This window comes from Tetrao urogallus (assembly GCF_951394365.1).
Source record: "Tetrao urogallus genome assembly, chromosome: 1".
NCBI classification, from domain to species: Eukaryota; Metazoa; Chordata; class Aves; order Galliformes; family Phasianidae; genus Tetrao; species Tetrao urogallus.
In genome coordinates this window covers 89,568,655-89,712,833 of record NC_136813.1, presented here as the reverse complement: position 1 = coordinate 89,712,833, position 144,179 = coordinate 89,568,655, and the positions used below count along the sequence as shown (strand labels likewise).

At 42.0% G+C, this 144,179-nt stretch overlaps 2 protein-coding genes across 2 annotated transcripts; both read left to right on the top strand.

Moving 5' to 3' along the window:
- Positions 1-56,615: 56,615 nt before the first annotated feature.
- Positions 56,616-101,594, top strand: MRPS6 (mitochondrial ribosomal protein S6; the record flags this gene model as incomplete). The annotated part of the gene is made up of 3 exons (XM_079545006.1): positions 56,616-56,660; positions 90,057-90,196; positions 101,420-101,594. The coding sequence occupies 3 exons, from the start codon at positions 56,616-56,618 to the stop codon at positions 101,592-101,594; spliced, it is 360 nt and encodes a 119-aa protein (XP_079401132.1).
- SLC5A3 (solute carrier family 5 member 3) lies at positions 70,367-72,508 on the top strand (the record flags this gene model as incomplete). Its single annotated transcript, XM_079548728.1, has 1 exon — positions 70,367-72,508. One exon carries the CDS (start codon positions 70,367-70,369, stop codon positions 72,506-72,508), a length of 2,142 nt encoding a protein of 713 aa, XP_079404854.1.
- Positions 101,595-144,179: the final 42,585 nt, after the last annotated feature.

Sequence of the window (144,179 nt, the reverse complement as noted above, 5' to 3'; positions counted from 1 at the left end):
ACATTTCTTTGGCTAGTATTTTCCTGCAGCAAGATGCATATACATGAGAGTGACTGTTCAGAAGATTTCTGTGAAGCATTACTGTCATATGACAATCATTAGAGATCATAATTCTCGGTATTTGGAAGTCATGATTTGGCTCATGTTTTTTTTTTTTCTGGAGGCACAGCAGAAACATGAAGCCAGAAGCAGCGCAGAAAAACACATATGTTGAGGCTTCCTACGAAGCCCCCTAGGGTGTTCCCTGCAAGAGCAGGAGAAGGAATCGGGGCAAGGTTATGGAAGTCACAGACATAAATTGCAGTCCCCAAAGGGCCTTTGCATAACTAGCTTCTTTGTTAACTTTTTTTTTTTTTTTTTTTTTTTTTTTTTTAATACTTTAGGAACGTTTAATGATATTTGGAGTATTTTCTTCTCCTTCCCTCTCCCTTTAGAGCAGTCATACCTTAAATTTTTTTTTCCTAAAGGTACTGCTGTCTCACAGAAATTGTTAAATAGTCAAAAATGTTGCTGTCCCCCAAGTGGACAGACACCCCTCACAGACCCTTCCAGAGCATTGTTTCTCAGGTATTCTCACCCTGCTTCTGTTTTTCCTTTCCCTCCAGTGCTGTTTCAGGCCCCAGCCCTGCATGTATATATGCAGGTGTTTTTATGGACGTGAGCAATCACACTGCCTCCAGTGAGAATATTCACATGACCAAAATCATGCACTTGCATAGGGATTTCCTGCATCAAGGGCATAAAAGGAAATGGCCAGGTTAATAACGGGTTGGTTTTATCCCTGATGTAATGCCATTGACACCAGTGGAATTATACAGGGCTGAAATAGATCCAGTACGTCCAAACAGGGAACTACCTCTGGCTCTCTCATCTGCCGCTTTCTGTATTGATGGTGTAACCGAAGTCAGTCCTCCTTTCTCCAGGTTTGGGCAACTGAGGCTGAGGGAATTCAGATCACTTTGCACCAGCAATAGCTGCTCTCCTCCAGCATGGCATCTCCTGAGATATCAGGTGTGCTTGCCCTGCAGAGCTATTAGAGATATGCCTGTGGAGCTTCACCCACACATCCCCACTGCCACACTGAAGCAGCTCTCACCTGTCCTGCCACTTCCCTGCTTCTAGCTGATGCTGAGCCATTCTGTGACCTTAGCAGGAGCTGCTGGTCTTGGGGCAAGAGCCCTGCTTTTCTCAGTTGGTGTCTGGCTTGTTCCACTATGTGGTCTCCTCCTGCAGCAGTTCTTCTTTGGGTAGTAAGTGCTCCAGTTGAATATTCACACTTGAAAACAGCTGGTGTGTAATCATGAAAATTATATATCTATATAAAAGATTTGTTAGGCTTAGAAGAAGACCCTGTTAAAAATGTTCCTCTCTCCCTCCTGTGGCTGTCCTGCCCTTTGTCTGGGGTGTTTGGGACCCTCCAGCCCTCATTGCTGTGAAGATCTGATTTGGCAGCTCTGTGAACTTGCCCTCAGCTAGACTTCAGTGTGCTTCAGCATGGTTTCTTCTGGTCTACAAAAGCATGTTCCCTACCTGCCTGCTCACGCAAATACTCCCTAACATGGGATGGACCTCCAAATGTCAAAAGCTACGGAGCCGGGAGAGGGAGGAATAGGGGGAAAAAAAAACAACACTAAAACACCCTCCAGCATCCAGGGCTCATGACTGCTTTGACAAGATCTATCTTTAGTTATAATAGTGAGTCACATCATTGTGATTTGACTTTACGGTTAGTTTGAGGTATGAGCCAGGCCATGGGATTGAGAGCGAGAGCATCATGGGATGCAGCTGTAAAATTCCACTACTCTGTAAATCAGGTTTGAAGAGCATTAAGAAACAGGAAGCAGGCAGGGGAGGGTGGGTTTTTGTGTGTGTGGGTTTTTGTTGTTGTTTCTTTTTTGCAGCGGAAAATGATCGCAGTGCCCGCTGCATTGTAATGTTGTTGAGCAGCACAGGGAACAGAACGGAGGGCATGTATCGGTAGGCTGCTGTAATATTCCTGAGCTGAGCACTTCTCTTTCCACACTGCTCCGTGTGCCAAGTGTCACGTCCAGCCTGCCCCACCAGCCACCACGAGCTGATGCAGGATTTTCGTGGATGGTGCCGTGTTGCTTAGCAACCTTGCTAGGCAGCATGCTATACATCACGCACGGCGCCGGCTACTACGGTACGGTGAGGTTGCTTCCAGTTCTTTTTATCAGCTATAAAATATTAATTTTCTGCTGGCAGGTAGTGCTGGCACCTGGAGATTGAGGGGTGCTCCCTCCCAGGGGGACGTGTGCTGCTCCGTAATGGGAATCGTAGGCAACCCCAGGCAGAGCTGAGCTCCTGGGATGTGAAATGTGGGCACGATTCCTGAGATATAAACACCTTCTGTGCCTGAGATGGGCTACAGGTTGGCTTCAGCACAAAGAAATTAATAAATAACCAGGTGGTGAAGATTATGTGACAGACATAATAATGTAAGTACAATGTATTCCCCCTCCTTTTTTTTCTATGACTCATATAAGCAAATCCTGATGTGAGGAGCACATGTTTGCGTACACAAAGAGAAGGAAATTTCCTCGACATTTGGGGATTTTTTAAAATATTTTTTATTTTATTTTATTTGGAGGCTCCTCCACTCCAGGGCATTGTGGATGAGAGCCCATATCACAAACACCAGTGACAGTTTTCTAGATTGATGGGTGTAATTGCAGTAGAGACTGCCTGCCAAGCCCCCTCCCTGAAATGATTGCATAACCCAGCTGTTGCATGTGTGAAAAAAAAAAAAAAGAAAAAAAAAAAAAAAAAAAAGGGAGAAACCAATCTTACTCTATATGAGGCTGAATTGTTATTGCAGAAGGTAAACAACAGGGAGCCTAGTCCCCAGAGCAGCAGAGGAGATGGTATCTACAGCTCATTTCAGGTATGCAGAGACTGAATCAGGAGCTGTCTCATTCCAGGTCAAAAGAGCCCTCTGCAAAGAGTCTACCCAGAACAGGGCTTCCATAGTTCTGAAATCTCTGGATCTACAATGCTCATTTTTTTTTTGGACATATTGTTACTTGTAATGTTACCGGGTGGCAAGAAGGGAAGGATGCAAAAGAGTGGAAAAAAGGCAGCAGATCATTTCTGGCACCTGAATACCATGTTTTTTTACTGAACATCTGCAGACAGACACATTGTTTAAGCCAAAGTGAAGAGGGAAGCAAGAGGGGAAAACCACAGTGTCAAAATACACAACGGCTCGTGAGATGAACTGCTGCTTTGCCCCTCATCTACACTTGCAGATATGGCAGCACTGGTGGACTCAGCAAAACCATGCTTTGTTCTCCAATTACTTTTAAGAGACCAGAAATATAGTTTTAGTTTAACTCATTTTGTTGCAGGCATATCTTGCTGCATTTTGTGGTGAGTGGTGGGATCAGACAGAATAGCTCTACAATACAGTGCACACTTCACACTGCAGATCTTACAGGACTTCAGTACAGAAATTGTTCTCAAGGTGTTCAGTGGCATTTGTCCAGCAGGAGAACAAAGACCACAACAGAGCTTTCATTTAATTCTTTTCACAAAATCATGGCAAGCTGAAGTGAATTCAGTGCCCATGCTTCAGCTCCTCTGTTGGGCTCCTCAGCCTGGTAAGGCCATTTTAATCCTAGGAAAAGCAGCTCAGAAATTGTACTGAGAGGAGTATCTAGATGTAAAGAACTGCTACTACAGGGAAATGAAATGCTATCCCTTCCACAGCTATGCTTCAGGCACATCTACAGGCCTGCCTGGTTTTGCTGCCATTTCTGTTGATGAGAAAAAAAATGAGTTTTTGTTATGTCTTTGGTTTTTTTTTTTCAACTGAAGAAATTTAATTGAAATGGCTGCCCAGTTATCTATATATATTAAAAATAAAAATAATAAAAAAAAAAAACAAAAGATTTTTTCTATCAAATTTGACAAATATTGACAGCAGTCGCAGTAAAATTTAAGGTGTATGAAAAATTTGCAGATTTTCACCATCCGTTTGCACATCTTTCTGTTACTTCAGAAAGCTTCTCAGCTTAAACACTTGACAACTGACGGAGCTGTTAAACTTTTAGTGAATGAGGACCAAGTAAATAACTGCAAGGCCTGTAACTGCGTGCATTCACAGAGTTGAATTGTGCTGGATGCACACCAGTGACTGATGGAGGGATGCTGGACCCAGCCCATATCTAGGACAGCGAGCGTGCCATGCCTGGTTCCTGCCAAAACTAGGACTTCAGCAGTAGGAAGGTACTAGGAGCATAAATGTCATTTATACCTGCTATAAGATCTCTGCGGGGTGATAGTACAAATGACAACCTGTCTCAGCCCTTCCCGAGGGCTGAGAGTTATCACAGCAAAAGTTAGAAGATAAATTACATCTTACAACAAAACAGACTCAAATACAACACGTGCAAGCATCTCAGTCTGTGCAGAAAGCAGAGAGTTATGCCGGGCAGAGGTAAAAATAAGCAAGCTAATCTCAAATGACATTGGAAAAGAAAATAGCTGAAGGACTTTTCCTCTCTGTGAGTTTCGCAGTAAATACCACTCCGTTTTCGGTATCATTAACATTTTATTATTATGACTACTATTAAACAGCAGCCCTGCCTACTTTTGCCTGTATTTTCTGGGCATGTCTCAGCATTTTACAAGTTGGAGGTTGTGCCGGTAATTGGAAATATTGTATCATCATTTCATTACCACCTGGCTTGGAGAGAGGATCACCCAGTAATTGGGTTTTGTAGGCATCCACTGAGATAAAGAAAGGGAGGAGGCTGCTACAAACTCTTCTACAGTCACTATGAAAGTACATTTTTTTCTTAAAGAAGAAGCAACACTTCTTTAAATTGATCATCACAACTTTGGTTTTTCCCTTTCTTCTATTGATTTGCAAGAAATAGGGTTGCTTGGATTGTTTCATGCCACAAGAAATATCAGTCCTCTTTCTCTCCAAATGACTCAGAGTCAATGTAGTCTGAAAAATAGCTCTAACAAAACAAGCTCTTTGTAAATAAACCCACAAGACTAAAATCCAGTGCAAGTCTCCTCCAAAAGCTGTTTGCATGTTTCCCTTTCCTTTACATGTATATTTACGGGTATGCTTAAGAAACATCATGAAGTTTTACTCAGAAACTCTTACATAAAGATGAGATTGGGAACGTGATATGTCAGAGAGGTTACATTTCACCTACTTTGCCTGGAAGAGCTCTTACAATAACTATAATTGGAAACAAAAGTGAAAAACAGCACTTAATAAAAATTACACGGAATCAGATATGATGTGCGTGTGTTTGTGTGGGCATTAGTCTCCTTGACTATCTTCAGTACTTTAAAAAAACAGTACAAAATTATGATCCAAACCCCTAAGAATGGATAAATAAAAGAATGAGACAAGACTATTAACTTGCCTTCTCTGCACATGTGTTTCAGGACAAGCTTTTAATTAACCATCATCTGCTACCTTGTTAATGGAACACCCTCCTCATCTAGGTGGTGACCACTGAATAATGTTTGTTGCTGGGTGGCAAACATGACAGAAATGTCTCTAGGAAGCATCCCTGTGAAGGACTGGAACCATGTACACAAAGTATAATGCAGAAGTCATGAACTGAGTAATGAAGTTGAAAAGAAGAAGTCCAATTCTTAAACTTGGTGCACTGAGTGCTTAATGTGCTAGATGCTCTCAGTTGAAAGAATATCTGACCTTGCAATAAAAAGATGTAATAAAGTGAATGCACTGAAAGGATAATTAAACCTATTCAGACCATCATGATCATCTCATCAAACTTCCTGCAAAATTCAGACCATCAGTCCTTAGTCTACAATTCATATCTCTAGCCTTGAACTAATCTTTGGGCTATAATATGTGTGACTGCTGAGATGGTATTAATTTGGTGTTTAAACATTGCTTGCATTTTGGCTTGCACTATTGATGTGATATTACAGTATAGACACCCCAGGTTTGCCTATCAAAATATGCAGAAAGGCTTTGTGTGCAAAATTTTATTTTAAATGTTGCTGAAGAAGTCTCGCCTCACATTTATGCTTATTTTTGTATATATCTACTTCTAATTATCTATATTTTATGTTTTATTTAAATATTTATGTTTATATATCAAATTGCAGTGAACTGAAAAAACTCCCCTTCCCTTCCCTTCCCTTCCCTTCCCTTCCCTTCCCTTCCCTTCCCTTCCCTTCCCTTCCCTTCCCTTCCCTTCCCTTCCCTTCCCTTCCCTTCCCTTCCCTTCCCTTCCCTTCCCTTCCCTTCCCTTCCCTTCCCTTCCCTTCCCTTCCCTTCCCTTCCCTTCCCTTCCCTTCCCTTCCCTTCCCTTCCCTTCCCTTCCCTTCCCTTTTTTGAAAGAACTAACCCTAAGCAGAGAAGAAAAAAGACACTCAGGATTTTTGTGGACGTAGACATTTCAAGAGGTTTTTCCTTTTTTAGGTGAGGGGAAAATTAAAATAAAAATAGTATAACTCCTTCCCTTATTCAATCATTTTTAATACCAGAGTCTTAAAATCTGGTTTGGAAGATTAACATTCACTACAGAAATATCTAAGCATGCATTTTTTTTTGCACTGGTCCTGGACAAGTGACAGTAACACCCTCCTGAATATTTTTCCAATGCATGGAAGGCTGTTGATTGCCAGTTCATAGATGCTGGGGCCATTTTGTTTGTTCCTTAAGATCGTGCTCATGTTGCTGCCATCTCACAGTAAAACACCATGCTGTTGCTAACTAAGAATTCATCACAGCAATCAGTTATTGAAAAACAGTTTTAGAAATCTTTCTGATTCATGAATGTAGCTGTGCTGATTAGGGGTAGTAGCAACACAACCATAGCCAGCTTCCTCTCTGTCAATAAATCTGTTGTTTCAGTCTGGGTGAGTAACATGATCTAGCTTCTGATATTATTCTGTTGTTTGGCACAGTAACGTTTGCACTTAGGTGTAACGTGAACCCGCTGCTGATGGTCAGTGAAAGCGATGCCAACCTATGTTTTGGTCAGCTTGTTGTGCGTCTTGCTCCAACAAACTGTTTACCTTTGTAATGTATGTCATGTAGTCAATGCTTTTTTAAGTTTTGGTATTTATTTTTCAGATTGGAAAAAATAGATTCTGATCTCAACACTGTGAAAACTGCCTGTAATTTAGTTAGAGCCATTGGAGCTACATTGCCCTGAAGGATTAACCTGTGGTTTAATTTACACAGCAGTAATGATCCTGCAATTCCATTCACTTTTTCAGCATTAGGAGGACAGGAGGAGGACAGAAGTTTCCAGCTCCTGGCTCAGGCTTCCTGTTGCATAGATGGCCTAGGATTTGTAGCTGCCTCTTATCTCAGTGCTTCCTCGTCTCTCTAAGTCTGCCACGATGACCTTTGGGGTCCTCTTGATAGCCCATTAAAATGTATGCTGCATCTTACATTCAGGTTGGAGGGGATGTTTTCAAATTTTAAGAGTTGTTCATCGCATATGACTATCACGTGGTTTTCATTCCTTCCTCTTAGGTGTTTTCACCTTCTCCCGTAGTTTCAGCTTGTATTTGATGAACTATTACTTCTTCTGGGGATTTCCATTTCTTTTGCATTGAAAGCATCTTTCAAGCCACTGTGATATTCTAAACACACAACAAATTTAAAAAAAATAATAATCCAACATTTATGAGTTGTATATTGTAATCCGCTAAACAGCTCTGAACAGCAAGTCACAGGAAGCGGGGTTGGGAAAATCTGTTTGCTCTTCAGCCGCTGTCAATATTCAGATACTTCTCTACAGGACACTGTCAAGTGCTTTTTCCAGCCGATGGTTAACTAGCATGTTCCGACCAGCCAGATTAAACATTCCCATGTGGGTTGAGGGGGGTGTCTATTGCAATAAAGGCTGTGAATACCCTTGAGCTCAGCTAGCTTTCTCTGGGCTTTGCTGCCTTGTTGGCTGGTGCCAGCAAAGGAAAATCAATACAGAACACGTAAATTTGCTGGCCAGAAGTCTGGAATAACTCCTGATGCAAAGAAGGAAGATAGAGACCCCATTTCTGTAAGAAATTTTTCCAGTATTTAAATTTAAATGGGGTTAATTTGGGAACAGAAAGTTCTAGAATGGGCATATCTGTTTCCAGGAAAAAAAGAAAAAAGCATGTATTTCTCAATCAGCTAAAATGTCCTGGCCATATGTATTGGCATTCTGACACCTCTTTCCACACAAAACTAGCCCTGGATGTAAGAATGCAAGTATTTCTTTTTTTTTTTATTTTCTGCTTAAAGTTAAGTCTAGAAATAAATCTTTTCGGGATCCAAATCCTGTTAAATAGTTTGTGGTGCTGGGGCTTGATGGACTGCACAGAAGAAAGCCTGAAATTTTCAGATTTGACATAATTAACTGTTAGGAGGGAGAAAATACTCTGTGATTTCCCTCTTCTCAGACTTTGTATGGGCAAACCCTAAAACTGCACAGTCAGATAATATCGGAGCAGTAATGATGACTAAAAATGGAATGGCTCACATGCTTGATGTAAAGCAAAAGGATAAGTAATGGCTGCTAACACGGTCAGAGCAAGGAAATATAAGTTAGACCTATAGAGGTTTTAAAGAGAATCTGTTCATTTTCATCAGAAACATGACAGTTAAGATCTGCTTTTGCTTCTGTGTGTGCAACATCCCATTCAAAAGCAGGACAATCACATGTCTGGACACACCTTTTTCCACCCAGCAATGTTCTACTGTCAGAAAAGGAAGAAGGTAAGCTTCACCCTGCGCTCCCAGCTGTTAGACAGATGTCCCAAGTCCCATAGACATAGCCATGGCGGCTGCGGAGAATAACAGTGCAAAGGATGTGCAGCGAGTCCAATGTGTCTGGGATGTGCTAAGCATCCTGCTCTTCAGCTGCTGGATTGATCTGCGTGCCCACACCAAGCACTGAGCTGTTCCAGCACTGCGTGAACTCATTGTGCTGAGATTTCCCAGATGGAAGAATGGAAGCGTGAAGTGGATGGGCATGCAGAAAAAAAGCTTGCGTGACTCTTCTCACGAGTCTGAACAACAAACGGGGGAAAAAATCACCACTGCCTCTGTCTATTGCATGCAGCAGCTGTCAACCTACAGACTGTGAGCTTGTTGATGGTCTGTGACTGTTGTTATGTGGTTGATGAAAGATGTTCACTGGCATAGGGTTCAAATCACTACAAAGAGATCTGCAGCTCCACTGGAAATTTTCTACGGGATGAAAACTGGAAAATACCCTGAAAATAAGGGTTAGGTTAATGTGAAAAATACTGGGGTGAACCGGTGTGACAGACTTTACTGTGCCTGATTGTAGAATTTGGGTTTTGGCACAACTTGATGTTGTTTGATGTGGTATTCTGCTTACTTGAAAGACAGTTACATACATACATATATCTTTATGTTTGCAATTTATACTGTAAAAATCTCCATAACAAATACTTTGAGGTATTTATGCACACACAAATATATACATGCACACATATACCTCAAACTGCACTTCTGTTACTTTTCTGCCCATATACACTTTCTATGAAGCATAGAGAGAACATTGAGAAATGGTTTAAGGGACTCAAACGGTTGCTTGCCAAGATATGGTTCAGTAAACACTGACTGAAGTGGCATCACCTTGAAAAGAATAAAACAAACACCTCTCCTATTCTTTTCTCCTCGCTTTCAGAATACAACAGCAATAGCAGCCTACATGTAAGGAATTCTGTGTGAATAATGGCTAGGGTTGGTGGACTTGTGCTGTTTATCAGTTCACCAGCTCCTCCCGGACGGTTCCTAATCCCAGCAAATGACTTGCACCTCCACTGTTCATTTCTCTCCTGGAAGAAGATGCAACAGAGATTCCACGTTTCAAAATGGATGAGGCACTTTGAATCACACTGAAATCAGCTATCCAATTTTAGCCTTGTCAACCTTTAATCACAACACACAGCATTTTCTTTTGCTTCCTCCTCACTATATACCGTATCATGTCTTTCACAAATGCCAAGAGAAACAGGGTAATCACTTCTAGTTCCTCCTCCAGGGTCAGCAAATCACAGCTGACTCAAGTGTATCTGGTTCTTGTCCTCCCTGAGAGCAGCTATGACTGTGTGAGAATGTTGTTGTCTAAATTATTCAGATTACTGCTTGCCTGGGACTCTTCTTATATCATGGCTTTCTTTTGGAACTATCAAAGCATTTGTCTGGGGATGTCTTACAGATGACAGGAAATAAGGCAAAGGTCTTGCCCCAAGTCCAGATCCCAGGACTGGACTGTGATGTCCCAGCCATCGCCTTGCACGAGGAGGGATAGCAGAGAAGCAGGACACTGTTTCCCAGGAGTTGTGACTAGCTTTTACTATCGAGTGAGTCCCAGCATGTATCTAAGTAGGTAGGGATTTACTGCCCTCTGACATTTCTGTCAGTGTAAATACAGGGTAATTTCACTGCAACCACCATCAAATTGGTGAGAGGCACTGCAATTCAGCCCACACCACTTTTCAAATGAAAGCGAGGGAATGCTTTGTTGAGAAGCATCAAAGATAAAAGTGGCCATTCGTATTATCAAACTACAAAAATGAAAGAGGAAACAAGTGGTTAGTTTAATTAGCACTCATATTCCTATTATTCATGCTGACTGTTATGAGCAAATGGCAGGTATTTACTCTGCCTTCACTGGAAGCAGGAAAGGAGCCAGTTTCAGTCGGCTTTTTTTGTTGTTGCTTTTACTATCTTAGTAGTACATTGATCAGTTTGTTGCCAAATATGTTGTGCAGATCACATGCATTCCTAGCGTTGTTTCACTGAAATGAGTAAAATGACATCAGGAGGAAAGTTGACCCAATGTATTTCATTGTTTGCTTGTTAATTTTTTTCTAAATCAGAAAATCTTGCTGGGCACCGATCAATCCTTTTTTAAACAAGATTGCTCCAGATTAAACGAGAATAATACAAACATAACCACGCAGGGTTTGCTTGTTTTGGAAGATATGTTATTGAAGAGGTGTAGCTTACAAGCATCTTGCCAATTTGTCCAGTGTACCAGTGCACTGCAGAAAGCGTAGTTAACTATTTATTGTGCAATTATTCGAAGCTCTGCAGTTTATCTAAACTTTAAAATTTGCTTTAACACACTTTTGATCAAGAGGAGGATTAAGATCATCTCTTACTTCCATGGCAAAATCAAGCCAGCCACTGCTGTGCAGGCAGAACTAGGCCTTTTAAAGTATACCTTTGCTTTACCATAATGCAAGAGAAGATTACTTAAAATGTTACAGACTAAATGTACTGTGGATTTGAACTGTGTTTTAGAGCCAACCAACTAGTGCAAAAATAGGTCAAAAAATTAAATGCTGTCATTTGGCCAGATCATTGTTTGCCTCTTAAGCTCGGCCCTTGTTATTTTGGGGTGCTCCTGAGTAAAATTAAACACATATGAAGACATATGCAGAGTTTGGCAGACTTTTGTATTCACAAAAACAGACTGCCAAAACAGACATTAAGAAGGGCCTTACGGACCACCTGTGGTGATTTTCAGCCATACAATAAGGCTGAAATAAGATCAAAACGGTTAGAGGATGAATGTTTCTCTTATTCCACTCCTCACTTCCCCTTTCAGATTAAGCTCCCTCTGACTTCATTGACAGTTTGTCTTAATGGAGTAATAATTGAACACATCTCAAGGTATGACTCACACAGTAGCTGTGTGATCCACCCAGATACAATAGTTCGTTAGAAAAAAAAGAGACAGTGGGACTGTTTTGGGTGATGTTATCTTTAAGGAGGAAGACTTTGCCCTTTGGCTGCTGTTGCTGGGAGAACGTTCACCTCCTGTCAATAATGTGATATCAGACTGGGGCCTCGTGATGCTCTTCTTATGGAGATGTGGAAGCTCAGAGTTTAGTGAAGAGGCATAGTATATGCCTTTATCATTACTTTCAGTTATCTGATGGCAGTGATAGGTTTTGGCCTCGCAGGTTTTGACCAGAGAAGAATCCTGCAATTTGAGTTGTGTTTCCTGCTAGGACCTTGGTGGACTTCAAAGGCAGGAGCAATTTTAGATCATCCTTACTTAATCAACTGAGTTGAGTACAAATTGTCAAGGGAGTGAAATACTTTCCACTTGTTTCCACTTAACGTCCCATGGTATCATTAACACCTGAAGTCCTCACACCCATTTCCAGTGCAGAGGCTCCCTCTTTTTTTCCCCCTTTTATAGTAAGAGTTAGCTTTAATGCCTCCCACGCCAGGCACTACATGCACTTGTTCCTCAAGAACAGCAGTAGGACTGTGTCCTGGTCACAGTGTCCCCACCACGGGAGGTTCAGGTTGGGTGTTGGGAACAATTTCTCCTCAGCAAGAGCAGTGAGGCTGTGGCACAGGCTGCCCAGGGAGGTGGTGCAGTCACCGTCCCTGGAGGTGTTCAGGAGCCGTGTGGATGTGGCACTGAGGGACGTGGGCAGTGGGCGTGGGGGGGGTGGGCTGGTGGCTGGACTGGGGGATCTGGAAGTCTTTTCCAACCTTAATGATTCTATGATTTTAAAAGGGCCTAATTTTTACCTTGATAATACAGCAAATATTCTGACCTATTAAAAATAAACAACACACAAAACAAAGAAAGCATAAGTTGCTGAATATTTTTCCTGCCTCTCTTATCTGAAGGAGCCTTCACTTGTAGGTGCCTGTGATTCTTCTTTTGCAGCTCTGTGTTTCTTCTCAGCCCATCATGGCCAGCTTTCTCCAACTTCAGATGCAACCACTCCCAGCCCTGTGAGCATGGACTTCTTTCTCTCTTTTTCCCAGCAGATCTGGGATTCTCTCCACCTACCTTCCTACAGAGCTCTGTGAACCAATGTCAGCATCTTGCTTCCTTTGATGTGTCGCAGGGCATTTGCCAATCCAGAACAGGAGAAAACTTGCTTTACCTCACCCTTGCCTGCACAGCAAACCGTTAGGATTTATTTACCAGCCTTGCTGCTGTGTCTCGCAGTAACTGATGCAGTCTGTCAGCAAATGGTGAGCTCCACAGCTCCACGCTATCTCACAACTTGTTATTTCACAGGTTGTATACGCATAGATGACACAGGTTATCTCACATATAAATATTAATGTGTGCAGTGGGAGATGGGTGTAGATACTATGAAACAGCGGACTTGAGTGATTTCCTATGACATAAGGCATGAGGAGGGGTTATTCACTTCATGAACTAATCTGTAATGAGTCATATGTTAAAAGTAATTTTAAGTAATTGTTCTCTGTTTTGTGTAATAAAAGCGGGAGCCAAAGATTTATGGATAACTGTAGATCAACTGCTTGATATGAGTCGCAATCTAATGACATTGCACGATGTGCTGGATATATGCTGAGGAAGATAAGCTCTTATCTAATGAGGCAGCGACTACAGGTACATGTAGTGTCACTTGGCAAGGGAGTCACAGGGCTGTGCTCACAATAGAAAAATAGGGACAAAGACCCCTCGCCACACCCAGGTGCAGCTGGCATCAGCATCAGCATGGCACAGGAGTGGCATTGATCCTCAGCAGCTATACCTTTGCTTCCTAAGGAGCTGGTGATAGTGCAACTGCTGTCCATGTCCTCCTTGTCCCCACCTTTTGGCTGATTACAGCTAGGTGGGATGGGGGGGCTAGGTTTTCAGAGGGATTCAATTCCTGCCAGTTTCCTGAAAATTGGAATCTGGAGAGCTAGATGTTCAAATGAACACACCACCACCAATGGAAAGGCAGGCATTAGTTCTTCTATAGGGTGGTGAGCGTCTTGCTGGCTGATGAGCCCATGTGTAGCCCTGCACTAACTGTACTGTGTGCTTCTTATTTGACAGAAATCTCACAGGGAAAGGAGCAGTGGTTTAGTTAGGGTGAAAGGACAGCAAATGGCAGGGAAGCTGACTTTATTCATCCTGTTGGTTATACAATAAACTGTGGAGTTTTCCCATGTGATATTTTCATTTTCTGTATTTAATTTTTCTAATCCAATGATTTAATTAAGGGCTTCAAAAAGCTGAACTTAAAGTAGTTTTCTGAATCTGTAGTCAATCTTTCCTGATATTTAAGGGAGTACAGTAGAGGGAACTGGAAATTGTGGCATTTAGAGAAGGGTCCCACCTGTGTGCTTTGGAGATTGATCCTAATATTCTCAAAATCAGTGTGTTTTCACATCCAGAATTCTGGTTCTGGTCTCTCTTGGACTGCCATTACTTCTTACTGTGCCGGCAAAGAATGTTTTCCTTACAGGCTGGTACTGGGGCTTGATGGACAAGGTGCCTCATCGGTTATGGCAGAGCCTATGTTTCAGCTAGCATCTTCTCACAGAAATATTCCATGCATCAAAAATGTATGACACGTACCATATCTACGTAAAAAGAATGACGTATGAAGACAAATACACAGTGCCCATGGCAAAGAATGTCTTAATCAGATGTTCAGAAAGCACATCTACGCACCAAAGAAATATTTTGAGGTATGTTATTTAAGCTAGCTATGAATAAAGATTTTGTTAATGTTAAATGTAATAGCTACCACTGGAGGACAAAACACTGGGATACATTCTCGGTCCTCTTTTTCTGGGGCAACGGAAATTTTCCTTCATTTTTTTCCATGTGCTAATTCAAACAAATCTGCTCTTTGGTCTTTCCAGCCAGATTACTTCAGTAATTGCCCTCAGGACAGCTTGTTTAAGCATAAACTTGTGTAGGGCTCATGTGCTTTTGTTGACTCCAGGGGCATTTATACTGGTTTCCCCAACAGAAATGAAGGAGAAAATGACTTTGTCGTTGTGACTATTCTCAGAGATATCCATAGAGTATGAAAGTTCCTCACTTTAAGATCTGTAATTTTTTAAGATTGCTAACTTTTATGCTTGATTTTAAGAAATGCTGGACACCCTGAGACAGCAGGTCTTTGATATTTAACTGCAACATAGGCTTGCAGGACTAAGGGTTGAACACTTAAAATGTAGAGTAGGGGAGATGGGAAAGAGGGGAGACTAAGGCACTGTACTGTTGTCATGCAGCCTTAGAGAAACGCTGTGGGAAGTCTATGACTCTAACTGAGGACACGCTGCTGTAGCCATAGCCTGTTAATTTCTAACAGGAATGAATGAATAGCTGAGTGGGTGCAAGCAGCAAAGAACAACAAACAAATAATACAAACTTAAAGAAAGCACTATTAAATAGATTAAATGTTACAGTAGGTAGCTACGCAAGATAACCTGGGGGAACTGCAAGAAAAAGATTGAAAGAGAAGGGGAGTTTGTAATAGAGTAAATGTGAATTAATGCTAAGTTACAATGAAATTCCCAAGGAATTATATTTTGCATCCACATGAACACTAGGGTAAATCATCATGATTAATGATGTTACAATGAATTCTGGTATGTGTTGAAATACTTTCCTGTTCTGAAAGTAGGAGAAAAATGTTTACTATGAACAGCTAAGTATGGGCATTAATCATTATGTCTTTAATGGCAGGTCAAAATAATTTTCCTGCAGCTAATATTCTGCTCATTATTATAACAATCAGAGTTCATAGACTGACTGAGAAAAATGTAAAATTCCTAAAGAAATTGTGCAATTTAAGCTAGAGTTGCATAGAGAGTCTCAGCCATCCCAAAATGTTTGGGCAGCCTCCTCTGTTGGTTTTCACGCGGCACCAGCACACAACAGTCAGAGGAGCAGAAGAGAGTGTGACACGAGGTGTGCTGACACTGATTTCACAATGTCTTTGATAGAGGCTGTGCTCTTGGCTGCTCTGGAGGCACGGAGGGAACTGGAAGGTGCAGCCTGATCTTGGCAATCCCGATGTGTTCCCCCTTTTCCTGCTGTAGGCCATCTGCAGTGGCCTCCTTGGATGGGGTAGTTCATGTTGTATGTGCTGCCTGGACAGCTGGGTTCCAAGGGGACAGCAAGAGAGCACAGGGGTTCTGAGGGCCTAGAGGTTGGGCTCTGTGGTGATCTTCACCACTGTCTCATGGCAGCAGGCTCTCCTTTCTTCCCCATGCTTGCTTCCAGCAAACATGTATTCTAGGGGCCACTCTTGTGTCAGAGTGGTTTTATTTAGGGGAAATTACCCTGGCAGGCATGTGCTCATATCTGTCTGTTTACATTTTGAAGCTTCTGGGGCTGCGTCCAAAGTCCACTGAAGTCAGTGGGAGCCTTTCCACTTATCCCAGTGAGCTCTAGTGGGACTGGGTATCAACATAGACAAGATGCTCATGTGCCCGATTCCTTTCCTTCCCACTTCTTGTACCTCCTCCTCTCCCCATTGGCACCATCACCATATAAACCAGGCAAGCTTAGCAAAGATTGGTGTTATCAGTGACATTTAGAGCTTTCAGAAAATGGGAGTCTTTGTAATCACGGCCACAGGCTTTGCAATCCTTCTGTGCCAGGGCTAATTGTACAGGTAATGGGGTGCTGTTATCACTACCTATTCAGAGCGCTAATCCACTGACTAGAAAATTAATGACCGCATTACATTTACACGTATTTCTGTCCGTCTGAAGCATGGGAATATCTCTTCCTTTATTGGTTTCATTTACTTGGTTTATGTCCTCCTTCCCCACAGGAAGCATAGCCTTCTCCCTTCTGTAGCCACAAAGAGAAAATGAGGTGGGCAAGAGGATATGGGCAGCCTGTGGCTGGATGGGCCTGCATGTGTCTCCAGTGCAGAGAGGGTACATCCCATGGTTTCCAACAAAATAATCATAATTTTTCTTGAAGGCCAAATTGGCACCATTTTGCAGTGCAAATAGTTGAAATAATCATTGCCAAGCAAACAAATAAGAGTTAGGAAAGGGTCAGAGAGAAAAATAATCTATGCATTTTTAACATTTTTTTTTCATGTTTTGAGTTCTTGTAGTTCAATCCCAGCCATGCTGGTGTCACTGGAGCAACCAAGTGGCTGACATACAGGGACCAGTGAGACTAACAGCACTTATCATATCTGACCCTTGTGATTCCCCTGCTTTATTAGCCCTGGAAATCATGTTGCAATACTACGTGTCCTGTTTGCAAGTGCCATTAAGGGACAGTGATGTTTTATGTCATGGAAACAGGACTTTTGTCTGCCTCAGACAGACAGTGAGTATTCAGAGGAAAGCTTCTCTGGAAAATGAGATTTTCTCCCCTGTTCCATCCTTTCCACTTCCCAGAGGCGTGGTACAACACAGCCCCTGCCCGGAGCTGCCCTTTCTGTGCTGTGCGGTGAGTTGGGGAGTGGGGACCTGCCGCTCCCAGCTGCTGGGGTGAGGGCAGCAGCAGAAATGGCTGCTGAGTTGGGCTGCGAGAGCAGAACCAAGAGGAGCTGGCGGGGAGGAACCAGCATGTGTTGCAAACGGTTGCTCTTGGCTGACATCAGGGCCCCTGCGGGGCTGCCTGCAAGCCAGCACAGCTTAAGTAGCCTGGCATGGGTTACAAGGCACGAAAGTGGCTTGGAGCCACCTTTGTTCCTCCCCTGCAAGCCCCTGTGCTGTGCCCAAGAGCGGGGGATGTCAGGAATTGGGATGGAGGCAGCTACCAGCCAGGAACCCATCGGGAAGGGAGAGATGGCATAGGCAGCAATTGTTTTGATCGGCTCTGCGATGTTTTAATTGTGTCCTCCTTACAAGGAATTGTAAAGACTAGTGGCCTACGTGGTATGATACCAAGAAGAGGATTTTGTTTAACGTAGTTGGGAGTGTATAAAGTAGCAGACGAGAGCTTTGGAAAGATTGGATTAGATTCAACAGATCTGTTGGAACTCTGTGTGTCTGTAAATTCTGGGGACCTTAACTTTGTCTTGGGCTGAGCACTGGCTGACTGAGGGCTGCAGCAACCTAGATTATTCTGATCTTACACTGACAGCTTTTATGCTAAGGGCAGCTTATTTCTAAGTCATTTCTAAATGTTATTTAATAGGCTATTATACATACATTCAAAGGTTTTACCATGCAGTAATTTTCAGGCCTTACAACAGCACTGGCCTTCTGTTGTAAGTTAACAGAACTGGCTTTCTGTTGTGTGTAACCTGGGTCATACAATTGCTCCTCTGTCCTCTTTGGAGACTGTTTGCTCATACTACGGTATGGAGTGAGCCTAGCAGAGCGAATGTAAAGGGTTAATTTGATTCTCCCAGCAGTAGAATATAAAAATGTAAGAAATAGACTTCAGAACAAAAGAGGAAGTAAATTTTCCTAATTTCAAGCAAGAGGTAGCGACTTACCACAGTTCATTGCTTAAAAAATTCTTGGTAAGTTAACTCAGTCAATGAAGTGGTGACGTTTCTCAAAAGTCCATAGCATTGCCTCAAAGAAGTGTTTATTTTTTTCATTAGCAGCTATGTTAAATTTTTAATCAATGTTTGGCAGACGCTTTTATGTTCCTAAGCAGTTCATTAATGTTTCAGCAAATGTGTCACATCTGCAAAAGCAAAGTTTTCACTATGTACATGAGTGCCTCCAGAATCCTTTACTGCAGATAAGAGTTATGTCTGGGAGAAACCCTGGTCTTGCATGGGCCTGTGTACTCTGGTGGGAACATGAGATGGCGTGAGGAATGCAGACTCAGGAAAGCCAGCTTTGGGCAACCTGAGGGAGATGAGTGTCTGAGAGCTGATGAAGTGTGGGCAGTATGGGTGTTGCTGCTAGACAAAGGGTGAAAGTGGAGGGTGTTTGCTTAAAGAGAATGCATGCATTAGCAATATTTGCAAAGAGCAGGCAGGCAGGCAGGCAAAAAGAGCACAGATGAGAGAACAGTGTGGACTTGAGGAGGAGGTCTGGATGCATTGGGAAGCAGGGCTGCAACAGGGGTTAGCAACAGGTACACAATCTCCCGAGAACCAGAGGGTATTAGAAGATTTAACTGTGGTGTATGATAGAGCAGTTCATGCGTGGCCATGAGTGACTGAGATAATGAAGTGGGAGGGAGTGATGCAGGATTATATTCAGCAGGAGGGAAGCAGTTTGAGTCCTTCATTGCTCATTCCCAAGCACTCTAATGTTTGGGTGGCATTTCAGTGGCAGGGATTTTATAAGGGAAGTGTGATGTTGTTTTATGGGGTGCTAGCCAGATCCCACTGAGCCATACTCTCAATCTTCAGTCTTCTTAGTCACAGTTTTTTCAACAGACCATTTGTCTGTTCATGAAGTTGCCAGAGTTCAAATATTATCACTGCTAAGGACTGGCCTATTATTTACGTATTTTTGACACTACAACTGGCTCAAAAGTGGGGTTTTTATAGTTTCATTCTATTGTTGTTATAAAGGCATAGTCATTAGTGGGAGTGCAGTTATACTAGGACAGGTATCACTTAGTGTGGTACAAGTCTTGTTCGACATCTTGATCAGTGACCTGGATGAATGGCTAGAATGCACCCTCAGCAGGTTTGCTGATGGTACAAAGCTGGGAGGAGTGGTTGACACACCAGAAGGCTGTGCTGGCATTCAGTGAGATGTGGACAGACTGGAGAGCTAGGCAGGGAGGAACTAGATGAGGTTCAACAAGTCCTACACCTGGGGAGAATGACCAAGTGCATTAGTACAAGTTAGGGGCTGGCCTGCTGGAAAGGAGCTTTTCAGAGAAATCTCTGGGCGGCCAGATGGACAACAGGTTGGCTGTAAGCCAGCAAGGCGCCCTTGTGGCCAAGAAGGTCAATGATATCCTCAGATGCATTAAAAAGTGTGGTCAGCAGGTTGAGGAAGGTGATCCTCCTCCCCTATTCTGCCCTGGTGAGGTCACTTCTGGAACACAGTGTCCAGTTCTATGCTCCTCAGTTCAAGAAAGACAGGGAACTTCTGGAGAGAGACCAGCTTAGGGCCACAAAGATGATGAGAAGCCTGGAGCATCTCCCTCACGAGGAAAGACTGAGAGACCTGGGGCTGTTCAGCATGGAGGAGACTGAGAGGAGGGGATCTTATCAATGCTTATAAATAACTGAAGAATAGGAGTCAAGTGGTTGGGACCAAGTACTTTTCAGCAGTGCCCACTGACAAAACAAGGGGTAGTGGGCACAAACTGGAAAATAGAAAGTTTCATATGAATGTCAGGAAGAACTTCACTTTTAAAGTGACAGAGCACTAGAACAGGCTGCCCAGAGGGGTGGTGGAGTCTCCTTTTCTGGAGGTACTGAAGACCCATCTGGACACTTTCCTGTGTGACCTGCTGTAGGGAACATGCTTTAGCAGGATGCTGGACTTAATGGTCTCCAGAAGTCCCTTCCAACCCCTATGATCCTGTGCTTCTGTGGTTCTGTGAAGTATCCCACTTACTGCGTGGGAATAGCCTCATTGCCATAAGCAGCTCTTCATACTGCTTTATAAAGGATGCATTAGCAGTAATGGTAACGGGATCAAAATGATAGAGGACTAAAGAGTTGCAATTTAAAAAAAAAACTTTCAAAGCAATGTCGGAAAGGTGATGCTGACCCTTCCGTGTTTTTTCTTGATTTTGATTCTGAAGTATCTTTCTGATGCTCTATGGCTTTTGTCTTTTCAAAAAGATACAGATTATGTAAACAATCTGTATTTTATCTAGGCTCATTTTTAAGCACTTAGCTGCAGTTATTTTCATGGCATACCAACAAAGAATTCTTTTCTTGAGCTGCATGGAAATGACAGTGCAACTAATTGCTTTTGAAACAATCACACTGTTCTCCCCTTTCCATGATACTTTTCCACCAGTTCAGAATAGCCCTATATTGTCAAGTATTACATCAGTAAACTCTTCTAGTTGTTATTTACCCTTGGTTAAAAATACTAGTTCAGATCTCAGAAACATCTTTTCCTTAGTGGACTGATTGCAGTCCTGGTGTCAAAACCTTCAGTTTTGGGTTCCAGTGGTCAACCTAATTTGTGACACAAAGCACCTCAAACAAGATTGCCAAATTGAAAGCTATTGAAATGGAACCTATATGACTCAAAGCTGCTTGTTGCAAACGCCATCACTCTGCAATGGAACTACAGATATTGCTGGAGCACTGCTGCCTCTCTCTGCCTGAAGCTCTGCCATATAGGTTGCTTATGCAGTCTGTCTTTCCTCATTTTGAATGTTTCATCCTCTTCTCTGTGAGTTTTGGGTTGGATTCTGGCAACGTGATCTTAGCTGTAGTGGTCAGTCAGGAGCAGCATATTTCTTTGGGCTGTCCGTATCCAAGGAGTTAGTTTGCATTCATTGCTGTTGCTGACTACAGAAAAGAACTACGTTGGATTTTATACCTGGAGGCACTGATTCTGTTAGAGTAAACATTAGGGTTGCTAGTGGAATTGAACACATGCAACTCACCTGCACTGACACCCTGGCCCTGCCTAGATTTCCTTCAGTAGCTGCAGTTGATTTTCATTGGCAAGGTCAAAAGTACTGCAGGTTTCAAATACCTCATTGTCCTTCACTCTTAAAAGGGCACAGTGATATTGTACCAGGATGCCTGCACCAGTCAAATTCTAAGCAGACTTGTCCGTAGTTTGGAAAGCGTTTTGCCATCTTTCTGGAGGCTCAATGCATAATGATACATCTGATTTATTCTATAGCTAAATTTTACAGCAAAGAGTTCAACTACTTCTATCGCTTTGGGAATAAATTGTAGTGCCCAAGTTAAAAGGGTCGTTGCTTCTCAGGATCAAAGTTTGTTTTCCCTGGTTGTTGCTTGACAAATGAGCATGTAATCCCACTAATAAAATAAAGAATAAATGCAAACCTGGTTTTAGGGATGAGCAGTAAAGCTGGGAGGAGGGGGAGGCTGTGGTTGGCCAGCAATGTAAGTCATCCCGTGAGTCAATGACAGAAGTGAGGGAACCGCGTCTTCCAAAATTTAATGCAAAGTATAACAACAGTATAAAACTCCTAGTTCCCTAGAGACCTAGGCAGATGGAAACCTGTCTCCACAGCAGGCCCTCAAATATTCTGGACCCATTTTGTGTACTGTAATAAAAGTAGCTCAGTACCAGCTTTTATTTTAGAAATGCTATTAAAATGCTTTTAAAAAGCAGAATAAAACCAAGAGACACATGATCAGCATGAAAGAATTATTAGTAAAACAACACCAATCCACAGCTGAGATACTTTATTAAATAAAGAACAAATCAGTCTTCATACTGAGAATAAAGTCACCAGATGAATACCAGCTCTAAACAATCCTGAGACTAACTCATAAAGGTAGAATGTGAAGTTTTGCTATAAGTCTCACATCAGTAATTGTATTAAATACTTAGATTAATAATCTGAATTTAGTTGGCTGTTTCATACTGAGTTCAGAAGTTATTTTTGTTGTCCCCTGGCTTTGATGAAGAGTGTATTTATAAGATTTGCATTCCAGCTTTACACAGGGCAAGCACACTGCTACATTTTTACTTTTACTCATTGCAAATGAGTAGAAGAGATTAATTTATCCACATAACTGGTTAAAAGACAAGAGAAATTGTTCCATAGGGAAGAAGCTTTGCTTCCTGTGGTTTTGTGCCCTCTCTGTCTTTACCACTGGTTCCCTAAATTCTCTTCCTGTTGAGCTGCACAGGAGGCTGTCTGCAGGTGTGCTGCCCACTCCAGGGACAGCATGGGTCCCAGACCTCTCTTGTGCCAGGTTAGGAGGATCTCACCTCTAGGAAACCTCCCATTCTCTGTTAGTTTTGGCAGAAACAAACAACTGGATTGCTGGGGGAGCAAAGTAATCGCTTTAGCTTCGTGTCCTTGGGAAACCAGGCTAAAGAATAGAAGAGTAACTAAGATACTAAAAATACGAGGGCAGTGCAAGCTCTTCAGTTCTCAGAGTCTTCTGCACACTTGTGTAGCAGGGGCTGGGAGTGTGGAACAGATGTGGCACTGTTTTGCTGGCGTAGTAGGAGGGATTTTTCAGTCTGGAGCGAGGAAGGAGATGATGGATTAGTCAGCTACTGAGGGAGCTTTTTTCATGTCGGTACAATGACTTGCTTTTCGCCAAATGATAGCTGTTGATATTTTGAAGCAGCAGTTTTCCCTCAGGTAGCTTCCTGACCCATAAGACAAGGCTTTTTGCCTCACCCTTAAATTTTGTGGGTTGCCTTGCTCTATTTCCCTTGGGGCCAGGCATCTTTGTCCAATCAAGCTTGAATTAGGTCACTGTTAACTAGTGTCAACTTGGAGGAGTCTTGCTGAAGCTGGCAGTCTAAAAAAAATTAAATATTTTCCGTGCCACAGAGACTATTGGTCTGTGACCCACCAAAATATCAAAAATCCAGATGTATAAGACCAATTCTGATGAAGTTGGCATAGTCTTATTTGGGTCAATTGTCTTAACAAGACATTATGTCACCAGTTAGGGGAAAATACAATATTAAACCCCTAAAAATAACTAATGGGAAAAACCTTGCACAACAAAGCCAGTCGCACAGCATTTGGTCATCAGAAAAATAAAAATAATTTCAGACTCATGATATATTTAATCATCTGTATTTATTCCTCTGCTGATCTAAAAACAGGCAAATGTTCTCTCTCTTCTTGGAAACACTGCGATTTCGGAAAACTTCATATTTTAGACAGTTCTTCAAACAGCTTTTCTGCTAAAACTTAGATTTCATTATTTGTTAGGAGGCAAACCATTAGAATGAAAAAAAAAAAAAAATGAAATTGAATTTTATATCAGATCCTTCACCACACCAGCTATATCAAGGACAACTATTCTGCAGAATTTCAGAATAAACCCCAGAAGAACATACTTTCTGTGTTTCTTCACAGAAAGTGAATACAGATTTCATGACATTCATTCTGATCTGACTTGAAGAAGGCAGAACTGAAGACACATGGAGTAAACTAGACCGAGAATGAAAAAGCATTAGATGGGCACAAGTACACTTAAGCCCTATTAGCTGCCATATAGTCCCAGGAGAGAAGCAGCTCTGTAATAGCAGCAGCAAAAGCAGAAGAAAGGGAGCAGAAGAATCTCCGTATGCATGATGTGCATGCAGGGAGCATCCTGTGAATGAAATACTTTGCAGTAGTGATGACTGAAGCCTTCAAAATCACTGCTCTATTAGAAGAAAATTAGCTAGGCATTCTCAGCCACCAGCCTCCAGTTCTTTTCTATGGAAAAGCCCTGGGGGAAAAACCATCGAGTCAGGAGTACTCCAAAATACAGGACTGAGTCCAACCATTTATGGAGTTTTTTGAGACCAGAATTGAGAGGGAAAGAAAAAAAAGCTGTGTAATGAAAGAGCAGAGCTGCATACAGGGTCTCTAAATCTGTGATGCTGTGAAAGCATGGAAAGGTCTTGTGGTCCATCACCATATCCAGAAAACATAAGAGTAAGGGGATATGTTTGAGGAAGAGGATGAAGTAAAGCAGTTCAGATGCTTAAGAATCTTGAAAATGGTTGTTTGAAGCTTTTCTCTACTGCTAAGTGGATTAGAGATTTGGTTGGATTAGGGCCTTAATAAATACCTACAGTGTTTGTCTTTCATCTGTGAAATGTTTGCCTGCTTTTAAATAGACTATTCTTGTTTGCTTCACTGTTGTCATGTTGATATGAAACTCTGGAAACAGGAATTCTGCCCTTAATTCAATAAAAAGATTTGGAAACCTGAAGCTAAAATTCGCCTCAAATGTAACTGGTATAAATCCAGAGTAGCAGGACTTTATTTCAGTGCTGGAGAAGCAGCAGGAGACTCGCTCCTTGACAATTTTTGATGTCTGGATGACTTGTTTATGTGCCTCATAATAGTTTGTGGTGGTGTAGCTAATATTTTTAAAGCTCAGCCCTGGCCAGAGGGCAGCCTTTCTGTTCCACGCGACAGGGAAACCCAGCAGAGACAGTTCCTTCATCTGGAAGGCAAAGGACTTCTGGCTATGGCAGAGATGAACATAGAGGCAAGGCTTGGCCATCTTTGCTGGTCCAGCAGCCATGCAGTCATTGAACAAAAGCGGATCTTGGGAAATCTGTATATGGCTCCAAGACAAAGAAGTGCAAGGAAAGGTGAAGTCTAAACATGCTCATTCTCTCTGCTGCTCACCACTGTAGCTACTTTTTTTCCTGGTTTTCCTTTGATGAGGGGCTTGGGTGGTCCAGGGAGCAGATAAACTCGTGTGCAAGAAGCTGTTGGGAAGATGATGCATCCTCTGTATCCATAATCAGAGGTGCCAGAAAGCCTGATCCCTACCACTCTGATTATTCTTTGGATGCTTTTAACTGATGAACACTCCAAAGGTGATAACTCGATGATGACAATTTATTGCATCAATTTGTAACTTCAGTTATGTAAAATTCACAACTTACAGGCAATAAGAGGGTGATGATGAAAATTTACTGCAGCAATTTGTCATTTATATTGGTGACCAGAACAAATTACAAAAGACAGACAGGGCATGGATGAGGGAGTGGGAGCCAGCTGCTGGCTTTGTGGACAAGGAGGGCCCCAGCTCAAGTGCTGACCCTTGGCCTGAAGACTCCTTTTCACATCCTTTCCTACAAGGGTACATATGTTCTATGGGCCTGGTTGTGTACTAGCACGATGGGGAATGTTTCCCACTGCCTTTGAGGCCAAGGTGACACTAGGACTGTCAGTACCTAGCATTGCAAGGTGCAAAATGGAACAAGAGGCTGGAGGAACTGTGAGAGATGCAGTTGTGCAAAGGATTCATTGTAGTAGGCCTTGCCTGTGGTGGCACAGACCTGAGGGTGTTTAGCAAGCTGAGCTGAGCTGGCTGACTCTTATCAAGACAGTTGTACCTGCTTCCTCTTCCTCACCTGCTCCCTATTTACTTGCTCACCCATCCTTGTCATAGACTCACAGAATCACAGAATGGCTGGGTTGAAAAGGACCACAACGATCATCCAGTTTCAACCCCCCTGCTATGTGCAGGGTCGCCAGCCACCAGTCCAGGCTGCCCAGAGCCACATCCAGCCTGGCCTTGAATGCCTCCAGGGATGGAGCATCCACAGCCTCCTTGAGCAACCTGTTCCAGTGCCTCACCACCCTCTGTGTGAAAAACTTCCTCCTGATATCTAACCTAAACCTCCCCTGTCTCAGTTTAAAACCATTTCCCCTTGTCCTATCACTATCCATCCTTGTAAACAGCCGTGCCCCTCCTGTTTATACGCTCCCTTCAAGTATTGGAAGGCCACAATGAGGTCTCCCCAGAGCCTTTTCTTATCTAAGCTAAACAAGCCCAGTTCCCTCAACCTTTCCTCATAGGAGAGGTGCTTCAGCCCTCTGATCATCTTAGTGGCTCTCCTCTGGACCCGTTCTAAGAGCTCCATGTCCTTCCTGTGCAACAAGACACAAACCCAGCAAATACTTTTCCGATGAGGTACTGAGCTGTGACGTTTCATCAAGGGGTCTGGTGAATGCTGAGGCACAGTTTGGAGCAGAGAGACAAGTATGGTACAGAAAGCAAGACTCTTGCCCCTTGTGACAGCCCTGAGATTTGGGGCTGTCTGTGAGATGAGCTAGAGGTGAGATGGGCCAAAACCTGCTCCCCGGCCATCTAGGGAAGTGGTGGTGTTGTGCCTGTTCTGCAGGCAGAGTTCTGTTTCCAGGGGCATTATTGACAGTCTTTTTGTAGAGCAGAGATTAGCTCAATAATGAATGCCTCAGAATAAATCAATGGTGGGACAGCTTCTAGACCTGGTGATTTTCCACCCTCTGCAGACTCTGGGGAATACATGAGCACCTGCTGCAGTCCAGCAGGGACAGCAGTGCATGCTTCAGCTCCACTGGAAAGTATTTGAGGAGGGCACTTACTTTTACCTAATTTCAGTGTGACCTTATTCTTCAGGGTACATTTCAGCAGCATGTTACGTATCCTCCAGGCTGGTGTTTTTGCTTCAAGAGATTGTAAAGGTCACCTACAGGCTGTTCAGATGGCATTACTCTCTCTTTAACATAAGATCATGAGCTCTTTTCATATTTCTGGTGACAGAGACTCGTTTTCATTCTGCCTGACAAAGACAGCCAATAGCTTGCAGTGTTTATTCCTGCTCACATAAGATCTTTTTGAAGAGCTGCACTGATCTTTATAAAACAAATTACAAGGTCACAAGACAACTATTGCACACTGATTTGTATGGTGTTCTTTGGTATTGGAGAGGTCAAATCCCGTGAGTAAAGATGAATCTTAGATCTGGAATATAATGAAAATTGACCTACATATAACATCCCATAGGGTGATACAAATTAGTACGATTTATTACTTATATTTTAAAAATCCTGTCTTTCCAGCCACCACAGCCAAAAATAATAGTTTCTGTCCCAAAGATCTTCTCATGATTATCTGTTCAAATGACAATAAACAGGTGGGAAGGAGAAAGAAAAAAGGAAGGATGCAGAGAATCTGAAAGGATACTGATCAACGCAATGACTGTTTACTGTCCCATGCCATCCGATCTGTAGAGATAAAGAGTTCTTCAGCCCACTGCTTTTCCACAGAAGACTCTTTCTATATGGCCTTTAGTGGTCTTCTGAGTTTTTCCTTTTTTGGTTGGAGCAGGTTAGCTGTATATGAGTTGGTATTAGACACACAGAGACAGGAAGAGGCAAAGAAGGAACCAGAAGGTTCACGTCAGAGTGGAGAATAAACAGGGAAACTGTTTTGTGGTGGTGAGAGAAAGATGGCAAGTGACAGGCTGAACAGTTTGAGCAAATGAAGGTGTTATTCTCTGTGTCATTTTAATGGCTGATGATCAGATAAGAAGAAAGAGAGGGCAGGCAAGAATATTTTCTACTATTAAAGGGGAGAAGAAGGAAAAATTGTGTGATCTCTTAGGACAGATCACACGCAGAATGAAACTCGTCACAACAGAATCAGGTTGATTCATGAGTCTGCATACTGCGTGCAGTTATGCCTCATTGAAAAATAATATTAATTTATATTTAAGAAGATGGAATGGTCTCCAGGTTTAGTGGCACTGCTCTTGCAGAGCAAAATCCTGCCTAAGTTAGGGAGAAGTGCTGCTGAAAGGCCCTGAGCCATAGGGCTCTTGTGGGCCAAACCGAGATTCCTTGGGATAGTTGAGGCAGTACATTCTAGATACAAAAACACACCCAGGCCTTCCTCCAGTGGCAGCTGTCCTGCTAGCAAGCCTAATGAATAGCCACCCTCCAAAACCACATGCCATGGTAAGCTCTTGCATGAGCTCTCGCACATGGTGAGCTGGTCCTCATGCTAGTACTTTCTTGAGCATGGAGGACCTGATCAGTTAGGCAGGCCGGAAAAAGAGGCCCCCTACATCTGCTGAACAGCACATGATAGAATTTAGCCAAGAGATGACTTAATTTCTGGGGAAATAGCCTGTTGTTTATTTTTTCAAAGTGGCTGAGCACCATGCGTATCCTACCGAGACCGGGAGAGAGGGAAGACAGGCGTTGAGCCTTGCTGAAGACCTGTGTGACAGGCTGTGCTCCTCAGTGTGATGACAGCACAGCAAGGCTGTCAGGTTCCACGCATCTTCCAGATGTATTTTTTGCCCTTGCAAAACTCAGCCACAGCTGAAAGGATTCAACAAAATCTTTTTCTGACACAACGGGGAGAAACTTCAGCAGAGAACTGCTCGGAAATGTAGGAATACATGATAATGGCATCTAAAAAAAAAGGCATGGCTCAAGGGGAGGCCATTGCTCTCCTAGGATTAGGCTGGCAATGCCTCTGTCTAGTCACCCCACCTGCGGAGTTTCCCGAGCATAGTGGTTGCTTTCTCTATTAAACAGCTGAAGTTCAGCCTCTTCTGCACTGCTAAAACCATTTCTCTCTCATGTACTTGATTATGTGATGGCTAGTGATAATGTTAATCCTCCACTGCCAGCTTCCCTTGATCTAAACCGCCACCCTTTGCAAGGGCTTTCAGTCCAGCTGGCTGTCTCATTTCCTTCAAAACTGCTGTTTTTCACGACTGCCTCTGGCCAGGAACATAGTGAGGAAAGGAAGGCAGCACTGCACGGAGGGCATTGACCGGGATGGGACGCAGACAGCCTGGGCTGCCAGCAGACGGGGGCCAGGAAGTATTGGGAAACACCACGATCCATCTTCACACTTGCAGACGCTGGCATCGAGCAGTTGTGCTGTACCCCACTGTCAGCATGACTGAGAGTCTGGAAATAAGTCAACAATGTGCGGGTTTGAGCTACCCTTTGCTCCTGCATAACTTAACTGCACCATTAAATATCAAGTAGCTTTTGTCGCCATTTTCTGCCCATTAAGTACCAGGTCCTAAAGTGCATTTTGTGCACGTTCTCCATACACTTTCACTGTTTTCATCTTCTGCAATGATTTCTTGTTATCTCTTACCTGACTTGTTTGCCCTTGCTAGTGTCATGGTTGCAGCCTTAGGAGCCCTTTGGTCTGGGGCACATGTATTTCTGAGGCATGACTGGTTCTGCACAGACATTGTTCTCTTCATACTGTTGACTTTGGTGGGGGTGGTATCTCTATACTGAATAGCAGAGCATTGCTCTGAATGTGAAATATGCTAATAAATAATAACCTCAATTACCAAATGCCAGCTGATTTTGTAAGCCTGGAATGACTATATCAGTAATAATTTGGCATTTACTTCTCTGATATGAGCTACTCCATTCTGGGAGCTCTGTGGGATAGGCAAAGAGGAGAAGTGACTATCAGGATCATCTTTAACTTCATATTTAGGATGTGTTAGTAAGCCAAAGCTCTCATGACACACTCCTGTGGACACAGTTTTATGCTGATCTCCATCCATGCACCCATTTTCCTCCACATGCATATTCCCTGTTAAGCTACCCTCTACTTAGATTTCTTGCAGTCACATTAGCACTCATGTGGCCACAGCATCCTCACAGCAAGATAAGGGCTGGCTGCTGGCAAGGATGTGCACAGTGGATAAGGATTGACTCATGCTGATCAGAACACATAGTCAGGAAGCTGGTTGTGTGTTACTACATGCATTCTTCTTCCAGAGGTGGCTCTTGAACCATCATGATTTTGATGATGGAGTAAAGACATCCCAGGGGCTCAGTATCTGGGCGACAACCTACTGTAGGGAACCTGCTTTAGCAGGGAGTTGGACTAGGTGATCTCCAGAAGTCCCTTCCAAACTCTACAAATCTGTGATGATTCTGAACATGACGGAGTGCTTGCCTGGCTTTTTGGTCAGCTGGCACCACATGAAGAAGGGTCAGGACAGAACTCAATTTGTATGTGACCTGTCAAGCTGCTCTGTGCTTTGCAACATTGGTGTTTAGATACCACAAACAACGTTGAATTGAATCCTGCTCTCTACTTAGCACAGTATTGATCTTTAAATAGGAAAAAAAACAGCCCATAAACCGGAAACTATATCCATGGAAACATGGAGCACAGCTCCTATGACTCAACAAGCACAAGGGTAATTATTTTGCTGTCATTTTTACAACTTCAAAGCTTAATGCTATTAAGAGACCCTCAGCTCTTCCACTTGATTATTATCTGTCGTATGTGGTTAAATAATAGTCAAAAGAATATCACTGACTGAAATGTTATGTTCCCATTTAAAAAACAGCGCCTACCACATAATGCTGCATTAAGTAGTATTTCAGTTTTTAAAATTAGATCGATAGACAGACAAATAGATAGATAGAAACGTTGGTTTCTTTTATTTCCCCCTCTCATTTTTTTAAATGTCAGTACAAACATGCTCTGTAGTTCTGTTGTAGCCCTGATAGTGCTGGCTAGCTATGTTCCTTGTTTCCCTGGTTATCAGGCTGGTTTTCACTCAGCAGTGAAGGAAGCTTTCTGTAAGATGGAAACAAAAAACACTGCTTCACAATTGAAAAGACAACAGGAATACATCTGGCAGAACCAATTTATGCATAAAGGCTGTTTTTTTTTTACTGCAGCGTCAATACTGATGGAACTGGTTTTAACAGAGAGCTGAACTGCCCCTGCTAACAAAAGCTCTTCAGGCTTATCTTGGAGCTCTCGGGAACAAATGAGGGGCACATGAACAGGATGGGGCTGGGACAAGTGGTTCCTAAGTGAACACGGGCAAGCTTTGGGTGATAGGAAGGTTCTTACTTTAAATAAAAGCTATTTTTCTGTGTTGGATGCCATGCTATTTTTTATTTTGTAAATATGCACTTGTACTCACATTGAGGAAGGCTGTGTCATGCCACGTGTGGAACAAGCCAGCATTAGACTGATTCTATTTTCCCCTGCTTTGTAACAATTCGGTGGCAGGCTAAAGACAGCGTTGGAATCCGTTTATTGAATCCTGGGGAGAAGGAATGAAAAGATCTGATTTCCTTACTAGAGCTCGCAGGATGCTCCCTAAGTGTAACAAGTGGTACTGCAACTTGCAACACAAAGGGCTCATAAACAAGGGAACCTTTATTGCAGAAAAGTTTCCACTGCAACGAGTTCTCAAATGGTCCATAAAAGGGCATAAATTGGCTCTTTCATTTCAGAAAAATAAAATGCCTGCCCACTTGATAGCACAAATAGTAGATCCCGAAGCCAGCCCTTGTTGAAGGTGTTTACAGGACTGGGCAGACACCAGAGAACAGGAGTGGAGGAGGGCAAGGGAGGAGCCTGTGCCTCCCTGTCTGGCAGTGGCATATACCTGGACCCAAATGATCCAGTCAGGATTTATGTCAAAAAAAAAGCAAACAAAGAGCACCTTAACAGTTTAAAACACACTGGCAAAGGAGAAGCACCAGAGAATGTGCTGGTTTTGTTGCAGCCTGACAAAGAGAGAGAAGGCCTTTAATTTTAAGAGTTCCAGGGCTTTTTTCTTCTTCTTCTCTTTTTTTTCTTTTTCTTTTTTTTTTCTCAGTTATTCGCATGAGCATTCCAACGACATCATTTGGCAGAAATGAAATCTAAGTGCTCCAATTTGAGTTTCAATAAATCAGTACTAGAGTTGGCTCTGTCACTCTATAAACTCTTGGGCATTGGCTTTTATACCCTTTTGGAAGCGGCTGGCTGCTCTCTTAAACACGCTGATTGTGACGCAGTGATGGTTTCATCATGACACGCACTAATCAAAAAAAAAAAGAAGGCAGGCAAATATTTGTGCTGCCCCTCTGCCCCACAGATGAGCAGCATTTTTAGTGGTTTTGCTAGAGCCTAATGAAAATAGAATTGTTTGTTTGTTTATTCAGCATTTCCAGGATTTCCTTTCCTTTTCCTTCCTTTTCCTTCCTTCCTTCCTTCCTTCCTTCCTTCCTTCCTTCCTTCCTTCCTTCCTTCCTTCCTTCCTTCCTTCCTTCCTTCCTTCCTTCCTTCCTTCCTTCCTTCCTTCCTTCCTTCCTTCCTTCCTTCCTTCCTTCCTTCCTTCCTTCCTTCCTTCCTTCCTTCCTTCCTTCCTTCCTTCCTTCCTTCCTTCCTTCCTTCCTTCCTTCCTTCCTTCCTTCCTTCCTTCCTTCCTTCCTTCCTTCCTTCCTTCCTTCCTTCCTTCCTTCCTTCCTTCCTTCCTTCCTTCCTTCCTTCCTTCCTTCCTTCCTTCCTTCCTTCCTTCCTTCCTTCCTTCCTTCCTTCCTTCCCTCCCTCCCTCCCTCCCTCCCTCTCTCCTTCCCTCCCACCCATCCTCTTTCCCTCTTTCCCTCCTTCCCTCCTTCCTTTCTTCCCTCCTTCCCTCATTCCCTCCTTCCTTCTATATTTTAGTGATTTGGAAAAATAAAAAGGCAATATGATACCACGCAGCAGCCACTGTTGTTAACATGATCTTTCTGTAATGTTGTGTGGAAAGAACGCACAACAAAGGGGCTTGCAAAGCTTTGTAAATATACATTGCACATTTTGGCAGAGAAAAAAACCTGCCTGATTATCTTTCTGCTACTGCTGTAAATGATATCGCCCTTTTACTGAACAGATGCAAGCCCTTCTGAATCCAATTAAAGGCTTCTCAGGTGTGCTCATGTGAAGAAGTTTTGGATGCTGTGGTGTGCCCACTGGTGCGGTTGGCAGGTAGCTGGCATTTCTGTCATAAAAGCTATGAAGGTCTGGGTGTAAGTGTGTGGACACTGTGGGCACCATGCATTTCTCCACGCTGTCAGAGAATCTCAGTAGCAGTGAATATGAAAAGCGTTGTTGTTTCTCTAAATGTTATGACAAAAGCATGAATGGAATTACAGCATTTCTAAATATTTTGCCTCATTAGTCTGTTGGGAAGAATTTGAACTCCTCTTGTCCTGGATGTGAATGCAAAGTATTGACTAAACCCAACTCACACTTTGCTGGCCGTTGGGAAGGCCAGGGTCAATGTCACCAGAAAGCTGCAAATCCCAAAGGCCCTTTCTCACAAAATCCTCATCCTTAGCCTCTTCATTTTTTAGGTTTTTTGACTCAGAACCAGAAATGTCTCAGATTACAGGCCCTGGTCTTCCTCCCCTGGTTGACAGGAGTGTAGTGCAAACAAAAACAAAGGCATAGGCTATTTAAATAGAAAGTTGCCTATTAAAGGATTATATCCCTATAAAGTATTTACACTCTTGGATGCTTAGCTCAAATGGACACATTCCTTTCTGCTGTATCAGGAGGGGAGCCCTTTGTTACACTATTTCCTAGCTTATTCAAAACAAAGTCTCTGTAAGAACAGGGAGCTAGCAAAGGAGCAAAGCAGGGTGGCAGAAGAGTAGGAAGAGGACACAGCAACATTAAAGACATTGTTGAAGTCAAGGCAGATCATTTTGTCCTCACCCTTCCTCTGTGGGTAGGTACAGGCCTCTTGCTATTTCTCTTCCATTAGGAGAGACACCTTCCTTCTCAAAATGTGTCCAGGTCACTTGAAAGAGGTCCTTCTGCTATGTATGATATTTTGAGAGTCCGGGTGACGAAAGCTTTCCCAGGTATCTCTTTTGGAGTGACATTTTGGTTGTCAGTCAGGTGTCTGCCTGTTGCAGAACACCTGAATGATGGTTGCCTTGTGGATAAATTTCACTTCAGTTTGGACGGCCAATATTCACAGAGCCCCAGAACAGTTTAGATTGGAAGTGACCTCTGGGTCCACCTGCTCAGGCAGGGACACCCAGAGCAGGGTGCCCATTACCAAGTCCAAGTGGCTTTTGGACATCTCTAAGGAGGAGACTCCACAGCCTCATGGCTAACTCTGCTTCCTTTCAGAGGAGAAGAGGTCCCACTACTTCTTCTCCAAGGGCTAAACTTGTGCAAGTGAGAAATACACATGCTGTTGTGTGTGGTGTGCAAGTGTGCGTGCACTTAACTGCACTGAACACAGGCTAACCTACCATTACTGAGCGAACAAATGTAGTTTCCTAATAAAGCCTGAATTCACTTCTGCCTCCCACTGCTGTTCCCCTCCCTCACCTTTTCTCTGTTTCAGCCAACCCCCAACAAACAGAAAGCCCCAGCTTTCCAACCCCTGCTTTTACACTTACACCTTGCCCTGCTTCTGCAAAGACAGTGGTGTCTCACCCCTCGCATCAATGGGCACCTATTTCAGGTATCAGCCAGCTACATCCTGAGTATGGCTCTTGAGTCACCTTGTTCCAATGCACTCTGAGAGCTAACCTGCTGCAATACATCCTCGACATGTTCACAGTCAAGATAGATTTGCTGCATTAAAATAAATAAATATCTAGGGAATGATATCATGTTAAAAAATCAGGAGAATGAGTGTGAGGAATCAAAATTAGCGAGGAAGTAAAATGGGCAAAAATGCCGACTCAAGGGGGAAAGAGACAACAAATTCTGTATTGGTGAAGCTTGTTAAATTACATCCAATAGTAACTGAAATTGTAAGACTGCTAGTGGGCTTCTCACTTTGCTGTGATACAGTGAGCTTATTAATTTGTACTTCAGCCCTGAGATTACCTTCTCAAGCAATTTTAATGTGTGAATTTCCTATTTATGTATTTATTTATTTTCATGGTGGCCAACATTAATTCTCTGAAAAGAAAGGGAAGATGTTTGGTATTTAAAGGGTATCTTTTATATGCAGCCATCACGTAATGCTGCTAGTAAAATCTCCATTTCTTTTTATGTTTACAGCAGAAAATACTCATGAGATTTCAGGTGTCTCAGTGAGTTTATGTTTGCCAAGTGCAGGCACTTCAGGAGTCTTCAGAACCTTTTCTTTTTGAGTCAAGTAAAACACTGATCTGTCTCACTTCTACATGCAGCCCACATTCATGGTAAATCATTCCTTGGTTATATACTCATGTGCTCAGAGTCTTCTACCTGGGAGCTGAAATTAGTTCTTTTATTTCAGGAAGTTGTCCAGATAGGGTTGCAGCAAATGGCCCGTGGCAATCCTTAGTGCTAATCTTTCACACACTTCAGAATATTAGGTTAAAGTGAGGACAAATACCATACTTGCTCATGCAATTGATATGATACCCCTTTCACTTCCCAAGACTGTATCTGTAAAAGAGAGAATGAAGCAATTATGCACTCCTTTTCTACAATTCCTGATGATCTTGCTAATGTTTGGGCAGCATAAGCATGTATTATGCTATTAGATCTGTATGAGAGTTTTGTACTTCAGGACAGGACTTGTAGATGAAATTTCTGCTCTGAGTTTTTCTCTGATTCCCCAAGGATGCACTGACTAAGGACCATATTTTCAAGACTGTACTGTTGTTTTGGATGCCTCATTTTTGAGTACTGAAGCTGAGAAACCTGGGATTTGAATTTCAGACCTTGGAGTGTCACCTGCAATGAGTGGCTGTCCAGTAGAAATTCAGGCTCGGGTGAATCCTCCTTAAAGGGATATAGAGGGATGCTGCTTTTGAAAATGCTCGCTTTCGTCTTGCTTTTCTTCTATAAATGATTGAAACTATGAATATGCCTCATCAGGAGATAATTTGGCTGATGGCCTTTCTAGTCTCTGTGGACCATTTGTGCTTGATGTGCAAAGCGATTGAAAGTGACAAATTAAGCACAAACTCTGCATCTTCTTACTTGGTAAGATAGCTTACTTATTAAGCTCAAGGTGGCTCTTCTTAATCGTTTGGTGTATAGCTTAAGTGAGTACATCCCTAGAGGGAAGGAACAGGAAATGTGAGTAGATAACACACAGAGACACTGATTCCTCTTCATTTGTAAAAGTGTCTGTATAACAAGTCTTGTATAACAGTGACTTCTGGGACTGAGTCCATCTGGGATGGATAACTTTTATATAACATTTGGGGTCTAAATTAAGAGCTGGATTCTGCCCTTGGCTGCCCCCCATAACTGAGTATAGGGAAGCACAGATGGTAGAAAAGCTCACTTTAAAGTAGTGACCTTACATGCAGTATGACTGCCCAGCCAACAAATCTGCTCTCTGCACTACAAGATACTGCTCATGTAGCAGACTGCATGCTGAGGTAGCTCCTAGTAACTAGAAAATAGCTAATGGGTTATTTCTTCTGTTAACATATGCATGTGTTGTTCCTAGCTGCAAAGGCAGGTGCTGACACAATGTGCAGTCAGTCGGTGCTGGGAAGAGGGGCATGGAGCACCCTGTGGTACCAGGCTGCCTGGTACAAAGTGGCCTTCCGTGACCCTGCTCCTTATGCAGGTGTCCTTATGCAATAGTCCTTATGAACTAGGGACACGTGGGTGGGATGCTTCCCAACACCTCACCATCAACAATCAGTTGTCTTAAATGTTTCTCTGTAGGACTGGGTTCATCTGCTTTTGCCTTTTGAGTTTCATTTTGAAGACTTGGGAGTGAGTGCACTTCTGCTGGCAGAATGTCTTTCAGTCCAACTGATGCAGGTGACTGAATGTCGTTCCTTGGCGGATCTTCACCAAATGGAAGATGAAAAAGAAAGAAGAGTATGCAACCTTCCAGCCTTAAGCTCTGCATGCCATTTGGCTGGTGGGTGGCATTAGCAAGGCTCCACTGTTCATTGTTGTGGGTGTCTTTATGAGCATTAGTGACAGAGAGCCAGCGGGCTGGCAGTAAATACAGACAGGCACCACAATCCACACCAGCACTTCTGCAGTTCACTGACAACAGAAAGGGTACTGGAAGTATTACTGTTTTTCCAAGTCATGTGTTGAATTGGGTCTGCAAAGGAGAGGTATTTAGGGCCACCGTGACATAATCGATCCCACAAAGTAAGCAGTATTTGCAGCGGACTGTATACGAGCCAGCTATATGTGTGCTCCAGCCCTACTTAAAATAAACCTACACATACTATCACTTTCTTATTTTAGGAACCAGTGAAAGGGAATGAGGGCTGCAGCAGCTACATATCAGTATATGCTGCACATACACTGATTACACCCACTCTTGTCACGGCCATTTCTACTCAACAGTTGCCAGTGCTGCATAACTCATGGTGTTTTGGAGAACTCAGGAACAGGCTAGGCAATGTTTGCTTTGCCCCCTTGCTGCTGTCAGATTAGGTGATGATCTTCCAAGTGTGTGTGTGCACATAGAAGCAGTGTGTGTGCGCACACCCAACTGGGTTGGAATTCATTGCTGCTGTGGAAGACAAGAGTGTACACGCCAATGGTAGGAAACCATCTGGTGCTGTTACAGCTGAGTGTCACAATCCTAGTGACAACAAAGCAACGGCATGGAAAATAGGCATCATGTTCCCTGAGCAGAGGCTACAAAACCTACTGGCTACCTCTGCTCTGCCAGTCCCCCCATTCTTTTCCATGCAAGTATGCTGGATGCACTGGTAGAGATGGAAAAATAAATACTTTGGGATAATGATGCTGAGTCATTAACCATGTGATGGAAACAATTCATCCTGTTATCACCAGCCAGCTCCACCTCCGGCCTTTTAGTAGCCAGGGGCTGTAAATCTGCTGTCCCTCCTCCTCAGAGCCCTTTATAGGACAAATCCCTCTGTCCACGCGTAGCAGTGGGCGCTCCGATGCATGACTCATTGCCTGGACACTGCGCTATGATAATGCTTTCTTCTCAAACTCTTTCATATCTAACACAGTTGGGAAGTCCAAAATAAGTAGTGAGGGGAGAAAGATGAGCTCCCAATTTCTTCTCTTTTATCTAAGTACCTGAAAACTAACTTTAAAGAGAAGCTCAGGTTGGCTGCTAAAATTATAAGCCTCAATTTTCACATCCATTTCTGTCTATGCACCATCCTAGATATAGGTGTGTACACACTGCTGGTAGAATCGTAGAATCATAGAACTGCTCGGGTTGGAAAAGACCTTAAAGATCAAGTCCAATCACAACCTAACCATACTACCCTAACAACCCTCTGCTAAATCACGTCCCTGAGCAAATTCACATTCTGAAAAGCTATTTGTGCAGTTTAGAAGATGTGGGAAAAGCTGTTCTATATACAAACTAACATCTAGGTTTTGAAAATATGTAATTAAGTTGTAGTTTATTGCAGATTTTTTTGCTTTCCTTCCTTCCAAAAGCATATTTGCTTATGATTGAAATGGTGTGAGCTGCTAGTTGGAGAAGGATTTTCTGATTCTTCAGTAATTTATATTTACTTCCATCTAACAACAAAAACAGCTTACAGTACACAACTTTTGGCTTACTATGGATTAAAATGCATTTTGGAAATCTCCCCAGATTCCGGGCGCATTTATTACAATTCAAAATATAGAGTGTTTTGGATCCTTAATCTTCACATTCCTGTAATAAGAAAAGTCATATAATCCATCTCTGAAGGACAAGCCCTTATGAAAATATTGCAGCTACATACTGATAGCGGACTTTCGTCATACTAAATCTCTCATTTGTATTCCGTGAAGAATACATGAGGAATACGTGAGAAGCCTCTCATTTTCTCATACTATAACGTTCGTTTCTTTGCTGAAAAGCTCCCATGAAAATTTGGCAGTCTATTTCTGAAGGTCCATTTTCCACCCTCCTTTTTCTTCTCAGCAAAGCTGGCTTCCACCTCAAGTGGGGATGGTGGGTGGGCAGTGGCAGCCTCTGAGCTGTGACCATCCCAGCACCACACCACCTGGGAGGGAAAAGTGCCAAGTGCAGGGGGATGGTCGAGCAGAAGGGAAGACAGAGGTGTGATATGGTGCGCACACCTCCTGCTCTTCCCTGGGCGGTGTACTTTCCCTGTCCTTATGGGTCATTTCCATCTCTAACATCTAAAGCACTAATGTTAATGGTATTTTCTTGCTTCTTTTCCAGTTCACCTCTAATACTTGGCAGCTCTATGCTGCAGCTGCAGATAAAATATATACATGAAGACAAATTCCACTGAACATATTGTTTTTTTTAATTTTCTCCTTGCTTCCAAACACCACTCTCAAAGCATACAATGCCAAGTTACAAGTTACAAATTTGTCCTTCTTGTTCTATTCCTGGGTCCAGTACAGAAACCTGTTTGTCATCTGTAAGGGCAGCTGAAGAGCAAAAAACAAATAGATCATTCTTTCAGACACAGTCCAGGTAGTGTCTTAGTTTCAGCTGGGATGGAACTGCTTTCTTCAGAGTGTCTGATATGATGTTGTTTTGGTTCTAGGAGAAAAACAATGTTGATAACACACTGAAGTTTATAGTTGCTTGCTAAGCACCATTGTACAGAACCGAGGCCATTCGCAGTGAAGAGCCCAACCGGCTGGAAGGGAAGGGAATGAGGACAGCTGATTTAAACTGGCCAAAGGGATATTCTGTACCACATGACATTAAGTAAAAGGAGCTTCAAAGGAGGTGGGAATTCCTCTCACTCTCTTCCCCTGCTCAGGGGGCTAGGTGGGCATTGGTCAGGGGTTGAGCAATTGCTTGTCACTTCATATATTTAAATATTCGTATATGTAAATAGTCATAACTATTATCCATTTCCTTTCTTTCTGTCTTCTTAAATAGTTTTATCTCAACACCCGAGTTTTGCTTTTTTTTTTTTTTTTTTTTTTTCCAATTCTCTTCCCCATCCCATTGGGAAGGGGAGGAGTGAGTAAATGACTGTGTGATTCTGAGCCACCTGTCAGGTTAAACCACAACAAACAGAAAAACTGAGATGCAGCCCAGAGCTGAGCTGCTCTGTTGACAAAAATCAAGTATTAGAAAGCATGCAGTTTCCTGGAGAGGCGCATTGTTCAGAGTTCATCTACCTAAAGAGCGATCTCTGAATTTGACACAATATAAAAAAGCCTATTACTTGGAGCCTTTTGTACCCTGAAACTGTATGCTTTCTAACACTTTGTTTTTAAAAAAGGAGTAGCATATTTTGGACAAAGCCTGATGAACGTGAGAAAGCAAAATAATTCTGTTTAAACCAGGACATCCCTTATGGACAATACAGGGTGCTTGTTGGGGATGTTATGGAATAAAAACAGGATAGAACATACCAGAACTTCAAGAGAACTGATTCAAAACTTTGACAGCCATTTGCTGTATGATATCTATACTTATCTTTTTATCTATAGGTAGAGCTAAACCTATTCCCTTTGCCACATGAAAAGAAACACATAACTAATCTATACAGAAATTGAGAGATGGGACCATTATTTATACAAGATGGAACAATTTCAGCATTATTAATTATTTGTTTTGATAGAGCTTTGACTCAGAGTCCGACTATGAACTGGTAAAAGGCTTTTATTTTTTTAAAAGATAGAAAAGAGAGCAAAGTTGAAGCATTCCAGTTTCTCTGGCATTTTTATATTGATAATGGGATTGCTCAGCTTCAAGACTTAGAAATGCTCAGAGCCCAGTAAGTTCAGGTTAAGGGAGCAAATTCTGCTTAAGGAGTATATCTCTGAGTGCAGTTTTGTCGTGCTTTCCAGTGTGGTTGTCAAAAAATCCACCACAAATAGTTGCAAAAACAAATACTTTGTTTCTTACAAATGGTCGCTGTTTCTTACAGATAACTGAATTTCTGTTTTGTCACTTTCCATTCTTCATCATTTTTGTGTTGTGCATTCACCCCCCCCAGTTCTGCAGCCCACACTCACCTGGAGCGGTGCCTGAGCAGCGTCCTGTGTGCATCTCCACAGCAGGTGGGTAGCACAGTTCCCACAGCAGTTTAAGCCACCAAAAATACATGATTACAGTGATTCTGGTAGTGCACCTCCACCATTTTATGCTAACACTGCTACCAAAAAGCATGGTTCTACATTTCCTCTGTGGCTCTTTCCTCCCCACATGCTTATTCCTCCCACCTCTTCTTGCCAGTGGTAGCATTTATTTGGCTGTTTGTTCAGCCAAATCTTGGGTTTGATCTGGTTGAAAGTTAAAACAGACTCCATAGTTCCCCCATGAACACATGTGTGTACTGTACACAGATGTATGTGTTCTTTGGAGTTGCTGAAGGGTCAGTACTATGGGCAGCAGAGACACAGGTCAGCAACCTATAAGTAGTTTGGGCATTGTGCCTGGCCCACACCAAACACCGGACAAATAACATTTCCATGGAAATGGTCACAGCCAGTAACAGTGATCGCTAGTATCTGTGTTTCATAAAGTGGAAGGAAACATGGAAAGATTGTTGTATAGTTATCCCAGGTAAGTGAAAACATCATGTTGCTTAACCATTAGCTACAGCTGAGACTTATATAGCACATATTCTGCCAGCAGAGATTGCTATGTTGCTGCAGGGGGCTTTCTGCCTGCAAAGACAATCCCCAGTGTGAACACTGCCTGGAGCAGCACCAGTGTCTGCAGTGGTTTGAGACCACTGTGGAGAGGTTGTTCTCACTATTGGTACCAATGTGTGTTATCACAGCCTGTAGTGGGAGCACTGGACAGCACACTTGCTTTGTGCTTGGTTCTCTTTTTGTGCATAGGAGCAGTCGGCTCAGGCTCAGCTGAAACCACACTCTAAATAGGTGAGCAAACAAAGGAGGGGAGGATGTGGTGTTACTGTTCTAATTTTACACCAGGGGATGTTGGCACAGCGCTGAGCGTGAGTAGTGGTGGTGCCAATGGAAGCACGCCAGAATTGTCAGTGACTGCACTGCCAGTATTGGAGGGGAAGAGGGTGAAAAGCACTGGATGTAATTATGTGCACTATTAACATGAGGTATGTGTTTGGTACCTCTTATCTTAACATCTTGGTTTTCCATGAGAACTGGGAATGTGACATGTTAAAGAAGTGCCAGCTGAAAGAAATGATCTTGAGAATTACTGATTGTATCATATCCTCTGCACAATTTAGTGCAGGGAGGGAACTGTGCAGCCTCTAATGCTAAACCATAAGGAAAGGAGTTGCTGTTATGTCCTGAGTTATTCTGCTGAGAATAGCACAAGTTGTTCTGCCTAGCAAACTTGTAACATCTTATTACACAATACAGCCGGTCCACATCCCATAAAGCAATGATACAGTTCACTGTTTCATGGTGTCCACTTCTTTGTATCTAATTTCATCAACGGAAATGGGAATTGCTAGAATATTATTCATGTATCAGCATTCATAACATCTCTGCGAGGAGCTATTTGATTTCCTACTTTTCTGCAGCTGTCATCTGTTTTGCTATTTCTTCTGCATGTTGCTCTTTTTTTCCCCACACACATTTGCTGCAGAAATAGTTCTGTGACTCTAGTCATAACCTCTTCACACAGAGCCTCACATTTCAGGTTCACCTCACTTCTGGTGGTGTTACCAATATCACAACTGCTCTACACACGTTGAAAGTATCAGTAAAAGTGACAGTGGCATCACCTTGCAACGAAAAAAAACCTTGTAGCTGCTGGAGCAATCCTGGATATCCTCCTTTTAATGGAATGCGCTGTTGAAGATGGATGTGGCACCTCACAATGGCAGAGCCATTTCATTCTCAGTAGCTGAACAATGAAGCGTGCACACATGCGTTTGTGTACATTGCCTCCCTCCCCCGGGAGGGCTGATGGCACTTCTGCCACACTCCACGCTTGCCCCAACTTGCTGTGCTTAGTAACTCAGGTTCAATGTACTCTTGTTCTTACCAGGCTTGCTGTGTTGTTAAATTGTGTGTTAAACTGCAGAACAGACCCAGCAGGGCTATAAATAGAAAGAAACCCAACTGATTTGCTCAAAAGCTAAAACGAAGGCAGAGATTTTGGACATAGGTTGCTATCGCTAAGAACGGACGCAGCGAATTATTTCAACTGTTGCTTGTATCGTTTTTGTCTCCTTTTCTTTTTTGAAGTTGCTGTCCTAAGAGAGGTTTCTGAGGTTTTATTCAAAGTCTGGAAGAAATAGCCCATCTTCTGTTTCTACACATTCCAATATTCTTGCTTGCAGCGCTGTTTTTCAAGGCTTTTGTTTTGTTACTTTACTGTGAATAATAATAATTTAAAAAAAAGACTGAACAAGCTGGAGCTTTTTCTCTCTTGCAGATGAGGCAGAGCTTGTAGCTGCACTGCATTCAGTTAACTCTCTGCAAACTCGCTGAATGCGATGGGACAGCCACAATGCTCCTAAGAGCATCAAAAGGACAACAAGCTTTACAACTGGAAATGATGCTTATATTATTAAAAACCACCTGCGCTGAGCTGGTGAGGCCATGCTTTTTTCAGGTCTGGAGGTCAGAGTATGCTTTCATTTCTAGGTGGAGCACTTTTCCTGAAAACATCATTGAGATAAAAATACAGAAGTCCTGATTCCTATTTCAGGCTTTTTTTTTTTTTTTTTTTTTTTTTTTCTGTCGTGATAGAATCACTTTTAAAATTCCAGACTAATTGAAAATTTCATGCTCACAAATGCAGAACCAGCCTGTAATTTTCACTTGCACAGGACTGTACTGTTTGTTGTGCCACACCATTCACCAAGGAACGTGAAAGATATTATGCTAAAGTTGTATTACAAGATTCATCAGCTTTTCCAAAGCCATTAAGTTCTTAATGTGGATTGATTTGAATATACTCACGATTTAAATACAGTAGATCCACACACTGGTTTTGTTTGATGGGAATTAGATACACTGAGGAGTATATTTACTATGCAGACATGTTGTATTTCTTGCTATAAATCATAGAATTGCTCAGGTTGGAAAAGACCTTAAAGATCATCAAGTCCAACTGCAACCTAACCATTCTATCCTAACTCCAAATAACTAACTCCAAATTGTTTCCCACAACCCAGTATTTTGAGTAAATCTTAAAAACATACTAAAAAGGAAAACCAGCAGATTACTTATTTAGTACACATTCACACTATACTACATTCCATGAAAACACTGAGTAAACCTATATCTGCCCTTTGTCTTAAGAGAACATAAATTACAATAGTAGTTGAATCAGACAGGTAAAAACAAAGTGATACAAAACCCAGGAGAATTATTGTGTTGTTGTACTCTCATTGTTTAGCTAGAAAGCATCACTGGGATAATTTTTTAGAAGAAAGAAATGCTGAGCACAACAGATCATTCCAAATCTCTCTGCGCTGAAGACAGGAAGAATATTGCCTTACTCTCTCTCTTTTTTTCTTTCTATTAGTGTTTCCTATTGCAACAGTAACCCATACCATAGTTTTCCCTGAATGCAGTTTTCCCTGATACCCACTATGATGATTTAACATCTGTAATACTTCAATTTCTAGTGATCGTTTTTTTCCATCTGCCCGGTCTTTCCTATCTTGTTTAGTGTTTTCTCTTCTTGATTAATGTAAGAGATGAAAACAAACAAAAATAGGCACCTTTTTTTTAGATCTGGGGCAGTTGTTTGTCAGGCTGGACCTGCAGGCAGGAGAAGGAAGGAGCGAGGGGCTTAGAAATTTATTGGAGTCTTAGTTTTTGATGGTCATGGATGATCCTGCTCTATCACTCTATCACTTCCATAGCATCTCTGAAGTTTGTCCATTTTACTACATACATATGACTGAAGGACCCCAGAATGAAACACCTGTTTTGTGTGTAGAAGCACTTCCATGTTAGAGAGGATCTTCAGATGAATGCTTTCACCGAGGTTATGCTTTTTCTTATGTGCCTTGAGAAATGCAGAAAGAACAAAGTTAGACAAGGACACAGCCCCACCTTCTGCTCTTGATTGTGTGATGTGAGATTATTCTAAAGATGCATAGTTAAGTGTTTAAATTGAAATGTTTGCATATTCATTAGGAGAAAGTGGAATGGTTTGTGAAACTCGGAGAAAGCATCCTCAGTGGTGTGTTGCAATAGGACAAGGAATAACGGCCTAAAACTTGAATGCAGGAAGTTCCATACTAACATGAAGAAGAACTTCTTTGTGGTAAGGATGACAGAGCACTGGAACAGGCTGCCCAGAGAGGTGGCGGAGTCTCCTTCTAAGGAGATATTCAATACCCCTCTGGACACCTACCTGTGTGACCTGCTTTAGCAGAGAGGTTGGACTCAATGATCCCCTGATGTCCCTTCCAACCCGTGATTCTGTGATTCTGTGATCCCTCAGAACACTCAGCATCAAAAGCCATTCCAGTCAGAGATTTCCTACTTTCCTGCTAAATTAAGGGCATTGCTTTCCACAGCAGTAGGAGCTGGAGTGCCTGTTAGGCTCTTACAGCACTATTCTTGTCCCACTGTCTTCGTTCTGCCTACCTTCAGATTGAGCTATTCAGCGCTCCCTTAGCCAGCCAGCCGCTGACCTTTTATAAGCTACCTGCCATTTCTCTGTGACCCAATTGACTATGTTTGTTGAGAAGGGAAGAGCCAAGAGATTCTCAAGGTCATTCCAGTGCAGTGTATACCAGGCAGTCTATAACTTTTCCAAGACCTGGGGTTATCTTCTGTGAAAAATAAAAAATGATTCAGACACAAATCTGTCATTTTATTCCAAATCCCCCAAATCCTGTGGGAGTTCAGACAGGTATTTAAGCTTTTGCTTTCCGTCTGGAAGTCCCATTGTTGTGTGGGGTTTTGAAGCACTACTAAGAAGGCATTTTGCTAATGAATTTGCATGCAGAGAGTAATATAAATTGCCAGAAATTTCACAATCATTTTAGAAGATCTCTTACTCCACATAATCCCCAGGTGATCTGATTGGATATCAATAACATAATGCACCTGTAAGCAGTCTGACCTTTGTAAGGGGCAGTACATTTTTACAAATGTTAATTGTACAATTTGAGTAACAACTGCATTAGTCATCTATACAAACAATGTTAAACCTCTGGTTTCAACAGCATGCACATCTACTGCAGGTTGCATTTGCAGGAATAATTGTATTATCTGAAAGATTTTTAATTCTTTAATTGAAATCATCCATATGGCACTGAATAGCTTTCCAAGCTAGGAGTAAATTCCACTGTAGTTACGCTACAGTGAACTGAAGTTAATACTGGGAAAAATACAGGATCCTGATTGATACCAACATTTATCAATTGCTGTCTCGTTATAAAGAAGCCCATCATAAAGACTAATAGCAAGGCCCATTTTTCCCTATGACGATCTTTCTTGGGCTGGCAGCATGAAACAGAGAGGCAGTCTGATGAATACTCTTTCTGTCATGCAGGAAAGAATTCCCAAATCTTGTGGAATGAATGATATTGGATATATAGCACATCTCTAAGTGGGAGTAAAGCATGTCACAACTAGCTTAAGTGCCACGCAGCCTGGGGAGAGGTAGACTTGCTTCCTTACCTGCTAAACATATTTGGCAGAAACTGACCATTTGTCCCAAATATTCCTGTTTCTTCTCAACAGATTATTACCTGCTCTGTCCTCCTTTGAAAAAAAAAAACAAAAAACAAAAAATAAAAACAAAACAAAAAAACCCTCAACACATATTGCAAGTTAGGATTAACTCTAAATATTTCTCATTCCTTCAGTACTTCTGTGTAGTCTTACTACAGTACTTCAGTCCTACTTCAGTACTACTATGAAGTCTTGTATTCAGGGAAATTTCCCAGATAATATATGTGCATGATCATGATCTGGATAACGTGCAATAAATCTGAGCTTTTGAAACCCCCAGACTTGCTCTGCAAGGTGGTAAAGATGGTCTGTGGATGCACAGTACATCCAAAGCATTTCTGCTGCATTGGAAATTCCTGCACAGATATGAATCAACTCCACAGCACATGCACAACAGATATCACACATCTTAGAAGCATCAGCTTCACTGTACACAAAACATAGAGGCGATGTATGGATGTGCAATAGGTGAATAGATGATATTGACATCTACCAGCCATGCTCTAAGTCACAATTCCAGTCAGACTCTCTGATACTTGAAAATCCTGAAGAAATGATTGCAGTCTGCGTTTTCTGCCTAGACACAATTTTTGAGTGGAGAAAGAATAAACGTCCAGAGAAACCTGGATAAATGGCAGTCTGGAGCAGAACTTACTGTCTCCAGAAGAAAGCCAGAGATATGAATGCAGACTGAATAATAGAATCACAGAATCATAGAATGGCTTGGGTTGGAAGGGACCTCGAGGATCGTCAAGCTCCAAACCCCCTGCTGCAGGCAGGGCCACCAACATCCTATGCTTCAATAAACTACAGTTTTGGAGCGGAATAACCAGAAGCAAGGATGCACGGCTTCCTCCTGGGAAACAGAAGACAGGTGGGCTCCACTGAAACAAGAGAGAATTAAAGAGAGAATTAGAATTGCTTTTTTTTTTTTTTTTTTTTTTTTTAAATTTTGCTTTTCTCATATGTTTGCAGGATTATGAGAATATGTACACATGTAAGCACAGTTAGCAGCAAAACAATTGCATGTGTTCTGCTTGTGGGATTTATGAGAGCAAGGGAATCAAACCTCATCACGTATCTAAATTAATCTGGGTTAGGGATTCCTCTGAGAAAAATGTAGGTTTGAACTAGATTAAATAATTGGATCATACTAGATTTCCTTGTTTGGGCTATTATATTTCCCCAACGCAAATTATTATCAGCAAATGCCTTCACAAAGAACATGGTAAACAGCTGTAAAACTAGGGAGAGTCACTGTGCATGTAGGAGGCGGCATTTTAATTGCATAGAATTACATTATCGCTTTCATAGCACCAGAAAGATGCAGTGGCAATATACATCTCTGCACCCGTAGCCAACACACAGCGCAACCTTCAGACGGGTTCTCTGTGAAGGAAACTTTACTGTTAAAACAAATACTGTTACAGTATGACAGCAGCGCTCGAGGATGGCGGTGCTGGTGTGAACACCACAAAGCCCTGGGTTTTACTCCCACTCACGTCATAAAAGTTTTATGCAATGTGAGGGCATTTCGTTTTTCCCTCTTGTGCCTCTGCAGATTCTCACTCCATTTTCTTGGCTTTGCTTTTCACAATAGCAGGCCTCTGGGACAAGGACAAGGACAGCTGCCTCCCAAACATTTGCAAAGTAATGCAACAAAACAGTCTTTCAGGTTCATGACAAAACCTTTCATTCTCCTCATAAAGCAGAAATGCTAGTGCTTGTTTGTCTCCCAGGCGATGGGATTTCAAGCCAGAAACGCACATGATGTAACTAGAAAAATTTTTCAGGTAAGTAAGATAATTTTTCAAATAAGGCTTACTATCTGTTTTTCACATGTAACAGGAAGTCCCTGTAGCAGTAATTTAGCCATTTTGGCATAGTCTGTGTTTATTTACAACTGTTGAAGGTGGGAAGAAGCCTCAAGAAATGTTCTAGGGGTCAGCAACCTTTCCAAGTTTGCATTTAAGATCCAGTTCCTTTTTCCATCCTTTGAAGTTCCATGTGCTGGACAAAACTTAGTGATAGCTGGAGATGCTCTTCCCAGTGATGATACTCTCATAACGCAACAACCCCAGCTCCAGATGCAATATATGACTTTCAAATATTTGTCTGCAAGTTATTATGCTGACAAGCTCTTGCCCTTAGTTCTGGTATCTCCCTTCCCATCCACACACAATGAACCTTTCGTTAAAGACATTTCAAATCATCAGTACTAAAGTCTCGATGACCTCCACTGGCACCAAGGCTTTTGTAGCCTCCTAGCTAAGAAGTTTTTCCTTACAAAAACTGTAACTCTAGATACTACATAAGCTCACTGCTTTTTTCTAAGAGTCGAGACTTACTGCCTTCCAGTGAGCAGCTGCCTTTTACATGTTTGAAGACCGTTATCATGTTTCTTCTCAGTCCTCTTTTCTCTAGACTAAACAAATCCAGTTCTTAGACACTGGCCTCCAAGGTCAGTCCCTTAAGACTTTTAGTACTTTTTGTCGCTCCTAGGACTTTTCCTATTTGCCTATGCTCCTCTTGAGTCCAGTGGCAAAAGTAAGTCCATTTTCTGCACTGAGATCTCACCAGTGCTAAGCAGGAATGAAGAATTTCTTTCACATCTACCTAAACTATTCATACATTTCAGCATGACTCTTGCTTCTCCACACAAGTATAGCACTGTTAATTCTTAGTCAGCTTGAGATATACCAAAACCCCCAACCTATTTTTGTGCAGGTCTTTTGCCTTTCTGGCTGTTCTCCATTCAGGGGTTTATTCCCGCCTAAATGTAATTAGATTATACCCAAACTTACTGAATCCTTCTGTTTTCAGACCATTTCTTCAATCGATTAAGATGCTAATCCTGCTCACAGAACTTTCTCAACAAATTTGATAACCGTACACTCTACATCGTCTTTCAAAACACGACAAAAATAGGGAGTGGTACAAGTCCCTGGCAGAGCATCTGCAAAACTACTTTCCATAATTATTCCACATCAGCAATGAACAGATGATAATTCTTCTTCTGCTGCTTTTTTTTTTTTTAAGTAGCTGTGAGTCTGAGTCCACTCTACAGTAGTTTTGTTTTAACTCCCTTACAGGAAATCACAAGAGACTGTGTTGAAAACCTTGTTCAAGTCAAGATATGTAATATCTGTTGTCCATAAGACTTGCTACTTGTCAAAGAAGAAAATTAGCTTGGTTCAGCATGATTTGTTCCTGGCAAATATTTGTTGGCCTCTACATATCCTTTCATTACCTCCCATGCACAAAAGAAGTCTGTTGTAGATCTTGTTTCAGTTTATTTCCAGGAATTCAAGTTAGGCTGTTTTCTCTGCCTATACTCCTCAAACTCCTTCTTTTTTTTTCTTACTATGGGCACTGCAATTGCCCATCCCCAGTCTTCTGATCTCCAGGTAATGTGCGGAAGGGTCCCTAATGGCTCTTGGTTTGCTTCAGCTGGTTTTTCATGTTCCCTCAGATGAGGTCTGTCAGGTCTGTCCAGCTGGAAAACGACCAATTCTAGTGTGTTCTATCCTTCCTGCTACTTAGCTTTAGACATTAATAGTTACCTGACTGGTCATAGTTAATGCTTTTAACCAAAGAGGGAAAAAGACATTAAACACTTCGAATTTTCCTCTGTCGCCTCTTACTAGCTTTCAGTCCTGGCTCAAGGGTAGATCATATTTCTGCCATTGTCTTGCTCTAACATATAGGAGTGCTTTCCTGTTAACCTTGCTTTTCTTTGTTAATTACATTGCCTTTTTTTGCCTTGGTCTTTCTGACATCATTCTTACAGGCTCCTGTTATTCTTTGATTCTTGTCCTTACTGTGCTGCAGTGTATGACCACATCAGAGGGCTAATGAGCCACTTACTGAGATTTAAAGAAGCAGCTGCTCATACACTGGGGCATCAAAATGGATATTATGTCTGCTGTGGCTCTGAAGCTTTCTTCCCAGGGTCTTTCCCTACCAGATCATGCATTTATAGGTGTTCCTTGTCATCCTGTCTTCCCCATTAACTACCATTTGCTGCAATTAACTTTGAACCCATACCACTGATCTGCCTAGCTTTTAATTCAAAGCCTTCTTTGCACAGTTAAGCTCCCCAAACCCATTTTATTTTTTTTCCTGTCACTCAGCAATTCTTGAAAATTCACCTGAGCCTCCTTATGAGTCTTCCTCCCCACCCACATGCTGATTTCCAGAGTGCCAGAGCCAGCGCTCCTGTCTGGAAGAACTGGGCCCTGACAGAGCTCCTGACCCCTCCACTATAGCTCCCATCTCCACATAATCGTGTTTGACCTGCTCATGGTTCAGCCTGGCAGAACCACAAACACACTTACAGAGGAGTGGTAAAGGGTCTCTGTGTGAGGGCTGGATGAGTCCCAGCAGCTTTTCTGAACCTTCTTGGACTTCAGCTTTTGGTGAGCGGAACGCTTTCTGCAGTATCAGGACACGTCCTGAGGTATCAGGCTGGACAGCAGAAGGATGCTTCTTCCTCCCCTTTCTATAGGAAATAATCACCAGCTACAAATTGTTACCTCCTGGGTATGATGCTTTTGGCATGGGTTATAATTATCTGGAGTTTAATGTCCTGTAGATTCTGACAACTCAGTCTGAGACAGGTAATCAACTGATTATTTCAAGGATATGTTCTGCATTCAGACCACTTTACATGCCTAGCACCAACTGAATTTGGTTTCAGCTGGGATCATTCAGCACTTCCGCAAATGAGACCACAAAATCTCAATTCAGAGACCCAGAAAGCAGGAGCATGAAATCTGTGGCCATCTTTGAAAAGTGTGGTTTAACTGACCTTATTCAGCACTGTTCAAGAACTATGCAGCAAAGAAGGGGCTGAATCCATCCCAAAGGCAGAGCTCAGCTATTCCAAGAGCTCATCCTTCTTCACGATCCTATGGTGTCACTTAATGCATGTTTATTCTAAAACAAAAAGGGAAAAAACTGTTATAGACAGCGGCCTTTTCCACCATGTAGTTCCTGACACAGCTCCAGACCAGCTCCACTCTGAGAAGTAAATGTAGCATAGATCCCATGGAAAGAATAGTATGCAATTATATTATTTGCAATTATTTGAAAATGCATATGCAAGTGAGAGGAAGGATAAAATAATACTCATTATGCAGTATTGATTTTACAATCTAATCCTCATTTAAAGCAGATTCCATATGTGCAATTAGCTAGCTTTTAGAAAAAGCAAGCAGGAAAAGTAAAACCTTTCCATTGTGCATCATACTGTGGTACATGTCATAGGGGCTGGAGCCTTTAGATCCATGGCAGAGAGCCCTGCCACTCAAAACTAACAGGGAAACTGATGAGAGTGTCTTTTCATCCAAGACTGGACAGGGACAAGAAGTATCCAGAGATCTGTGGTTCTATTACAAACTCTGAAATACTTGATTCTCTCTGCTTTCTTCTAGCACAGTTCATTCAGCTTCCTAATACCCCATCTTTCCCTGCCCTATTCTTCTTCACGACAGCTTTCTCCATCCTAGTCTTTTTCTATCCATTCTTACATTTTCTTCCCCCTCCAGTCTCCCTTCTATATCTCTTCATTAGATCCCACTCCCAGTTTGTGAGCATCACATCCCAGCTTCCTCTGCATTCCTTCCTACATGTTTCAGTCATACCAGCTCTGGGCTCTTTACCCAGGACTTTGTCCTTTTTTTATCCTTCAATTTTCCTTCAATCTTTTCTCAGTTGTTTCCTTTCAGTCCTCCCTCCAAGGACAAAATTCCCCATGTGTCTAAGAGCTATACTGTCACAGCCACATCTGTTACTACAATCTCTTTCCCTTCAGCCTTGCTCGCTCACCTGCTCCCTGGGGATCAAACAATCTCTGGTCCAGCTCCACCCACCACCTGCTTGGGATAGGTCTGGAACACAATCACTGCCGCAGCTGCACAGCCATGCAGATATTCCCACAATAACTTCACACTAGCTAGTTCACCTCTTGCTGCCTCACGTGTACAGTGCTCAGCTGCAAACCCTACCAAGAAGGTGAGTAGAGATTAAGGAGAAAAGGCACGTATCTGTATCCCTTTCTACATCTGTAGACAAACACCAGTACAAGCAAATAAAAATAAGACACTTGGCAATACACGAGTATATGGCAGTACTCTTTCCACAGTCCGTTTCTGTTTTCTTCTAACACTGGAAATCTGTCCAGATTTGAAAATGAAGATGGGCTACACCCTAGTACTAGGCCTGTGGTAAATTCTGATTTTGGTTTCGTATTGTGTGATGTATCACAGCTAGAAATTAAAGCTTTTATTAAGAGGAGAGTATTAGCTTTCATGTGGTGCACAGAGAACTTATTAGAAAATGAGGTATATTCAATCATGAGAAAGATCATGGAAGTGCAGTATGGTTATGCTTAGAGAGGCTGTTAAAGATCATCTTGAGCTTTCAAAAGGAGAACGTTTTTTCTTCCTTTTTTCCCCCAAGGCCAGGCTGGATGTGGCTCTGGGCAGCCTGGTCTGGTGGCTAGCGACCCTGTACACAGCAGGGGGGTTGAAACTGGATGATCATTGTGGTCCTTGTCAACCCAGGCCATTCTGTGATTCTATGATTCCATGATTCTATGATTCTATGATACTGGACTAGCTTCTTCATCAGTGTCTACGGGATACTGCACAGCATTTTTATTCTCCAAAACATGTCCAAAAGCTTTTTCCCAAATTACTTTTTCATTTACATATGCATGCAGAATGCAGGAGGGCATATTTTTATCCTGTGCCTTATCAAAATCACAGAATCACAGGATCACAGGGGTTGGAAGAGACCTCTGATAACGCATTAAGACAAACACCCTGCTAAAGCATGTTCCCTACAGCAGGTCACAAGGAAAGCATCCAGATGGATCTTCAGTATCTGCAGAGAAGGAGACTCTACCACCCCTCTGGGTGGCCTGTTCCACAGCTCTGTCACCCTCAAAGTGAAGAAGTTTTTCCTTCTGTTTAGATGGAACTTCCTGTTTCCCAGTTTGTGCCTGCTGCCCCTTGCTTTGTGAGTGGGTACCACTGAAAAGAGCCTTGTTCCAACCACTTGAGTCATATTCTTCAGATATTTATAAGCACAGATAAGATCTCCTCCCTCTCAGTCTCCTCTTCTCCACTCTGAGCAGCCCCAGGTCTCTCTGCTGGCTCAAGGCCTACCTGTTGTTCACCAGGATGCCCAGGGCCTTCTCTGCAGAGCTCCTTTCCAGAAAGGGCATATATTTTCACTAACTGCTTCTTAAAAATATTTTATATTTGCTGTCTGAGTTTTTAGAGCATGCTCACTACTGTTTCGCAGATCTTCCTCTACAATCTCTGTGCTTTTAAATGTTAAATGAGACTTTCCTACAGTCTTCGGATACTTCTGGGTAGTGCTTTGAGGAACAAACAAACTTCAAGATGCAAAGTGGAAGTGAACACATTGCGTCAGCAATGAGAAAATCAGAAAGCATTAGGAACTCCCACAAAGATAGGGGATGTCACAGATGTGTATAGCAGTTGGCTCAACTGTGCACAGCTACAGGTGGGCATCATACACCAGAGCAGAGGCCCATATATGTGCAGCATTCAGGCACAGTCACAGACACTGTATCTGTGTTGCTAATGTGCATATCCAGAGACTCCCAAATGCAAAGATCTCACTCAGAGAGTATATCCAGGAGCACAGTTACTAGATCTCATGTACAAATCTCCAGCACAGATATAACTGGACACATGTTTTCAGTCTTATGTTGGTGGGATCCTGAGATGAAGTGTTGGAGGATGGAGATGTTTGGGTGAGGTTCATAAATAAAGGAGGAGGGCCTGTTGGACCCATGCGGGTACGTGTCTGTGGGGGTTGGGTGTGCAAATGTAGTTGAAAGTGCTTATGAATGGTGAATATCAATGTATACGCAGCTGAGATCAAATATTAGCACGAGTCGTTCTAGAAATTTCAGGATATAGTCTTGGGGATTTGCATGAAGTTCTGAGAAAGACTTCGGGAACTGGAACTGGACATAGTGCTTTTTTGGGGGGGAAAATGAGTGTTTGAAGCAGGCACAGCAGCAGAGTACAGGGGTTTCATTCTGTGGGATGCGAACAGTGTGGTTCATGTGCACTTACAGCACCAGCAGCAGGATGGGAAGTGCCATCCATTCATGTCTGTATGGTGGGGGTACCTGGCCTCTATCCTCCATGGGGACTGCCATTTGCAAACTACCTTGATTTCCTCTGGAAGGACCCAGGCAGCTGTTCAGAACAAGAAACAAGCTCATTCTGCACAACACTGTACCAAAACAAAACCCAATCAAAACGATCAGGGAAGGTCAGCAAGAACAGGCAGTTACACCTGCCAGCTGGTAGAAGGGCAATTACTGCCAAAGCACACCTGAGCTTAGGGGTGTAGACTGGGAATATACTTGTACACGGACAATTAGGCCTGAACAGCTGACAGCTAACAGCGGGGCACAAAAAATGGCTGCTGAAACAAAGCCTGTGTGGGTGCTGTCTCATACCACCCGTAGGGAATAACTTACAACTCCACTTTGGTGAAGGCCTGCAACATCACCAGCGCTGGCTGTGCCACAAGTTGCTGTGGGAAGTGTTGGGAAAAGTTTTCAATTAGCAGCACTTACATCTTGGATTCATTTTACCAGCCACTATATCATTACTATGCAGAGAAAGCAAGTGATGCTGAGCTCATGGCAGGTTTTTTGTTTTGTTTTGGTTTGGTTTTTTTTTGGTGGAGAAAGGCATGGCTGCGGCTCCTGGATGAGCACTGAGGACCCTCTGGATGGAGCAGGGTTGTAGGCCGGCAGCTTGTGCTTGAGATGAGCACATGTTGATGAAGAGTGAGGTATGAATTCAGGTTTTGTTTCAAGGGGAGGTTTAAGATTGTATGTAAAAGAGCTAAAGGAAGAGGTTTTCTTTGTTGGAGGCAATGTTAATGAGAAGACTAGAGGACTGTAGAACTTCCAGCATGAAAGCCTGTAGGATGGAGCAGGGCTATGCAGTAATAAATAGGGGTGCTGGGATCCTGGATATCTCATTAAAGTTCTTTAATTTTGAAGGCTGCCTTCTTTCCTGCTTCCTCTTCACCCTGAGCCACGGCCAGGTGGCCCTGCTCTCCTTCCTGCCTCTCATCCCACAGCTGCTTTTAGGCCCAGGCAAATCCCGCTCGTCCACAGCAGCAACCACATAGCAACAGCCTTTCCCAGGCAGTGGGGGACCCTCCTGGCACCACAGCAGTGGGCTGTGCCTGTGCTGGCCGGCAAGGTTCATGCTCTTTTGCTGCAGAGATCTTGCATCAGTACCCTGTGAGCACCTCGGGGTGCCTAGAAGGTTGTCAAAACTCAGGGCAGAAACTCAGGACAAGCTGCGTCTATACATCCAGCTCCAGCACTGTATTTCTGGGATGTTCTTAGGTACATACACGTGAGTGAAGTGTGTGTGCCAGAGGGATGTGCCCATGCTATGGAGAAATACGACCCCAACCACGTGGGCAAGACACAACAGTGAGGCTGTTCTGGCTGAGATGCACCCCGGCCACACAATCACCCCGGCGGGGCCGCGGAAGATTCTGGAAGGGTGTCTGCGGACGCCCACCTGCGGGCACCTCAGCCGGCTGCACGGGACCGGCGGCCCCGGGGCAGGCGCGGAGGCTTCCCGGCACCGTTCTCTCCACCGCCGCGTGCGGTCTCGGGTGCGCGTGTGTGCACGGCGGGGGGAGCAGGGGGCGGACACAGTGGAAATTTCCACTCCCTGCAGCAGCCACAGCAGCCGCCACCACCGCGGCGGCGGGAAGGAGGAAGGCGGGCGCAGGCCCGGAGCCGCCGCAGGGGAGAGGCGGCTCCCGCCCCGCCGCTCGGCCCGCCCGGCTCAGAGCCCCCTCCCCGGTGCCGGGCGTCCCCCATTCGGCCCCCCGGGGGCAGGGGCGGCGGGGCAGCCCCCGGGCGGGCCGTTGCTCGCGAGGCCGCGGCGGCGGAGGCGGTGCCTGCGGCGGGCGGGGGGCGGCGCGGCGGAGCGTGCGCAGCTGCCGGCGCCCTTTAAGCCGCGCCGCCCGCCCGCCTGCTCGGTGTGTGTGCAGCCCAGGAGCCGCGCGGGCGGGAGTCACCGCCAGCACAGCCGGGGACGCGCTTTCCTCCTCTCCTCTTCCGTTACCCCCTGTCCGGCACCGCCGCCCTCTCTTCTTCCCCTGTGTCCCGCCAATCCCCGCTCCTCCCGCTACGGCCGAGCTCTGCGATGCCCCGCTATGAACTGGCTTTGATCCTGAAAGCCATGCAAAGGGTGAGTGAGGGAGGGGCGACGGGCGGGAGGGGACCGGCCAGGTGGGACCGGCAATCGGGGGGCTCCTCTCTTCCCCCTGTCACCCTATCCAGCCCCGTCCGCGGGGCGAGCAGCTCCCGCCCGGCCCTCCCTCGCTTCTCGAGGCGGAGTTGTGCGCGGCTCCCGGCCCTTTATCTCTTTCCCCTTTTCCGAATCCTCCCCCGCCGGGAGCTGTCGCAGCGCGGCTCTCCCCGCAGGTAAGCAGCTGCCGGCTGAGCGCAGTCCCGGCTTCGCCCTCCCGCGGTCCCCGCTGCCTCCCGGGCACTCCCCGCACCTGCCCCGAGCACCTCCCCGCCCGCGGTGCCCCCGGGCCTCGCCCCGCAGCGCCCGGACACGGGTATCCCCGTTGCGGCCCGCTGGTGGGGGAAGGGGTGGAGGATCTTAGTGTTAATTTTTCGATTTGTCCCCTTTTCCGTTTCCCCCCCCACCCTGCCGTTGCTACCACCAGTTGAGCCGCAGCGATATCGCCCCTTGGAAGGGCTGCCAACCGCTGGTGCTCTTCGGTGGCTCGGTGATAAGCGGTGGTGTGAGCGAGCGGGATGATGCGGTGCTCTGCGAGAGCCCCTTCGGGGCTGTGTGATACCTGCATGTGGAAATAGCGATAAAATAACAGCATCCCGCAATACCTGAGACCCTCTATTGGGAAACAATAGCTCACGGCAGTCCCTCCCCAGTGCCTCCTTTAGCCCTTATCTCTACCTTCAGTGCCACACGCAGGGCTGGGGTTGGCATGGAGCAGCACCCATAGCCTGTACCCTCCTGGTTCTACCCCCTGCTGTCGCATTTCACCTTTGTTTCTATGAGCACATACATCTGCAATAGGACACTGAGGAGCAAAGTGACGTTACTCTGTGCCTCCCGTAGTTGCGGGCGCACGTCTTCACGCATTGCATCTGCTACATATACTGGTATATTTCCATTCATTTTACATGTAGCATCCACATGTCAGGGTTGGCTTTTTTTTTTTTTTTTTTTTTTTTAACTTGGCTTAACTGCAGGAGCTGTAGTAGACTTCTCAGGTGAGTCCCCTAGTGGAGAACTGCGGCAAGTGGAACAAAGCTGGGGATATCGCTGCACCCCCTCGTGGAGCAGCGCTCAGCCTGGTACCCGTGTGAGCCCTGGGTACGAGGATGGGATGCTTTTTGTGGCTGTGCTCTTAATGTGGCAGATGCCTTGTACTGTGTAGGCACTGTAAAGGCAGAATGGGGCAGGAAGCATAGCAAACGTGGCATAGTGAGGCATGGAGAAATGCTGCTCTGAAAGGATGCTATGGAGTGCTGCGTTGGGGGAAGAACGTCTTCAGTGCCTAGTGTTTGGCACTGAGGCCCAGAGATAGACTCTTGGTTGTAGGATGCTCCCAATGTGCGTTAATGCACTGAAGTCCTAACATCCACAACCTTTCTCTCTTTGATTCCTTGTATATTCTTTCCTAATGATGCATCTTAATTTTTTTTCTCCTGTAAGCTGTGTGTTTGTACGCCAAGTTTTAGTTCAGGAATATTATTGTTTCTAACCTACCCAAGTCATCATTCTAAAATCTAGGTAGTTAATCTCTAGGTGCTGTTTTCTTGGTTTGCTTTTCAGTAAGTGTCTTACTACTATTCCTTTTCATGTGCAGTGTACATTTGAAACAAATTTCTGTACATGCTGGTTATATGCTGCACAGTACTGCTGGATCCTGACAGATGGGTTGCTCAAATAACTCCTTAATGGTGTGTAATCTGAAGCATGATACTAACTTAAATAGATCAAAATACAGAGACCTGATTTTGGCCTGAAATTGCACAGCCCTGCAGAAGTTGAAGCAATTGTACACAGTGCTGAGTAAATTTCATTTCTCCTTAATGAGAGCTCTCTGATAAAGCCATCCCAAGCAGATGCTCCGTGTGCAAGGTTGTCAGTCCCTCTGTGCTGTGGCCGTAAGCTCTATACCTGTTTCAGGTTGAGCTTGAGTGAGGGCTGGCTAGTCCCCTGCTGTCCCTGATACACATTCTCATCTAGCAGCTCCCCTGCCCTGTTTTCCTTATGCTTCACTGTTAACTCCTATGGGCTCCCATAGCAGCTTGAGTGCAAACCTCAGAGCTGCAGTCTGGTGGATTTTCACAGCTCTCTCTGGCAAGAACTACAGGCAAGTGCTGTGGTTCTGCGGGTTCCCCCCAGCCACAGTTGTTTTTCATAGTTGCCTTGGCATTTGCATGGACCTAGGGGGAACTACCTCCCCCTAAATCAATTCTGTTGCTTTAAGTTCTTTTGCTCCCTTGTACTCCTGAGTTCAAGTTGGTGGTCCCTCATTCTTCTCTTGCATGTGGCTTCTTTTCTGAATGATAGAGTGTGTAATGCAGCAAGGCTTCTTCACATCCAGCTGACCTCTGTGTGGCTGCAGGACTCTGCTTGTTCAGTGTGGCTCTGTGATCCCATCCCATTCTTCTCTGTCCCTGCTGTGCTTGGCAGATGTCCTCAGTCTCTCCAGCTTTCCTACTGTTGCTGTAAAAACACAGTACCTGAAAGCTTAGGGGAAGGAGGGAAAACTTGCGCAACTCAAACTCTGTTGCCAACTGATGCAGTATGCTTATCTGAGGGATTGTGGCTTTATTCTGGGTAGAGCTGAGGAGCCATTCCCTGTCCTGTCCTGTAGGTGGTGTGCAGTCGTTCATCAGACTTGTAGCAAAGATCTCTTAAGTTTCTTATGGGCTGTGTCCTCAATCAGCAAAGACCCCACTCTAGCTCTCAAGAAAACCTAATTAATGAGAATCTCTAAAAGGGCTTCCCGAGTATATTAATTTGGGGGGGGGGCAAAGGAGGAGGAGGGGGAACACTTGTTTGTGGTGTCACTGTATTTGAGAAGTAGCTGCAGTGGGAGCAGTTGGGTAGTAGGAGGAGGAGATTTCTTGCAAAGGCAGTTCACTAGAAAAGTGAGGTAACAGAGTTATGGTGGAAGTAGTTAATTTTGCCTCTTTTGCTTTCTACATTCAAAGTGCTAGTGAACAATAGCATGGTAGCAGGTTTGTCTCCAGCTCTTAGCAGCATAGAAATGTGTGTGTGAAGGTGCACTGCTTACACTCTGGAGCCTGAGTCAAAGGCTGCAGTTGTGTGTTAAGTAGGGATGCAGAATAAAGACTTAGCGCTTGGTATTTTGCTACAAATAGTGAAGTTTAGAGCATGGTTTTCTAATTATTTCTGCCTTTCTCCCAGGAGAGCATTCAGCAGGGGGGTTCTGGCAGCAGGAAGGGACAGTGACCCATTGGTGGATGTGCTGGAGCTCTGGCCTCTGGAAAATGAGCTGTTCTGCAGGGAGCCTTCCTTTGGCTTCCCTCCTGGTCCTGCTGCAGCTCCCTTGGGAGTCTGGGGAAGAAAGGAAGTGGGGCATGGGAAGGGGAAAGGGAAGGAAGAGCTGGAAATGGCTTCCTCTTGCTCTGCTGCTGTTTTGCAGACTGACCGCAGGGCGGCAATACGAGACACCCCACGCGGGAGCCGGCAGCCTGGGGAGCGTAGGACAGACAGAGCAGGCGGAATCCCCGTGCTGTGCTTGCTGCTGCCCGACTGGCAAGTTGGGACAACCCTCTGCGACAGGACAGCGTTGTGACTGCAGCTGCAGAGAATGGGCACTTGAAAAAAAAACTTCTAGTAGGCGATCTTGCTGAAAATGAGAAAGTGTGTCAGTATTTTTATTAGTATCATAGAATCGTTTGAGTTGGAAGAGACCTTTTAAAGATCGTCTGGTCCAACGCCCCTGCAGTGGACAGGGACACTTACAGCCAGATCAGATGCTCAGAGCCCTGTCTGACTTGACTTTGTCTCTAGGGATGGGACATCTGTTACCTCTCTGGGCAACCTGTTTCTGTGCTCTCCCCCACTTCATCTGTAGTGAAGGCATCATGATTTAACACCTGTTTACCTTATTACAGCCATTCTCTTAGCTAGGGAGCCTGTCCACCCACCTCAGTAGCCTTGCAGTGCACTTGGACTCTCAGTTTGACCAGCATACTCATAAAGTGTAACTGGTGTTCAGCACTTGTTTGCTGTCTTCTGAGCAGGTTGCTGCGTTTCAGAAACTGTCTACCTGCTGTGTAGATCATTCTATTTTAAGGAAGCTGAAGTAATGGGCAATAGTGTTGCTTGACATCTTGACTATTATGCTTAATTGCTATGTGGGCAGCTGCAGCAATTGGGCTTTTGATATTTTAGTTGCTAGGAAAAGGAGAAGGGAGTGAGGGGGGGCAGTAAGCAGGCAGATACTGTTTTTATTTTTCTTTTTTTTGATAAACCCACCTATTCTTACCATGAATTATGCCTTTCCTGTACGCTCTTGCACCACCACCCCCGTTTGGTTGGTTGAAATTACGAGTTTTCTTCTGTTTCCTTTGACTTTTGTAGTGGGCTGAAGTAGGCTCTTCATGATATTATGTGTAGCAGGGAAAGGACTTCTGTGGGGGAGGTGCTGGAATGAAGACCAAATAGCTGGAACCAAAAGAGAGGATTGGAAAGCTACAGGGTCTACAGTTGATTCTCCTATAAGAGTCAGCTTTTTTGTTTTCTGCCTTAAGCATTACTGTCAGAATTACTGGATTTGAACTGCGTGATGCAGGCAGTGTTAGAGAATGATGCCCTCTTCACTGACACTTGCCATTTTTCTTTCCTAGGATGTGAGAGTAGCAAGTTTCTGCCAAGTGTGTGATATTTGCCTGGTTTGGATATGGAGGAGGTGAAGGATTGTTATTTTCTGTGAAGTAGTTTAAACCTTTTTATAGCAGATAGTTGTTAGCAAGATGTGTTTGGCAAAATTGAAGTGAGAACTAAAATGATGGCAGGAATTAAGATAGTCAAAAGTCTCTTGGTTTATACAGGCTTATTCAGTGATTGAATACGTGTAATAGGATGGGCTGGTTACTCTGCAGCTCTCATTTCCTTAGCTTTTGAGCTGCCTGAGTGTAGAGGCAGGGCTGTGAGCAGGCTGTTGTGACTATGCTGCGGCCAACAGACTTCAGAGGGATTTAGTGGATAGATGTGGCAGCTTAAACTTCTAAGATAAGAATTCCCCATTTTGCTCCTGCTACCTATTCAGCACTGTGCTGTTCTGTCTTGGTTGTGCATCTCCTCTCATTTGTTCATTGTGTGTGTGTGTGCATTTATCTGTACACATCGGATATATATGATCAGATAGAGGCTTGTAAGCTTCAACATGGGAGTAGTTTGTATTCTATCCTTCATAAATGAGAACCTGTTGTACTGATAAAATCACATCATTGCTCTCCATTGTTTTTTTTAAAAAAAAAAAAAAAACCTTAAGAGTGACTGACTTTTAAGATGTCCTTTGTATCACTTGTCTGCTAAATTCAAGTATTAATGTGTGTATATGCTTGTTTTCTTCTAGTACATAATAGGTATTTTTTTAATAATGTAAGTCCTTGTGGTTTTACATATCTTTCAGAACGTGATTTCCTCAAATTCTCTTGTTCCAGAGCTGTAGCAATGACACTTTGGGGATTGTTGATTATTGATCAAGTCACTTGTCTTATGGTGGTTTTTTGTTTTTTTTGTTTTTTTTTTTTTGTGTCAGATTACAGACTGAGCAGATTGTTAATTCTGTGACCCACAGCTGCTCATACCTGCTTTACTACAGATCTCTGACAGAGGAAGCATTGCTGAAGTGGAAGCAGCAGTTAGCATTGCTTATAATGACCTCTATGCAGTTTATTTGAGAGCAGCAGGAGCCACTGGGTTATGCACTTGAAAGCTTCCTGCCTGTGAGATGTAGCTCTGGTGTGCCTCTTGTAGAAGAGCCAATAATGAGGTGCAAAGGAGGGCAGTTGGGTAAAATATAACTAGGTATGTAGAAGTTGGACAGGAAAGATGAGAGTTAAAAATACAGAAAGCAAGGCAAGATCTATGCAAGTTAAAGGTTTCTGCTGTGGGAACATCAGTTTGAATTCTGGAGCTGAGATATTACAGAAATGTATTGGCCTGGCTGAGGAGGGGGAACAGAAACAAGCATGGGGGTGGCAAACTGTCATGAATGCTAAAAATGTAGTTCTTCATGACACAAGAACTGCTGTTTTGCTATTTCTCACATCCTTTCTTTTCTTTTTTTAATCATGGCTTGTCCACTTGCAAGCCAGTCTTTTTGCTTTGGTCATGAAATCATTTAAGGAGTAATAAGTATAAACAAAGGTACATCCATAACATGGATGGAGGAGTGGAATATGTTCAGTGGAGTTTGTTGAGACTACCTAAGCAAGCTTCATTCGCTATAGGTAATTATAAAGTTCAATTTAGAATTGCACTAGTTGTTCTTTAATCAAGATAACTTTCTTTAATACTCATTTTGGTGCCTTGAAATGCCTTCAGAAATCTTGCAAGAGCATCATCAGGCTGAGAAGTTTGAGGGGCCTCAAAATTGGATTCTGCTGTTAAAAGTGCCTGAGAAACTTCAGTCTCACTTAACAATAAAACTTGTGATACTTTTTGTTGTTGAAAAGATTGTGGACAGCCATAAATGTGATAGGAACCTGGGAAAGTCCTGAATAAGCCTTGAGTGTTCTCTGTGATTTTCTTGTGCTTTTTTTTTCCCCTTTGTCCTTGAAATTCTGGAAGGAATGACTTCCTTTTCTGCCCAGTTGTGTGGTGACTCGCATATAATGATCATTTCTTTCTCTAAGTAGCTTACGAAGTTCCTCCTCTCTTAGTCAAAATCCTCTTCAAAGGAGGTAAACCAACACATTTTTCTGAACTGGGAGTTGTGCAAGTTATTCTAATAAACTGCCAGGTGATGGTAACCATCAACTAGATTGTGTCTTCGTGCCTTGCAGCTGAAGAAGAATTATCTTCAACAGTAGAGATATATAGTGCTTTCTGATGGCTTCTGTGCTTTTAATAGTAATTAATGTCTGTCATTCACACACAGAAAACTTTATTTTGTGGTCCCAAGTCCTCTATTGAAGTCAAATACTTGCATGTTTGTATTTCCTTTATCCTCGCTGTTGATCTTAATCATAAACTACTTAATTAAACAAACTTATCCATAGTTAAATAACGTTTGTAAAAAGCAGTGAAAAAGATGGTGCTTCTGAACCACTAGGAGAAGGAATTTGAGTCTGTAGCTGCTAATGTAGTACATCAGCAGACATCTGTACAGACTTACCTGGCATCAGGCAGAATTCACTATGCCAGAACCTTCTTCATTTCCCCAGTGCCTGGGGGAGATACACCTTCTCACTTCCCTTTAAAACTCCCTGTTTGCCCTGTTGTGCTCTTAATTTTGTTATTGTTGGCCACATGCTTTCTCTGTGCTCTCCTTCCTCTTCTGCTTCTAGTTCCTGTGTGTGTGAGGAAGGTCATCTGCCTATCTGCATTTGCAAGAAGCAGCATGGTTTTCTTCCTGAGGGAAGGAGGAGCTGCTTATAGTGACCCATCTGTGGGCAGCTGAGCTACTAGTCATCTGCTGGAATTCTGGTGAAGACACAAATCACAAAATAATTGAATGGTTTTGATTGAAAGGGACCTTAATGATCATCTAGTTCCACTCCCTCTCACCTGCTGTGGGAAGGGCTGCCCCCTACCAGCTCAGGCTGCCCAGGGCCCCATCCAACCTGGCCCTGAGTGCCTCTGGGGGTGATGCACCACAGCTTCTCTGGACAGTCTGTACTAGTGCCTCACCGCCCTCCAAGGAAAGCACTTCTTCTAAATGTTCCTCCTCACCCCCCCCCCCCCCCCCCCCCCCCCCCACCCCTTGACATATCGTTATCTGCCTGTGTAAGAAGTTGGTTTCCCTGAAGCTTATAAGCTCGCTTGGAGCACTGCAGGAGGCCTCAGCGTGGTCTCCCTGTAGCCTCTTTGTCAGACTGAACAAGCCCAGCTCCCTTAGCCTTTCGTCACAGGAGAGCTGCTCCTGCCCTCTGATCATCTTCATGGCCTCTTCTGGACCTCTTCCAACAGCTCTGTGTTGTTCTTGTACTGGGGGCCCCCGGCCTGTATGCAGTGCTCCGTATGGGGCCTTATGAAGGGAGAGCAGAGAGGAATAACCACCTTTGTCTCCCTGCTGGCCATCCCTTTTTTGATGTAGCCTTGTGTTGGCTGTCTTGGCTGCAAGCGTATGATGAGGTTTACATCTACTGGGCCTCCTGAGTCCTCCTCCCGGGCTCTCTGCATATGGAATTGCATTGCCCCAGCTGCAGCACCTTGCGCTTGAAGTTGAAAATCCATTGATGTTAGCAAGAATACAAACCTGCTGGGAGAAACTACTGAATTTAAAGTGCGATGACTTACCCCTCAGTCATTACAACCCTCTAATGATACTATGTATTTGTGTGGAAAGGTTGGCCAATCTTTTGAAGGTGCTGAGCAGCTGTACTGCAGGATCTCAGAGCTGATAATATATCACCCTCATAAACATAGGCCAGTTCTTTTGTCCCCTGTATGACTTGGTGAAGGACCTGGAAATGTGTATATGCTTTGGGGCAGGAGGAACTGTTTGTATATTTTTAAAAAATAAACGAATAAATAATTTGATCTACAATGCTGCTGCTGTCAGTTATGCTGGCCTTCAGCTTCATATGGCCTCACAGTACTCCAGTTACTGCTTCTGTAAAAGACCATAATAGCATAACATTTCTCACAGACAAAATGCAGTGCAGTTGCCTTTAGAGAGATGTAGTTCTCTTGCTGCTGAACTGCATGCGTGAGGTTACTTATTTCTCTTCTGTCTCCTTGATCAGTCCTTCAGAATCAAGAAGAACATGCTACAGAGCAACCTTCTTTCTCTGGTGCTGCTATAAAATGATAAAGAACAGAATTGGAGTCGTTCCTGAGATACCAGACAAAGAAGAACATTACATGCTTTTAGTAACTCCTTTGAGTGACTGACTGACTTGAACTTTGCACCCTGAATTGGATTTCTGTGGTGGTGATAACTTACACATCTACCTCTGTGGCACCTGTGTTCTCCAAGGCTGGAGAAGCATTAATGTGGTATCGCTTTGGGGCAGCAGAGTCTGTGTGGCAAACAGGCTGATCCAGCCCATTCAGATAATTCCAGTTTGTTGAGCTGCTGGAAGTGACATTTCAGACTTATTTATTAAATGTTACAGGTCCAGTTCTGCCTTTGAATTTGCCTGTTTCCTTTGCTGTACTGTGTTGCTTTGGGGTGCCATTCTAGCCCAGCCCCTCTGGCCCAGTTCATCATTTATGAGGCCAAGTCCTAAAAGTTAGTTTATGGATGTTTAGGGTAGTCTTCAGCAGACCTTGCCTTCTCAAGGACATGTACTACGTAAGGAGAAGTTGAAATGTATCAGTTGATGCAGTTGATCTATGAAGAATGTTTTTGTGCTCCTCTCTCTCTCTTCCCCCTTTTTTTTTTACCTGGCATGCTGCAATAAATGGAACAGAGCCTTTCCCACTTTTTTTTTCTGAAAGATAGGCTACCTCAGGCATCCTTATATTTACTGTGGAGCAGTGAACAACTAGGAACTCACTTGCATGTCTGTAGCAGGCAGTCCGCAGTGTGAATAGGAAAGACAGCACGCTCAGAGGATTGGATGTTGTGCAGGCCTGCTCAAAATATAAAATCTTCTAAAGTCTTTTTTTTCCTTCCTCCCCACCGGGAGAGAAAGTGTTAATATTTTTTGTGCAGGTATTGAGTCTGGAAGTCTGGAAGTCTTACACAGGTGAGTGATTCACTAGATCGCATTAGCTTGACCCTTTTTGAAGAAGATAGGAGTGAAGAAATCTTACTTCTAGGAAAGACCTTCAAAACCACCTTGTGAGCAAAGCTGTGTACTTAATTTGCTAACAAGTGAATGTAGACTACTGTGGCCACGTGTATCCTCAAGTTAACCCTTAAAGCATTGGTCCCTGGGACTAGCTTTTTAAATGCAGGGGGGAGAGGAAATGAAATGGGAAGCCTCCCATCTGCAATTAAGAGAAATAGACTAAGCACAAACCAGATAGTTGCTTCAGGGCTGGAACAGTTTGATTCTGGCACTTTTAAAGGCCTGTCTTATTAGAAAAGCACTGTGGAGAAAGTGTTCCTTTAAAACAATCATACAAATTTCTCCTACAAATCCCACCCTAAATCTGCTTCACATTATCTAGCATCTCTTCAGGGATTTGAGACTTTTTTTTTTGCTTACAACATAGGCTGCCTGTTGGAGACAAGAGCATTGTTTCACCAGAGTTGTAATCTTCTATCTTCACGCAAGAGGGAAAAACATTGTTTTGCATCTCTGATATGATCCAGCCAGAAAACAGCTCTAGGGGAAAAAAATCACAGTCCTTGGCAGCAGAGCTCTTTCTTTTTTTTCTATCAGTGCCACAGTGTATGCTGCTCTAATAACTTCAGCTTAAACTCTCTTGGAATGTCTCAAAAGTCCTTCTTAAGACTTGAGGTCGTAACTTGCTGAAAGTTCAGAGGGACGTGTCTCATTTTCATAATAAAAAAAAAAATTCCAGGGTTATTTTGGAATTAGGTCTAGTATGAAACTGGTACAAGAGATTACTTTAGTACAGTAATTTAGTGACAGTGCAGCAGATTTGTGGCAGCTACTGAAAACTTCACACCTTCCTGTTCAACTAAGCTGAACCCTGTAAATTTCAGATGTTGATTACAAAAGTGATAGTTCAAGCCTCTGTAGGGTGCTTGTTTAAGATGAATAATTTGGCTGTACCTTCCAGTGGGAAATACTCAATAAACTTCACGTATTGTTTATTTTGGTTAGAATGAGCCTGTAGTAGTTTGGCATGTATCCCAACTGAGAAATATCACAATTTGTTCAAGGGCAGCTGCATCTTCTACTTATGCTCTTTCCAGGGGGATTGAATGTGCTTGTGTAATGGTCTTATCAGCTGGGTACCTCTTTTATCATGTAGACATTGTTTCATTGGATGTTGTCATGATTCATACATGTTACTGTGTAGTATAACTTTGCAGGGTTGTTGATTAACCTACAGGGAAAATATTGAGAAGTGAACTGAAGTTCAAGTCCAACATTTTTCAGTAACAGAATGACAGTAGAATATTATCCTGTACAGTAGAAGAAGGATAATATAGATTCTTGCTATTTCTTTAGCTTGCCCATTATTCCGACTCCATATAGTTTTTCTTATTTTCCAGAGTGTTTCTTCTTCCATTTCCCTTAAAATGTTTTATTTTTGGTGCAAGCATTATAAAGTACTTGAAAACTTAGGGAAATATAGTAAAAGAAACAACAGTATGAAAGTATTGCTCAGAAGTGCTTAAAGCTAAGAATACTATGCATAACACTGGCGTATGGTGTGATGGCACCCTATGATCTGAAGTATTTAGAATTCTGTATTGGATTAAACTAAAGCATTTAACTTGTGCTGCATTTGTGAGTGGGGGTAAACACGAATTCTTCTGTGGAAGAATTTCAAATACATCTGTGGCTCGAGGCTTAAGAGCATTAGAAATTTAGCACAGTACTGTAATCAGTCCATTTTGTGCCACGTCTCCGTAGTCTTTCATTATTGACTGTAGCTCCTGCAGAATGAATACGTGTATTCTCATGTGGGTTTGTGGCAGTGGTGGGGAACCCTTATTATCTTGTTCTGATTCTGAACTACTCTTGAAAAACAGCCAGCTTGTACAAGTAACATGATTGTGATTTTTCTCCTTAAGGCTGAAATTTCTTGTAAGCCTTTTCTAAAATACATCTGCCTTAATGAGAAGCATACATTCTTACGTCAGCACCTTTGCTGCCTTCAGTAAGGCAGACAGGGTATGTGTGCATTTAAAACCAAACTGCAGCTTATTATGATCTATTTGAGAAATTTTGATGTTTTAATTTTTCTTTTTTTTAAGAAAAATGAGTATGCTACAAGGGTGCTGAAGGGGAAACCACCCAAATGCTGGTACGTTATCCATGAGTTTGTCTTAATCAGAGGTGAATTAATAGGAAAACGTGTGCTTTCAGAGTGGTACCCAAAGTGGTTTTGCAAAGGAAGTAGAAGAGGGAGTGCCTAAAACTGATGTTTGTAGGCCTCCTATGGCTGATAGACCTTATGTTCAGAACAGCAATCAGTGATTTGTGTGCTTGCCTTTATTAGTGGATGGGAAAGAGAAACGGTGTCAGTTCCTGTTCTTTCCTTCTCTGTAATGAGCTGAAATTCCAAGACTGTGCTTGTATCAGAAGCAGAAAAACTTTGTGTCCAGTCCTCCCATAAGCCATTACATGATTTTGGTAGGTAAATGATACTTTCTAAGCCAGAATCAGGAGAAAGGAGCGTCTTGTCTGCATAACAGAGATAGGAATCATTGTGAAGCTCTTTAATGCCCCTTTCCTGCCTTTTCAGTTATCTTGACAGCAAATCTTTTTATTATCCCCGTGCCTCCACTTTAAGCGCTTCAATCCTGGGTGTTTAAATGAATTCCCTTGTTCGGTGATGTGCAGGACAGGGTATGATCTGGGGGTTCGGGAATAGAACAGCAGGATATACTTTCCCTTCAAACTTGCCTCTGGTTTTAATGTGATCCTTTTCATGCTTGAGTACAGATGGGTGGTACTGGAAACTGGAAGCTACCAAAAGCCATCCAGTTTTTCATCATGGTACCTGGAGTGCTCCCAGAGGATGTTGAAGCCATGTGGGTGCAGATGTCAAAAAGCACGTGGAAGATAGAGATATCCTAAAGCTGGATGTGAGGCATAGTTTTGCTTTTGCCATCTGGATGAATGGGACCTTTTCCTCACTCAGAGGATGTGTGGTACTTACAAAGAGCTTTCAGAGTGAAATGTAACCCTGTTATAATCTGTACCTTAGGCAGGTGCAAGCTTGGTTAAAACCTGTGGAATAACTTTGATTCTCCAGGTGATGATAAATTTATGTTGTTTCTTGACAGCATTATGACTTTGTAGCTCTAGTATCCAGCTTGCGTCTTGAGTGCATGCATACGACTTCAGGATCTGTAAAGATTTGTAAGGTGCAGTGCTAGAGCAATAACATGACTAGCCAGTTTACAGTTCCTTTGTGTTTTTTCTTTTTTCCTAAGATTGTCTGAAAGAGGAGGGCCTTTTTAGTGGCTTGAGAAATAGAATTGAGAGACTGTAAAGATTAATGAAAATGTATTTGTTTCTTGCCTTCTTTGGGGGAACTTGGGTGACTTAATAGTCTAGAATTGCTTTGTATCTTAAGGTGCTTGTTAAAGTTGACTTATAAAAGGCATGACTTCTTAGTTTTACAAGTATTGAATTTGTGTGTATTATGGATTGCTTAAATACAGCATGGATTGCAGGAAATGTAAAGGGGGAAAATCTGTGGTGTTGAGTCATTGTTTTACTAGACTTCAAATTTTTTCTCATTACTTCATGAAATTCTCCTCTAATTCAATCTTTGTCTTTTGTCTTTGCTGCCTTGCAGGGTTGGTACAGTAGGCCTCACTAAACTTAGCTGCAACTAAGAATTTCTCCTACATCAACTGAGTTAAGGCTGATGCTCTTGTGGAATGTGGATTAAAAGTGCGTGCTAAGTTCCAAATTTCCATTTGAGAAGCGGAGAAACTAAATGTACCACAACCACCAGCATCAGGACAGCAAACCAAGGGACAAAGAATTTGATCCGCAGTGTTGATACATGTTAACTGGTTCACGTGTTGCTTAAGAGACGTTTGCTGGGGGGCGAGAAGTGGACATCAGCTGTGCGAAGTCATTTTGTTTACAAAAATGAGGGCTTCTTTGGAAACAGCAGACATTGCCATTGTGGCGCTGTACTTCGTGCTTGTAATGTGCATAGGTTTTTTTGCCATGTGGAAATACAATCGAAGCACCGTAAGTGGCTACTTCTTGGCAGGGCGTTCTATGACCTGGGTAGCGATTGGTGCATCTTTATTTGTGAGCAATATTGGAAGTGAACATTTCATTGGGCTCGCAGGATCTGGAGCGGCAAGTGGATTTGCAGTAGGTGCATGGGAATTCAACGCCTTAATGCTTTTGCAGCTTTTAGGATGGGTCTTTGTCCCTGTCTACATTCGGTCAGGAGTGTACACCATGCCGGAATACTTGTCCAAGCGTTTTGGAGGGCATAGAATCCAAATCTATTTTGCAGCATTGTCTCTAATTCTTTATATCTTCACCAAACTTTCAGTTGACTTGTATTCAGGGGCGCTTTTTATTCAAGAATCGCTAGGTTGGAATCTCTATTTGTCAGTAATCCTCCTTATTGGAATGACTGCACTGTTGACTGTGACCGGAGGTCTTGTGGCTGTCATCTACACAGACACCCTTCAAGCTCTGCTTATGATTATTGGTGCCCTCACACTTATGATCATAAGTATTATGGAGGTTGGTGGGTTTGAAGAAGTTAAAAGAAGGTACATGTTAGCATCACCAAATATTACGTCTATCTTGTTAACCTACAACATTTCCAATACCAATTCCTGCAATGTGGACCCAAAGCCCGACGCTCTTAAAATGTTGCGTGAGCCAACAGATGAAGATATTCCCTGGCCTGGATTTCTGTTGGGACAGACTCCAGCATCTGTCTGGTACTGGTGTGCTGATCAAGTCATAGTGCAGAGAGTTTTAGCTGCAAAAAACATTGCTCATGCCAAAGGATCCACTCTGATGGCAGGCTTCTTAAAGTTACTGCCAATGTTTATTATAGTTGTCCCGGGGATGATTTCACGAATACTGTTTGCAGATGATATCGCCTGCATTAATCCAGAACACTGTTTTCAAGTCTGCGGGAGCAGAGCCGGATGCTCTAACATTGCCTACCCACGTTTGGTGATGAAACTTGTGCCGGTTGGTCTTCGGGGACTGATGATGGCTGTGATGATTGCTGCACTGATGAGTGACCTGGACTCTATATTCAACAGTGCCAGCACCATATTCACGCTTGATGTCTACAAACTCATTCGGAAGAGTGCAACGTCTAGAGAACTGATGATTGTAGGAAGAGTCTTTGTGGCATTCATGGTAGCTATAAGCATTGCCTGGGTCCCCATAATTGTTGAAATGCAAGGTGGTCAGATGTACCTTTATATTCAAGAGGTAGCAGACTATCTGACCCCGCCGGTGGCTGCTCTGTTTCTTATGGGTATATTTTGGAAGCGTTGCAATGAACAGGGAGCGTTCTATGGCGGAATGGCTGGGTTTGTCCTTGGAGCGATACGATTGATACTGGCATTTATCTATCGTGCTCCGGAGTGTAACCAGCCAGATACTAGGCCAAGCTTTATCAAAAACATCCATTACATGTATGTTGCTACAGCTCTGTTCTGGATCACTGGAATTGTGACCTTTATAGTGAGCCTTCTTACACCTCCGCCTACAAAGGAACAGGTTCGAACAACCACTTTCTGGGCTGTGAGAAACAGGAATGTAAAAGAGAATACTGCAAAGGGGGAGCGGTACAAAATACAAGAAAAGAACATCTTGAGGTGTAATGAAAATGCTAACCATATCATTCCAAACGGCAAATCTGAAGAAAACATTAAAAATATTAAGCCTGAGGATATCAATCTTCTGGTTACTTGCAGAGATGACAGCAACCCGGTGATTTCCGTAAGTCACTCTGAAGTCGAGACACCAGTTGATTGCTATTCGAATGGACAAGCAGCTTTGATGGGTGAGAAAAAGCATGAGGAAGAAACTGATGATAGAGAGAGACATTTGAAATTCATAGATTGGTTCTGTGGCTTTAAAAGTAAAAACATGAACAAGAGAGCTGTTCGGGAGATGGAGGAAGAGACTGTTTGTTTACAAATGCTGGAAGAGACTCCAAAAGTTAAACTATTACTAAATACTGGACTGGTCTGTGTCTGTTCGCTTGGAATATTCATGTTTGTCTATTTCTCTTTGTGAGTGAATAACGAACTTTTAAGGGTATGGCTAAACATACAGAAGTTGATACAGGTCTCTGGAGATTTTTTTATTTTTATTTTTTCCAAGTAACATAACTGCAACCCAGGCATTGTTTACGCTATAACTGTAAAATCAACTCAACTTTAGCCCATTTAGAGACCATTTAAAACATGTTGTCCTATCTGCTGAAAGCAGGATGTGTTGTGTGGTGTCTCTCTCCCTCTTTCTTCCCTCCTCTCCCTTCGTTTGCAGTACTAATCTTTTCTTTTTTTCCATGTACATGTGTGTAAATATACCAAAGGCGGGCAGGTGGCTGTGTTTGAAGTCAGGCAGTTCTAGAGTTCAGTCAGCGTTAAGATGAAGATAACAAGTAATCATTTACCTTTGTGTAAAACCCAAAATGATTAAAGCTATGTCGAAAGATTTTGAATGCAGAGTTGTGATGCACATCATTGTATCGTTGTTCTTTGTAATGTAGCTGTGTTATCTTGGCCAACATAATACTTATGAATTTTGTTCATCACTTCCAGTGTTTTCAGCTTCTCAGTTCTCTTACAGCAACAACAGAATGATATTTTTCCTGCAGTAATTTAAAATGTGATAGCTGTTAGTAGCTTTCTGTCGTTCTTCCCTGTAAGGAAATGTTTATCTTTTGATCTTTATCCTTTGTAAATTGCAGTACTGAAAAGCTGTTATATTTAAAGCAAAGAAACCCAGGAGATCACGAACTGGCAATGGAAGAGAGAAGAAAAGAGGGGTGAAAAAGGGTTCTCTTCATTGCGATTTTACAGTATATTGAAGTGGAAGAATATACATTCAATGCTGACGGTCCACAAAATTTTAGCCTTATATTGTCATTGACGTCATTAGGGTTTGCCTCTTTTTAGAGAAAAATCTATACATAGTCTCTACCACATGGGAGAAAGAGAAATGTTAAACTTCACATGTCTTAAGTTTAGTAAACACACTGAAATATAACTTTTTTTCCTCCATGATGGGGAGAAAGGGAACGCTTCACAGCCTTATCGCTGCTGTATTTTGAGTCTGGAAGGGGAGAAAACAAAGGAGAATGACAAGGAGAGGTGAGGGAAAGAGGTGCAAAGTCCCTATTTTCCAAAGTCACATCCAGGCTGCCTTTGGAACTAACTCCTGCTGCAGTCTTTGCTCCTGAGCTTGTCTGGGGAATTGTTTGGGAAAAGTGGCCAGGCTGAGACAGTGTGAGGGGACAGAGCCTGATGTGTTTTAAGGATCCAGAAATGTTTCCCCGCAGTCAAATCTCTTAATAAACTTGAGAACAGATAGTTCCGTAGAGATGAAATTTGGATTAATCTTGCCACTGACTGTTGGAGACGGTTTGTTTTCCAGTACAGTGGGTCCTGTAAGCTGCAGGCTGCTTAAGTAGCTTTTAGCAATATGATATATGATGTGTGTTTTCAAGCAAACCAATGCATGTTGGGTTTTGTGGAGGATTTTTTTTTGTTTGTTTGTTTTGAAATCAGTTGACTCCCATTAGCTCTGAGACTTCAGTTAGAGGATGAGTTGTCTCACCTTTCTCCACTTCATTTAGTTGTTGCCACTGTGAAGTAGGATATCTAAATACGGTAGTGTTGGAACCCTGTTGGAGTGTATCTAAGAGAGGAGAGTTACCATACCTGACTCTTGGTGTAAATACACATTTTCTTGCAGTTTGTGGCTCACTTCATGCAGAAAAAAATCTTTTAACTCCTTCTTAATGGTAAAGTTCTAGTATATGAAGTATGTTAAAGGAATCTCAAGTTAGTTCAATAATGGGGTGAGTTGGGAATAATGATACTGTATGTAAAAGACATAAAACATCAATAAATGTTTCTATGCAGGATAAAATAACCTAGAACAGAACTTGCCTGATGTTACTGGAGTGAAAAATGACTTGTAGGATGAGAATGAGCCTCAGACTATCAGTATTTTCTTGAAAAGCCCGGGTTCTAGAGTGCCAGATTTGGCACAGGGAAGGAGACTCGCATGCTGGGCACTGTCCCTTACTAACTTGGCTTGTCTTTCTATCAGCAGCTGGTACTTGGGTTTTCCAGAGCAGTCTTTTTGGCTCTAATACTAACAAATGCATTACCACCTAACCTGTGCAGTTAGGTTAGCTCAGGGACCCTTCTGCTTGGCTGCCCTTGCTTCGTCCTTGCTTACTTTTTTTCCAGGGTGCCTTATGTAGTTAGGAAGCTGAAGGCATGGCTTTTAGTGCCACCTAAATAGCAATTTGCTTATGATGTGTTTTCCCAGGTTGTTTTTCCCTCCTCTTTCCCTAAGTCATTTGCTATTTAAACAGAACAGAGTTCTATCTCCGTTCTGTGTAAATAGTCAATACATGGGATGCTTGTATCCTGGTCAGTGCAACTGCAGTCAGATCCATGGTCAAATTGATCCTTTGGTCTTCGTATGGAGTCAGAATCTTTCCCATATGTACAGTGCAGCCTTTGACTGTTGAATCTGAGATACTCAATATTCCAGTTAATACGTTCTTATTTTTGCTGAACTAACAAGTTGCCAAAACAATGTAAGTGATAATTGACAGGCAGTTAGAATCTTCATGAAGTAATACTCTCACCATTTAAACCATTATTGTGCAGAAGCTTTTTAGCAAATTGTTTATTTGGTGGTTTTTTTTCTCTTAAGTCATTTACAAACATTTCTATGGTACTCTCTGCCTGATGTCGGCCTCTTCAGTCGTGTTCTGTTTCCATGTCTTAGAGGTGTCATAGAACTTGCCCGATACTCTTTGCTGCATGTAACCACTTAACAAATCCTTTTATCCCCCCAAAATTTAAGGCTTCAGGAGAACTGTTGGTGAGCAAATGCCTCACCCAGTCTAAGAGACTATAGTGTTAGAAGTTGCTCGAGGGGTTTTTTTTATAGCGTAAACATGCCTTTGCTAATTTTTTGATCATGATCTACCTGCAATCCTGGTTAATATGTTTGGGTCCAAACACCAACTTTTTGGTCTAGTAGAACTGCAGTTTGTCCCGTAACGGACAGTTGGTTCCATACATGTTAATGACTGGCCTCCTCTGAGGTGGGACTGGTGAGCTGCACAGGGGCAGAGCCAGGGGGGTGCTTGGCTTCCCTCTCTGCAGCAAGGGGATTATTTATTGCCTTGAACTTAGAATGACAGTCTTGAAGAAGTCGTTTTGGAACTACACCTTTTTTGTTGTTATTACCCTTAACTTATTTCTGTTAAGATATCTGAATCTTCTCCCAGAAATCTATTAGAAGCCTTTTATTTAAAATAAAAAAAAAAAAAAAAAAGAAGAAAAAAAGACAAGCTAAGAAGGCAGCAGCTTCTTGAGAGCTTAAGAATGCATTCTGGGAGACTATTCTTATTTAATTTTTTTTTTTTAAATGAATGATTTGATGCTGTTCTCTGCCAAAGTTATTTTTTTTAATTATTTTTTTTTAATTATTACTTTTACCGTTGTTCTTTTTTGTTTTGTTTTGTTTTTCCTGTTAGCTTTTGCTAATACCTGAAAGGAAATGGCGAGAGTTTGTATGAAATTAAAAATGGCCTTCAGTTATACCACTCGTGTACTTTTTTTACTTCTCCAAATCCGTGTTTCACCCTTATCCCAGAAGGGCCAGCGTGAGACTTCTGATGCAAGTCATGAGAGTACTGTAACTCAGTAGTGAAAAGGATTTCCCACAAGGTTACGGTGAATGGGCAGAGCCATCAGCGGATCTCTGCATGAACACTTAAAGCTAAAGCTGCTTACAACTTTAAAACGTACAGCTTTATTTTTTTTATATATATATTTTTTTAAATCCTGAGATAAAGGAGGTGATGGGAGATGCTCCCTTTTAGAGAAGAGGATGCCCGGGAGAGGTTGGAGCTGATGTGCTCTAACACTTTTGAGGAAATCTTTGGATTTAGCATGTATAGCAAAGCAAAGCAAAAAAAAAAAAAAAAAAAAAAAAAAAAAAAAAAGCTCACCTGTTAATTTGGTATTCTGTATGTTCTGTGCCCTTAAATGTAATTGTTTTGAAAATAAAACTAACCTTGTTACGTGATGTTAAAAAGCAAACTTGTGTGCAATGTTTTAAATTTTTTTTTTTTAAAGAAAATGTTTGTATATAATTAAATGGTTTAATGTGCTTTAATTGGCCTAAGGTAAAGAGTAGTCCTAGAATGTAAACATATATAATTAGAATTTCTGATTTCACTGTGAGATCTCTGAACTCTCTTGTTTTGCGAAGTGGTTTGTTTTGTTTACAAAACACTTTCAATTATTTCTTTTATGGTGTTGGTTCAAAGGCATTTGCTTCACTTCTGTTCTAATATTGGATTCATGGTATAGTGACATCTGGTGACACTTAGCATTATCAGTTTCACTGTGTAAAGTCAGACACTTTGAGCAAAAATGGTAATGATATGACAATTCTCTGTGTCTATGAATACACGTTTTTAAATGAGGTGGTTATAAAAATAGTTGCTGTGCAAAATGTTAGTAGTCTTCTTCAAGAAGAAAGCAAATTTTCTAATATCACTAGAGCAGTCTCTTCATTCATCTTCTTATTTTTGAAGCACAGTGTCAAAGTGATGCTGCTTTACCTTGTATTTCTGATATAATGGTTTTTTTAGATATCTGTGAGGTTTTTTTGTTTTTTTGTTGCTATTGTATTTTTCTGCAGATTTTATATAAAATACCAGTTAACGAACTGCCTTTTTTTTTTTAACTATTCAACTAAAATACATTTCAGACCAAAACCAAATGATATGATCTATAGCATTTGAAATCTGCCTTTTTCCTTGTCCCTTGTTTGTTTTTTTTTTCTTTTTTTTTTTCGTTTATTTGTTTGTTTTGAAATAAGCCAAATGGGCATGTAGATAAGATCGCTATAATGGATCCAGGTCTCTTTTGGTAAAGTGTTATTTAAAGGTCTGTTAAGATCTTATAAGACAATATACTGATAAAAATTATTGTAGTAGGAATATAGTTTTAGAAGTGTTAATGAGATTAATACAGCTTAATTATACTTGTAAGTTGCTACTGTCCATAATGACAAGCTTTTTGTCATAGAAACGATGTATGATAAATTAATTTTGGTCTAGTGTATAGAATCATCATATTGCTATAAATCTTTGAAGTAAATCTGATGCAAAATTTTCATAGTTAGCATTGCTGGCCCTGTGTATACTGTTCTTTGTATACTGTATGCATATTATTTCGCCTACTGCATTAGTCTTCAAACTAAAACTCTTATTAGAGAGTATTTGGATACTTCAGACTGTGTTTCTTGCAGTTTACATTCCTTTACCATGGCATTTTGTCCTGTCTAAAAGTATTGTATGGAAATGTTTAAAACTTCTGTACAAAGTTTCAATAAAAATAGAGGAAAAACAAGAATAGATATTTGTGAAGCTATTTTGGAGAATCTCTACATAATTATGTCTCGTATATTCTTGCTTGTAACGAGCTTTATGTCCGCATATATAAAGAATATCTCCTATTTTGCACCTGTTAATAAAGGCAAACCTCTTGAAGCAGGGCATGGGCATTTTCTTAACGGAGTTTAAAACAATAACAACAACAAACAAGAGAACAAAGCAGGACTTTCAAACTGCAAGAAGAACTTAAGGATCCAAACTGTAGTAGTAGAGTTTGGCTGTGGAACTGAGGGCCAATTCGTGCTGTGGGGAGGTGGGCTTATGGGTGAGACCTGTGAGTGGTGTGGGCTGCTCCTTCTGCAACTGAAGGTCAGGAGGCCAGGCAGCAGCAGGATAAGGCTAGCTGCCAGATGCACCCTGCAGAACAGCTGCTTGCTTAAAACAGAATATGGGTGAGCCCGTAGTAAGTGCAGGCTTGTGAGACACAGGGTAAAACTGTGCTTTTGTTTTCTTTTGTATACCAACTGCTGCTTCATTAACCAGTTTGTGAATGAGATGGGCATCTTCTTTCTTTGTTCTGGAGTATCCCTAAATACTTACAGTTGTGCTTTGGCATTACGCTGGAACTATCACAGCCTGTAAGCCTTGGTGTGTCTGCTGTTTATTTCCAACTGTGGTCTAAAAATTGGTCCTAGTGCCTGAGTCCCACAAGGAGCCCCTGTCCATAGACATGCTCTGAAAATGATGAGTGTGATGCTGTCTTCTATCTCATAGGAAGCAGTTATGGCTTGGAGTAGTCAGTGCTAAGATTCTTGCCCGTGGAGTGGGAAGGATACTTACTCAGGATGTTTACTTGAACTGTTGATATTTTAATCTTTTTCTAGAAGAGGGGGCCAAATGTGAGTCCTCCCCTTCCTTCTCTCCTTGTCCCCTGTAAGGGTGTATTTGAGCTAATAGCTATGGAAAGTGTGGTTTTAGTCATGGTTTCTTTGTTGGCCAGTGAAGAAAGTGGGGCAGGTCTGTGGATTACACACCTATGGAATGATGAGAGTAGAGTAGGAGCAAATTATGGGAAGGACATGAAGCAGATCTTCAGCTGTAGGAAAATGTTGCATTCATTAAATATTTTCTTGATATACTCTTGCTGCTGTGTTTCAGAAGCAAAACGGAAGCTTGGCTGATGTTTAAAGAAATGGGTCCAAAACATCTTTGGAGAAGAAAGCTTGGACTCGGGATACAAAATAAGCAAGGGTTCTTGCCTGCAGTCTTGGCATGGATTTGTGACTTATGGGAGGGAGGGGAACTCATGCTTTTGTTAGTTGTTAATTAATTAGTTATCTAATTGGTCTATAGGCTGATCACCCAGTGAGCAGCTTTCCATTTCATTGATTTTAAAAGAAGATCAAGAAGTATTTTTGTCACCTACTGGTTCTATTTGTGTTAATTAGCAAAGACTCCCAATACCCAATTTACTTCGTGTTTCGTGACCTTCGTGTTTCTCTGGGTGTGGATTCCTGGCCCAGGCAAGTTGTGGGCAGGCTCTGTAAATGCTGCAGCAGCATTTATTTTGAGGGTTCACTGGAAAAACTCAAGGAGAGGGTGGTAATAAGTACTCTGCCTACTGGCGCTAGAGTGAATTCTCCTTCCTTGGATGTGGTTGCCCTAGTTTGCACTGTGCCTATGTTGTGCCAGGAAAGTGAGCAAGCCAGAAAGTTTGAATTCTCTGCTTCTTTTTTTTTTTTTTTTTTTTTTTTTTTGCTTTTTTTTTCCCCTGTCCATCTAGTAAGCACATTTAATCAGGTTGAACTTTGTGATTTCTTTCATGCTTTTTGGGGAGTACTTAGATGGATAGGATTAAGGTGGTGATTTGACTTCATGACTGTGATGCTTATAACACTTGATCTAGATAACTAGTTTTAATACTGACCATGAACCATGAAACATGAAACTAGTTTTGTAAATTAGTTTTGAATATGCGTGTGTATCTGTGTGTGTAAATGTATATGTACAAGGGCTGCTATGAAAGTAATGCCTCCTATGTTATTCTATTGGCCCATGACATCAGAGGTGGATGTTGGTGGTATGGTAGTAGAGGGACGAACCTTCCCACCAACATCCCGTTTCATTTTGTTGTGGTATGACAGATGGCAGCAGAGGGGCAGTCTAAGACAGTGGCATCTGACCTGGAAGCATGTATAAAGCAAAGGTGTGGAATTGAATTCATCTGTGCGGAAAAAATGGCACCCACTGATATTCATAGACAATGGCTGAGCATTTCTGGAGACCAAACAGTGGATGTTAGCACAGTGAGGCTGTGGGTAGTTTATTTCAGCAGCAGCAACAGTGATATGAAAGACAAACCATGCTCTGGGTGGCCATACACAGCTGTCACCACAGAATGAAGAGCATCTTGATCAGCCCATTCATATAGATCAGTGGATAACTACTAGGGAACTGTGTATGGAGCTGAATATTGCACCAGGGGGTCCCACTCGTGTTCATACAGGAACGGACAGAATACCATGTGTAAGTTTGTCAGGACCTATTGAAACAATACTGTATGATCCTCTTTCTATTGGCCCATGACCTTCAGTCTTGTTACCAGAGATGAGATGTGATGTCACCCCTATGAGCCAGAGTCAAAATAGCAGTTTATGGAGCGATGATGTGAATTCCCCATGAATGAAAATCTTCAAGACACAGAAGCTAAAGTGATGTGCATTGTGTTTTGAGTTAGAAAAGGGGTGATCCTTTTGTATTTCCTGGACAAACCATAAATTTGACCACTACTTTGCAATGCTGGCTGATCTGAAGGTTCAAACTTCTGGAGTCAGGCAGAGGAGGTGGCTACCTTTCTCATGCAACACGACAATGCTAAGCTCCATACCAGTTTGAAGACCATGGAGCGTATTGCCAATCTTAGGTGGACTGTCCTACCACACTCACCATGTTGTTCAGATTTGGCATGTTCTGACTTTCATCTGTTTGGCCAATGAAAGAAGAACTGTGTGGGCAGTGTTTTACTAGCAGTGAAGCTGTCATAGCAGCTGTGAAACAGTTGGTCACCTCCACTGGTGCAGATTCTTACGAGCACAGCATGCAGGCTCTTGTTCATTGCTGGCAAAAACGCATGGCTGATGGTGGTGACTATGCTGATAGATAGCATTTTGTAGCTTGGAATTTGCTCTACCAAATAGTGTTATTGTGTTCTTTCTTGCAGTTTCCATTGAAATCATTGAGGCATTACTTTCAGAGTAACCTATGTATATATTGTATATAGGAAAATTTGGCCAAGAAGTTGTCAAGGTTCAGTTTCACTTGTGCGCACCAGTATAATGAAAACAGTGTGATTTCCACCCTACATGCTGTTCTGGTTTAGAATCGAGGTCAGTTAATCTTCTGCAAAAGCAGGAGGATTTTAAAATTATGACCACAGTCCTCACACAAAATCTTTGTGGTTTGTTACTTACTACGTTCATTTTTGTAGTCCTGACTCTCATTATACAGCACTAAGGGTAACTGTGAGGAGTATAACAGCTAATATTAGGAGTCAGATCTCTAGTTTCAGTACTTAAAATATTTCTCTCATTCAGTGCTATAGACTAGTCTAGTGCTAGCTGTATACTCTATGTCTGGAGTTTGGATCTGTGCTGGAATATATCCCAAGACTCAGTGACTGCTGTGGATGTTTTGGACGGGTAGATGTACACTGTCCAAAGACTGGAACTCTAAGTCTTTGACCTGGGGAATGTTGAAATTAACTGTGCACTTTGCAGCTTGTGGCTCTCAACTGAAGTAGTGTTTGTCTTCTGGAAGGCATGCTGTGCCAGCTTCCTTCCACATCTCACAGCTTTTCTCCAATTACAGAAGTGTGAAAGCTGACTTGAAAAATACCTAGCGTGCAGGATGTGTCCAGAGTAATTACAGTGAAAAAATCTCTGTGGGTTTTGAGCTGCCAGTGTGTGTGCCATGTCAGACAGCGATCTGTTCCCTGCAGGGAGGAGTACCAGACTTGCTATCACCTATTCAGGGTTGGACAGGGAGTAAGCACGCATTTTAAATGCTTGTGATGCTGCGTGCTCTTCACAAAACAGCAAAGCCATTCTTTTTCATAATACTGATAGCTCTGTCCCTGAAGCATCCAGGAAGACAGTGTCAGTAGCAGCATAACAGTGTTTTGATTTGTGTCCCTTCTCCAACTTGTACAGAAGCTAGTGAATCGAGGTGATAGGCACCTGAAGGAGTAAGCTGTGCCTTTGGGCATCTTTTTCCTTTAGAATGCTGACAGCAAGGGAAGTGATTGGCTTTGGCTTCGCTTGGAGCAGCAGCCATTATTTTTGGAGCCCTTCCATACTGATGTTAAATTTACAAGTGAATAAAGAAGGTGAATTAAAATTGGGCTTGTCTTGAGACGTTTGATAATATGACGTTTTTAAGAAGTACTTAGGATTCAACTTAAGTCTCTTGTTGAATGGTTCAGTCTCTGTATGAATTACCAGTTGTGTTAGCAGCAGCCGCCTGTTTTCGTAAGGGTTATATCACACTAAACACCTTAATAGGTAAAAGCGCACCAGAGGTCCTCTTATCCAGAGAAGCTATAAACAGCTTTCTCAAGAAAGCAGTAAACTGTAGCTGCAATGTGTGAAGGTGGGGAGAAGGCAGAGCAAACTTTTGCTCTCTGTGGTGTTTAAAGATCCTGATTATATCCAAATGCATCATACACGGGACTTCTGTTACATACTCATCTAAGGATGACTTGATTCAGATCTTGAGTAGACTAGACTGCATGATGTAGTGTGGCTTTACGTTTTATTCGTCTCAGGCTCTTTTTAAGGTGGATCTTTGATGCTGGGCACTTAATCTCAAATGCTTGAGGAAAAGTTCTTGAAGTCGGAAGTTTCAGGGTTTTTTAATATTGTCAGCTGACTGCTTTGGGGACAGTTGGTGACCTAAACTGGCAAACTGTACAGTGACTTATGCATTCTTTATATACACAGGTAGAGGTTTAACAATGAGAAATGCTGAGATGGTAAAAGAAGCCTCTTAAATGTGGTTCCAATCTTCTGTATGACGACATTGCAGAAAATTTTCTTTGACTTCCTGATTTTCTGCTCTTCCTGTCATCTTTTTGTTCCATTCATTGGAAGGCGTTTACTTTTTAATCTTAAACCTGACAAATGTGGAAAGAATGAGAGCTGTAAGCAAGAGCAGGGAGTTGTAAATGTGCATGTGATGCAAACATGTGGCAGAAAAAGGTTGGGAAAGAACTCCCACCACTGGTTGGTTTTTTGTTTTTTCTTTTTCCATTTGAACTTATTTAAGGTTAATAAACAAACAAAATAAGTTCGATGAAGTGTACTCTGTATCTTTGTACTTGTGGTTTCTGCTAAGCTTGGTCTGAGCACGTTTCCAGTAAGTAGACCTTACCTTACTATGAGTGTTAGATTTGAGTCCACGTTGTACTGCATTGTGGTTGAGAAGAACAGGGTAAGTTTCTAAATGACATTTTAAGGAAGATGTTTAATTGTATCTCAGGTAGTATCTACTTACTTAATCAATTATTTCTAATAATAAACCACTGAAACGGCCTCGAGTCACAGAGGACTTGGTTACAGTTGGCAGTGTTATTTAGTTGAGAATTACAAGACATCTTCCAGAGTTCTTAGATATTATCACAGTTGATACTTTTTAAAATGAACTGAATGTAAGTCATTTCATTGTTGAGATTAATGTTTTAAATTATCTGAAACCTGATATTTATCTGGTATTGGTATTGCTCAGGTTTAAATTCAGTTTTGTAGATTCAGTAATTTCCCTTAATCTTAAACTCTGAGTTAAAAAAAAAATCTTGTGGAATTTAGATACTTTGAAGAAAGGTGGATTTGGGGACAGAAGAGAGATTAGCAGCACTTTGACTTGAAAAGTTGCTTTGTTTGCATACAGGCCTCTGGCTTCAAATTCTCATTGGGTGTAGTTGCTAATTCCTTGGCTTAGCCTCCATTAAAATGCTGATTAAAGAGCTGTTTTGAGGATGTGGTGTTTATTAAATTCAGACTGAGTCAATTTTGATCACTCCCCCGTACTTATTCGTAGTGACTTACCATCTAAAACTTCTTAACTATTTTCTAAACCCATTTCTAGAGTATCTTTCTGTCTTGGCCAATAACTGTTTGATGGAAATGCGAACTTGGATTCTGCCATTTGTTCCTTACTCTATGCCTAGTAAATCATACCGTCACAGTTACAGAGAACTGTTCCTATCTGATGCTGCTCTATGTTCAGCTTTCCCTAGATTGTTCCCTTCCATCCCCTGCCTGGCTTTGAACATCCAGCCAGGTGTCCTGGCTCCTCAAATTTTCGTTGATTACTTTCGCAAGACCCTTCTTACATTCAGAAGTCACATGCAAATGATTTTTTGTCATGGGTGCAGCACGGCTAGCACACTTACTTTTCACTTGATCTACCGCTTTTATCTTTATTTTGGTCGTTTCTGTGTAGTGCATATCTGTCACTGGTTGTGACTGTTCCGTGTTGTTTATGTTTTTATGGTGATTACAGCTTCGCATCTTGCACCAGGAGTTCAGGCTTGTTCCTTAGACAGATACAGGACAGCTAGTGACATCATTGCTCTTCATGCCTGGCTACAGTTTTTACTAATATTAGCAGCATTTTTTTTCTTTGTTCCCAATTCTTAATCTGCTGATTGTTTTTTCGTCTTGTACTAAAGCAGGGTGTTATAGTGAAATGGTTCTCAGCAGTTTCCTGTCATTTCTCACTGTAAAGCTCATTTTCTTTCTTAGGCCAGTGTTGATGTCAACAAGTTTACAAATACGTGTTCTTATCATTTTCACTAACAAGTTTTTAGTGTTTAATTACAAACTCAGTAACGTTAAGGAGGGGGTTTTCCTAGTTATACTGCTTTTGAATTGCAGCTTTCTTCCAACCATATTTTAGTATTTTTTTATTTTGATGAGATTTTGATTTTGATCAGATTTTGATTTTGAATTTCGGCAGTCATGCTAATCATGATGAAATTCTTTTTGTTTAGGATTTTAAATGCTTTGTGTTAACTGGGTGAGTAGTCAGAAGAACTTGAATGCAGTCCTAACTAACCCTTAAAACTAAGTATTTGGTGTCCATTTCCCTTTTTCTCTCCAGTTTCTTATAGGACAAGAGCTTTGGTGGCTTGAGAAGGCTTCTTTTTCAGCCAGTTCTTTTTATTACCATTCTTTTGACTTTGTCATCTCATGAGCTCCCTCTGGCCAGCTAACTAGATGAAACTTGGAATAGTGCTGCAGTCTTTTTAAATGGCTCTAATTTCAGCCACAGAATTGTCCTTTCCTTGAGGACTGGATGCGAGTCTCCTTGGTTTTTTGTTTTTTTTTTTTTGGAGATGTCAGCTTTGCACAAGTTCTTTTTCAAATTCTTGCCAAGTTTCTGCCCCACCTGAGAAATGCGTATCCTAGTTTCAGCTGATGAGCTCACATCCATTTAGCCTCCAGTAGGACAAAAAATACTGTGCCTTCAGCATGTTGCCTATTTTTTTTCTGTTTCCCGGTTTTTTAAATATACTTGCTTAGTGCCATCTGAATTCTTTACAACTGATGAAGATTGTAGTAGAGTTTTTATTCATGCTGATGGTGTATCATAAGTTCCCCTCACAAAGAGGTTTTTGGAGCTGTTGCAGTACTTACTGGTTATTACTGTGCATTTGTGGCTTTGATCCTGGGCAACATTTCACTGTACCCCTCATCTGTTCCTATTTTTGCAATCAGTTGAGATTCTGAAGAAGTCTGTGCATTAAATAACTTTCTGCTCACTCATATGATATTTATGGTACACTGAAAAGAGCCACAAAAGTACATTCCCACACTTTAACTGTAGGACTTCTATTAATCTTTGACTCAGGGAGGTTTTGGAGTGAAAGAAGGGGTGCAGCGTAGACAGACATGAATGAGTGATAAGCTCAACTTTGCATGGAGGCTGTCTGCATTTGGAGGCTATGGTGATGGTGGGCCCAAAGGAATGGGTATTTGTGGAACAGCACTTGGTTATCTTGACATATGTAGCTACTGAAGTGTTGGCGACAGCAGCATGAAGGCGACCTGCTAAATGTGACCACAGTGTTTCTCATCCATGGAGAAAGCCAACCATAGACAGAAAGTATCCTTTGCAGTGTGCCCCTCTTGTGTTTGACAATTGGCTACGGGGTTAACAAGCTAGCCAGCACATTTTCACTTGGGCAGCTGTAAGTTTTAAAAGCATGGGGTAGAGGATTGAGGAAGTTTGATCTGTAGATAACAGTTTTTCAGTTTTCCTGGGGCAGTTTTCCAAGTATGTGTTTTCCAAGTAAAAGCATTTGGAAAGTCTGCAGTGACCTCTCCCCCCTCTTCCTTCCATATCCATAGTGGGGTCACTAGTTCTGCATCTCCTGGAGAATAAGGTAATTACTTATGGCCAGATGGTGAATGGAGTTCACTGATGAAGTTCACTAAGTTCACTAAGGGTGAATCCAGTTGAAAGGGCTCTGGCTTAATTATGCACCCAGGAGGATGAACAAGGGATAGAATTGCATACCAGGGCTTACATGCTCTTTCTAACACTTCCTGCTCTCCAGCATGGGTATTCTGGCACTGGCTGCCGTTTGCTCCTGCTTTTTTTTTTTTTTTTTTTCTTCAGTTTATTTTATTTTTTTTTTATTTTCCTTCCTTGCTTCTCCACAGTTGTGGTACTAGAATAACTGCTGGCTGTTTAGGAAAAAATGTTGTGGCTTCTGGGTTGGGAGCCAGGCAGTACCATTTCCTATGTCCTCAACTGGTCTGGCTCTGAGGCAAGCCAAGGAACCTGTGTCTGTGGATATTATGGTTAGCACAGGCTAGCCTATATATAGTTTGGTTGATGGCTTCAGGCAAGCTATGGTGAACCATGATCTTTTTTGGAGAGGAGGAATGAGAGGGATTGCAGTGACAAGCTTTCAAAACCAACAATTAGTTTATGTTTTCAAAGTACTTCCACAAATGGAGAGGTTGCAAAAAAGCGTAATATTTTACAATTCTGAATGTAGAAATCTGTGGCTTTCTTTTCTTGTTCTTTTTGTTTTGTTTTGTTTTTAAATATATAGGACGTTATCTTAGATTTCATTGTGTTTGGAAACTGCACATCATGTTGGACATGCTGCCACTCTAGGAAAATGCTGATTTGTTGGCAAGTATAAAAGATACAGAAAGCCTAAGTGTCACTTGAGGGTAGGAGGGATGCAGAGGAATAAACTTATCCAGTACGTTTAACTGTAGCATGCATGGTTGTTATAGAAGGGTATATCATACACGTCCACATCTGGACATGCTGCTGATTGTCTAAAAGTCTCGATCAATTACGGTCTCTTTTGAACAGAGCTCTCTTTGTGGATCAGAATTTTTTGTCTGAGTGGGAAACAAGTAGCAACAGTAAACCTAATGATATTTTTATTTATTAACCTGACAGATATTTACTGTGATAAGTGCTTGAGCACCACAGAGGCTTCTGCAACCAAAGCACACACAGCAGGCACAGAAGAAGACTTGAATGGCAGATCCTATTCCTTTCTAAGCATATGTTCTCCATCCTAGTGTTGCAAGCACTACAGGTGTGCTGCAGTGCACAAAATACTGAAGCTGTTAGATTAACTACCCTTTCTTTCCTAAAGCTACTTGTTTTTCATTATTAATACAAGTAAAATCCTAGCAGTCTTTGTCAGATTCTTATTTTGAAGTCAGAACCTCCTAGGGAATGATACTTGTGTCAGTGCTTTTGTTTCACAACAGCTGTAGTTGTTATTTTTCTCTTCTTTCTTGAAGCTGGATTTCTGATACAGTTCTTGCAGCATGAACCTATGGATGTCATTAACAGTTCTGTCACCCTGCTTTTTGGAATGTGCAACACTATGAAGCAGCCACTGTTAGAAAGGTATCTCACCTGCAGCTCCTGATTTGGATGAGTTTTGAGTGCTGAGATCATGTGTTAATGGAAGTAGCAAAAAAAAAAAAGGTATCTAGAGTTTGAGCCAGATTCTCACATCTTTGTGTCTTTTAAGTTGTGTCGAAGAGCAGTAAAGAGCTTGAGAAAATAGTTGTTCATGGAGAAAGTATTGAGAGGAGCCTCAGCTCTGCTCTCACTCTGTTGTGTTACAGCATTTGTGGAGTGTGGAGGAATAGGGTCAAGTAAAGCCAAACTGTTACCTGTAACCTGACTGTTACAGACACTTCTCCAGTAGCAGAAATTTGAACAAACGTTTTTTATTATGATAAAAGAAAACATGAATGTTTTGGAGTTATTGTGAAAATGCCACTTGTTCTACTTGGCTTTCCAGATGGCATGATTTATATGTAGATTTCTACTTCACGTGAGGGCTGTATAGTGTACCTATCTGTGTGCCAGTCTCTCGTTCATAAGTTCTGAATACACTGGTTTTGTTGCAGGTAAACTTGAAGGAAGAGACCGAAGTCAAATTTAGACACCTTAAATGTTTGTGAGAACAGCTTGCTTTGTGGCACGAAGGCAAAAAGATATCCTAAGTCAACAGAAAAAATGATTTTCCTATTTCTGAGCTAAAATATGATTTAAATTAATATAGTGCAATGCGTAAGCTGTTTTAACAATGCCTTCACCCTAATTTTTCACACTGTGACAAGAGATACCTTTAGTATTTGTCTCTTGTGAGAAACATTAGTTTTAATGCATTGAAGAACGTTGGCAAGGTAGTGACATTTCTTCATATTTGAACTTACTTGTCTGGTTGCTTTGACGGTTTTACAACATAGCCTAAATGTACATTGAAAACAAATCCCAGGCATTTTTGATTGGGGTCTTTGTGTTGAAAATAAATTTCCCGAACAGTTCATCTAGCAGGTGAGGAGGAAATAAAATTTCTGATTTATAGTTAAGAGAAGTAGATGGCAGACTCTTGACTTTCACAGGTCAGTTAACCTATGGAAACGAGAAATCATTTCAGAATACCTGTGCTCCTGGTTTTTCCAAGAACAGTCAATGTTGCAAAATGTTGCCTGTTGAACACCGTTACTCTGCATTTAGAAGCTCTTTCTTATCACCTTTCATCCTCTGCAAAATGAGGAGGAAATTCTATACGCCGAGGCATGGACTATACCACATTCTTACTATAAGATTATGGTACCACCTTTTTCACCAATGTCCTTTAAGAGATTCGGATGCTAAATGGCCCTTCTTTTTAGAGTCACGAAGCTAACTTTGAGTAATCTTCATTAAATGATTGAACTATTACGGAAGATTTTTTTTTTCCTGCCTGAGAAAGGGCAGTACTTTGAAAACCAGCTCTTTAATTACTTCACCATTCAGCTATTGCCATTTCTACGGACAAGTAGATTTGGGAATATACGGTGATGTGAAATTTTGCAGGGAGGTGGGAATAACACTTTGTGGTTTGTTTTGTGTTCAGTTTGATGTCCACTTGCTTTCCTTTCCCTGCAAGAGATTGTTTTTTTCAAATACTTGTCACGAGAATGTACCAAGTTTGCAGTTTTCAAAACATTGTAATTTATACTGAATAACATTTTCGTAGATATTACTAAGTGTTGCTGCTGAAATCATTGCATTAAGCAAGAAAATGTTGCATCTGTTTCACCTACTGTTTTTTGGCTGCCTGTTCCTCATAGTTGTTCTTATGAGGAGTGAAATCTCTGCATGTTAGACCAATTACTGCGTGCCGGTTCTATCGTTCTTAAACAGGCTTGGATGTCAACTACGCAACTGTAATGAGACATGCAGCAATTTAGGCAAGGGTCCAAATATCTATTACATGTGTGCTGTTGAAGTGATGGTGCAAAGTGAATGTAGTGCTAATTGTTATTTCCAGCAAGCCACAGATTGGTATTCCCCATACTGTTCACTTTAAATGTTTTGATGAGCAATATTAACTAGCATTAGTGGTCCAAGGGTCTTTCAAGCTGTTGTCAGTTCGTAGTTGCTCTTTGCCATACGTATTTACTCAGACCTGTGCAAGGATCTGCCAAGGTGATACCAGGTGAGTCAAATCCATTGATTACTACACATTCCCTTCTGGTACTTAAGCCATACAAATGCGTGTGTTGATTGTAATCAACATAATAAGAATAACGAGATTTGTGTACATTTCCTGCTCTCTTTTTATTTTTTCTCTCTTCAAAGCCTGAGACTGCAGCTGTGCTGAAGCGCACTGTAGAGGCTCTCATGGAGAGAGGAGCCATTGTGAGGAACCTCGAAAACCTGGGAGAAAGGGCTCTGCCATATAAAATCTCCAAGCACAACCATCGCCACAGGAGAGGAGGGTATGCATGATGCATTTTTTCTTAAAAGCCTTTCAGTGCTCCTATAAAATGTACTTATGTAACTGTCATCATTTGGTCTTCCTTGTGCTTTTGGGGAGTAAATACGCGATGTCTGTCACCTTGGCAAGGCTTTGTGGGGCTCTTTGTGCATGTGTTGCCCTGTTTTGTGCCTCTTTGTTTTGCCTGGTGTTGGCTTCTTGTTCGTTTTGAGATGTCATGTTGTGTGTGGCCCAAGTTCAGGCCTTCAGAACTGCTTTCCCTAGTGTACACAATGTTATTTTGTTAGGGCGTTTTTACGTAACTGTTTTCCAAGCCAGTCAGGCTGTTTACTGATAAAAGTCTTACTTAATCTGCTGGTTGCTAATTGGCAAGATTGATTCTTTTTCTCTAATGCATCTGAACTAAATGTTAATCACCATATGTATCCCGTAGGACTTGTGTTTGTGGTACAGTTGTTAAAGATGACCATGTAAGTGCAGCTCGCTTAGAGGATAAATGGTTCCAATTGCCCCCAGAGACAGTTCTCAACTGGCCCATCAGGTGCCAGGCTTCTCTGGGGCTGGCTGGGTGGGTGCTGTGGGTTTCACCCCGATCACTCATGTTAGTGTTTGTTGCTCCTTGGACTTCCTCCGACATGGAAATGGAAGCTGGCTCTCCTCTAAGGTTGGGGAATGTTGCTAGGCAACCTGTGCTGTGCGGCGCTGGGCCTGCCTGCGGTAATCCAAATAACAATCAGCTGCACGCTTCCCCCATCCTTCCAGTGCAGCCGGCTGTCATCGGTTGGCTGACCAGCATGTGTGCCACCTTCCTTGGTTGTCATTTGGTACCAGAGAAGATGAGGTGATTCCAGTGGTGTGCTTTTTATGAAGCCCTCCTTAGATCATTTCCTGGGGCTCTGCTCCCTCTGCTGAAGAGCTCCCTTCTGTGAAGGGGAGCACAGCAGGCTGACAGAAAGGATAGGGAGGGGGAAACCTCCGTGGTGTGCCAGTTCCTTACCAAAAGCAATGGCACTGTGGCCATGAAGTTCTTGCACTCTTGCTCCATGGTGCCTGTGGTAGTCTGCGTTCAAAATGTGGCTCGATCCTGTATGTTTTGCATTTTAGTCTTGCTGTCTCCACACAGGAGCTAATCAAAGCCTTGTCTCAAGACAGAATTATTAATTACCTTACTCTTTTCAGGGTGATTAAGCAAAGCGAGGAGCTAGTATAACTTATTTTATTACAGATGGGAGCTAAGGCTGAAGTTGAGACTTCCAAATTTTCTTTTAGAGCACTTAACACCTTGAAACACTTCACCACCTTGGATCACAGTTTCCACTTGGTTTGAGTAGCAACAATTTGGAGGTCAGGTCTTGGTTTCTTCAGCAGGGAGACCAAAAGAAAAGAAGGAGAACAGCCAGACAGAATTATGTAACAGAACTGAATAGAAGGCATATCACAGAATTGCAGGGGTTGGAAGGGACCTCAAGAGATCATTGAGCCCAACCCCCTGCTAAAGCAAGTTCCTACAATAGGTTGCATGGGTAGGCATCCAGACAGGTCTTGAATATCTCCATACAAGGACACTCCACCATATCTCTGGGCAACCTGTTCCAGTGCTCTGTCATCCTAGCCATAAAGTTCTTCCACATGTTTATATGGAACTTCCCATGTTTAGGCTATTACTTTGTTTTACCGTGTTTTAGGCTATTATTTCTTGTCCTATTGCTATGCACCACTGAGAAGAGCCTGGCTTCATCTGTTTGCCTCCCGCCTCCCTTTAGATATTTATAAACATTAATCCTTTCTCCAAAGGATATTTCAGATATGTAAGCTAGTTTAACTTGTTTACTACAACAGATTATCTGTTTCATAGGGAGAAGGAGGGGATCAGTATACTGTAACCCTCTTCTTTGCAGTCCTTAGAGGAGATAGATTTTCTATTTGAGGTTGGTTTTAGTAACAAATAATTACCATGTTTTAAATCGTGGTCATGAAGCTGTCAGACTAATGTGACCATTGCTGTTTTTCCTCCACCTCCCAGTTCAAGTATCTCTAAATAATTAGCCTTCATTCTGCTTGCTGTGGATTTGGACTCTCTATATTTGAATATGGCAGTTCCCTGCTCTCAATTGTCTGGCTTCTTAAAAGGAAGAGGTGATTAAAAGTGTGTACTACAGGAAAGAATAATGTTATTTGGATAATTTAAATTCAGCAGAAACAAGATATTATAATGGGAAGCAGCAGCAGTTTCTGGACCTAGTAATGTGAGAGAAGGCATTTGTATATATATGCCAGGGAGGTTGCAGTTCACTGTGGGTGATGGATTCCTAATACACTATTTGATATTTTATATGGTCCAAAGAACAACTTACTAAGGATATTAAACATAGTATGGGAACAGAAAGTGAAAAGTCAGATCTTTGTCCACCTCATAAAATCAGTCAGTTTTACTTTACAGCACCCATAAAAGTAACTTTTTTTTTTTCCTAACAGGAAAACATTAAAAAGAAAGGGAAAAAAAACTTTTCAAGATCAAGCTAAATATACACCTGTACTCACTAAGAAATCTAAGATCTTTGTTTCTAAATAACGAGTTAATTCTGCCTGTCTCCTCTTCCATACTAAGTTGGTATTGAGTGCTAGATTAAACAGCATATTAATGTGGTCTCTAACTTTTTTTAAATTATTCTGGGCTTTTTTTGAAGTGACTCAAAGGGCTTCTGTGAGAGTGCAAGTGATGCTACGTTTCTGCAGAGGAGTGGTGAACCTTAGAAAGCTTTTCATTTTTGAGGGGTGGAATTGTTCGTTTAGTTTTGTGATTCTCAGCAGAGCTCTTCAGGTAGTTTGTTTTCTGAGAGCATGTAGATGTCATGGGCTCAGGATGCACATTGAATCCATTACTTCCTTTGACCTCCTCTGTAGTTTTACTTCGTGAAAATTAGTGCAATACAATATTCATAGCACGGGTCACAGCTTAATAGAGAGCATCTCTTAGAGACAGCCCTAGTGACCTCTGCACGAACCATCTTCCTGTCACTCAGAGTGGCACAGAGTCCCCTCAGCTGCATGGAGTATTTACTGGGAAGACAAAATGATTTTCCTGAATGTCCTGGTTCCCTTATAAACAGCCATTGTTACCCAAGCTGTTTCCTTATCTTGACTCAAGGCCCATCAGCATGGCACTGCCAGCTGCTCACAGCTCTGCTGAGACGTGCTCTGCAGCATGTCGAGAGGCCATCCTTCTCCCAGCCTTTTGGTATATGTTCTCTTCATTTAGTTCATTTTAATTTCATTTTAGTTAATTTAACTGTAATTCAAGTCTTTACATACGGTGCGTAGCATAAAACAGTGTGACTGACAGAGGCAGACAGAGGTGTCTTTAGTAAGTGGCAAAGAATTAAACCTAAAATGCGTGTCACTGGTCATTAAGCAGGTATCCTGAATTCTCAATACAGATTTTTTCCCTCTCCGTTCTGTAGTGCTTCAACATCATCTATCTCAGCTATACAGCATTACAGGCGCATTACGAATTTAAGAATATCCAGGAGACTTAGTGGAGAATGAGAATTTTGCTGCCAATTGATCTATAAAGCTGTGATTTTTCAAAGGTTGCCATAGGGTATATAGTGGCTCACAGCTGTCACTGGAATGAATGGTTTTTTACTCCATAGCAGCTTTGAAGACCTCAGATCACATGTAAAATTGACTTTTTTCCTCTGGAAACAATATTCACTGAGCAGGTGGTCCCTGTGCACTGAGTGTATATTAAAAGAAATTTAGGTCTTTCTGTTAAGTGCATCTCTTCTGACAGAAAACAGCTTCTGTTTTTTTGGAGACCTAATACTGACAGGCTTTGAGTTTAGGGAATTATGAAAACAGTACCCTTCAGGAACTGCATGGATGCATGGGGAGAATAAAACTTACAAACTGTTAGTGGATTGGTATTTTAAATGGAAGTTAAAGTGACTACTAATTAATGGTGTTAATTGCTGTAGCAGAGCATTATTTTGTTTTTAAATTATTTAAGAGTGTGATTCAAGTGTATTCTGTAGTGTAACACAAAAATTCTTAACAGATACTGTTCACCTTACAGATGAATGAAACGTGACACAGGCATGCTTTGGTTCCAGTGTGGGTTAGGTATATAACTAACTGTACTGGGCACTGAGCCTGAGTGACTTGCCCATGGCCATCACGTCTCCGAAAAAATAACAATGGGAGAGTGTAAATAAGGTTTCTTGACTGTATTACCTAATGGATTATAGGTTCGTGCCAAGTGTTTGTTCTGTTAGCCATGACTTAATTGCTTTTGATACGATGTACTTGAATTGCTTGTGCATTTTTTTAGTACTGTATCATACATATAGGGATGTATTTATTTCTGGAACAAACAGAAGCAAACTTATTTAAATTAAGTGTATGAATTCAAGGAATGTTAAACTCTAGATTTCTTTGCTGTTTAAAATGATACAGGAACAATGAATCTCTCAAAGCTGCTTTCAAATGAAGGGTCTAGACTATGGCTTGCTGATGACATTACAGAGCCACTGCTGGCTATGCGGTCAGAGCTGAACTGAGGAATATTGCAACTACTTGTAAAATGATAGACCTCAGTAGTACAGTCTGTGGGTTTGCACTTTGTGGCATACCTGTTTTCTTTGGCCTTGCCAGACTATGCCTTAATCATATGCTTGTGACACTTCATGCTTCAAGGCATCAGATTAAGGAGCTGGTTTGGGGGAGGTGGCTGGTATGCAGGATATTTTTACTTCAGGGAAGCTGGTACAAGGGAGGATGCAAAACAGATCTTTAAAAAATAGGTTTGAGGCACTCCTTTGGGAAGGTAGTGGCTCAAACGTTTTACAAACTAGGGTTCTGTTACACTGGAAGGAGCTATGGCAGGGGCTTTAGGGAGAAGAAAGTGGCCAGGCGTAATTGGAGTTTGTGTGTTGCTGTCTTCTGGGTATCTTGATATGCCCTAGAGATTTGTTGTTAGAGATTTTTTTTAAATGTTACTTCTATTTATATTTTTTTGTTATTTCTGTTGTAGAAAGGATGCTGTTCATCAGCCTAGTCAGTGCTGTTGGTAAATTGGTACAGCACTGTGGTCTTTCTTTTCTGCTTCGCTCCGTGTGCTTTTCCTTACTTAATATACCTCTAACATAGTAATGGTTTTAGAGCTTTCTTACATCTTTTACTTTTTTATTCTCTTTATTTGTGAGTTCTCTAGCTAAACTGTGCATAATTCTGGTTATTCATAACAATTTCCATGTTCTATTTGCCAACTTTTTCATTGCCTTGGTTTGTTGTTTCTATTCGTCCTTTAAATTTGATTTTGAATAGGTGGCAGTGCTCATTTTTTATTTGCTTGTCTCTCGTTCTTTTTTGTTTTGCTCTTCACTCCAAGTTACCTCATCAACCTACTTGTTCTCTGAAATAGCAAGTTCAGGTCTTACTTTTGTTCATGGTGAAATTGTGCTTTGCAAGTCTGTCTTAACGTGTGCTTAGGGAATTTTCTTCTGGAGTTGCACAGGGACCCTAGTGGTGCTGGAGTATGCTAAGTAGCATAGGCTCCTTCCTCGGAGGCTGTCCTGGCTTTGTCACAAATTTCTCCCTGCGCCCCTTGGTGGTTTAGGGCCTGAAGAAGTTTCTCCTTTTTGTGGAAGGACCTCGTGTTTTGCTTTTATATGCCTCATGACTTCATGGTTCACTGCCAAAATGTGGGCTTAGGGAAGAAGGGGCATGTGAGTCTACCTCATTTCCTTAGTGCCATGGTAGTTAACATACAAGGAATAGATAGATATTGAGAGGAGTATTGGGTATGATGTTCTTTAAGAGTCTGAGTATTTTGTAAGCTTATCTATGTGAACTATGTTTAAACTTCTCCTTTCCTACAATATAGGAACTGTACTTACACAATTTGTTTTTAAGCAAGGAACTTGTGGTGGAATATTATTCCCTGAGGACAGGGGATGTTAAATTGCCGTCCAGTAACCCATGCTATCTGGATATAATGTTACTTATTTTTAAGAGTGAAATAATAGTTATCCATCAGAGGTATTCTCAGGATTGTTTTCAGGTTTTCACAAACCATCTCTTCCTGGCCCCTTATATATACTTACATATGTATATATACTTATATGTATATATACTTAAATACAAGTGATCATATGATGGAAGGACTTCATCTTGCAGGTGATTCACCTTCACTTTCCCTCAGGTAGACTGCCTTGATTTTTATAGCTTCCACAGGCCAAACTGGAGAAAAGAAAACCAGGTGAAAGACCTTACAAAGTTTCTTAATACCATCAGACTTAATTTATAGTTAATGTACAGCTTGTGCTGTTTGGTTTGTTCAAATTTGAGAATGTCTTATGTCTCAGTCTGTTTCAGCAAAAAGGAATTCTGAATCTGCATTGTACTGGGGTCAGGACAAAACAAGTATGAATACTTGAGTATTAGGCATGTATGTAGTATTTTCTGTGAAATTGATTGTCTTCTTCCACTAGATGGGGCTTTCTCCATTGATGAATTGAACCATTTCTTTCCCTTCAAAAGTTTTTGTCCACGTGCATGTGTAAGTGTGCACGTACCTTGGGTGTCAGAGCCCTGAAATGCTGGTTGTTTTTTTTTTTCTTCCCTTATATTTGAGATTGCAATTTGCAGTTTTCTGCTTGCTAGAAGAAATGTCACAGTGCAATAATTTGAGATGTTGAGGTGCTAAGTGTCATTTTCTGGTGTGCTAAATTCTGTATCATCTTTGTGCAAGCATGTTGATTAAATGTAATGGCCACTCCCAAACAGTAATCCTTTCAGCTGTCTTTGTGACAAATCTGCAGACTTTTCAAATGCTGCCCAGTGAGCATGGCTTCTAAAATACTTGGAATAGGTCAGGCTTGTTTCTGTTTTGCAGTGAAGCAGTATTTTTCTATTTTTCTGCAACACTGCAAAATATCTTTCTGTTATTGAATTAGCTGAATAACAGGCATCTATGTATAGGTTTGGCAAATGACATTTCTGAAGACTGTGGACAATTTAAAAAAAAAAAAAAAATTAGTTTTCCCCAGCGTACTGGGGAAATTATGGATTATTTGCATCCCTGCTGTGGCACAGTTCAATTATTAAGATACAGCTTTTGGTTTCAATCTGGAACTTCCCAGTCTCTGTCCTTGTGATTTTAAAGGGATTCCCATCTATCCCATGCATGTTTTTTGAAAGCTAGAAATAACACATTGTGCTAATCCTTCCAGCTACAAAACGATAATCCGTCTGAGCAGAAGCTTGCCTGCCTACCCCACTGAGGACAAGTAGCTGCAAGAATTGAGGAAAAAAGCAAACTGTGGCTCTTCAAGAACAATGCAGTGGTTCCAAACATGAAGCGGGCATTCATGTAGCAAAGCAATTTTGTTAACAGGGGATTATCACAGTGAAAATGAATGTCCAGCTATTTTCATGAGAGTACTGCAGCTTGCTTTCCTCGTGACAATTTCTTGTTCCCTTCTTGGGTGCATCATTTGTACATTTTCTTGCCTTATCTTCCACTTTCCCATTAGGGAAGCTTACTTTAGACTCACTATTGCTGTGTGCAAAGGAAAAATTTAAGGGCAAGATAGCTAATGGAGCTTGAGCTTATCATCTTTAAGCATACAAACGTTTTTTGGGCACAACTGTGGGACCACACAGTCTTTTCCAAGTCTACCGTATGTGTGCTTTTTCCTCTGCTCCACGGGCACATTGCATATAGAATGGCCTTAAACTGAGACAAGGGAGGTTTAGGTTAGATATTAGGAGGAAGTTTTTCACACAGAGGGTGGTGAGGCACTGGAACAGGTTGCCCAAGGAGGCTGTGGATGCCCCATCCCTGGAGGCATTCAAGGCCAGGCTGGATGTGGCTCTGGGCAGCCTGGTCTGCTGGTTGGCGACCCTGCACACAGCAGGGGGTTGAAACTGGATGATCACTGTGGTCCTTTTCAACCAGGCCATTCTGTGATTCTATGATTTACAGATGAGTTTTGATCCATTCAGGATTCTTTGAAGCCATATACTGTCCGTCTTTAGGGCTCAATGTTCAAACCATTTCTTCCTTGGATATGTTAAAAAAGATAAATGAAACGTCTTTTTTTTTTTCTTTCTCCAATTTAAGCATTGTTTAAATATGTTTCACTGGGTAGTCTGCTCTCCTGTATTTACATCATCCTTCTATTTACAGTTGAGCAAGATGACAAAAATAACTGTGGTCTCTTATTGAATCAATGGAATTTTCCTGCATTTCTCCCCTGATGATTCGGCTGACTCCTAGACAGCCTAAATGCTTTTGCATTTCTGCTTGCACAAATGAGGTAGTTCCTCTCCTGTATTTTTCCCCATCTTTAAATCTCACTGGGATTTGCTTTTGCTTAATACACAAACAGCAGAAACGGCGTGGTTGATCAGGGGGTCATAGATCGCTGGCTGAAATTGAAGCATGTCTTATTAGAGTGGGTGAAAAAAAGCCCATAACCTCATGACAGCTGATTTAAATGCATGTATTTGGAGGGAAGGTGTTCCGGATCTCCGCAGGAATTGCATTGTCAATTGTGTTTGCTTATTCTTTTTGCAGCTGTTATTTTCTTCTCTTCCTTTAATGAAAGAATAACATTTTTTATTGCTGGCCCTCCTTCGCTCTTTTTTACACAGGAATGCAATTGCTGCTTGTTACCTTGAAGACCGGTTACTGTTTAAATAAAAAAAATGGCTTTGTCCCCAATTACTGCAGTTTTGTGTCCTCAGATAAAATACCTATTCTGCGAGGAGTCATAAAGATATGCTGCAACAGCTCATCCTCCCATCCCCCACTTCTCCTTCAGTTATCAACAGTGCGTCAGTGGAAATTTCCACCGTTTGCTAATGTGAGAGAAAGCACAAAGTTGCAAAGCAGCCTTTTGAAGGGGAAAAAAAAAAAAAAAAAACGCCACAAAACCAACAAGAAAAAAATCTACTGCCGTTTTAGAAGCACAATGAAAAGCAGCATACCACTTGCAAGCAGAAATGAAATCAGATTCTGGAGAAGTGGGATTAATACGGTGCACAGTTTGCAAAATGAATGAATGCTCCTGCAAACCTAAAGCTAGGGGAAGGGGGCATGGGAGTGATGGCATGGCATCAGCTGGGATTTCTCCCTCCATCCTCCCTTGTATTATTCACAAGTGTGAGAGGATTGGGAAGGGTTCCTCCAATGGAGAAGATCTAAGTGGCATTTGTTAAATTTACCAGTGGCTTTTAATGGCTTTAACAGAAAAAGACTTTCCCTTTTCAAGGGGTGTGCATTTGTGCATTCTTCAGAATTGTTATGCTACAATTCTCATGACTCGTCTAAGCTTCAAACTCATTCTTCTCCTTAAACTTTTAACCAGGTGGCATTGCCTGTTTTCTGATCTTCAGAAAGACTCTTCATTCTCTGTGGAGATTTGCACGGAGAAGTGAACCACCCTCCAAGCCCTCCTTAAGGCAAGCTGTCCCTGCGTCTCACAGCAGCCCTTCCTGCTGCAGTCACCATAGCTGACTCAGTGAGCTGGCGCTGGTCCCCCACTCCTGTGATGCACAGCCAAGGCCTGCACCAGTTGGGCACCTGTTCTGGAGGAGTGGCTTCTTCAGTGCAGGCTGCAAGGAGATTTTTTGCCATCAGGCTCCTCACCTCATCTGGGGGAACTTAGTGCTTCCATCTGCTTTTTCTGAAAAAGTCTTCAGTCCTAAATTGTGACTGTTAATACAGATGCAGGCGTAAGAGGTTCAGGATGAGGATGTCTGGCTGAGAAGAATTTTCTTTGCAGTGTTTTCCATGTATGAATTCCACCTCTGCGCAGCAGTCCAGCAGATTTCTCAATTTCATTTCTGACCTAACAGGTCTCCTGTGTGTGTACTATTTCTTGGTGTTAATTATGCAAGGCATTTAGTTAGGTAAAAAGAGCTCTAATGCAGGTCAGCGGCATGGATGTGCATCTGTCTGTTTTTGGAGACCCCACCTCCTGTATTTCCCGTTCAGCCTCCCATTCCAGCTGCTCATTTTGTGGACTTATCCTCCAGCATTACCTCTATGGAAGTGATGTTCACCTTGATAAAAGCCTGTGTCTCCTGCAGAATACAGTCTTGTTAGGTACAGTTTTTAAATCCAACTGGAATGCTTGATCCTGCTTCGGTGTTTGTGAGTTAGGAGTGCAGTTCTTGACAAATGTGTAGTATGACTTAGGAATACTGCTCTCAGGGTATGTTTCAGGGTGATGCTTCTTGGGGAGGTTCAATCAAGATATTTAGTATACTAATATACACACTATATACTATACTAATTCAGGATACTAACGGGCAAGCAAATGTTATCCTTTCTGTAGGTAGGCAGTAGGGTTTGTTTAGTAGATGCCAAAGGTAGTTGTGTGGTGGAGACAAAGTGCTTACCTGGAGCAGTGTATTTGATACATTCTGTGCATGTGTGGAAGGAAGATCTTTTCACTCTTGCCAAGATCAGCAAGTCAGCACGCTTGTCAAGTGCCGACTGTGCAAGTTGGCATTTCCTGAATGCAGCTTCAGCTCCTGCCCCCACATTGATTTAAGCTCTGTTCACATTGGAGAGGTTCCTAATTTAGGATAAGTCCATCTATTTGGGTATATTTTATTCTTTGTGGGTTTTTTTTTGCTTTTGTTTTTTTGCTTTTTTTTGTTTTAGTTTTTTTTATTATTTTGCATTCAGCTCCAAAGCAGAACTATGAAGCAGTATGCCTATGTGTATGTAAGCTTAAGATATTTTGCGCTGTCATTTGTTTCCCAATGAAACAATGCTGTGAATTCAAAGGAGAGTGCATGTTGTAAGCAAAGTTAATATGCCACCATTCAAAAAAAAACAACCACAACATATTATTCAGATGTTGGTGACCCTGCACATAGCAGGGGGGTTGAAACTAGATGATCATTGTGGTCCTTTGCAACCTAGGCCATTCTGTGATTCTACAATTCAGATCCAGGTATGGAGCAGGTACAAGAAGGTCAAGTTCTCTTTAATGTGCTGCGCCACCAGGAAGAGTTCAGACAGAGCCTGCTTGAGTTGAACTTGTCATATTTGAAATCAAGATAATACTGAGTTTTTATTTAAAGAATTCTGGTAGCAGAACTTCAGAAAAAAAAAATGAATTTCATTTGAGATATCTCACTGTTATTTGAATTCAAGTTGTAGTACAGGTACTTTGTTTTATTTTATGTGTGTTTCTCATTGCAGGTATTTTTTGGTGGACTTAGAGGGCCCACCTTCAATTGTATCAACCATGATGGATCATTTAGGACGTGATGTTGATGTAATTAGACGTGCTTTTATAAAGTATCCTGTGTCAAAGACAGAAGAATGCAGTGGCATAGTCAACTATGAAGACAGACTAATTCCCAAGAAGAAATGAATACTCTAAATCGCATGTTTGAAACTTTTAGGTGATTTTTTTAGTCCTACTTTTGAATACAATTTTGATAAGCAATGTCCATCAAAAATAATCAGTTTTAGCTATGTTATGTGTGTGGAATAGTATGCTTAAGTTATTGTAACATTGGAGGTTTCTTTTAAAATTGTTTAAATAACTTGAGTAGAATTAATCTGTATGCTTATCTTCATGTTTGACAGCTCTGAAAATGGATTTTCTTTTCTCTTAGAATATTACATTGATAAGATTTATCCATCATCACAACACTCAAAATAGCATTCTTTTCCAAAGACAGATTACTTCATAGTATGCATATTTACATTAGAGATTAAGAAGTCTACAGTGTAAATATAGCACAATAGTGTGTGATCTGTTTGAGGATTTTTTTTGCTTGTTTTTTGGGAAAAGGTAATAAAAGTGTGATTAAAAATAAAACTTGACTCATTTTTTATGACCAGAAAAGGTACAAAAAGAAATGACTCATGCTGCCAAAAGACATGCCAAACTTTTCTTTATGGTCATGTGAGAACTGGGTTCAAAGTACAGGTAAAGAGTTACTCTGTATACAAACACCAACTGGCATGTGAGAGAATGACCATAGTTGAGTGAAAGAAGAATAAAAGATGTTTTGTTTTACCATCAACTAGACCCAGACTGGGCATTGGAATGGAGGAAAATATTTGTAGGATGGATGTTCCTTCCACACAGGTGTGAGCTTAGCCAGGAGGAGCTGTGGGGTTGTAAGTCTGTGCTATGGGGTTGGATTCGTGTGCTGCCCTTTCTGCTGATCTGCTGAGAATGGAGGCTAACAGCATATGAAGCACAAACTGCAAATAGAAAACTACATAAAAATGTGTTTTACTCAAGTCTCTCAGAAGTTTTTCTTAATGGGACATGAGCAGAAACCTGTAGCCTAAAGATTCCCATCATCTTTCCTCATTTCAGTCTTTTGAGAAATGAGTGCTTAACTCTTTTTGGTCACCTACCTATTCACAGAATAAATTGGTGTTCTGCGTGTAAAACAAGGCAAGGTTCTCCCTTGTGTTACCACCGGTACAAGCTTTTCACCTACACCTCCCTCCACTCTTCCCCCCCTCATTTTTGTTTTGTTTTGTTTTGCATAGGTTCACAAAACAAGTATTTGTTGGTTACTTGAGTTTTTTTATTGTTTAAGAAAAATTGCTTTCAAGTCTTAGCAGTTATCCTCTGGCTAGGAATTTGGGCCCTGGATTTCATTTCAATAGCAAGGAGAATACATAAGCTTTCAGCTTCACTAAATAAAGATTGAAAACGGATTATACGTACACAAATACTGGTTGTTTGTCTTTATGCTGTTCCCTTTAGCATCATATTATATTTGGCATTTAATTTGTTTCAGTTTTGATGTTGATGCGTGTGTTCAGAAAGATGTTCACTGAGGATGAGCTGTCAGCTTATTATCTATGAAACATGTGATAGTATTTGTTATGAATCAGGACCTGAAGTGAATTGGACTTTCATGTCTCTGTTTCTGGTCTGAACAGAGCGTGGTGGATGCTAGGGATAGAGAACTTAGGCTCCTGAGTCCAGCTTATCCCAAGAGTGGATCAGCATTAGTGAATCTCTTGGAGCCTAGCTGACCCTAAAGAAAAGCAGCAGTACCAGCTCTGAGAGATGGTGGTCTCCAGAAGGCCAGAGAGCGTAAGGAGATGCTCCCGATCCACTATCCTCATACTCTGAAGCATTGGTTGTGTACAGGGGAAGGACTGAAAATCTCTGCCTTTAGCATAGACATAGTGCCCACTGAAGCCAGCGGCCACAGGCACAGCAGCACTTGCAGGCCTGCTACGTGGTTACACAAGCACTCGTGCTTCCTCAACATCAGGATTTATTTATAAAAAGTCTGCTGAATAGCTGTCTCTTAACTGGATGTACTATTTTTTTTCATAATTGATAGTTTCTAATATGAACATAATTTTTTTTTTCTTCTTTTTAATAGGGGTTGGGTGGGGGAGGATGAGGAAGGAGCCTTGGGTTGCAATTTGTTTAGCCCAGTCAGCCGCTTAGACTGGTAGTTAGCTATTTCAGGAAAGTAATGCAGAACAGTGCACACATTCTCTCAGCTGCTATAAATGCTGGAATGGGCATTGGATTCTATCTGATGATTTGAGCGGTTCTGGTTTTGGGCAGCCTGAGTTGTGCTATGGAAGAAAGCTAGGAGCTATACCTTGGGCTGTTACAGATTCTCCTAAGAGAGAGAAGGAAAATTTTAGCATGTCTTTGCGGTGTGCTGGGGTTTTTTGATAGTTGAGAGCTGATTTGTCCCACTGGACTCTTGATTTCCAGGAATAAAACTTCAGGATGCTGTATGGTGTCACTGGAGAGCTGAAAGAGTCTGTGCAGTGGGAGTGTGGCCAAATAATCAAATGTCAGACTCCACCGGCATTCCCAAAGGCCTGAACAATTTGTGTACCAGTACTTTAAATTTTTTTTACCCTGTAGTCTGATAATGAAGTGCTTTGACTCCTCCTTAGATTATGTGAGAAGCTGTAGTGCCCCATCCCTGGAGGCGCTCAAGGCCGGGTTGGATGGGGCCCAGGGCAGCCTGAGCTGGTGGGAGGCAGCTCTGCCCACAGCAGGGGTTGGGGCGGCGTGGGTATTGAGGTCCTTTCCAACACAAACCATTCTGTGATTCTGTGTTCACAAGTGTATGAAATAAGTAATTTTACACTCCTAGATGCCTGGTAGATTGTGGAGATGCACTGAGGTAAGTACTAACATACCAACTGGCAGTTCTCCTGGGCCAGAAGTATTTCCTCTATCCTACTTCTGGCAAGCAAATAAGCACAAGAGATTTTGTGGTGGAGATCTTAGGTACGTCTTCAATCACACATTTTTCCTGACTTGATCTCTCTCACTCTGCTGAATATGGACTGTGCTGTGGTTTCTCAGCAGGCTGAGGGCAATGCACCCTCATAGCACTTAGCACTGTGCTTGCAAAGCACTTGGTGAGCCTGACCCAGGAAGTTTGTGCATGTGGTGATGTGCTCCCGCTAACGCAGAGGCTGTACACCTTCTGTACATCTCAATAGCGTGTTGACAGCGTGAGCTTAAAGGAGTTGAGGATCCTCAATGTCAGTAGAATATTTCTATCACTGTAAATGTTTTAATGGATCTCTCCAAAAATCATCTCTCAGCTGCATTTCTTAGTAGAGTGCTGAAGCAGCGGGCTGAGCCAGGTGCAACAAACATGGGGAGAGGCAGCAATAATTACAAGGGCAGCTTTCCAATGACTCACGGGCTCTGACCGCAGAAACCCATCACTTGTCACTTAATGAAATCAGTTTTTGTTTAGCAAGGGGCTAACTTGTTTGAAGCAGTTGGAGACACAGCATTTTTTTCTGGGACTTAACCTGCTTGCTACATTTTATTCCTTCTCAAGAATGGCTTTGGGGATCTGACCAGGACTGCCAGTACCTCCAGCAAATGTTCATGACAAGCCCTTCCAGATAATTCAAACTCATGGCATGTAATCATGGGCTAAAAAACAATGAGTACTGTTTAAAATACAAGGTTCTTTTTATTGACCTTTTAGGTTTTTGAGCTTTTATGATTCACTTTTTTCAATCTTAGTGGCTGGCATGGTTTTCATGTAGCATCTGACTGAAGAGCTTTCAAAAAAACAGCTATAGCAAATGAGATTCTTGATAAATTCATTGGGACTGGTGCTGTGTCCCTACACCCACTGAGACAGAACAAGGGAAATTAAAATGGAATTGTTATTTTATCCTTCCTAGAACTCTGAGCTTCAGATACCAGAAAAGTGAGAATTGATGCGGAGCCAAAACATGCATTTTCCCAAGTGCTGCATGAAGGGAAGATTAAAAAATGTGTTATTTGCTGTGACCTATGTGATGCGTTGATCTCTTACTGCTGCTTTGGCAGACCTTCAGAAACACACAGGCTGCAGCTGGTGGACTACCTTAGGCTAATGCTGCTTTTCTTTGCACTGCTATTTGTGCAACTTTGCGGAGGAGTGGGAGAGACACCACTTATTGAATGCTGGTTAAGAGGGAGAGTGATGTATTGACAGATCCCATTGCTGGAGTATTCAAGGTTGCCTCCTAAAAACAGTTTTAAGGGAAGGCAATGTTCACTGTAAACCTGGGAGAATTTTCATCCCTGTTATTTCTGCATTGTGCTTGGACTGCCAAGTCAACCTTGTTTGGAAATTGCTAACTTTCACACAGAAAATCTGGCTTATTACAGTCTTCAAGGTGTTGATGTTGGGGATGCTTTTGGGGGAATAGTGCAGATCCACTGCCTCCTTCTGAGCTCTGTAGGAACAGTTGCATCCTGGCATTAAGATTTACTTCTCTGAAGGGCTTGGTGGGGCTGGGAGAATTCAGGACTTGTACTGGTTCCCAGGATTCATGAGAAGCTCCTGTGCAAGGGCTGGTGGGTACACTTTGGAGAATGACTAACACTTGCAGGGCTCTCACAGAGCTGCTGGCTGTGTTAACGAGGTAAGTTCTGCCCAATTTTCTGCGGAGGGCTGACACTGAATGTTACTACAGAGAGAAGGAGGCTTTAGGTTTGAATTTCCTTTCATGATTCACCTTGAACATAGCAGCTGGTGAGGCAGGGTGGAGAAAGCTTTTGTGGCATGTTCTGATCTCTCAGGCTGTCTGCTATACCGTTTTCTGTGTGTGACAGGAAGAGTGAAAATGTCATATATAATCTGTATCATTTGCATGTGTTTGTACCTGAGAGAGATGACTGATGAAAATATAAAGAGCAGAATGTTTATTATCTTATTAATGCATGAACATCATTCCCATTCTCTTACTCATTGAGTGGGAATGTTGTGAAAGAAAGAATCACTCCTCAAATGTCAAGCGCCTTGGAAAAGCTATGATCTGTAGAACTGGAATGGAGGGGTGAATGAGGTTGAAAAATATAGGACACAGTTGGTGAAAAGTGTGCTGGAGGAAGGTGGCAGTGGAGCAAAGGATCTGCATGGAGAAGATGAAGAAGGGTCACAGAATCACAGAATGAGTTGGGTTAGGAGGGACCTCAAAGCCCACCCGCTCCCAACTCCCTGCAATGGGCAGGGCTGCCACCAGATCAGGCTGCCCAGGGCCCCATCCTCGGCTGAATGGAATCCAGCAAGGTGCCTAGTGGCATCCAGCAGGAGCAAGGAGGTGATTGTTCCTCTGTACTTGGCACTGCTGAGGCTGCATCTTGAATACTGTGCTCAGTTTTGGGTGTCTCACTACAAAAAGACACTGAGGCACTGGAGTGTGTCCAGAGAAGGGCAGCGAAGCTGTGAGGGGTCTGGAACACAAGACTGATGGGGGGCTGCTGAGAGAACTGGGGTTGTTCAGTCTGGAGAAGAGGGAGGCTCGGGAGATCTCATCACTCTCTACAGCCACCTGAAAGTAGGTTGTGGTGAGGTGGGGATCGACCTCTTCTCCCAAGCAACAGTGATAGTATGAGAGGTAATGGTCACAAATTGTGCCAGGAGAAGTTCAGGTTGGGTATTAGGAAACATTTCTTCTCAGCAAGAGTGGTGAGGCAGTGGCACAGGCTGCCCAGGGAGGTGGTCACCGTCCCTGGAGGTGTTCAAGAAAAGGGTAGATGTAGAACTTAGGAACATGGTTTAGTGTACAGTATTGGTGGTAAGTGGATGATTAGATCGGGTGATCTTACAGGTCTTTTCCAGTCTTGATGATTCTGTGATTCTATCCAACCTGGTCTCGAGCACCTCCAGGGATGGAGCACCACAGCTTCTCCAGGCAGCTGTGCCTGCACCTCACTGCCCTCTCTGAAAAATTTCTCTCTGACATCTAAACTAAATCTTCCCTCTTTTAGTTTAAAAGCATTCTCTTACTATCAGAACTGTGTAAAACGTTTTTCTCCTTCCTGTAATGAACCCTTAGCGTACTGGGAAGTCTCCCCAAAGCTTCTCATCTCCACATTAAACAGGCCTAGCTCCCTCAGACTGTCTTCACAGGAGAGGTGCTCCAGCCCTTGGAGCATCTTTGTGCCCTTGTTTGGACCTGTCCCAACAGCTCCACATCCCTCCAGTACCGAGGTCCCCAGGCCTGGATGCAGTACTCTGGATGGGTCAAAACGGAGAGGGACAATCCCCCTGTTCTCCTTGCTTCCCACTCCTCTTGTGATGCAGCCCAGAAGACCCAATGCATTCTGGGCTGTGAGCACACGCTGCTAGCTCATGTTCAGCTTTCTGTCCACCAGAATCCCAAATCCTTTTCTGCGGGGCTGCTCTCAATGAGTTCTTCTCCCAGTCTGTGTATATATCTGGGATTGCCCCAACCAAAGAGCAACACCTTGCATGTAGCTTTGTTGACCCCCTTAGTGAGTCTCTTACTAAGCATAGGCCACAGAGGCATGTAGGAATGCTGGGGGAAAGACACAAGCACATCCCTCCCTCCTGTTCTGAAGTAATCTGTGTGTTTGCACAGTGAAGTGCTGGAAGCAGCTGGTGGGTATGGGCTTGTGCCCAGCTTGCTCAAAGTGTAGACAGCTTTGTGCAGCATCAGCACACTGGAGGAGAATCAAACCAAAATTGTTTGATCCTCCAACTTGCTAACTATGAGGCAGGGTAGGATATTGCAAGTTGTACCAGCCACTGGAAAGTGCAAATGGTTTGCTTTAGTAATCCCTGTAATCCCCTATAAATAATGCCCTCCCCTATATTGATGAAAAAATTACATAACAGCTACATCCAGCCAAAGGGAAAAAATAAACAAAACAAAAAATCATCCAATACACTCATGATGCTGGTCAGATTCATCTGAGCCGCATTAGCAGGGCTTAGTCCTGCAGCCAGAAAAAGGAGGACTGCCATCCGGAAGGAATATCTGTGTAATCTTAGGCTCAAAAAGAAGTTTTCAAGAAACTTCAGACCCTGAATCTTTGTTTGTTATGCAGGATGCAGGCTGAGATGGAAGGTGGGGGATTGGTATGCTGGATCATATTCAAGCTGCTCGTTCATAGGGATTTTCCCCTGTGGCCTCCAAGTCAGCAATGGTTGCACAAGCTGTGATGAGGTAGCTCTTCCATCTGCATTTAGGTATGGGTCATCCACGTGGACAGCACATGGAAAAATCACTTCAGGCTTGCACTGGCACCTTAGTTAAGCTTTGCAAAAGGGTGACATAGTGGCTCAGGAGGCAGAGCTGCAAAGGGTTTCTCTCCCTGGGCTGTACTGTACTGTCAGAGCTGCTGGGTGGTATGTGATGTGGCTGAAGGAAACTGTTCTCAGGTTAGAAAGCTACAGAGGGACTGTCAATTGCTGACCATTAAGCCCAAGATTTAGCTTTAAAAGATACTTACATATTTGAGCAACGTACACTTAGAAGCACTAGGTTGTCCTGTGTTCTTACGTTCTCTCGGGCCATGCTTTAGGCTGCAGACCACAGGAGTGGCCTATGCTTGATAGAGTCGATGGTCATGCCCATTTGATGCTCCTTAAATTTGCCAGAAGAAAATTTATGGAGCGCTTAGAGAGACAGTGCCAGCAAGAGCTGGGGCTACACATGCTTCAGATCAGGAGGCTAAGGAAAAGAACACTGATAAGGAGGTATAAACGCAGCACATCCTTCCAGAGGAGGAAGGCTGTGGAGGATTTCTGCGAAGGCTTTATGTGCAAGGGGACTGAATAACTACTGAAGAGTGCAGCAGTCCTTGTGTGTAGGTCTGTGCTGCTGGTTTCTCCACAGCCTCTGCTGGCACTGAGTAATCGCTGAGACGAGTGGGGCTGATGACTTTGAAGATGACTGCAAATCACAGCACCGTGATGGCTCCTGCACGTGACATTCCTCTCAACCTCTGGGAACTCTAAAAACAGCTGTGGTCTAAAACCCCTGGTAAATTGCGCTGTGGAAATGACCTGGTAAGAGCAAGAGCCCCCTCTGGGTGTTATTATGATTTGAATTACATGGTCCTTAAATGCTGGCATATGAAAAAGTACAATAGTGGTCTTCCTCATGTGAGAATCCACAGAAATGTTATGGGTTCTTTTAATGGTAAATGTGGGCAACCCGCTGAAGCCAGTTGGAGTCCATGGTATATGGTTTTACCAAAAGTATTCGCTAAGGTATTTTTGTGTGAATGAAAATTAAGAAATCCAGATGGCCAGCAAGGTATCTCATTCCTGGAAACACATTCACATGTTTCATTTTATTCTAATGTCACTGATTTTTTTCTCGGATATGGGGGAGAGCATCTATTTACTTTGGCTTCCCCTGTTGATTTCCGTCTGTCTGCTGACTTGCACAAAGCTAAGCACGTGCATGAAAATATGTAAGATCAGCAACTCACTTCATGGTATGCAGATCTGAAAATCAGAGCTTTCTGCAGAGTTCATCCTGAAAGATTTCTAACAAACATTCATCGAAAAATATATTTTCTTGCAAATTATTATTTTTTATTTTAAATTCTGGAAATGAAGTCTAGCAGTTCACTGCAAAGCCGTTAAATCCTCATTCAGATGTCAGTTTTCCCTTAGACCTAGATCAAAGTAAAGATCTTAGAAGATCTCACTGTGAGTTCATCTGTTTTGACATCTATCAGTGCTTTCTGCAGAGTTCTTTCAAAAAAATAAAAAATAAAGGAGGAAACTTGGCATAGAGAAGACTCTCAGGGTGGGCCAATTAAGTTTAATGAGTTTTCTCTTCTTTGCAATGTATGTCCATGATATGAAAATATCTTGTAGGGTTCATTTGAGAGCTTACAGGAGGCTTTGGAAAGCCTGCTGGTTTCTCCAGGCTTGTATTTTTGTAGACACACTTAGGAAAAAGATGAAAACTATTTCTGACATCTAGTGAACAGATACCATTTGTTTCTGACATCTTTTAAAGTTCTGTCCGTTACCTGGAGGTCAGAATGAATTTCAGTGGAAATATCTGAATCCTGTTTTTTTTCCCTCGTCTAGTTCTTTGTAGGTTTTCTACATTGCTTTTTAACAAAAATATGTTCATTTTTATCTTTTAATTTGTGCTTCATTGTCAGGAAACAAACTGTTTCAAACAGGATATATCAATCCTCTTACTGTTGTAGGAAACTGCAATTTAAAGTACTCCCATTTACTTGATTCTCAAGCTGTTCCAGGTGTCTTTCTATAATTAGATTAATTTACACATATTGTTCTACACTTCCCTCATCTCTTCTTCAATGCGTTACTAAATCTATTTGTTCTCTTTTGACTTCTTCTAATTGAGCTCTTGTGTCATCATCCATGGCCAGTGAACTGTTTGAGGAACTTTCTTTCTATAGATTGCTAAAATGTACTCTGTAGAAATAACGGAGGATCAGGTGAGGTGCACATTAAGTCTTCAAGCACTTCTTTAGAACCGTTCTCTACTGGCCCTACAGCATCATAGAAGCTCAAGGGCCAGAAAGTGCCTGAGATCATTTAGTTTAATTTACTGGTTATCACAGGATCTAGTTATTGCCATACTCCAAACAATTTTGAGTTGGCCCAACAAGTTCGGCTTGGCATAGATTCTCTCTCTGAAGGGCAGCCAGATTTGAAATGAAGATTTCAAGCTAAAGCTAATCTTGTCCCTCCCCTGGAGATCCTCTTCCATTGACTAATCACTCTCACTGTAAAATATGAGAGTTGTTCCTGCTTAGATTTCTAGAACTTGCCATCTGTTTGAAAGAGGCAGATTCTCACTTTTGGGTTTGAGGAATCAATAGATTTAGTTTATAAAATGCTTCTTTTCCTTGCCCCATTGTCCTTAAACAAACAAACAAACAAACAAACAAACAAAAAAGCAAAAAGGAGATGAGGTGTTGTTAATGTATTGACTTTTAGGTACAGGGCTTTTCCAGACCTGCCCACTGTCTCTAATACCTTTCCTACCATCTCTGCTGTTGTTTTTGTAGACAAGCTTCACATCATCATCTGGTAAGAGAGGGGAAGAAGCATGAAATGGAATGCATAAGTCCATACATTCCAAGAGTCTTTTCCTGGAGTTTCAGTAGGAGCAAAATATCTCATTTAAGAAGAGGAAAAAGAAGAGAATATTTGGAAGTAAAAGAAAAGATACAAAGCTTGGACTAAGGGAAACTTGACATTTCTCAATGAAAAAAAAAAAAAAGGAAAGACGACAGAAAATAATGAAATACTTTGACAAAACACTTAACTAGAACTACCAAGTGGTGTAATCATGGAAGAGAAAATTCAGGAGAGTCTGAGGAAATTATAGAAAACAATCATCCAAATTATGATCTTCATCACTCTTCAATTTGACTAAGGTGACCATGTATTGTTTGGGATCAAAAAGCATAAACACAAGTCATGTCCAGTTACTTCAGACCTTATCTTCGCTCGTACTTGAGCCTGAACTCCCTGTTCACACTCCCTGTGTGTTGACTTTCTCTGGCCCTTATCTGGAGTGCAGCAGTTTCCTCTTGAGGCAGAAAGGAGAGATGCAGGGGGGGAGTAGCTTACACTCAACTCTGCTTCCACAGTCACTTCTCAAAGTTCAGGTCTGGATTGCAGGCCTGCTGTGTTTACAGCATGAATAAAGTTGAGGTGACCAGAGATAAACAGTTCTGCAGCTGAGAGGCTTGGCTGCCTAAGGTGACCCCTGTGTGGTTCACAGCTTTCAGTTTACTGACAGCTTTGTCATCCTCAGGGGTTGAGGATAGGCTGCTGTATTTGGGCTGGTGTGGCCAAGAAAACCCCATCCTCTGCAGATGGAGATGTTGCAGGTTGGACTGAAGAAGGTAAGAACCACCCAAAATGGGGTTTTGTTTTTACTGCCAGGCTCAGGCTCTGACCTCAGCCCGCTGCAGAGTTTATCTGGAACAGGCTCTCGACATCCAATCTCCAGCATAGCAGGGGGCTGCTGCTGGTGATGAAGCTATTTTCTCTCCTCTGCACTTCATTAGGAGAATTTATTTTGTTTATGCAAATAGGCTTCCTACCATCTCAGGCTCTCTGCAAAAAGAAGAAAGAAAATGAGCACCCAGCCAACTCTGACTGATTCCTGACGGCACCTTACGCCATTTGTGTAAGAGTAAAAGGCAGCAACAACCATATCTAAAAACTTCATGTTCTCTCTACTGCAGGGCTGAGTGGCTGGCAGTAGGAGGGGGGCCCTGGGCATGCGGTTGTTTTGGAGTGCACAGAGAGACAGTGGAAGGTGGCCATGATGTGAGCGAGACCTGGCTGTGGCAGGGCCTGAGGGACAGGTGTGGCTTGGTGGTCCCTGGGGATGTAATGGCTGCTGTGTGCCACTGCCTGTGCTGCAAATGGTGAACGTTGGTGATCTTGCACAGAAACCTGGGCCTTTTTATTTGAAACCTGATTCAAAGAATCACAGAATCACAGAATGGTTTGGGTTGGATGGGAGCTTAAAGCCCACACCACCCCAACCCCAGCTGTGGGCAGGGCTGCCCCCCATCAGCTCAGCTGCCCAGGGCCCCATCCAACCCGGCCTTGAGCGCCTCCAGGGATGGGGCACCACAGCTTCTCTGGGCAGCTGTGCCAGCACCTCACTGCTCTCTGAGTGAAAATATCCCCCCTGATGTCTAACCTAAATCTCCCCCTCTTTCACTGCAAAGCCATTCCCCCTCATCCTATCATTTTGCGCATTTTAATGTGCAGGTGCAAATTACTCAGGCATTATTCCAATATATTCCAGGTCACTTGAAAGTTACTAGTGAGAATGTAGAGATAAGGTGTGACTGTTAGCAGCAAAACAGAAGTGTTTTGTTTTGTTTTTTAAACAGAAATTTGATTTAAGATGACTTTTTTTAACTTCTTCCTTCTCTTTGAGAAAGACATTTTTTGAGCCAGTATTTTTTGCTTTTCTCATAGAAATGATCCTACCCAATTTGAGAGAAAAATTCTTTTATCAGTAAGATGGAGCCAGATCTGGGTTCACAAACTTCAGCATAATGAAATGGATTGCTACTTTCTTCCTCCCATTCCACATTTATTTTGTAAAACAACATAGTTCTGTATTATCTTAATGCTATTTTTTTTTATTTCAAAGTGTTTTCTTTCTGTTTCATTTTCTATTTGTCATTGTCTTAAACTATTTCTAGATACTGTATGCGCTGTTAGCATTGATGTAGCACATACACTATGACACGCAGTTCAAACATTCTATCACTTAAATTTTATTTTTTTTATTTTATTTTAAATGCAATGCAGGGTAGCTTCTCCTCAGTGCTGACTGAAATATTTTATCTTCTTTTATTTCTGTGTCAAAGCATCAAACTATCCTGTGAAAGAAAAAAAAGATGTTTTGATCAGTACTAGGCAGCAACTTAGTGGTTTTAAAAATAACACTTTTTGGTAGAATAGAAGGATATTGAAGTTGCAATATGTCATATTGTGACATGCCAGTATTAGTCAGTGCATAATTCTATTGATTAGTCATAGAGTATCAGGAAAACAAGAAGTGAGAAAACTTCCATTAAATAGAATCTGTTTCAAAACGAAAATTCCAAGTTCTAAAACTGGAAACATCATCTCACCCTTTCTTTGTCCTCTAGATTGTCCGTTTATTGAAAAATTATTGAAATATTTGGTTTCATACTTGGATTAAAATTGAATTTCAAAATGTCTCTCTTCAGTGTGAAGAGAAGTTGTGAGTTTCGATCAGCTCTGAAATGAATGTATTGTTGGAACTACAGTCATAATACAATGTCTAGCGAATTCCTTTTTCTTGTTTGCTTTTTATGATTTTATACTGCTACACAAACATTGCATAATATTTAATACATGGAGAATTTGACTTGTTTGAGATTTATTTGGAGAGATTTTATGAGCACAATTTCATTTACAATAGAATTCAAAAACTACTATGAAGTTCTATTCAGCGTCTGAGGTACAAAGCCACTTTCGAGCATATGTCTGAGTTTCTTTAGACAGGGAGAGAACTCGAACATGAGCCTACATATAAGAGGCTGATAATGCTGAAAAGACAACCACAATCCTCTGCCCTTTCCTTTCTGTTGAGATACTCGTGGTGTTGTTGCCAGCATAGTTGCACACTGTGCCAAGCTGATCAGTCTGAAAAACAACCTGACAAGAAGGAAGGTCCGTTTGGACATAAGTCAGTTCCCTGATCCGGATTGCCGTTTGGCTGCATGTATTCTTGGTGCATGAAGGCACCATGCAGAGAGAGCAGGAGTGTGCTGATGTGCGGTGGGTAAAGGCAAGAGCCAAGCTCCAGTCAGTGGCAGCATGGACTTGTGCTGGATTCAAGTAACCATGTAAGCACAGCCTAAGCCTTCAAGCTTTGTTTACTTGTGTGCGTAAGACTGTTTGGGCATACTGGTTCCTGGCTAAAAGAACAAGTACATACAACGCTGTGTGAGAGCGATGGTTACAGATAAACATATAAACATAACACCCATTTCCTCCACTCCTAAACAAACAATTCCAGTGTACGTATCCTTTTGTGGCCAAAAAATGAGAGCACAGAGAATGTAAGATTTGGGGTATCGTGTGATAGGATAGCCAATGTCTATCTACCTTTAACTCTTTCTCCATCTTTCTCCGTGGCACTGCCTGGTGAATTAGAACTGTCCCCTGCCTGTGCAATACCTCATGCAGCATAAATGAATGGAGAATGCTGACATACCCAGCTGCTCTGTATATATGGGAAATGAGCTGCTGTTCTGATCAGGTTAAGACCTTACAGCTGCCAAAATAACCGGAAAGATGGCTTAGTTTCACCTCTGTGTGCTGGGACCACTACCTGTCAGCTGCCTGCAGATTGGTGAGGGGAAGAGAAAGTGAGTGTCATCTCAACGGTTGTTAATTTTGGCCATATTTTGGAATTTCTAGTGACTACCAGCATTTTACCCTTGGGTTCTTTACAGCTGGGACAAGTCACAAATGTCTTGCAGAATGTCTAATTCTAATAAAGATTACAATGTGAACACGCTCTCAGTTTACTCTTCTGGATCCTCTTGGCTTAGCATTTACCAGAGTAGGCCTGGAAATATTGCTTCATAAGACCAGAACTCAAAACATTTTGTCCACCGTCACATTAGAATACATTAAAGGCACTTAGAGTTATTGGTGTTAGATAACTGAATAGTCACACTGGAAATGGATTGCAGTTTTGGATTGCAGTTTTGGGTACAGTCAATCCATCCTGTTCCTGGTACTTCACCCCTCCCCACTCCTCCAGCCTTGTCCCCAGTTATTTCTCACAGCTTCACTAAGAAGTTATTTTGTCTCTGATTTGATGCCATAATTGTCTGTGTGAATATTGCTTAACCTGTTCCAATCAAAATGAGTTTGCTGTGGCAGCAAAACTCTACTGCATAAACTGTTTAAATTAATGCAGCTTGTTTTGACTGAGCTTGGCAGATGGAAGAAGACAACAGGAGGGCAGTGACCACAGTGGCTTCTATGATGCTGACTTTGAAATGAGGTGATCAGAGCTTTTTCCCAGCTGTGCTCCTACCTCTGCTGAAGTAGGAAGCTGGAATTATAATCTCTTTATATTGTTCTGCAGAGCATTTCTTCTACAGTCTGAGCATCTTAGTGTTTTGACTGCACTCAAGCCCTGAGTCAGGATAGTGTGGATGTGGTATGCATAACCTTTTTCTGAGCTGATGCAGTTCTGGCAGTGTTCTGCAGTGAAGAAAGGCAGTTATCCCTGCATTGTGCATTATTTATGAGTATTAACTTTTCTTGGCATCATACAGCTATTGTCCATCCTTTTGGAAAATCTTATTGCCTGACTAAGCTAGATGAGTATACGCTATTTGGAAATTTTGTTGCCTCCTTGCATAATTCCCTTTCCAGGTCACCAATGCTTGTATTTAAAGACAGCACACCTAGTGTGGCACTGGAAAAGCCTCACTGCCAACTTTGACCATGAGGAAAATTGACTATTGACTTTCATGTTATTGGTTTTTGACTTTTAGATAATTTTTGCTGCATGGGGGAACCTGGTCTTACAGCCTAGAATATTTTCTGACTGCAGATCATGGACACCTGAGTAAAAGTCATTGTTTTACAATGGAGTGGAGACCCTTGGCAGGTCAGCTAAAGTACTACCTCATAGAGCAACAGTGACTCAACCGCATTTGCCTCACACTGGTGGTGACTTCAGCAGGACCTCCGTTGGCACTCTTTTGAGTATTAGAAAACCTTGTCAGGGAGTTCTGCAGTGTCTTTGCCTGGAAAGAGACAACAAATGATTTTTGTGAGACAGAAATAAATTTTGTTAGAAATGGTCAAGTCTGAGTGAGCTTCCTGTGGACATCTTGTTCTCTTTTTGCATTATTTTAAGCTACTGTAAGACTTTGTGGTCTTTAACTCAGCTAAAAAGGTACAGTTCTGTGCTGTCTTCCCAGCTGTTGAATGAATATTTTCAATGAGGTTCCTAAATTTTCTCCTGACTTCCTCCAGAAGGCAAACATAGAAAGTGGGTCCTTTTTAAACCCATTCTTGTGCCCTAGCAGAAGTCGCTGTTATCGACACATTCATCGCCTTGTCAACTGGAGCTAGAGTTGAAAAATGCAGATTTTGCATAGGTGTCTATTTATGTCCTCAATATCTCTAGTGCTAAAGATTTCTGCAAAGGAATCTCTTAGCTTTTCAGAAATGTAGCATCTATCTGGATTGTTTCCCTAAAGACTCACCAATATAGCAAGCGCCAAGGTTACTTCACATGTTTCTCGATTCAGATTTCATTCCAGAACCTCATTTCGAGATTCAGAGACACTAAGGTAATATATATGTTAACACAATTTGATGTCCAGAGAGAGTGGGCCTGCAAAACAGAACAGTTGATGCTGATGAAAAAGCAAAACCCTCACACACCACAAAACTCAAGAGGATTTTATTTTAGATTTGGTGTGGCCTGGTCCCATTGAGTGACCACCACCTAGTGATTGGAGCACATTCAGTGCACTGCTGGCGTGCATTTTCTGCTTTAGTTCCATTCAAGAAGAACCTAGTTTGTCTGCTCTGAGATATGAATAAAACATATTGAATAAAGACAGTAAGATTTGCTTAAAAAGTACGCTCCCGATCTGAAGTACTAATGTAGACAAAGCCTGGAAGTACCTCTAGTTGATTTGTTCTAATACTCGGGCTATCTATTTTTCAAATTCAGTTTTGGCTGTCCTTTCATTTTTTTGCTCATAGTCATTTATCATTGCCTTCATTATGAGTGTTTCCAAATACAAAACTGCATGTTGGTCAGGCCTGAAAAGCCTCTTGAATCTTCCCATTTAGCCGTATATTGTTTCCTTGGAACCTTTTATTAATGAACTACTATTGGTGATGTTTCTGTGTTGACTCCAGGTGGCTCGTTACTTTTCCCTTTCTAATTTCAATGACTTGTAAGTCTGAACACAGTACCTCTCCAGTTCCACCCCTACCCTCTTGTACTTTATGTAGCAATTATACATTTATGAATGCATTTGTCATTGTTGGTTATCTAGGACTTACAACATGCTTGTTTCACAAATGTCATTCAACTGTATTGTTCCTTAGGTCCTTGTTCTCATTTGCTTGGAAGCAAGACAGAACAAGCAATTACTGTCAGCTGCTTCAGGACTGGCTTTCTGAACTATTCCAGGAGATGGAGTAGAGCTGACGCACTTACCTTAATGAAGAACCTCACTGAAGGTTTGCATTTTATATGTGGTATCACAGCACTGTGAAGGATGCATATGGGGAAGGCAGTTTAGTAGTCAGGTGACAGGAAAAGTCATCTGAAAGTCAAATAGCCAGAAGTGGACTGAGAACTTCTTAACTGAGTGCCATTTATTCTAATGATAAGGTCATAAAAGAGATTTGGAACTAGACCTTACTGGCTCTCTGTCACCACAGTACTTTTAAAGTTCACTTTAAATATTGCACATATTCATTTTGTGGGTATGTTTGTATATTCCAGCCTGGCAGTTGCACGCACATTTAGATGGCTGATTATATGTGAACAATTCACTGAGTTATTGTCTCATTTGTGCTCAGCGACTAGGAAACTGCAGGCAGGTATTATTAAATGAACTGGATTCTTTACTGAAAAATTGTTATAATCCTGTTATCTTTTGTAGTCTGTAAAATCAAGAAGCACATCAGCTGTCTAAAAGAAGCCTAAATTTGTAGTCCCATATTCAGCCATGTTTAATATCAAATAAAATTGGCTAACTATGAACCTGCCCAGTAGAGCAGCTTAGCTAAAGTCTTTCTGGTGTACATGAGAACATTTTGTGAGCATGTGTGACTTGATTCTCATGGATGCTGCGCACCACTCAGAAAGAGACCCTTCCTCAGATCCTTTCCCCACTCTGCGTGCTGTCATTCATGCCAGGGTGAATGCTTTCTGCAGCTTAGTGGTGGAGCTGAGCTTTGCTACTGTAAGATTATTTGTATATCAAGCACAGGGGGCTGCAGGGTGAGGTGGGTAATTTGGGCTCCCTCTGTTCTTTCTTTGCCCTCTGTAGGTACCAGTGTGTCTTTTGATCTAATTCCTGGTAATGCTGTCCCAGCTTTGTTGAACATGCTCAGCTGCTACTTATGGCTCAGCAGGCAGAGAGATGTAGAGCAGATAAGGCGTGCCTTGTTTACTCCTTAACCAAATGGCTGTACCAAAAGGAAGTGGTGCTGCTTCAGGTTCTGCAAGCTGCTCCTCAGACTGTGGGCTTCACAGGGTCATCCATCTTGGCTGAACATTACAAGGGCTTCAATGGGAAACCTATGATGGCCTCAGATTTCCTTTACAACTGAGCCTTTACTAAGGCAAAATTGAATGTCTGTTAATTGCTTCTTTATGGCCTGATAAATAGCTCTTGTGGCAAATGGATTATGGTTTGCTAATGCTGGATTATTTCTTTTTCTTTTTTTCTTTTTTTCTTTTTTTTTTATTTATTGTGTGAAATTTCAGGCCTTATATCCCCTCTGTTAGCTGGAGGGTTTTCTAAATGAATGAGGTATCACTCGAGGGTGAAACCTAAACTACTTCTCCCCTCCCTTACCCCCAGGGAGGGGGGACTAGTTGGATTAAGCTAATCCTCTTGACTTGAAACCTCATTGACTTGGATATTAAAGGACATTCCAGATGGGACCACACTAGGAGCTCCGTGCTCTGTTTTGAGCATTGCAGAATGGGCCTCTTCTCACTTCAATTTTTTCTTGTAATGTGGGCTGTACAGCGCTGTAGGGCAATGTTTGACCCAAAAATGAAGGAATTATTTTCATATGTCCCCAAGAGTGGCACTTTCAGCCATTGGTGAACTAGTGTCATCTTAAAACAATTGATTAGAAGAAGTGGTGGCATCTTTCCCAGAAACTGTACTCCCTGGCATGAAACCATAGGAAGTTTCCTTGATGTAATAGGCTGCATGTGGGAACTGTGAGGGTACAGTGGGTAAGTTGAGTTTGGATGGCTTTCAACTATCTGAACCTAGGAAATTAGCTGGGAACTGCCCGCATCTGAGTCGATCAGTGCAGACAGTGAGTAGAAATGAATGGAGTTGGACTACAAACAGGCTGTTTTATTATTACCATGGCTATTATTTTTAATTTTAATTATTTATTTATAATGCTTCCCTGGGCTAACTGAGTCATATGCTCTGGACATCCCTCCGACCAGATGACTTACTTGTCAGGTGTGGGCTAATAGAAAGAGCTGCAAGGGTTTTAAGTCTTTGGTTTGTCTGCATGGCCTAGGGCAGCCTTAAGGCTATAAATTGAGGTGTGCAGGGCAGGAATGTCTCCAGAAACTGCATCTACTGAACACCAGTAGTTTTGTGGTTGAAACCAGTGTGGTTCTGCTGCCTTGAGATGGGTACTTCCTTCAACATAGAAGCAGATATTCCCTTGCTTCATAAAGTGTCATCCACATTTATGGTGTCAAGCAAATAATGTAGAACAGCCCCTTGAGGTGTTTTCATGGCACTTGTGAGTAATGGGAGAGCTGCAGGCGGACAACACAATTGTTCTCTCTGCACCCACCACAAGTTGGTACAAACTGATGCCAGTGTATCTGGGCCACAGCGAAGCAGGGGTGATGTTTTTGGCTGGGACAACATGGTATGTGTAATCCTAAAATAAGATTTACTCTGCTAAACATTTAGATTCCCTTATTGGGACTGTTGAGAAAACAGAAGCTTAATCTCCAGGGAAGCACAACATTTCCACAAGACTGAGCCACCTTCCTTTACTCCCTCCTTCTCTCTTTGCTCCCTCCTCCCTCGTCTGCCTCACAGCATGCAGCAGAGTGAGTTCAAAAGCACACACTGCGCAGAGAAAGTGAAACTGTCAGTGCTTCAAAACGGGTAGCCCAGTGTAGTAAAACGTGGTAAAGTCTAGCTGCAGGCAGCAAGGCAGGGAATTAGCCTCGTGCTGCTAAGAAATAGATGTGTTTTCCAACAGAAAGAAAATTGTAAATCTCTGTGACATGACAAGAATCCTCTCTGGGATGGAGATACATTTATTAGGGCTGCACAGCATCTTGTCTCTTCGGCCTCTGCCTGTGTTCACATTGCAGTGATTGGACCAGGTTGTAAGAAGCATAGGTGGAGGGGAAGTGCTGTTTGGTTCTCAGGGGGTGCAGCTGCCTTTCTGGGGGCACAGCTCGCCTCTGAGCTCTCTGTTTGCTTCGACTCCGCGTGGTGGGGCAGCTGAGCAGGGAGAGTTTGGGGAGCTGTGTTTGGGGATCTGTGTCTGGGGAGTGAGGCTGACTCTAATATTCTGCTTGGATGCAGTGCTTAGTTGGCACATCTCTGATGGTCTATACGGAGCGTGTTGTGGTAATCGTCTTGCAGGTGCTGAGGTGAATGTGTGCAAATGCAACACTTTTTGTCTTCTCTTGCTCCTCCTTTTGCTGGGCCAAAGCAGTGAGCTGGCCTCCTCTCCTAGATGAGCTGGGCTCAACCCTGCCCCTCTGGTCAGAGAAACGTTATGAACAGCAATGTTGAACTGGATAATGCTTCCTAGTCCAGATTGACTCATAGGGTTTGGGGTTGCACTGTCTTCAGAAGTTTTCTTTTCAAGTTATTTTCATGCCATTACAGCCCAAGAAAGCACCAAGCTTACAAGATGGATGATTCCATAAGATATAACGTTGACTTGAACTCTCATCTGACTGCTTATGGGATTTGCAATCCCTGAACTCCATAAATACTTCACTCTGATTCACTTTTGACCTAAACCTTATCTAGAGGCCTGAATCCTCCCCAAGGCGAGCTCTCTGCCAAACTCAGGCAATGGAAACTTTAGGTTACTTGGAGACATGAGTATGGACTCACCACAGCTGCAGACCAGCACTTTATTCCTGAATCTGCCTCTTTTCGTTGAAGGCTACAAACAAGACTGAAAAAATAAGGCTGTCCTTGGAAAGGATGTGTGTTTCCATTTGTCCTTATCTTCACTAGCATAGCTGCCTAATGTTCAGAGAATGATCTTGTTCTTTTCAAAAAGATGTTTGTGCTGTTTTTCACAATGGCTTTCTGTTGCAGAAAATTCCCCAGACTGGCTCTGGAGCTCTTTGAGAATCACTTCCTTTTGCTAGTTCCAAATCTATGGAACCATAATCTCATCAAGTGTGTGCTTGTTGCTCTTGTATGGTATTATGATGCTCGGTAACATGGGTATTAATGTGGGTATTACTGTCTTCTGATCAGCAACAAAGCACAAATCTGTTGAGTAGCAAATTATTTTCTCCATTTGAATGGAGTTTTTCAATCTTTCTGTAATCTTTGTTTTAAATCTCATCAACCGAACAATGTTGGGTTTTTGTGTGTGTGTGTGCTTTTTTGTTGTTGTTGTTTTGTTTTGTTTTTTGTTTTTAATTATAATTTATATCTAAAAAAATTGAAATCTAGAAAATGACAGTTTTCTCCAGGAAAAGTGGAAAGTTACAAAAATGCCATCAATTTGCAATAGTGAAGTGGGTCCATATCATCTTACATACCTGTACATACTCATGCATCATTTTTCAAAAGTATCAGATTGGAAGTCCTTAATTAAATTGCTTTTGAATAAACTTGCAGCTAAATCTGTTTCTGACCAAACTGCATGGGCTAAAGGCAAGCTGTCTGGAAGCTGTCTGCTTTGCACTTCAAAAAGGCCATAAAGAGCAAATCTCAATTTTTGATGCAATTGGATGTGAAATTAAACTGTAGATTCAGCTCATTGCAATGTCAATTTAATGGGGAATAGGTCAAACAAAGAAAGAGCTTCTGAACCCAAAGCTTAAGCTAGGTTTCTCTTCACTCAGAGAGCTTGTTCTTCCCCTTTTGTACACTAGACTTGTTGGCTTAGATGTGTCATATAAAATAACTGTGAAAAAGCTATCCTGACATCTAGATCAGTTATGCACACAGCTTCTCTGCTGACTGAGAACAAGTCCTGGGTAATTTCAACCATGGTGTAAATTTCATGTTAGCAATGAGTAGAAGTTGGCAAAACTGTCATAGTGAGCATGATCCACTGATTTTTCTTGCCCTGTTTTATGCCCTTCCACTGGTTGTTTCTGTTTTAACTCAATCCTTTCATCTTTACAATACAATAGTTATAACCAGTTTGGGGTTAAAGCATAAACTCCATCACATCTGTGGTCTCAGGCCCTGAAACCATGACGATGAGCAGCCTCAAGACCTGAATCTAGGATTTATCAAAACAGTGCTCTCTTTAGCCTGGTGTATTGCCTCCAGCAGCTCAACATCCATGTAAAATGCATGTATGGATAGACTATACATCAAACCTGCTATGTGCAATGATAGCGGTAATGCCTAAGTCTCAGATAGTTTCTTTCACCATAATTCTCAAAATGCTTCACAAGTGATGTCAAAATTAATGGCCGTATTCCACAAAAGAGAAAAGGGATACGTGGGGAAGTAGATAGCTTATCTGCCTTTGCCATGCAGCATGATGGTATGGCTGGCAACAGAACCAGGCTCCAGTTCACTCAGAAGTTAAGCATGGCCAGATTCAGTGCTTCTGACATGCCTATGTTGTGCAAATATAGTGCCATAAAACAGCATCATGTAGAGTTTTTGAACATAGTCGGATTATTCCTCCAGAGGTGAATCATGCTGTAGGGAAGAAGTAGGGAAGAAGACTGCTGCATGGAGACTCATAGAAAGGGTTGGGTTGAAAGAGACCTCAAAGCCCACTCAGCATCCCTACCCCTGCTGTCCCCACCAGCTCAGGCTGCCCAGGGCCCCATTCAACCTGGCCTCGAGTGCCTCCAGGGATGGGGCACCACAGTTTCTCTGGGCAGTTGTGCCAGTGCCTCACCACCCTCTGAGGAAAGCATTTCTTCCTAAAATCTAACCTAGATTTCCCCTCTTTTAGTTTAAAACCATTCCCCCTTGTCTCATTGCTATCAGACCATTTAAAAAGTCAGTCCTTCTCCTGTTAATAAGCTCCCTTTAAGTACTGGAAAGCCACAATGAGGTCTCCCTGGAGTCTTCTCCATACTGGAGAAGCACAGTTTCCTCGGTCTGTCTTTGTAAGAGGTGCCCCAGTCCTCTGATCATCTTCATGACCTTTCTGGATCAGCCCCAATAGCTCCACATCTTTCTTGTTCCATCACTTGTTACTGATGTGGGAATACCAGGTGGTAGTGGGCAGCTGCTGGTAAAGAAAAGCCTCACAGTGTCCTGCTCTAGTGCAAGCTGTTGCCCATGTTCCCTGCCACAGAGCTTCTGTGTGATCCTGGGACAATCATTCATGCAGCCACAGGTGGTCATGAATGGTGTGTTCCTTATTTCCTGAATTACTGGTGAGCCTCAGGGCTCGTTTGAGACGCATGCAGAACTGCTGCCAGTAGTATGCTACAGAAAGCACATCCTGCCTATTTCAAACTGGGCACCCATTCTGACCAGACACTTTCATTGCTTCAATTTCCTAACGAGGGAATAATATTGTCTGCCCTGCCCTCCGGGAAGTGTTGTGAAAATAAATGAATTGATGTTGTGCAAGCACAGAGAGGCAGTTTTTCAAAGGTGTTTATTCAAATACAGACAAATATTTAGGGCAGTATACCAAACACTCCCAGCGATGCTGGTCCTAATTATTTAAAACTCTATTTAAACATCTGTCTGCATTCTTGAGCTCCTGAAAAAGCGATGGAGTCTTTAGGCCTTGAAAATGCTAACACTGTGAGTGCCACAGAAAAGGAAATGAGTAAGGAAGTGAATGAGGATATGTTTAAGGATATAAGCTGAAGGAAATTACAGTGAGAGATAACGACTTTTCATAGGCAAATTGAATTGAGTGTAGTGGATAATGTTTGCCAGTGCAGTTTCACAAAAACAAACTATTGAACAGGTATATATATAGATATAATTATATATGCACTAAGAGAGTGCAGCTCATTCCATGTGTAGACTGAGAGGCATGGGACAGAAGTAAAAATGGCATGTGATCATTAGAAGCTGTATTAGAGCCCAGAGACGTAAGAAGGGTGAATGATGGTTCTGCAATGAGTTGCAGGTTTTAAACGTAGTCATTTCATCTACAAATACTGTGGTTGCTTAGGAAAAAAAAGAAAATGATCTTGTTTCCAGACCTCTGAATGCTAAGGCCAGGTATTTTTGCAGCATGTGCGCCTAGACTAACAAAAAGTAGAAGCCAGCTGCTATTCCCCATATGGGCCTTCAGCAATGTGCTTCACAGCTGCATGGGAAAGGCAGGTTGTGAGCACCTTCGTTTATGTTCTGTGCTCAGCTACCTGGCTGTCCTTTCATAGAATCTTTCACAGAATCACAGAATGGATTGGGTTGAAAGGGAGCTCAAAGTCCACCACCCCAACCCCTGCCATGGGCAGGGCTGCCCCCCACCAGCTCAGGCTGCCCAGGCCCCATCCAACCTGGCCTTGAGCGCCTCCAGGGATGGGGCACCACAGATTCTCTCCTCCCATTCAGCTGTTTCTCTGTGTCCTTCAGTGGCTCCAGCTGCTACCCTTACCAGGTCCAGCTCCTCTCCCTCTCATCCTTGTGGCTGCATCACACAATCTTTGCCCTGGGGTCCCAGCTCTCCATTCCCACTTTGTCTCCAGCACCTAATCCAAAGAGATCTTTTCTTGATGTGCTTCAGTCCTTCCACAGAATCATGGATTGCCAGAAACATCAGCTGGCCAAGTGGAGGAAGCTTCTCCTAGGAGTGTGTGAACTGTAGTTTCTCTTAAGTTTTATGATTAGTCCAAATTCACTTGGACTTTTATGGCAGAAGGTGCAGCCATAACACAAAAAAAGCTATATTTTAGTCTTCTGCTAAATTTTAACCTTCTCTTCAATGATACAAGAGTAATAAATCTCTTCAGTAGGCAGTTTATTATTTTTTTTATTATTATTTATCTATCTATCTATCTATCTATCTATCTATCTATCTATCTATCTATCTATCTATTTAGCTTTAGGCAATGAGATAACTTACCATCTCCAAATCTCGTCCTGGGAAAGAACACAATGATTTTGCCTAAGCATTTTAAAATAGACAACAGACAGAATCTCACCTTTGCTTAGTGTTTGTCGTAGACAGTTCATCCCAAATTTTTAAAGTTGGTCTAAGCGTTGTGTGCACAAAAACAAGGTGTTCCCTTGGCTGCGTTTTGCTGAGTCACTAACTGGCAGTTCCTGCTAACCTCAGTTGGAAGCCGTTAATATTGTTTCATTTTCTAGCTTTCCCCTTTGCAAAACGAGTAACATTAGAATTGCATTTTAGAATTTGGCCTTCAAAAATTGTGGCACCGAATGGTACTGGCTGCCTACCAGGCGATGTGTGTGAGATTTTTTTATGTTTTTTTATCCTGTTTGGAATTTGGTAACTTTATAAGATCTCCCCACACCCTTTCTCTGCAGGAGTCGCTTAATTTCTTTGTGAGCTTTGCTGCTAAACTGTGCATAATTTGGGGTTTTCATTGTTCTTACCCTGCTTTTGAAGTTGCTTTGTGATTTTTGAAAAGATGTTAATTTTCCTTTTGTTGTTTTCTGTTGGCCACTTAATCCTTTCCCATTCTAATTGTTATTCTTATTGGTCTCCTCAAACTTTTCTGTTGTTTGAAATGTCTGTCATCTAAAACTTGCCTTTGTTTTTCCAACAATGATTTTGGGAGCCTCCCTGCTGAGCTGCATTCCAAATGTGTGTGTGGCAGCGGATGGGGGGATTTTGGCCTTCCTTGCTCTTTGACGCCTCTCTTTCCTATATCTGGGCTATCAACAAATGCAAGCGACTCGAGAGAATGCTCCAGTTCTGCCTCCTTGGACACTGATTTCCAGACAGCACAGAGTCACAAAAAGCCAAATGTTGCTTTCTGACATCCATTGCTATTGGATTAGACTCTACCTTGGTGTATTTATCAGATCTGTCCATTTCAACATTTGAGAGCAGATGAGTCTGACTGCAACTTAGCTCAGACAATCTTGTTAAAAAATGAATTTCTTTTTAAGCCTCTTGAGCCTCCCAGCTGCTGCTCAGCAGCTCTGCAAACATTTAAGAGCAAAGCACTTATCCTTGCTATGAAGTGGAAGCAAATCAAAATTATGAATAATTTATTTCAAAAGTAGTTTAATGATATGGAATACCTGAAGATGTCCCTGGAGGTATATCCCAATCAGAGAGGAAGTCTGAATGTTTATAATGGACTAAATATTTTCAGTTCATTTCTGCAGACCTTGGACCCTAATAACCATTCTCAAATCATAGAATCACAGAAATGGCTTGGGTTAGGAGGGATCTCAAAGCCCACCCAACTCCAACCCCCTGGCTGCCCCCTACTAGCTCAGGCTTCCCAGGGCTCCATCCAACCTGGCCTTGAGCGCCTCCAGGGATGGGGCAATGAGGATAAGATATAAGAATTGCAGTTGTGTTACCTTCTAAGAAACTTGGAATCTTTAGGATTCTAGGGAATCTTTATTTGGGTACACAGTTAAAACCAGCAATGTTAGCTACCTGCACCTAAAATAGAGATCCCCGATTCTACTTTCAGTGGTGGACACCTCCTGGAGGTATGAAAATGGTGAAAATGGAATGTGGACACTTCCATTTTTGGCAAATGTTATTTCTTTTTCATCTTTAGATGGATAGATGTAAATATCCAATATGGGGTAGAGATTTAGGGCTATGACTTCTAGTGGGAGAGACAAGCTTCATTGCTGCCCTCTGTAGAGTACCAGGTTTCTATCTAGAGGTGTGTAGGATTTAAGTAACCACCTAGTTCTTGTATCTGCACTGTTGTCTGGCTTAAGCAGCTCCTTGCTTGTTGTATCCATTTCTGTGGATACTAAAGGATCTCTTCTCTGAAGCCCTCAGTGCTCACCAACCTCAGCAGTACAATGTGAAAGTTTCCTTTGGGGATCTGATGCTAAATAGATGTGCTTTGTTCAGTTTTCATATCTTTTGAAGCAGTAGCTTAGGAACATGATTTACCATGTTGTCCTGAAATATGACATTTAGGAGAGTTCACCCTTCCTGAATTGCTCATGATAGGGTATGGTGGAACAGTGACAGTCCAGTCTTCTTGTTGATGATTAAGTTGTGTCCTGACAGAGACTGCTTTGGCCTGGAGATTTTGTGCCCAAAAAATCCGCTTACAATTGTCACATGTTATCAGAGTGACAGCAACATTGTAAGGAAACGGCTTTTGTGTACCTCAAAAGGTGTCTATCTTGATCAATGCTGCATTTTTCTTCAGTCTTTACTGTGTTAGTTAAAGTCCTGGAAGGCTTAGTCATTTTTTAGATGTATTACAGCACAAAGCTGTAGAATGAATGTAGCCATAAGTCACATTCTCTTTTGCTAAATAGTCATACACAGACTTCTCAAAGGCCTCTGTAGGTCTCTTAGAAGACTGAGACGCCTCTGCTCCACTTTCACTCTGTTACTGCAGAGTTTCACCTCCTGGTTTCCTTGTGGTCTCAAGCCAGTGCTGAGAACTGGCTTCCAGTTTGCTGAAGGGGCTAGTGTGTGGCTAATTGCTGGCCTAGGGCAACTCTTGCTAGACTCAGCGAGCTTTGCAGGACAGAAAATACTGTCCTGATGCCTGATGGCATGCACAATTGAAATTTCAGTCCAAAATGTTTTATCTCCTGAGAAGGAAATCCTGGGATTGACTAGAAGATTCTGTAAGTATACATCTTTTGACCAAATCATCTTGGACAGGAAATATCCCAACCCTGAAGGAATTCTCCAAACATCAACTATTTCATTCAGGGTCATTCTGAATATGGCTTGTTTTAATTCTATTGCTATGTATTAAATGAGCAAGCTTCTCTCCCTCACTAAGGGCAACTAGCAATCTTGGGAGAAATACAGGGTAATTATGTCAACAGTTGGGCTTGCTGGGATATGGGAGTTCCCATCTCCTCACCTTCCTGACCATTCCAATGGAACGGTGGCAAATCCGCATTGTCAACTTAGTCATACCCCAGCACTTCCCACATTTTCACAAATAGCAGATAAATGGAAATCTACCCCATCCTATCTGCCAGACAGAGAGGTCATCTTGTTCTCTGTAAGTGTGCCAATTTTCTAACGAATCATCCAGTCCCAATTTGGGCAATGACCTGCTTTCAGTTCCAGCTAAGGAGCAACTCTCTTCCCTATGTGATAGATACACTGACATCTTTTTAACTTGACACTGTCTCTTAAGCTGGTGACGAATGGTGCTTTCGTGAAAACCAACTGGTAAGTGCTCAGCAAAGCTGGTTTGATTGGAGCTGATTTGCCCAGAACTTGTTGCTAGGAATCAGTAAACTGCTCTATTTCAGTAGTCCATCTTTGTCAGATACGATCTTTACTTCAGTAAATTCATTAGCCTTACAGGACTGCAGTAACACAAAGACTCCCTTTTGACAATTAGGACCACAAGGGAGGGCTTGGGAAGATGATTACTCCCTCCTGGGAAGAGATGAAAGACTACATTTGCAAAGAGGAGAGATTTTTCATTATAGATCTTAAGATTAAACCTGAGGGACTGCTTGTGCTGGAAGCCTGCCTTATGTTTTGTATCAATAAGTGAATTTCAAATGCTTGGCTCATGGTCATGTTTTTAGGTAATGGTTTTCTAGTTTAGCTCACTCTGATTTCTTGGGAACGGATTAGTACATAATTAAATATGTGGCACAGTGTAACGAAAAACATGATTCTATCAAAGCAAATTAATTGCCAGGTCTGGTTTTGAACTTAGAATCACTGCAAACAATGATCTGTTACATCTTCCCTAAGTACTTTTCCAATGCTCTTTTTACTTTATAGTCCTTGGCACTTACTGCAAGCAAACATAATAGTAATAATTTTCTAGGGAGGAGGTAAGGGTGGAGGGGGGCAGGGGAGAAGGAAAGGTGTGGGGGGAGACCAGCTTCTAATGTGTATTAAAGCTTCTGTGTCATCTGATGAGTACAGGTTTGTTATAAATTATATTTAGCCCCTAATAGGCAACTATGGGGATTGATGAAGGAGCCTTCTTAGACTTGAAAACCAGGTCATTTATCTTCTGTTTCATTTATAAACAGAGTTTTCAGAGACAAAGAAATCAGCAGGGCTGGTCTAATAACGCATCACAAAATATTTGCTTTCATTATAAGTATTCATGTGGAGATGGAAATTAAGCAGAAATCTCTTCCAGAGTATGAATTTTTTTGGTCTGTAGTTCTATGGGCAACTTCATCTTCATTCATTTGTCTTCATTCATCTTAGAATGCTTAACCTGGCACTTTTCAAGGCTGCTAAAAGGGAAGGAAATGCTTTCACTTGTCAGTACAGGGCAGGGAAAGGTAACTCCTAAAGACGTAGTTTTAAACAGGAGAAAAGCTGAAACTTCAAGCAATGACTATGATTGGTTTTTATGCTAGGAGGCTGATTTGAAGGTAGGTGAGTCTCCATCCGTCCTACAAACTGTTGCTGTGTCCTCAGCCACTGTCTATTCTGATTGGTACATCTTACACAAAGGCTGAAGAATACAGAGCACAGAAGAGAAAAGAGGATCTGTCTCTTCACTTCCTGTGATTGCTGGGATTATGTGTGTACTTACATACAATTTTTAAGAGTGAGATGTTTATAACATATTAGTGCACTTCCTTGGATTTGGTTTAGTGCCTTTTTTGGGGGGGGAGGAGGGGGGAAGGGGCTTGTTTCAGTTATTTTAATCAGGAGGAAATGCTTGACAACAACAATGTGAGCCCTGTAACACACCTGTTTAATCCCCTATACCTTGTGCATCAGTGCTGTGAACAAGAAGGGGTAGAGAGCTATCCTTCTTGGTTGTTGCTGCTATTCGACAGTTCTTGGCATGCCTAGCTTTCCCAGAGGAGCAGCAGTCCAACTATTTACACTGTGGTTGAGTCTACAGTAGCATATTTGGGGAAATCTCCCATCGTTAGACTTTTGGCAAAGACAAGTAACAGTGGGAGAACTATCACTGGCAGGGTGTTGGAGCTTTTAACCATCTAACTGACTAATCCTCTGGCTATTCTTTATGCCTCTGTAAGTGAAATCTAGGGCAAGCAATGCAATCCAGTCCTGAATGTGGCTTTACTTTTCTCAATTTGTTTGCCAGGTCCACTTCGCAGGTTCAAAGTATATAAATCTTACTGAATTCTGAAGGTTTTCTGTTGCTTCATTCAAAAAGAGATTTTTCTCCTGAATTTTGTGAGAGCAGAATCAGACTTTAATATTGAAATATTAGCTATTTAGAAGGACAGAATCAAATTCTATTGATTATTTGCCCTTTGGTATATCCTTCATATATGCTAAAAGTGCAGACATTGTTTAACCCAGTTTACAGAGCTGTGATGTGTCCTCCAGCATGGAAAGGAGCAGTACTGCAGCGGTAACTTTTTTCAGTTTGTGGATGGAGTGTGTTTTTCTGCTCTCTAAATGCTGAGGAAGTGTGGAGCTGAAAGCATGGCAACTTACGAAAGAGATTCAGACATCAAATCAATCTTAGTAAAGATGTTAAATCACAGCTTTTCCATTCATTTGTCTGATGTTTTTGGCTTGATGATATTTTCTTAATAGTTTATAAGTTTAGAAACCAACTTGTTCTGCAGTAATATCTGGAAGCAATTCTAAAAGCTCCTTGGATGGAAATAAGAGCTCTTTGTCTCAGGATGTCTTAGTTTCATCTAACATGGGACAGTTCAAAGCCTCTCAGTCGGAACTGCAGGTGCAGACAGACACCTTTTGGATATGTACCCACCATCCTTCTTGTTTAGACCTCTTTGGAATGGTTGTGTTCATCTAAGCCATATTTAGCACCATTTATTTTTTTTTTCAGTAGTACATCTCTCTGTCTCAGTTGAGTCTGCCTTACTGTCTAGCTCTATCTAGGCTCTTCTTCCTCATCATCCCTATCCTTGTCTCTGGACACCCATTTTCCAAGGACTCCATCTCTTCTGTTCCTCCTTCCTGCCTCTCTTCAGAAGACATCTTCCTGGACAGTCATTTGCTGATCCTAGTGCTTTGTTCTACATTCAGCAGACTGTTTGCAGAAAGGCCATGCAGATGAAAAAAGAACCCTCCTAATCACAGATTTCATCAGGCAGCCTACCTCCTGGAGGTGTGATTTCTGGGGTCAGAGTCCTGTGTGTCAGATTTTATTCACAGTTTGTTGTATAAAATAAATTTGTAATGATACTCTGCATTTGGAAGCCTTTCAGATTTTGAAAATGCCCCTGCAATATATGTCAAGAAAATTCTTCTATTTGATGCCAGCCTCCTGGTTTTGATGGATTCTTTCTTTCTTTGCATTTTCAAGGTTCCTTAATTCACCTATTTTACTGTGAGTGAATCTCTTTAGGCTAAATCTAAGATGTGGCTGGTATTTTTGGTCATCCTGCCTGAGGTACCTTCAATTCTAATTTTCATACAATTGGAGAATGATAGAGTGGTTTAGGTTGGAAGCAACCTAAGTAGGCATCACCTAGTTCCAACTCCCTGCCATGGACAGGGCCGCCTTCTACTAGATCAGTTTGCTTAAGGCTCCATGCAGCCAGGTGGTGAACATTTCCAGGAATGGGGCATCTATGGCTTCTTTGGGCAGCTTGTGCTTCAATACACTTTGAGTAAAGAATGTTTTTCCAATACCTAATTCAAATTTACCCTCTGTTTACTTGAAGACATTACATCTTGTCCTGCCACTACACTCCCTCACATCGTCCGTCTCCAACTTTCCTGTAGGCTTCCTTTAGGTTCTGGAAAGCCTCAATAAGGTCTCCTTGAAGAGCTCTCCAGGCTAAACAGGCCCAGTTCCCTCAGCCTTTCTTCATAGCAGAGGTGCTCCAGCCTTCTGAACATCCTTGTGGCCTCCTCTAGACTGTCTCCAATAGCTCCACATCTTTCTTACTCTGGGGGCCCCACAGCTGCATGCTCCAGGTGGGACCTCATAAGAACAGAGCAGAAAGGGACAGTCACCCTCCTCAACATGATGAGCACGCTTCTTTTGATAGAGCCCATGTTCAGGACCTTGCACTTGCCCTTGTTGAACTTCATGTTATTTTGCACAGGCTCACCTCTCAAGCCTGTCCAGGCATTTCTGGATTGCATCCCTTCCTTACAGCAGAGAGGGTTCCACACCAGTCCTGATCCCTGGTTCAACTGGAGGCTGAGCCAATTCCATCGTTCCACCTATATAGACTTATCCCCTGAGAGGCCAGTCCACATGGCTGGAGAAACTAGCCTGGTAGCTAGTATGGGAGAGAGGTGGGTAAGAATCTCACTAGAAAGGGAGAACTGTCCATAGATCTCTTGTTGAAAGTTCTATCTGTTCCTCATGGTGGTTGGGATGGCAGTAGGACCCTATGCAAGAAAAAGGTAACTTAGCTCAACTCTTTTCTAAGAAAAATACTGAGTTACTTCGGTTCAGAGGAGTCAGAGTGGAATAGCATGGAGGCAAGTACATCATACAGCCCAGAATAAGGCAGTTGAGCCTTGAGGTAGATGTAGGATGTGAATATATGTACTTGGCACTTCCTCTGAGCCATGTAGAGCATCTGTTACCCATTGAATGAACTCTTGTGAATCCTTTTGTAAGGGAAGATCTTTAGGCACCCTCTAGAGAGCCTGGCCTAGTTCAATGCTGGGAATCCTACTGCGGAGACCAGCACCCAAATATTAAACAGCTGCAGTATTGAGTGCTGTAGGTCCAGATCCCTTTGTAATTAGACACCATGTTGGCAACCTAAATAAGTGTAAGGCTCTCATTGACTTTAGGTTGATTTGGGAGTCTTCTGGATATCTTAGTTTATCAGATTATATACATCCACAGCCCTAACTACATTGTAATTGTATAATTATATGGGATATGTTGCATAGAATGAAATGAGAATACAACTGTTGTATAGGGATGAACTTTTTGCAACATCCTCAAACCTCTGCTCATTTTAACAAATTGCAAAGACCAGCTCTGAAATACTTTCTCCTCTTTTGTATTGCTAATTAATACAGAGCTAGACTGCCTGTCACTGTCATACACCATGTGAAATAGAACAGAGAATAGGGCTAACACGTCTAAAATATACCTTAAACCAAGTAGTTATTCAGCTTTTATTATTTCAGAACTAATGTTAGAGTTGCTGAAACTTTGCCTATTTACATATGCATGACGTTCCTGGTAACTAAAAGTTAAGAGCTTAATAGCTCTACTCAGACTCAAAACATCTTTACTGATGAAAATGATGTATGTTATCCTAATTTGGTCTCCCATTATGACAAAAGAATTATTTTCCACCAATGAATTTGTTACGAATAGTCATTGCAAAGCAATTAATCTACCTCCTTAATGCTCTCCAAATGTTAGTTGCATTTGTCTATCCAGTAAACTAAACATGCATTTTTTACAGAAGGCTCCTCCTTCATTCAGCAGATTAATCTGTCTTGAGAAAGTGTGTCACTGAATGATCGCATAAATCTATGCTTATTGTTTTCTTAGGTCTTAAAAAAAGATTCAGCATCTTAGATGAGTAACTGGCTGCTGGAAGAGCCAGCCTGAACGTGTCAAATTGGCAATTTGCAAGGACAGCAAATGCAAAGGTGTTTGTACCAGGACTTTTTACATTTTGATTCTCTAGTGTAACTACAATGTTCTGCAGTGTGTGTTCTCTGCAGAACTACTTGTATGGACAGAGTTTGCTCATGTTTAACTACTTTGCCAAATCAAAGCATCTATTTCTTCATCTCCTGTTCAGTCTAGGTATTTATACTACGCCATTGCCTGCAGCAGAAACCTCTCAGGAGTGTCTTTTCAATACAATTTTTAAGTTGAAACGTTTTTTTTTCTTTTATTCTTCTTCTTTTTTTTTTTTTTTTAATGAAAACTGTCATGTTAGCCAAAATGGAAATTTCCTTGGTAAAAATATCTGGGTTTAATTATATTTTCATGTCTTCCATTGGAAAACTGAGAAATAAATTGTTCATGTGTCTGGCAGTGTGAACTTAAACAAATTGCCAGGCTGTCATTCGACTAGATGAATTTTTGGAGTTATATTTTTTGATTGTAGAAAACTGGAAAATATTTTGCTAAGTGGGGTGAAAGTCTGAAAAATTTTGCTGAAGAAAGTTAGTGAATTATGATGTTTGTATTTAGCAAGTATAGATTTCTTTCAACATAAAACCCACCTGAACTTTCAGTGTGTTCTGAAAGCAGTCACTTTCTTTGTCCTATTGAACTAATGAACATAAGTTCATACTTGCACTAATTTTAGTTATCTAATTCAAAAGGCTGGCTCCTAGACTGTCTGTGTAACACAGAGAGGAAACCTGCTCCGCAGAATGACTCTGGACATGTAAATTAGGCTTTTGCTCTTAATTTCCTCTTGAAGGAATCTTTCTCTGCCCATTGACCATACAGTATACCTATGGAGAACAGTTTCAAAGTCAGGTGCTTTAAGATCACCTTTGTTGGCATCACCTTTTGACTGAAAATGGATTTGAGAAAGAGCATACTTAAAATATTTTCTGGGAGCGTTGTGATATGTGGAATTAGCTGCATGTTTTTATTCACATGAGTAGACTGAATAAAATTGTTGTGTGTGCACAATGTATTTGGTTTTGTGTGTGTGTGTAAGAGGAAAAAAAAAAAAAAAGGAAAGATTGTGTGAATAGCTAAATAAGGTTTCCAAACATATTCCCTCTCCAGGAATGTATGTCTGCTGGCTGTCTTTCCCTACCCATCCTCTTGAACTCTGTCATTTCTGGAATTTTTGTCCCTTGCAAGAAATCCTCCCACAGCATCCTCATTCCTCCTTCAGTCCCTCTTCCTTTTGTCTCAGAGCTCCGTGCATCCCTTGACATAGTCAGAATTTCTCCATCTCACTTTCACTTTGTCTTTCTCCACTTCTCTTCAAACGCTCATAGTGTCATTCACCACTTCCCTTCTTTTTCGCTTTTTTTTTTCTTTCTTTTCAGGACTTTTTTCACTAGCTTTCAGCACCCTTGCTGCAGAAACAAAGCATACATAAGGACCTAAAAGGCTGTCTGTCTCAACTGCTTGTCTGGCTATGGTCTATTGCTGAGGGTAACCCAAACCATTGCAAAGTGGAGAGGGACAAAGATAATTCCACGTGGATAATAAAATAATTTGCTATAGAAAGTAAAAATGCCTCCATTACACTAGAGGATAAAATAAAAGAAAAAACATAGAAAAGGTGGGCATCTTGAACAGCATCTTGAGAGGTCTAGTCTCCTCTCTGTTCTGCAACAGGGAGTATAAAAATAGCTGTATTGTCATTAGATCTATTTCACATTCTGCCATCCTTCTCCTAGAAGGGGACTTGTTCAATCTAACCGTTGGATGGTCTAGAGCAAGAAATTCAAGCCCCTGTAGTATTCAGGGCCAGTTCCTAACTCCTAAGGAGCCCTCCTTTAATATTACCTCTGCTGTGCTTTCAATTAAAAAAAAAATAATAATAATGTTTCCATGGAGTAAGAGTTGGAAAACGGTGGATTTTGAAAGCACCTTGAGTGGGTTTGTTTTTAGCATGATAGCATGCAATTTTCTCATGCTCTGTCATAGCCTGTGCCACGGTAAGATTCAGAAGGGGCATGGTGCTTCCTCTCCAGCAGACAGACCCAGAGTTGGACCTAATCCATACCATCTTTGCTTAGTATCCAGAGGCTAAACAATGCCTTTAATAAAAGGCATAATGTCTCTGAATCCATTGGGTCTATTGTCCTTTCTAAGGAGGAATTACATTAGTTTAACAAAATTTGTTCTTGACAAATAATTGTTTGTTATCATCTTCTAGATACTTAAAAATGGAAGTTTTACTTGTTAAGAGCTTCTTGATTTCAGAGAACCCTGTTTTGCTGACTGGTGTATAATTCATCCATCGTTTTTGGAGAGAAATATTGTGTTCTCCATCTACCAGTCATGCAAGGTGATCACAAAAGCTCTCAGATTACTGCAGCTAGTTCCTTATTGTATGAGAGGAGAGTTCCTCAGACCTTTATGATTTGAATACACTTAAGTTGTCATTTTAAAAAATGTGTTCTACACTGTAATCCTCCTTGGCATTTCCTTGTCAACACTAAATCACAGTTAAAATTTTTATGAAAACTGAAAGTAGGATGTTATCATACATTTTCCTTCTTTGTGGGCTCCTCTCCTTTCCTGCTTGGAAAAACACTACTACTTTTCTAATTTGTTTCTTATTGCCTTTATATCCTTTATAACTTAGCATTCATTTCCATTCCTGTGTGTTTTATGCCATTCCACTTCACTCATCTTTAGTTATGTGCTTTTACTTTCTTTATTTGAGCAAGATCTCTTTGATATTCTGGTCACTGAGGAACTCAGCATTGCAGGCTCAGAGGTGGGATCAAGGCATTAATGTTGAATCTTGTGCTTTGTCACGGCACATTCAGTATAGATTCCTTTGCTAACTCATAGCTATCCTCAGTTACCTTCCTTAGAAGTCTCTACCAGCCACTTTCTTGGACAGAGAAATCTACTCTCCCGAGAGCTATAATTCATTTTTTTTGCTGTTCTCATATTTCCTTTTTCTTAGAATACTGAACTCTTTCACTTCATTCAAGTTATCTCTTATTTTGTCACTTGTCAATCATAGAATCATTATGGAATGGTTTGGGTTGGAAGGGATCTCAAGGATCATCAAGATCCAGCACCCCTGCCACAGGCAGGGTTACCTGCTGCTAGATCAAGTACTAGATCAGATTGCCCAAGGCCCCATCCAACCTGGCCTTAAACACCTCCAGGGACAGGGCATCCACAATTTCTCTGGGCAATCTGTTCCAGCAACTCACCACCTTTTTCAGTAAAAAAGCTTCTCCTGACATCTGTAGTTTAAAACCATTTCCCCTTGTCTTATCACTATCTATTCATGTAAAAAAGTTGTTTTCCCTCATGTTTATAAATTCCCTTTAAATATTGGAAGGCCACAATAAGCTCTTCCTACAGCCTTCTGTTTTCTAGGCTGTACAAGCCAGTTCCTTCAACCTGTCTTCATAGCAGAGGTGCTCCAGCTCTTGGATAATCTTTGTCACCCTCCTTTAGATCCGTATCTTTCCTGTGCTGGGGGCCCCAGACACAGTGCTCCAAGAGGGGCCTCATGAGGGCAAAGCAGAGGGGGGACAATCCCCTCCTTTGCCCTGCAGACCACCCCTCTTCAGATAGAGCCCAGGATACCACTGGCTTTCCAGGATGCAAGTGCACACTGCTGGCTCATGTTCAGTTTTCCATCAAACAGGACCCCTAAGTCCTTCTCAGTGGAGCTACTCTCAAGGAGTTTTTCTCTTAGTTTGTATAAATATCTTGGTTTACCTCAACCTAAGTGCAAAACTTTGCACTTTGCAATCACTTGGAATTGAACAGGTATAGCCTTAACACCTTTCTCTACCTAAAATAAAATGCTGCACTCAGCATTTTGCAAGCACTTGTCCTACTGAACCATTTGGTCATATACCTTCAGATATGCTCTTTGGGTTCTTCTGATATTTGTGCAAGAAAGAGATAATTTACCTCCCTCTCTCTTATTTAAGTAGCCATTAGTAATCTTTCTAAGATTATTTGCTATTTTTTCATCTCTGTTTTCATCCTGGTTTTCAACAGAGCCATCTTTTCCCTTACTGGACACTTACAGATCTATCTGCTAGAAGATAGATCGGTCTCAGAGTTTGCTTCTGCTTTTCTTCCCTCTGGTGATAGCTGTAGGTGTCCCTGTTTACTGCAGGGAAGTTGGAGTATATAACCTTTAAAGATTCCTTCCAACTTAAGTGATTCTATGATTTCATAGTCAAGAAATTGATCCTACTGATGAATTGCATATGACTGGCATCATGTACATCTTAGGTTGACATAATCTTTCCAAGATAATCACAGCACTGGGTACCCTAAATCCTGCCTTCCATCATATTCTTGGGACATCCATTTGTCTCATTTGTCTTGTGCACGTGCAGATGAAACTGACATTTGGACAAGTTAATGTCCAAAACGATTCCACTAAATTTTCTTTGATAAAGGGTGTTTTCTATCACCATGCTACTTCTTCTCCAGAATGATCAATATTTGCAGCTGACCGTGGCAATTTTGCCATCGCTGCCAGAAGGAGCTGATTAGGGCCTCTATTCATTTGGGAACAGAGATTCCTACAGCGGCAGGAATCTTCAGATCCTTCACAACTTTCCCCTTCTGGGATATATGAAGAGATGTCACCCCAGAAATGTGCTTGAAATCTAAAGACTGTAGATGGATATACCGCGAAAAAAAAGAAATACACATAAATGACAGCATTGTCTACAGCAGCAAGAAGACATCCTCTTTCAGTGTGGAGGCAGAATTTGGTAACTGTATGTGTAAAAAAGAAATGTGGTAGCTATCGCTAAGCCATGTGAGAACTAAGGCAAACACAAAATTTGGAGTTAAGAAGGCCAGCCCTTGCAAGTCATGAACTCAAAGCATGGCTGAAAGTTCTGGCTTCACTCTGTGTCCTACTTAGGACTTTCCAAATGTAGTCCAACTTGATATTCCTTGTTTCACATGCTCTGAAAGGAAATTTCAGTTGTAAACATGGAGGCATTACTCATGCTTCTCAGAGATAACCCAGCACCTGCCCTGGCAGTCTCTGGACACTATGATGATTCTTATTGACTGCTGTGTTGTGTACAGAGAGAGAGGTGAGGTGCTGGCACAGGCTGCCCAGAGAGGTTGCTGATGCCCTGTCCCTGGAGGTGTTCAAGGCCAGGTTGGATGGGGCCTTGGGCAGCCTGGTCTACTATAAATGGGGAGGTTGGTGGCCCTGCATGTGTCAGGAGGGTTGGAGATTCATGATCCCTGAGGTCCCTTCCAAACCCTGGCCATTCAGTGATTCTGTGATTCTGTGATTCTGTGTTGCAAGACTGTCTAGAGCTGGTGTGCTAGGCATCATATAAACACTTCAGAGGTAGCAGTCCCTGTCTGAAGGTAAACACAGCCCAAATAGCCAAGGCTGTTTGTCATAGACTTGGAGGTTCCCTTGGGAAAAGGGAATGATTTCCTCAGCTCTACAATTTGGTAGTAATGATGGGGGCAGAATGTTGTTCTGCGTGCTTCAGGAAGACTTGAGGTCTGTGCTGAAGGATGGCAATGTTTTCAATCTACCTTTGGAGTAGATTGGGAAAAAAGTCTGCAAAGGGAGAGTTTCCTCTTCCCCCATTGTCCTGCATGCTCACAACCAAGAAATCACAGCGTAGCCTGTTTAGTATGTGGGGAATTTCCTGAAAAGATCAGAGCAGGACTGTAGCTCTACATGTAGTGTAGACATCATTATGTAGCGTTCTGTGGCTGTCCTGTGTAGCCAGGCACACATCATAAATTGTGAGATTATTTCTACAATCAACAACAATATTACTGTATGTTAACAGTTACATATTCACACCAGTTTGCTAACACACAGAAGGCTCTATTCTTTGTAGTGGATTGTATCTCATGAAGAACTCTGCTTTGAGCCATAAGACATCAAAGTGGTGGTTTTTTTTTTGTTTTGTTTTGTTTTTTTGTTTTTTTGTCTAGTTCTTTCCCAGAAACCACAGTTTATGATGTAGACTTTCTTAAAATAGTATTGCCTTCAGGGCCATATACATTCATTATGAAATGTTGGTAGATGAAAGAACAAAATAAATGTTTTATCTGCTAAAAATATTATCTAATTATACATTGCTGTTGTTGTTGTTGTTGTTGTTTCCCCAGTATCACTTTTAAGGGGAAAAAAGTATTGGTCAAACCCAAATATGCTAAGGACTACTTGTTTCAAAGGCCATAGTTCTCTAGCCTTTTCAGTTCTAATCCAGTTCAGATCACTCTATTTCTATTCGAGAGCAAAGATATCAGTTTGAGAAATTTTTCTTTGGTTTCTCTGGACCTTGGGCTGGGATATTGATGACAAGCCCCACAGAGGCCAAAACAAGTGGCAAAGCACCACACTGTGATATAGTCTCAAACCTTAAGCTACTTCTAGTTTCTGAATTCATGGGGGTACCCAGGGTTCATATCATGATATTGAAAATGCCTTCTGCAGCAATATGGATTTATACAACTATATGGGCTATGTCTGCATTCTGTTTGAGAATTATACATATTTATTGTCTCAACAAAGGCTAACAGAAAATGTGAGAAGCTGCTGCCTGATAAACATTTGTAGAGAAAGAAGAGAGTATTCCTGAGGCTGACTTGAGCAATCTTTCCCTGCTCTGCAATTCCTAAATGCAGTCTTGATTCATGTCTGTGTGTATCTTGATGATGCTGTGGGCCCAAGACTTGTATGCAGGCATAGCGTGACAATTTATTGAGTTCTTTGGGGGTACATAGAATTTTTAAATCAGACTATTGGAAAGAAAGTTAATAGAAAAATATCAGAATCATCTGGAAAAGAACCACTAAATGAGGAAAGAGTTGTATCCCTGGTGGGCAGCAGTAAAATCCATTGTCAGACTTTATGATATGAGACATAAACATTTCACAAAGAACTAAATCTATTTGTAATTCTCAGTAGGGTTTGCCTCAGTGTGCCATTGCAGCAGCTGTTTGGATGTGTGTTGACCACCTGCTGCATGCATTTCCACCATGTTTTGCGCTTCAGCAGTTAGTACAATGGCAGAGCCTCACTGCTGCTTCTTCTAGGGTCTCCTGAAGGATCAACAGTTGCAGTATGAGAAGAAGATTACGGCCTCCAAATGTGCACATTTTTATATATAGTATCCTGTGTTATTTGGTCTGGCAAACATTCGGAGCAAATGTGGTTCCATGTGGCTCCTCCCACTATGTCACTGAAGAGGGCTCTTCGTGTGCTTGTGAATATCCCAGATGTTGTGTGTTGGACAAATTTAGCACTCAAAAAATGGATTGTGGCATCACATCACGTAGACAGGGCTTTCCTAGAGGGGAATGGAGAAGCCTGAACTATACTTGAAAGTATAGGTTGCTATGCAGTCCAATTCATTTGGTCTTATGCTGTGAGAAATATTTCTTTTTGCATGACCTCTGGAGTTGTCGTGACTGTGAAGTAGAAGTACACAACATCTAAATTTAGCAGAGCCCATAAAAACGTATCGCATTTTGTTTGACAGATGTCCACTGAGATGGGAAAGAACTTTTCCCTGCTCCTGAGACTGGCTGGGAACTTCAGCAAGTCTCCTCCCAGGGAATCCTGGTGTTATTCTTCACTGCTAACCTCAGGTAGTTGTATTTTGATTCTCTGTTGAGAATTTGAGCAATTTTTCCAAGCGCTCAAGCAATGTCTTCATGCTTTCATTTTTTTGCCATTATATTTTTAATACGCATATCCTTGAGAGCTAACAATGGAGATCCTATCTTAGAAATCTACCGAATTCGTCCCTTTGAAGTTGCACCTGGCATTTTTGAGTCATCAAAGTAATGAAGGCTTAAGTTGGGAAAGAGCTGGAATGTATATCTAATTAGATTAATGCAAATGTTTATGTACGCTGTGGAGGAGGAGAGGAAGAGGAATGAGGAGGAGACAGTGGAGAGATATCCCTTTGAGACCATGTCGGTAACCAACAGCAGAACCTTACTTAGAATCACAGAATTGTCTATGTTGGAAAAGACCTTCAAGATTATGAAGTCAAGCTACCAACCTGACCTAGTGAGTCCCACCACTGGACTGTGTCTTTTAGTATCATGTCCATATATTTCTTAAATACCTCTAGGGATGGAGACTTCACCGCTTCCCTGGACAGCCCATCACAGAGTTTCATCACTCTCTTTGTGAAGAAATTCTTCCCGATATCCAATCTAAACCTACCCTGGTGCAACTTGAGACCATTTCATCTCATCATTTCACTTGTTATGACACAAAAGATTCTGACACCCTCCTCATTGCAAACTTCTACTTATTTCTATACTAGTAAAGTAAGGACTACAGGGGTCTGGATACAGGCACTGCAACTTAATTGAACTGATCTTGAATTCTTAATAATAGATCCTAGAGTGGTGGTTGCAGGGAGGAGTCAGTGTTCGCCTAAACATTGCAGCACATGGAATTACCTCCCTCAGCGTGAGGACCATTCGCTAAAGGGAGTTAGAATGCATCCACCCTGATTTGTAGGTTATGAAAATTTGATAGAACATATGTTGGCCAGTCTGTTCCAGCTGACCTCAAGGTCACTGTGTGAACCTTACCAGTATGAAGTTTACTAGTATGACTGTAGCCAGAGATTCTATGACAGTTTCCGTAGGTCATCAAGATACTAAGCCTATCAGTTGCTGTAATCACAAGGTTTTTCAGTCTCTTTTCATGACAGTTCCTTCCATCCCTGCAGAGTTGCCTACCCTTGCCTTCAACTGACCAGCTTACCTGCCACTGTATAAGACCCTGCTGGTGTTTACTACTGCATAAGATCCCTTTCTGCCTCAGAGAACCAAGAATGTTCAGTTTCTACAGCATATGACTTTTCAGATTAGAAGGACTTATTTTCCAAGCAGTGTAGAGAGAGATTTATGCAGACTAGCCAGTTACCTGCAAGGCTGCATTAGTATTTCCCTGTCTTGGGTTATGCTTCTACTCTCACTGAAAGCAGCAGTGACTTCAGCAGTTCATGACTGGACCACATTTCTGGGATCTAAGACGAAAGGCACTCCATGTGAGTAGTTATTCTTTGTTATTATGCTCACTGATCCACGTTGGAAGACAGATGTGCATTCTCTCTCCCCCTGAGAACTGATGAAACATGAAAATCGCTTCTTAGATAAGAAACCCCCACAAAGTCAACACGATACGTTGTGAGTTATTTGGTTTCTAATCTCTGAAATTGAGCCAGGTCAAACAGACACAGCTCCTCTGATAAATTGTTATTCTTAGAGATTTCATCCTTGCATGGAAAAGTACTGAGCTGGCTCTCTGATCTCCTCTTACACTGTCATCAGCATACAGCCGCGGGCCAGTGGAAAATTGGAGAAAACCAGCTGCATGTAGAGTGTTAAGGGCATTATTTTTAGATGCTTCGTTTCTTTCTGACTACACACACTTCCCCGTGGAAAACAAGGCTGTCTATCCTAGTGACTTATGGGCAGCTGCTGCATTATGCATGTTGACGATGCTCTTTAGAAATGGGATGCTACACAAAATAAATGGAAGAAAAAGAGATGTACATTTGTGTACAGCATGAGA